General features: G+C 47.2%; 4 protein-coding genes and 3 long non-coding RNA genes across 15 annotated transcripts; 5 read left to right on the top strand and 2 right to left on the bottom strand.

Moving 5' to 3' along the window:
* Window positions 1-22,295: 22,295 nt before the first annotated feature.
* On the bottom strand, window positions 22,296-41,311 carry LOC310712011. The gene is made up of 2 exons (XR_014528725.1): window positions 40,840-41,311; window positions 22,296-22,734 (listed from the first exon to the last, which is right to left on the bottom strand). It is a non-coding gene; the product is annotated as an uncharacterized lncRNA (long non-coding RNA).
* Window positions 34,698-40,326, bottom strand: LOC310711997. The gene is made up of 2 exons (XR_014528710.1): window positions 39,580-40,326; window positions 34,698-36,889 (listed from the first exon to the last, which is right to left on the bottom strand). It is a non-coding gene; the product is annotated as an uncharacterized lncRNA (long non-coding RNA).
* A 123-nt stretch (window positions 41,312-41,434) lies between the features above and the next one.
* GOLGA7 (golgin A7) lies at window positions 41,435-57,669 on the top strand. Of its 5 annotated transcripts, none has more exons than XM_083514492.1 (6): window positions 41,435-41,517; window positions 42,545-42,677; window positions 45,789-45,941; window positions 50,956-51,057; window positions 52,555-52,617; window positions 56,355-57,669. In XM_083514492.1, exons 1-5 carry the CDS (start codon window positions 41,501-41,503, stop codon window positions 52,600-52,602), a joined length of 453 nt encoding a protein of 150 aa, XP_083370618.1. In that variant the 5' UTR covers window positions 41,435-41,500; the 3' UTR covers window positions 52,603-52,617; window positions 56,355-57,669. The 5 variants fall into 5 exon arrangements, with proteins under 5 accessions (XP_083370618.1, XP_083370619.1, XP_083370622.1 ...); XM_083514493.1 differs by having other exon boundaries at window positions 41,509-41,583; XM_083514496.1 differs by lacking the exon at window positions 41,435-41,517 and adding an exon at window positions 41,541-41,583 and having other exon boundaries at window positions 42,554-42,677.
* A 1,590-nt stretch (window positions 57,670-59,259) lies between these two features.
* Window positions 59,260-68,716, top strand: GINS4 (GINS complex subunit 4). Of its 2 annotated transcripts, XM_083514461.1 has the most exons (7): window positions 59,260-59,610; window positions 60,308-60,394; window positions 61,648-61,761; window positions 62,290-62,387; window positions 63,156-63,244; window positions 66,713-66,803; window positions 68,056-68,716. In XM_083514461.1, the coding sequence occupies exons 1-7, from the start codon at window positions 59,548-59,550 to the stop codon at window positions 68,150-68,152; spliced, it is 639 nt and encodes a 212-aa protein (XP_083370587.1). In that variant the 5' UTR covers window positions 59,260-59,547; the 3' UTR covers window positions 68,153-68,716. The 2 variants fall into 2 exon arrangements, with proteins under 2 accessions (XP_083370587.1, XP_083370588.1); XM_083514462.1 differs by lacking the exon at window positions 60,308-60,394 and having other exon boundaries at window positions 59,479-59,610.
* A 2,737-nt stretch (window positions 68,717-71,453) lies between these two features.
* LOC310711921 (protein phosphatase 1 regulatory subunit 3C-B-like) lies at window positions 71,454-76,958 on the top strand. The gene is made up of 3 exons (XM_083514411.1): window positions 71,454-73,046; window positions 74,999-76,311; window positions 76,397-76,958. The coding sequence occupies exons 1-2, from the start codon at window positions 73,033-73,035 to the stop codon at window positions 75,900-75,902; spliced, it is 918 nt and encodes a 305-aa protein (XP_083370537.1). The 5' UTR covers window positions 71,454-73,032; the 3' UTR covers window positions 75,903-76,311; window positions 76,397-76,958.
* Window positions 76,959-76,967: 9 nt separating this feature from the next.
* Window positions 76,968-80,852, top strand: LOC310712008. Its single transcript, XR_014528722.1, has 2 exons — window positions 76,968-77,448; window positions 78,483-80,852. It is a non-coding gene; the product is annotated as an uncharacterized lncRNA (long non-coding RNA).
* A 6,117-nt stretch (window positions 80,853-86,969) lies between these two features.
* Window positions 86,970-118,291, top strand: GPAT4 (glycerol-3-phosphate acyltransferase 4). Of its 4 annotated transcripts, none has more exons than XM_083514313.1 (13): window positions 86,970-87,160; window positions 102,870-103,638; window positions 108,448-108,517; window positions 108,600-108,897; window positions 109,232-109,306; window positions 111,014-111,103; window positions 113,198-113,291; window positions 114,032-114,147; window positions 114,389-114,444; window positions 114,879-114,964; window positions 116,302-116,430; window positions 116,532-116,611; window positions 117,671-118,291. In XM_083514313.1, exons 2-13 carry the CDS (start codon window positions 103,474-103,476, stop codon window positions 117,777-117,779), a joined length of 1,368 nt encoding a protein of 455 aa, XP_083370439.1. In that variant the 5' UTR covers window positions 86,970-87,160; window positions 102,870-103,473; the 3' UTR covers window positions 117,780-118,291. The 4 variants fall into 4 exon arrangements, with proteins under 4 accessions (XP_083370439.1, XP_083370442.1, XP_083370440.1 ...); XM_083514316.1 differs by having other exon boundaries at window positions 87,000-87,156; XM_083514314.1 differs by lacking the exon at window positions 86,970-87,160 and adding an exon at window positions 87,163-87,399.
* Window positions 118,292-118,529: the final 238 nt, after the last annotated feature.

A 118,529-nucleotide genomic window follows, 5' to 3' on the forward strand; every position in this document is an offset into this window, starting at 1 on the left:
CTGGGGGAAATGAGTGAGAGGAGTGCCATTGCGCTCAGGTCCTGTTTGTGGCTGGGAACATGAGTACATCAGAAGAGTCTGGTAGCTCAGGCCAAGGCCCTTTCTGGTCCAGCGTCCTGCTCTCACAGTGGACAGCCAGATGCCTATGGGAAACCTGCAACAAGGCCTAAGCACAGCAGCTGCCTCCTTCCCTGTGGCGTCTAGCAACTGGTATTCAGAAGCTTTGCTGCCTCTGATCATGAAGGTAAAACAAAGCCATGTGGCTAAGTAGCCATTGATAGCTCTCCCCTTCATGAAACTGTCCAATCCTCTTTCAGAGCATCCAAATGGGGGCCATCCAATTCCATAGTTTAAGTGTACATGGCCTGAAGAAGTACTTTATTCAGCTTTATTGGATATGCATGAGTTCTAGTGCTAGGAATAGGGGGGACAGGAATTTTATCTATCCCCTTCTCCATATGATGCATTGCTTTTTATACAGGCAACTCCCCATTTATGTGGTGGTGATGTTCTGAGGTACCACGTGTTTAAGTGAAACTGCAAATATTGGGAACTCCATTGAAAACCCGGCAAACACCCTCTAAACCTCTGGAAATGCAAAGGCTCATGGGATTGCTAGGCACTATTTTTGTCCACTTTGGCCGTTTATGCACTCTTTTAGGGCCATTTTTGTCCCTTTTCGTGTGACCTCTGGGTTCACAGCCATGCACACATGCAGTCACATGTGCCTTGAACATGCATAAATGGGGAGTTGTCTGTATTTCTATCATGTTGAGTCTTGCTAGCCTTTGCACTGCAGCAACTAGTCCTGAACTCTGCAACCTTTCCTCATAGTGACATCCCTCCAGCATCTTGATCATTTGGGTTGTCCTTTTCTGAATCTTTTCCAACTCTGCAATATCCTTTTTCAGGTGTGGTGAGCAGAACCACTTCATGAGAAAACCAAAACTGAAGAAAGATGGAATTCTGTCTGCTCCAAGCAAAGGCCAATTTGGGAAACAGTCAGTGGTTTCCAGGCCCCTCCACCACCAGAGATGCCCATATTCAGGAGGTTAGAAAAGCAAGGCTCCGCCAGCAAAATCCTGACACCCCTTCTGGGGAGCATGGCAGGCTAAGGAAATAGAAGGCAGCTCCTGTTTCAGCTGAAGCCTAAGAGAGCAGGGATTGGCTTGCCCTCCCAACCTTGAAAGTGGAGGCAGGAGCCCAAAGGGAAGTTTGTGAGATGGCTCACCTAGTGGCATAGCTAGCTGCTCAGGTGCGCGCTGCGGCACATGCTGCCCATGGGGGTGGAGCGTGCTGCATGGGGCCTCTCTGCCACCTCCCCCTCAGCTGTAGGGCAGCGGAGGGAGATGCGGTGGGCAGACGCAAGCCCTACGCTGCTGTTTCACTCCCAGGAGACATGTGTGGCTCAGGCATGCTGCAGACCCTGCGGTAAGTGCTGGACCCTGCGGTGTAGCGCCCAGTGCCAGCCGCGTTTTTTTACGTTTGTTGACTGAACGAAAAAGTTTCATGAGCCCTTTTTTTTTAACTTACATTTTTGTCATTTTGTCACCCCCTCCCCCAGTGATGACACCCAGGGCAGACCGCACCCCGCTTCCTCTGCCACTGGGTTCATCCATGTTCTTGAGAGCCAGCCCATCGGACTCCCTTCGCTCTCTGACCAGAGCAGTTGCTCCTTCACACAAAGGCAACCTGGAGGTGAAATCAGATGGTGCAACCTCGCCTGTATGTGGTTGTTTAGAAGACGATTCATAAATTAAGGATGATAATAATATTAATGCTTCCTAGCTCTAGCACAGACTTGCCCAACCTGGTGCAAATCCCATCAGCCCCAGCCAACACAGCATGATGGGAATTTGAGTTCAAGCCACCTGGGTCCCAGACTGGGAAATGCTGCTCCGGGAACTGAAGACTACTCCAGGCAGTCTGTCGACTAAGCATCTATCCTCTTTTCCTTGCAAAAGTTTACAAGGAGGTTAGATAAGGTCCAGCCCCTACCAAGCCTTTCTTCTAACTGGTTTTCAGGGATGTTATGGGACAATGTGCTCTCATCCTCATTTGCTGTGCAATGTTCATTCATTTCTCCTTAAATCGTTTATCCACCCCATGCTTCTCAGTGCACTTTTTTAATGACTTTTTAAATGGCAGAAAGGCTGTGGGGGTTTTGTTTTTATTAAGTGGAGTTGAGGAGCAAGGGTGACAGAGCAATTTAAAGGTAAAGGTAAAGGTACCCCTGCCAGTACGGGCCAGTCGTGTCCGACTCTGGGGTTGCGCGCCCATCTCGCTTAAGAGGCCGGGGGCCAGTGCTGTCTGAAGATACTTCCGGGTCACGTGGCCAGCGTGACGAAGCAGCTCTGGCGAGCCTGCACCAGAGCAGCACACGGAAACGCCGTTTACCTTCCCGCTATAAAGCGGTACCTATTTATCTACTTGCACTTAAGGGTGCTTTTGAACTGCTAGGTGGGCAGGAGTTGGGCCCGAACGACGGGAGCTCACCCCGCTGCGGGGATTCGAACCGCCGACCATACGATCGGCAAGTCCTAGGCGCTGAGGTTTTGCCCACAGCGCCACCCGCGTCCCACAACAGAGCAATTTAACCCTCCTTAATTGTGCAAACTGAGAGCTTAGAAGAGGAGAAGGAGAAGAAGAGTTTGGATTTGATATCCCGCCTTTCACTCCCTTTAAGGAGTCTCAAAGCGGCTAACAATCTCCTTTCCCTTCCTCCCCCACAACAAACACTCTGTGAGGTGAGTGAGGCTGAGAGACTTCAGAGAAGTGTGACTGGCCCAAGTGTAGAGACATCAAAGAAGTGTGACTGGCCCGAGGTCACCCAGCAGCTGCATGTGAAGGAGTGGAGACACGAACCCGGTTCCCCAGATTACGAGACTACCGCTCTTAACCACTACACCACACTGGCTCTCTTATCCTGGCTTCCTTTTGTGCTGTGTTTCAAGGCACAGGTCCGCATTTTAAAGCAATGTGTCTTAGTGCTTTTGTGGGTTTTTTGCCTCAAACTTTCCCTCTGAAAACTTGCTCTTTCCTGCCTGCTGAATCAGAGCATTTATTCGATTTAGCATGAAAGAGCAGAGTTTTCTGGGGAGAGCAATGGGCAAAAAAAAAGTGCTCAGAGATGGACTGGGAAAGCAGGGTCCTGTCTCTAGAAAGCACAGGGCAAAAGGTGTGGGGGAGCCCTTAAATGTCTGGTATGCACTTAAAACCCTCCCACAAAATGCTGGCAGTCTGGAGGTGACCAGCCTGGTCAACCACCTGGAATCATGGCCATTATTCCTCCTCAAAACCATCCAAGTTGCCCTTCAAGCCAGGCTCCCCCTACCCACGCGGAAGTTGCTGTTTCTGAGTTCACATGAAGCCACTCCCAGGTGCTTCCTTTGGAGTTTCTCCCCAGCAGCGCAGTCTTTGGCACATGCACCGCCAGGGGGGCAAAGATCCGCCCAGCACCCCCAAATTTAGTTTAGCCCTCAAATTAACTTTTATTATGCTTATGTCAGACACCACGCTTACGCCTTATCTCTTGTTTACGAAAGAAGGGAGGAAAAAGAAAGAAACTTTTTTATTTGCTCAACCACCACACTTAAACTTTTAAGTATTGTTTAGGCACCTACTTAGGAGAAACATCAGTCGTGTCAAAGGTGCTGCTGACCCTGCTGCCACATAGCAGCGCAGCTCAATGCAATACGTAACATGATATTTTGATGTAAAAGTTCCTTTCGTGTGCACAGTGCTGTTGTGAATGACACGTGTCGCCGCTGGCGCACAGCGTCTTTGCTAAATGAGCACACAAAGTCAAAAGTCATTTAGTGAAACAGTAGGTATACATTTCGGTAATACCTAGGTATATATGTATTTTGTTTTTCTAGCTCGATCAAAATTATTTATTATTTCATAACAGGTAGATAGTTAGCTTAGGCAGCTTCAGCGGTGAGCACCTGGCACCCCCCAGAATTTGGCGCCCGGGTGCCCCGCACCCCTTGCACTTCCGGGTAAAGACGGATCAGCACAGCCAATGGATGCCCGGGGGGTGCGTGCATGTGTGTGCGTGTGTGCGTGCGTGCAAGTGGTTAAAACTAGCAAACCCCATTCCGCTGTGAAAAAACTTGGCTCCAAAAAGCAACATTTGGCATGCCTCAGAGGCTGGATCTGCAGCCTTCAGATCCCAGCTGGTTCGACTTACCAATAACAAATGCAAACTTTTTCAGTGGGCTTCCCACCTACACAGGTTCAAATCACACTGCGGGAGGGAGAGCAGAGGACTCTTGGACTCCTCATGGCTGAGCTGCAGATAAAAACACAAGGATGGATTCAAAGAAGGAGGCTGAGAGCAGCAGGAGGAAGGAGATCTGGCCATTACTAGAGTCATCAGCCTTTTTAGGACCCTAGGAAGCTCTCTTCTGCCAAGTCACGGGAGCATCAAGCTCAGTCTTGTCTATACGTCCCACCAGCCCATCCTAATACTCAGGGCCAGGAAGAGTTGTGAATCAGCAACATCTGATTGGCCACAGGTGGGGATGGTTGTATCTGTCGATTGGGGTGTCTTTCAGTTTTTCACTTAAATGGGCTGGCATAGCTGAGTTGGTAGAGCATTGAGCTCTTAATCTCAGGACCATGGGTTTGAGTCCCATTGAGGGGGGTTGGCCTAGATGACCCTCATAGTCCCTTCCAGCTCCTACCATTCAATCTTTCCTTAATTTTTCCAATCTTCATTTCTCTACATTTCCACATCAGTTTGCAGAATTTTTGGGTACAGGTCTACATACAAGTTCACATTTTAGTGTGGATTTCCCCTAATATACAATTTTTTGCAAATAACATTTCCCCAATCTAATGCATTTTTCTATGTTATTTTTGTGGGATAACTAGCCTCATATAACCCACATGTTTTAGTCTAATTGATACATGAAAGGGTTAAGACCATAGAGCATAAGTGCCAGCTCTAGGGGGCCTGGGGTTGCAGGGCACCCACAACATGGGGCTCCAATGTGACTTCCAGTTTCTACTGCAAGTCACATCAGAGCCCCAACGCAACCTCCCAGATGATGTCCGAGGCCCTACAAAGCCTCAGAACACAACTTCCAGTAGAAACTGGAAGTTGCATTGAAGTTCTCGCAAGGCCTCGAAAGCGCTGCTGTGCCACCAATGTAACGTGACATCAGGGTGTCAGGACGTCACATTGTGTCATATGTCATTATGCCATTGGGCCCCTATAACTTGTGGCCCAAGTCAGGGCTCCTGCCATAGAGCAGGCTGTCCTGCCAGGCTTAGCTCCCCTTGGGAAGGACTAGGTAATCAGGCCTATTATTCTCCTCCAGTCTACCAAAGAAGCTCAGCCTGTGAAGAGACTTTGAACTGGTTGCTGCAGCTCAGACCGCAGGGCTCTTACAAGTCATTCTTGTGTTCCTATACTAATACCTGTAATTTACAAATTTTCACCACTGTAACTAAGCCAGGTTTTATTGCCTGTACAACTTTTCTGAATGCTGTGTGGAAAAGCACATGAATCTGGCCACTGTGGAGTTTGTAAGTAAACCATTTTTAACTTAACTAAAGGCCTCCTCCCTTGGGCAGCTCCTAGGGGCTGCAGGAGAGGGGGCAAGGAGCAGAGGCTGCTGCCACTGAGGTCCAGCCCTGCAGGACACACTGGCTCTGTTATGTAGTGTAGTTTCCCCCTGGGCCAACAGGGGGATACTGTATATAGTTTTCACTCAGGTCTGTAGATAGTTTTCACTCAGGTCCGCGGCAGTTATTTTAGGCGGGAACTCTGGACTGTGGTGGTTACAATGTTGACAGCCGGCTGCCTATAAATACAGGCCGGCTGAGCTGTTCTCAGTCAGTTCTATTTCAGCTTACCACAATAAAGAGCTACTTGGAGAAATCGCTGTGCCGGCTGCTATGTCAACCCACGACTTAACACTGGCGACGAAGGTGGGATCGATGGACATCAGAGCACAGCCAGATGCGGCCAGCCTCTGAACTGAGCTGAATCACTGAGCTGAATCACAGAGCGAAATCACTGAGCGAAATCACTGGGCAGCAGAACCCTTTCAGAGCTGACTGTTCTGGCTAGAGCACTGTGTTCCATCCATCGCCCTTCACGCCGGCATCGGAATCATGGCTTCACTTGTGCCTCTACCGCCGTTTGCGCCAGCCTCTGAATCATGGGACTCCTACCTCGCTCGGTTCGACTGCTACCTCCAAGCCAACGAGCTGACAGCAGTATCAAAGGATCGGAAGCGGGGCCTATTCCTCAGCCTCTGTGGGCCTGAAGTGTTTGAGACGGCCCGAGCGTTGGTTGCGCCTGAAGCAGTCCAGGCAACACCATGGGACACGATCCAAGAGAAGCTCCGCAACCACTACGCACCAAAGCCGTCCAAGATTGCTGCCCGCCATGCGTTCTACCACCGGAACCAGGCAGAGGGGGAGTCAATCAACAACTACACCACCGCCCTGCGACAGGCTGCAATGCACTGTGAGTTCCGAGACTTAGACGATGCCCTGATGGATCGAATCGTCTGCGGGGTCCGGGACATCCATCTGCAACGGCGCCTCCTAGCCAAGCCAGACCTCACGCTACAGAAAGCCATTGAGGAGGCTGTGGCCTCAGAAGCTGCTGAACGCTCCGCCCAGGAGATCCGCAAGTCCAGCAGCCCGCGTCTTGCTAGGGAGCCAGTTCCGGTGCATCATGAAGAGGCCAGCAGTGAGGAGGCATCCTCCAGTGAAGACGATGACGTGCACCAGACAAAGCGGGAGCGCAGGAAGTTCCAACAGAAGTCCAAGGGCCAACCGGAATGTGCTGGCTGCGGAGGCAACCATTCCCGTGCCAAGTGTCGATTCAGAGACGCCATCTGTAGGAAGTGTTCCAGAAGGGGCCACATCGCTAAGGTCTGCCGATCGGCTCCGTCTGACACCCCCCCTTCATCGACTCGCAAGTCCAAGTCTTCACTCCAGTCTGCCAAGGAAAGTTGTTTCGCTCTCACCAACTGCCGCTGCCCGTCTGGAACCACGATTGGCCAAACCGACTCGACTACGCGACGCAAGCTGAACGTCACGGTGCTCATTGAAGGAGCTCCATGTGACATGGAGATCGACACCGGGTCTGCCCTGTCCATCGTGTCATGGAGCACCATCAAAAGACTGGTACCCAGAGTGTCCAAAAGGCAACTCGACTCTCACCGCGTACACCTGAGAGACTACCAGGGAAACGACATTCCCGTGGTAGGCGTTGGCCGGTTCCGGATCGCCTTCAAGGATTTTTCGGGCCTGCTCCGGTTGGTGGTGGTCGAAGGTCAGCGGCCAAGCCTTCTAGGGCTAGACTGGTTTGATGCCCTCGGCCTGGAAGTCACCGGCATCAACTGCATCTCTAACGCAGAGACTGAGGGTCTGGTCAAAGACTTTGCCGAGGTTTTTGACGGCACCTTGGGCCAATATACAGGTACGCCCATCTCCTTTAGCCTTGATCCACAAGTCGCCCCCATCAAGCTAAAGCCACGCCGGGTTCCCTTTGCTCTCAAGGCTAAGGTGGACGAACAACTGGACAAACTGATCGCCCAAGGAGTTTTGGAGCCGGTTGACCACGCAAAGTGGGAAACCCCCATCGTCACGCCTGTCAAGCCAGATGGGTCGGTGAGAATCTGCGCTGACTACAAGTGCACGATCAACAAGGCACTTCATCAGCATGCTTATCCGGTTCCTGTTGTCCAACACCTGCTGCATTCCCTGGGTGAGGGTAAGGTCTTCGCTAAGCTGGACCTTGCCCAAGCCTATCAACAACTGCCAGTCGATGATGCCACTGCTGAAGCCCAGACGATCGTCACCCACCGGGGGGCATTCCGTTGCCGCCGGTTGCAGTTCGGGGTGAGTGTGGCTCCTGGCATCTTCCAAAGCCTTATGGAGCGTCTCCTGCAAGGGCTTCCGGGCGTGGTACCATATTTTGATGACGTCTTGGTGTCTGCAGACTCACACCAGCAGCTGTTCGAGCGCCTCCGTGCCGTGCTGACCAGGTTCCAGGAGGCCGGACTCAAGGTAAAGAGGGAGAAGTGCCAGATCGCCGTTCCACAGGTAGAGTTCCTGGGCTATCTTATCGATGCCTCCGGTCTTCATCCAACCACATCCAAGATCCGCGCTATCCAGCAGGCCCCCACCCCAAAGAACAAAACGGAGTTGCAGGCATTCCTGGGGCTGCTGAACTTTTATAACATGTTCCTGCCCCACAAAGCCACAGTGGCTGAGCCTCTTCACCGACTCCTTAGCACTAAGACGCCTTGGGCCTGGGGTCATCGGGTGACGGCGGCCTTCAACGTGGTCAAGGCTCTCCTTTCTTCAGACAGTGTGCTGGTACAGTACAGTGAATCCAGGCCGCTGGTCCTTGCCTGCGACGCCTCACCTTTTGGCATCGGTGCTGTCCTTAGTCACCGTTTTCCAGATGGAAGAGAAGCACCGCTCGCCTACTTTTCCAGGACACTATCTCCGACGGAACGGAATTACAGCCAGCTCGACAAGGAGGCATTGGCACTTGTGGCTGGAGTGAAGAGGTTCCATGAATACCTCTATGGCAGGACTTTTGACCTCATCACTGACCACAAGCCACTCCTGGGCCTCCTCGCCGGTGATCGTCCAACTCCACCGGTCCTCTCAGCGCCCAACGTATTTAAAGGACTATGTTGTTGGACAGGTATCACTGTTGGTCTAAGTATGGGAAATGTAACCGATATGCTTTTGTGCCTAATTGAACCATTACGCGTAGTGCTGTATATAAGGAAACCATTACGATTGTAACTAACGCCTTATCTCGGTGGGGAGGGGTGTTATGTAGTGTAGTTTCCCCCTGGGCCAACAGGGGGATACTGTATATAGTTTTCACTCAGGTCTGTAGATAGTTTTCACTCAGGTCCGCGGCAGTTATTTTAGGCGGGAACTCTGGACTGTGGTGGTTACAATGTTGACAGCCGGCTGCCTATAAATACAGGCCGGCTGAGCTGTTCTCAGTCAGTTCTATTTCAGCTTACCACAATAAAGAGCTACTTGGAGAAATCGCTGTGCCGGCTGCTATGTCAACCCACGACTTAACAGGCTCCAAGGGGCAGGCAGAGGGCAGGGAGACCCTGGGACGGAAGAAAGGAGTCTTGATTCTGTGTGTGTGCTTTGTGTATGCTTTGTGCATTATTGTGCATCTAATACTGCCCCTTTCTAAAATGTATTTATTGGTGTGTGTTTTTCTTTTTGTGAATCTACCAAAGAATAAAATAAAATCAGGATTAAGGGGTTTTCTCAGGACAGTGGAGGCCGTGTGCGCTGTGTCCCATGGGGTGGTGGTGGCGGCACTCGCCCTTCTTCTGACAGGAAATGCTCTGGGGGGTGAGGGGAGTGAGAAATGTCCCTATTTTCATCTGAAGAGTGTTGGAGTGTGTGTGATCCAACAAGCAGCACACAGCCTGCACTTTCCTTTGGGGCACAGCTATTTCTGCCTAAGAAGGGGCTGCCCCTTCCAGCAGATTCCAGGTCCATGAGGTTGGTTTCCACGGCAACTGCAGTTCTTCTACAACATTCTGCAGAGCTTCTGCAACAGCTCTGCCCAAAAGGCGGCATGTAGAAGTAAGCTCTGCATGCAATGAGAGAGACAGGTTTCTTCAAAGCAGGTTTCTAACTTTTTCAAGAGAGGCAACGCTGCTAGTTCTTCAATGAAGCATTTCACTTCCAATTCAGCCACTAGAGATTTTTCTTGTTGTCAGGCCCGTTGAGATGACTCCATAAGCAATTGCTTACAGCTGGAGAAAATATCGTACCCATTTGTTTTTCCTGTGTTCATTAGCGCATTCTGAAAGCTAACAGAATTTTGGACTGAAATATTGACACATTTGCATGCGAATTCAAGAGATTAATCTCAGAAGAAAGCCACAAGGCAATTTAATCACAAGGGCTTTAGAATTTACTGGAAAGGCCACAACATTCTAAAACTCCCTAAAAACAGATTCCTGGCTATGGTTTTTAAGTCCTAGTAAAATTGTAATTGGATCAAATTTTGTATTCAAAAGTACATTCCTGCAGAATGTTTTATATGCACGTAAAACTTCAAGAGAAAATGTTAAACATTATGATCTTAACCATTTGCACATTGGAAAGAGGTAAAGGTTAGGAAAATGCAGCCCATCTGCTACCAAAGAATTAAAAATTTGATTATTGTGTATCTGTATGTACATTTCCTTAGGGGTTAAGATATGTCCTCATTGTAGGACACAAAGTTGGGAATATTAGCCAAAACAGGAATGACATAGCTATCAGAAATAAATATGACAACAATCTGTGTTCACAGTTGGATCTTGTTCACATATTATGGTTTAGCCATGTGGTGTCTGTACCAGCGGGAGGAGCATCAAGGCATGGGGCATAGGCAGCAGCAGAGCAAGTCTCTGCACCAGCCTCCCAACACATTCCCCTCCATAACCAGGGACTAGTGGATCAGTCCCTCATTTGCCCTAATGGAGCAGTCTTCAGTGTGCGTCGCAGGGTGCTGGCACTGCCCCTCCAGCAGAAGCCGCAGGCCAGTTCTGGCGGTGTGGCCCCAAAAGGCGTGAGAACTTTGCCTGTGGCTTCTTCTCCTCTCTGCTTCCGCTGCTCTTGACTTCCTTTGGCTCCCCCCCCCCCCCCATTGTTCAGGGCCTGTTTGCTCCTGAAGCCCCATGAGGTGTTTATTAACTTTCATTACCAAGTGCCAGAGGGCTAATTAGTTCATGCTGTTGCTACAGAAACTTGGGGGAAGGGAGGAAGGTGAACCTCTATTAGCATCAAGAAATGTCCAGTCTCCAAGTCCGGCTGCACCAATCATCAGGTCTATGGGCTGGACAGATTTGCAAAGCAACCCCAAACTATAATTATCACATTGACATACCAGCAAGATGGTTAGACATACATACTTATGGGAATGCAACCATGTGTATGAGATTGATTGTTGTTTCTCAGCTTTTAGTGGTTTGCAAATATTTGCATACTTAATGCTATGCATTATAATTTTAGTTACAGATAGGTAGCCGTGTTGGTCTGCCATAGTCAAAACAAAAAAATTCCTTCCAGTAGCACCTTAAAGACCAACTAAGTTAGTTCTTGGTATGAGCTTTCGTGTGCATGCACACTTCCTTGGTATCTGAAGAAGTGTGCATGCACACAACCTTGGTATCTGAAGAAGTGTGCATGCACACGAAAGCACATACCAAGAACTAACTTAGTTGGTCTTTAAGGTGCTACTGGAAGGAATTTTTTTGTTTTGATTATAATTTTAGTATATCTGTTTTTTTATAATACCTTTGAACTGGAAAAGTGGGGTCAAAATTATTTAAACAAACAAAAAAAATACTTTATTTTTATTAATAAAGAAAGAAAAAATGCTTTTGTTGCTTTTATTTATCTATTTAGAAAATGCATGAACTGCTGGATCAAAGAGCTCTCTAACGGATGTACACGTTTTAAGATACTGGAGGAAGATGGCAGCATATGTACTTTGTTGTCTTTAGAACCACAACATGGAGCCACAGAAAAGAGAGAGAGGGAGAGGGAGAGTCGGTCATGGGGGCGGGAGGGGCCCCAAGAGAAGTTTTTCCCAGGGAGGGAGCAGGCCGGAAGCCCATGGAAATAGGGGAGGATAGGAGGCTGCCTGGCACCCAGCCAGTTCTTGCAGGCCGAGAGCTTGGATAAACAAAAGAGGCCAGTGGTGGGAGCTGATGGGGTGCTTCTCCCAGCAGTCAGCCATGCTGCGTGACGGGTGTCACTCGGTCCCACAGCATGAATAGAAGCAGGAGGGTGTAACTTGAGCCTTCCTGCTCGCTCCCCTCCCTCTCCCGCCAGGTGCTCCAGCTGCCTCCTTGTCCCACCAGCAGTGCCATTCCTTGGCCACAAGGCACCTCCAGGGTGGATTGGGACAAGGTGAGAGAAAGGGAGGAAGGAGCAGGGCAGCCTCCAAGGCCTCCACCCCAGCCGCCCCATCCACCAAGGGGGCACAACACTTGCCCCATCCTGGGTGCCGGCAACCCACCGTCTGCCTCTGGGTGGCCACTTAGGCATCGCCAAAAAACCCACGAGGAAATCCATCACTGGACAAAAGGACAAACGAGAATGCAGAGTTGCATCAAAACTGCATTTACTAATTTATGTGTGGTACAAATATTGGGGTCTATTCAGTGTCGACCCACTGAAATTCACGGATGTTAGCCATGTTCATTGTTTTCAATAGGTCTACTCTGTGTAGGACTAGCGCTGGAGACAAGCCATAACAATCATGGGTTGTAGCCAACATTCGTCCTTCTCAGAGTAGACCCATTGAAGTTAATAGGCATGACATAACTTAAGTTCATTCATTTCTGTGGGTCTACTTTGAACAGAACTTAGTTGGATTCAACCCTGTTACTCTCATTTCAATAGAAATGCAATGTACCGGTATCTCTGCATAGGCTGTGGCCAGGAGGTGTCCCTCAGCAGGAAAAAGGTTCTCCATCCAGCTTTCGAACTGCATTGATAAAACTGCACAGAAAATAAAATCCGAACAAGTTGAGCAAGACAAACTGAAATGGAATTCCCAGCTCTGGCTGATGATTTGTAGCTTCATTTCCCAGCTGCCCTATCAGCCCCCTTTGAGGCGATGGCACAATGTCACCTTCATGCAGCAGGCACAAGGCTGGCCCTGGGCACCTATAATTTTGCAAAAGTAATGTTCAGGAAAGAAATAAAAATATTGGTTGTTGTTTAGTCATTCAGTCGTGTCCGACTCTTCGTGACCCCATGGACCAGAGAAGACTCCCTGGAAGAAACTCTGATGTTGGGAAAGATTGAGGGCAAAAGGAGAAGGGGACAACAGAGGATGAGATGGTTGGATAGTGTTCTTGAAGCATGAGTTTGACCAAACTGCGGGAGGCAGTGGAAGGCAGAACACTATCCAACCATCTCATCCTCTGTTGTCCCCTTCTCCTTTTGCCCTCAATCTTTCCCAACATCAGAGTTTCTTCCAGGGAGTCTTCTCTTCTCATGAGGTGGCCAAAGTCTTGGAGCCTCAGCTTCAGGATCTGTCCTTCCAGTGAGCACTCAGGGCTGATTTCCTTCAGAATGGATAGGTTTGATCTTCTTGCAGTCCATGGGACTCTCAAGAGTCTCCTCCAGCACCATAATTCAAAAGCATCAGTTCTTTGGCTGTCAGCCTTCTTTATGGTCCAGCTCTCACTTCCATACATCACTACTGGGAAAACCATAGCTTTAACTATATGGATCATTGCCGACAAGGTAATGTCTCTGCTTTTTGAGTTGCTGTCTAGGTTTATCATCGCTTTTCTGCCAAGAAGCAGGCATCTTTTAATTTTGTGACTGCTGTCACCATCTGCCATGATCATGGAGCCCAAGAAGGTAAAATATGTCACTGCTTCCATTTCTTCCCCTTCTGTTTGCCAGGAGGTGATGGGACCTGTGACCATGATCTTAGTTTTTTTGATGTTGAGCTTCAGACCATATTTTACGCTCTCCTCTTTCACCCTCATTAAGAGGTTCTTTAGTTACTCCTCACTTTCTGCCATCAAGGTTGTGTCATCTGCATATCTGAGGTTGTTGATATTTCTTCCAGCAATCTTAATTCCGGTTTGGGATTCATCAGTCCAGCCTTTTGCATGATGAATTCTGCATATAAGTTAAATAAGCAGGGAGACAATATACAGCCTTGTCGTACTCCTTTCCCAATTTTGAACCAATCAGTTGTTCCATATCCCGTTCTAACTGTAGCTTCTCGTCCCATGTAGAGATTTCTCAGGAGACAGATGAGGTGATCAGGCACTTCCATTTCTTTAGGAACTTGCCATAGTTTGCTGTGGTCCATGCAGTCAAATGCTTTTCCGTATACTTCAGTAGCTTCTTGGCGTGCCTGCAGTGGGCAGGCCATGCAATAACATGTAGGTGCTCTCCAAACAAGTTAACCCACCCAAGAGCAATTTCCATCTTCAGCTACATGAGTTAGAGATCACATTTTTACTACCCCCATCTGGAATTTCAAAAGCCCTTGGAATAGAAAACATCTGGATTGAGTTCTCCTCTTGTTGTTACAGAAACTTCTTTTATTTAATATTATTTTAAAACAGTTTATTACTTCTCTGTACTATTTCATAATCTGCTCCTGGGCAAGAATGAAAAATATCTGAGGGAGGGAGAAATTGTGAGTGTTTTCTGTGAAATGATGCTTCCACCAGCCAATGAAAGGAGCATTGACTCAATGGAAAGATGGAGGGCTCTCTCTCTCGCACGCTCTCTCCTTCCTTCTCTCTCTGTGAGTGTGCAGAGCACATTCATGGCAGCATAAGAAATTCAATTCAATTTGGGACTTCCGGCGGATCGCGAAGTGAAAGCAAGTGGGATCTCTTGCTTGCGAGAGTATCCAGCTATCGGGAGAGAAAGGGGGGGTTTGCAAGGGCACCGCAGCCCCCCAAATACTCTTGGAAGGGAATCCAAGAGGCAGGGGTCCCGGCACTGCCATTTAAATTCTCCTCCGGCCACCAAGTAGCCTCCTTCTTGGAGGCGACAAGTGTGGCGGGGTTGAGACATCGGCAGTGGGAAGCCATTTCTATCTCTCTATAACGAAGCCCCTAGCTTGCACACAAAGCGATCTGTTTTCAAACAAAAAGAAAACGAATTGGAACCTAAAAAAGTTAAATCTAAAAGTTGGATTTGAACTAATTCGTGGCGGTAAGGTGGAAAAAAGGAGGTCAGCCTTGCCAGGAATTTTATTTAGACACAAGAGGAATTCGCAGTGGAGAAAACTGTAAGTTACGACAAGCGGGAAGTTTTACGGATATACTAGATGGTTTTTATTTGAAAGGCTTTTCACAAAGATTAAAATTAAGTCACAATTAAGAGGGGGAAAGGATTTGCTGAGAAGCATATGAAAACAGTCTGTCGGAGAATCGGCTGTGAGTGTCGGGGAGACAATGGGAGACAGCAAACTGGATTACTTTCACTTTTAAAGAAACTGCGCAATAAAGTTATGGACTCTAAGGCATTGATTTGGAAATTAAATAGAGCCTTTTGGCTCAAGTAATAAGAAAGGAAATTTAAGACTGTGGACACCAACCTTTTCTGCTTTTATTTGTTGGGATTTTTAAGGACTTAGTGACTATAAAACCCTCTTTTTTCATGCGGAATACAACACACACACACACCCCACTCTTTGGAGCTATAAGTTAGAGATACAAAGTGCCATCTTGTTGCCAGTGAAGGAGCTTCTTGTAGCCATTTTGTTGCCAGTGAAGGAGCTTTCCCTTTCCTCGTGGATATAATTGCTGAGGACTTAATTTTTGAAGACACATTTGGACACGACAGCTTGGAAGAAAGAGGTTTCTTCCTATATGGTTTTTTATTTTTATTTTTCCCCTTTCCTTGAAGACTACTGGTTTGAATCTCTAGTCTGCACTTTGGGTCTTTCCTTCATTTTATATTTGTATTATTGGATTTAAAATAATGTGATCTCTTCAGGAGACTGTTTAAAGGGATTTAAGAAGGGAAATGTTCTTTGTTTTATTTCGAAACTTGCAACCAATTCCAGGGATACAGCTAATCAAGTGGCAAGAAGGCATCGAAGGGTTTTTTAATTAATCTTGAGCTGGTCATATTTATGGATATAGCTATATAAGTGGCAAGAAGATTGTTTGGATACACTTATTGCACTTAAGGGTTTTGATTCATTTGCTGCATTCAAGGAGTATATCTGATAATTTTGAAGGAGTACATTTTATAACTTTTATGAACTTTCTATTCTGGTTTAAACTGAGGTTTTTGGGGGGATTTTCTCTTATTGAAATTAGAAATTGGAAATAATTGATTTATTCGAAGTGAATATTTTTTAATTTTTTGTTTTTGTTTGAGGCTGGTTTAAAGGATCTAAAGTATTAATGAATTAGGAATTGATAAGAGTGATATTGAAGATTACTTTTAAAACTGAAATTAATTAATTTGTTAATTTTTATTTCTTGCTTTGAAAAATAAGATTTTTGGTTCTCTTGCCTAAGTTAAAAGGGGGGAGGAGAGGAAGTTAAAAATGTCGTATCCACAGAAAAAGAGTGATGGTGCAACACCAGGAGAAAGAAAGGGTTCAAGACAAGAACCAGAGTGGAAAGCAGATATTGTAAAGATGTTTACAGAATTAAAGACAGATATAAAAAGCAGTGAGAAAAATATTGAGAGTAAATTAGGCCAAATGGAAACAAAATTAGAGCAAATGGACAATAAAATAGACTTAACAGTAAATGAATTAAAAGACCAGATGAAAGAAATTGCTAAAAAGAACACAGAAATTGTCAAAAGAACACAGAATTTAAAAGAAGGAATGAAAAGGACAAAATTAGAAATGAGAGAGGTCCGAAAGGAAGAGAAAAAAATTAGGGCAGAAATGTCAGAAGTGAACAGGACACAGGATGAGCTGTGGGATGCGGTTGCGATGAATGAACTTCGGCAATGGGAAACTAATCTGAGGTTGAGGTCTGTGCCGGAAACCCAGGGAGAAAGGATTAAAGAGAAACTGACGGCAGAAATTGCCCAATGGTTGGATATGAAAATAGAAGAAGTGTAGAAAACAATACAAGATCGACCAGAGTTAAGAAATTTCCTGGAGACTGTTTGATTATCTTCAAAGATAGAGAAATGAGAAATTTGATTTTGCAAAAGAACAGGGAGAAACGTTTAAACATTGATGGAAATTATATAATTATTTTTAAAGACGTGCCGTTGAAACTTTTGAAAAAAAGGGACCAATATAGACAATTGGTACAAACTTTGAAGAAAAACGAAATTGAATTTAAATGGGAATTTCCAGAAGGAGTAGCATTTACATACAAAGGGAAGGGGCACAGACTGACAAAATCGGATGAGGTGGATAAATTTTTTAGAAGATACAAAGAACTGACCAGAGAAGGAGAAGAAGCAGAGGTGGCAGGAGCAGGAGGTGATGAAGGAGACTCTGTAGAGTTGGAAGAGGAAGAGGAGCGAAGCAGAAAGGATAAAAGAAGAGGAAGAGGAGAAAAACGGGAAGAAGAAGATGAAATTGAAAAAGAACAAGAAGAGGAAGAGAAATAAAAATATAAGAGGAAAAAATATTTAATTGGCAGACACTATGGCACTAAAATTATGGACGTGGAATGTGAATGGAATGAACGATTAAAAAAAGGAATAAAGTGGGACAATATTTAAAACAAAAGAATTTGGAGATTATTTGTTTACAAGAGACCCATGTTAAAAAAACGCACAGGAAAATTTTAATTAATAAAAAATTAGGAAATGAATTTATTTCATCGGATAAAAGCAAAAAGAGAGGTGTGGTATTGTACATAAAACACAAATTAGAGGCACAACAATTATTTAAGGATGAAGAAGGCAGGATCATAGCAGTCCAAGTCAATTGGCAAGGTGAAAAACTGATAATTATTGGAGTATATGCACCAAATGGTAGTAAAGCAGAATTTTTCAAAGGTCTGGAGGAAAAATTATTTGAACATTTGGATCAAAAAGTAATAATAATGGGTGATTTGAATGGTGTGGTATCAATGGAGATGGATAGACTTCGGGCTAAAGGCAAATCAAAGGAAGGGAAGTTACCAAAAACTTTTTTTGACATGGTGGAAAATTGTAACTTGGTGGATATATGGAGATTTAGACACCCATTAGAAAAAACAATTTACTTTTCATTCAGAGGTAAATCAAGCAATGTCACGAATTGATCAGATATGGGTTCCTAGTGAAATAACCACAAGAATAATAAAGACTGAGATTCAACCTAAAGTTCTATCAGACCACAATGCGGTTAAAGCTATTTTAAAAGGAAATGAAGAAAAATATTTTCGGTGGAGATTAAATGAAAGTCTTAGATGATCAGAAGATTGTGGACAGAGCTCAGAAATGTTTAATGGACTATTTTGTAAATAATGTTAACAAAGGAACAAAGATGAGTACGGTTTGGGATGTGAGCAAAGCCGTTATGAGAGGATTCTTCATTCAACAAAATGCAATAAAAAATAGAATGAGAGAAAAAGGGGGAAAAGAAATTTTAAGACAAATAATGGAGAATGAAAAAAAATTAACTATAAGACCTAAGGATGAAAAGGTCAAGCAAAGTATAAAAATGTTCCAGACACAATTTGCGATGATAATCAATAAAGAAGTAGAATGGAATATAAGAAGAATGAAACAAAAGAATTTTGAATTTGCAAATAAATCAGGGAAATGGTTAGCGTGGCAAATTAAAAAAAGGAAAGAACAGAACACAATTAATAAAATCAAAATAGAAGATCAAGAGATTGAGAATCCGAAAGGAATAAGGAAAGGTTTTGTGTACTTTTACCGAGATCTATATAAAAGAAAAGAGAAACTCAACATAAAGACAATGGAGGAGTATTTAATGAAGAAAAAGTTGCAAAAATTATCAAAGAGTAATAAAATTAAATTGAATGAACCAATAGAATTAAAAGAAATTCAAATGGCAATAAAGGATTTGAAGAGTGGGAAGTTGCCAGTACCGGATGGATTCAGTGCAAGATATTATAAAGAAATGAAACACACTCCACTTGCACCATTGAAAGAAGTAATGAATAACATATTGAAAGAAGGAGAAATACCTGAGACCTGGAAAGAAGCATATATAACGTTTATTCCCAAACAAGACTCTGATTTAACACAGGTTAAAAATTACAGGCCAATTTCATTACTGAATAATGACTATAAAATGTTTGCAAATATTTTAGCAAATAGGATGAAAAAGGTATTAAAGGAAATGATTCATAAGGATCAAACAGGTTTCCTTCCTGGTAGGCAGATGAAAGATAACATAAGAAATATAATTAATATAATAGAGTATCTGTCAAGCAGGAAGGATAAACAAGCGATGTTGATATTTGTGGACGCCGAGAAGGCCTTTGATAATATTTCTTGGGAATTTATGTTAAAGAATTTGGAATTTATGGATATGGGTCAATCTTCCCTGAGTGGTATAAAGGCAATATATTCGGAGCAGAGAGCAAAATTAATTGTTAACAATGTTATAACAGAAAACATTGCCATAACTAAGGATAAAGGGTGTCCTTTATCTCCGTTATTATTCATTTCGGTCCTAGAAGTCTTCCTACGAACACTAAGAAATAATGAAAAAATAAAAGGTGTGACAGTTGGTTGTAATGAATACAAGGTCAAAGCCTTTGCCGATGACTTGGTTATAACTATAGAAGATCCTATGCAGAGTGTCAAAGAGGTGTTAGAAGAGATTGAACATTTTGGTCAGGTGTCCGGCTTTAAGTTAAATAGGAAAAAAACTAAAATAATTGCTAAGAATATGGATCAAGAGACAATAGAAAGAATACAGCAACAAACAGAGATGAATGTGGTTAAGACAGTTAAGTATTTAGGGATTACGTTAACTCCCAGGAGTATTGACCTGTTTCAAAACAACTATGTACCAATATGGAATAAAATTAAACGTGATCTAGAGGTGTGGGGAAGAATGAAACTATCATTATGGGGAAGAATTGCAACGATAAAGATGAGCGTGCTACCGAAAATGTTATTTCTGTTCCAAACAATTCCAATAATTAAAGGTGTGACAATATTCAAAGAATGGCAAAGAATAACGTCAAGATATATCTGGCAGGGCAAGAAGCCAAGAATAAAATTTAAGATATTAACAGATGCAAAAGATAGGCTTTGCCCTGCCAGATTTAAAGTTATATTATGAAGCTTCGTGTCTTTGCTGGGTGAAAGAATGGATAAAGTCAGAAAACACAGAATTGTTGGATTTAGAAGGTTATGATAATAGATTCGGTTGGCACGCGTATTTATGGTGTGAAAAGAATAGAGTGCATAAAGGTTTTGAAAACCACATCTTTAGAGGATTGTTGATTGAAGTCTGGAATAGGTATAAAAATTTATTAGAGTTTAAAACTCCATATTGGCTATCACCATTGGAGATAATGAGTGTGAAAAAGATCAATATGACAGGGAGATGGATTACATATGAGAATTTGATAATCAAAGAAGGTAATAAATGGAAATTGAAACCATATGAAGAAGTTAAAGAAAATGTGAATGATTGGTTGCACTATTTTCAGTTGAATGCAATGTTCAAAAAAGAGATGTCAGAAAGAGGTTTTCAGGAAAAGAAATCTAGGTTTCATCAAGAAATCTTGAATAGTGATGTTAAAATTTTATCAAAAATGTATAAATTATTACTTGAGTGGCATACAAAGGACGAGGAAGTAAAATCAGTTATGATTCAGTGGGCCAAAGATTTTGGTTATAATATACAATTTGATGAGTGGATAAAATTGTGGAAAGAAGGAATGAAATTCACATAAAAGAAAATGTTATGAAAATGATATCTAGATGGTATGTAACACCAGTGAAACTTGGTAAGATGTATAAAGTCAGTAATAAATGTTGGAAATGTCAGGAAAAAGAAGGAACATTTTATCACATGTGGTGGGAGTGTAAGAAAGTGAAAGGTTTCTGGGAAATGATTTATAATGAGATGAAGAAAATGTTGAAATATACTTTTGTTAAGAAACCAGAAGCATTGTTATTAGGAATATTAGGGAATGGAATTAAAAAGAAGGATGTGAAGTTATTTAGGTATGCAGTGACAGCAGCTAGAATTTTGATGGCCCAGAAATGGAAACAGGAAGAAATGCCAACGAGGGAAGAATGGAGAATGAAACTGATGGAATATGCAGAAATGGACAAATTAACGGGGAAAATTCGGAACCAACGCGATCAGAGATTCACCGAGGACTGGAATAAATTTACAGAGTATATCAAAAATGTATGTGAGGAGCAGTTAACGCTTGTTGGCTTTCAAGAAGCCAATGATTGATAGAAATGTTGCTTAAAAGATATGATAAGATTAAGATTGTTAAAGAGCAATGTAAATTTAAGAAATGTGAGTAATTGTGATAATATGGAAAATTGTCAGATAGGCTGAGGGAAGTTTAAAAGATGTATATGTTAGAAGTGGATGTTAAATATGGATGGAATGTATATTGGAAATTGAATTTAAAAAAAAGAAATTCAATTCAATTTGAATTTAAAGGCAAGTCCACAAAATTCATGCTTTCCAAACATTACACAAACCAAAACACAGCCATCCTTCTGAATTTGCAGTTCTCTGAATTTTGAGATGCACTTCTCCAGCCAAGTAATATACAAAACACATAGATGAGGTAAGGTGTACAAAAAAAATCATACATCTGTGAAAATATTGTATAAAAATGCACTACATATGGGAAAATTGGTTTGAGAAAATGTGTCTGTTAGGCAAAATGGAAAAAGAAAAATGTGTAGATTTAAATAATGGGGTAGGAGAGTTGAAAATAATGCCAATAGAGCTCACATCTGGCAAACAATGTCCCCCTTGGATTCAGATAGTACATGGGTAGATGAGTCAAAGAAGCCCGGGACACAAATTTTCTCAGCCCTCCAGTCTTGGGTGGCTCCTTTAACAGAAGTAATGTATTTAGTGTTAACTCTAGAAGTGTAGACTCAATTCTGATCAAACTAAGTCTCCTAGAGCCCAGAACACACCAGGAGGCTTTATTATGGTATGGTAGTGGGCATAGCTGTGTTGTAACTTTTGAATAAATGTAATCATCATCATCATCATCCAGGTTTGTGAAGGTGTAGAGCTGAGATGAAATGCAACATTATTAACCCTTCCCTTGATCAGTCCATACTAGAGACGGCTCAAGATATCTTCAGGCAACTGACCATTTGCTGTCCTTTCTTGGCCCTGGGCCAAGCACTGGAAATGGTTGGTTTTTCCTAAATTTCTCCAAAGGAACTCAAGGCAGCCAATGAATTGTAATAATGAAAACAAGAATTAAAATGTTGTTTTTTATTTTTAAAAAAACCATTATTGGGCATGTGTCAAATGGGAGCAACGCATAGCAACCTCTGCTAATTCCTGGGAAAGTGTGGCTCCCTTGCCTTGCAGGCAGGGCTGAGATTCAGGACCCATCTCAGCAAGCAAGGGAGCAAGGAAACAGGCATCTCTCCCCCGACTGCCTGCTGTCTGGGTCGGCTCAGTGCTGATGAACACTGGAGATTCATTTTCCAAGTCTTCTTGAAAGGACATTACAGGGAAGCCACAAACCCAACCCACCCAAATCCCTGCCTCTGGTTGGAGCAGCCCTTCAAGGGTTTCCAGAGGAAGAAGTGGCGAGTGGCAGGGAGATGCCAAGTGTGGAAAAGGCCCGATGAAGACTTCAGAAATAACAGAGGCATTTGCAAAGAACTCACAATTCCATTCTTGTTATTTTACTTTTTCAAAATTCCATTTATAATATTTCTCTCACACACAACTCCGGTCACCTTTATTTAACCCTGACATTTCCATGAATTCCTGATGCTCCTCCTGGGGCAGCAGAATAACCTCCCACCTGCTGGGTGCCCAAGTCCTCCCACAGCTGCTGAAATTCCAGAGGTCATAGCAAGAGGAATTTAATCTAGCCGCAAACATGTGCTCATACCCAGCTTGCTCCATAGTCTAGACAGTTTTCAGATAAAGACTGTCAAGGATGAGCTGGGCTACTTTGTCAAGGAGGTAAAGGGTGAGATGCAACCCAGCACAGCTCCTGCTGCACAACCTTTCGTGTGATGCAGGGCCAATGGCCCCAGACCAGATAAGAACACAGGCAGCTTCTGAGCTTCACAGAACTCTTCTTCAGGCTTAACCTTAAACAAGAAAGGCAGAAATAAAGACGTCATTTTCTTGATGAATCACAGCACAGTCTCACTGGTCAGACATCATTGGGTTTGCTGCCAAAACCAAACGGGTTTTCTACAGAATGGTTTGTTTGTCTGCAAGGGAGAGGAAGCCTGGAGGCTTTTTGGCTCTGTTTGATGTCACAATAGAACAGCAATAAATATTGGTTAGTTAACCATAAAAATATTGTGAAGACCTGTCTTAAAAGTACAATTTTAAAGAGATGTCTAAAAGGTGGCAGGGACAGTTTGTGCCAAATGTCTACAGGCAGAGAGTTCCACAGGGCAGGGCTTGCTCCCTCGTAAAGGCCAAGCAAACCTCAGGTGCCTGGAGGACCGCCAGAAGTGCCCCATCAGAGGAACTCAGAGTGTAAAGAATCCGATTGTCCTTAAGGTATTTGGGACTCAAGTTGTTCAGGCCTTTGTAAATTAGCACAAAAACTTTGCGCCTGTTTTGACAGCAAATCAACAGCCAGTGTCGCTCTCTCAACAGCAGAGGAACACGTTGCCAATAATTGGCTCCTGTGGCCAGCCCAAAAGATTTTGGCACCTGAGGTTTACCGCAAAATCATGCCCCCCCCCCCCCGCGCACCAAGGATGAAGAGCAGAAGAAAGATTGACATCAGGAAAAAGGGGTAGAAGAAAAGTCAATCATGGGATATGCTGTCCCAGTGGATTCTGCCACCTGAAGTAGGTGCCTCATCTTGCCTGACCTTGCCCTGCCAAGAGGTAATCTGGCTACTGCATTCTTCCCTAGTTGCAGCTTCTGGACCAGATACAAGGGCAGCCCCACAGACAGTACGTTACAGTAATTCAGCCTGATGTTGGCATTGATCCGCCAGAACTGAACCCTCAAGTGTCGATCCCCCTGGAGCTTGGCCAACAATTGGCAGACTCCAGGGCTGCACTGCTGTGGGGAAAAAACCCAGTGGCAAAGGAAGCCTCTCCAGCACCTGGGGAGGGGCGCCGAGGGGCGGGGCAAACAGCTGGCAGCGCATGCGTAGCGCCCATATGGAGTGCGCATGCGTGGCGCCCGTACAGACAGCGCTCAAGCAGTAGCTTGTATGGATGCTGCGCATGTGATCTTGGCCGCTCTGCAGCTGGGGAGGGGCAGTGGGCCATCTTGTCACCTCCCCTGGGTTGCACCCCCCGCCCCCCTTCATACACCCCTGAATAAACCCCTCTTGAAATGGTCATGCTGTAAGATCTGGACTCCCTCCAGACAGACTGAAGGTGTAAATAGGTGAATAAGCCATAGTTCTTAAAGCTACAACAGTGTCTGCCGTGTCTTCAGTTCTCCAAAAGAGCACAAACCTTGGGTGAGTGCCTGGAACCCCCTGGGATCTCACCAACACTCGGCAGAGAATGGGGGTGGTGCCCAACTCTTGTAGCAATATCATCTGATTTGACCCAGGATGATTTGGAGAGCCTAGATGGGTGGACCTAAATCCCCCAGCAGTCAGCCCAGCATAGGCACCATCTCTGGGAGCCCTGGGGGCCTCAACACCCACAGAACTTCCACTACCTATTGGAGCAGCCCCAATCCCATTCCTACTTGCGTGCAAGCAGGAGGGGGCTGGGATCCCTCAGCTGGGAAGGGAGGCTTCCCATTGCCTAACTGAGAGACCCCTGCCCTGCTCCTGCTTGCACACAAGTAGGAGTTGGGAGGCTGCTCCAATAGGCAGCATGAAGCCTCCCTTCCCAGCTGAGTTGCTGGGGTCAAGGAAGGTGGAGGCAGCCCGGAAGCTGCATCTGAGAGCCCCTGTACCACCATCATATGGGGACTTCCCAGCAGCTCCTGAAGTCAGCCAGAGCCAACTGCTCCGGGCTGCTGAGACTGCGTTTCCCGGGGATGTTAGATGAAATCCGGGGACATTCCGGGGATGGAATTTGTCTGGGGACTTATTCGCAAATCCGGGGACTGTCTCCAGGAAATGGGGACGTCTGGTAACAGTTTGCAGATGAGCTGAGGGTTAAGAAGGGCATGTATGAGAAATGGAAGAAAGGGGAAATCACAAAGGAGGAGCATGCATGAGTAGCCAACAGTTGCAGGGGGAAAGTCAGGCGGGCTAAAGCTCAGAATGAGCTCAGGCTTGCAAGAGAGGTTAAAAACAATTTTAAAAGGTTTATTTGACTATATTCAAAGCCAGAAGAAGAACAAACAAGGGGTAGGTCCTCTGTGTGAAGACGCATGAAATGGTATTGGGTGACAGAGAGAAGGCTGGACTGCTCAACCTGGTGATAACAGAAGGAATGATGTAAGGAGGGAGCTGCAGCCCAAGATAGGAAAAGAGAGGGTAAGGGAACAACGAGCTACTTTAAATGAATTCAAATCTCCAGGGCCTGATGAGCTGCACCCAAGCTTGCAGATATAATTGCAGAGTCTCTGTCAATAATCTTTGAGAATTCCTGGAGAACAGTTGAGGTCCCTGCAGATTGGAGGTCTGGGGCTGCAAAAGTAGAGGAGGAGGAGAAGAAGAGTTTGGATTTGATATCCTGCTTTATCACTACCCGAAGGAGTCTCAATCTCCTTTCCTTTCCTCTCCCACAACAAACACTCTGTGAGGTGAGTGGGGCTGAGAGACTTCAGAGAAGTGTGACTAGCCCAAGGTTACCCAGCAGCTGCCACATGGAGGCAGTGGAATTGGAAGCAAAAACAATGTGTGGCACTTTGGCCCCTCAGGCCTTTGGCACTCTCTCCAGGCCTGCCCCCTCACCAGCCCAGCAACAGGCCTCCCTCAGGTCTTTCTGCCAGGCTGGAATATGTCCTTGGATGTTGCTTCTTGCTTGACTGCAAGGTGTGTGCATGTGGGTGTGGGTGTCAAAGTCTCTAAATTGTGTTTGAAAGGTTTTTGGAATGCAGGGTAAGAGTAGCATTGTTTGTCTTGCCCACTTTCCCCTCTGGTCCTGCTCACACTGGTATGTGGCCCCTGAAAGGTCGCCCATGAGGGAATGTGGCCCTTGCCTGGAAAAGGTTCTCCATCCTGCCTCAGAAACTTTCTATACTAAGCAGAAGCAGAGTTTCCCAATAAGACTCATGTGGGGATGATTAGGGAGGCGAGAGAGGATATATTATTTAATGGTATCCTTCCTAACTTGCGCTAGCAAGTTCCATATTCTAGCAGAGTTCCAAACATCCCCCTTTTTAAATTACGCAGCGATCAGCTTGTTGCTGACTCATCTGAGTCTTACTATTAAAGATTCCTTCCTGGTAAAATCCCCTCTAATCCCTCTTAAAAAGAATAAAGACAAGAATCTGATTAACGTTAATATACAAGTAGTTTACTCAACAGATTCATTCAGGTTCACAGACCTATCCCTGAAGGCAGACTTAGGTTACATAACAACTAGAACCATTCCATAAAGAAGTTAGTCCCAAGTGACAGCGACTAAGCAGTCCAAACACACAGCAATACCCAAAATGAAGAAGACACACTGATCAGAACATGGAGGCCGTGTGCTCCTTCTTGCTAGTACAACAGACCGCACCCTCTTCAAGTCTTTCCCAGTTCAGGAGGAAACAGGAAGTCTTCTCCCGAGTGGGACAAAACATCCCTTAACATGTCCACTGTAGGGATGTTGTACTTGACTGCAGTTTTACATCCCACAACTCACTCACCTTGTGCCTTTCTTTCTTTCTTTCTTTCTTTCTTTCTTTCTTTCTTTCTTTCTTTCTTTCTCTCTCTCTCTCTCTTCCCTTTGTTTAGGTAAAATGTTTCCAAGTCAATGTCATTAAACCCAGACCCCATTCAGCTGTAGCCATGTGCATTTTCTTACTTTTATAACCAGCCTTCAGACTGAACTCTTTCTTGAACAGATTCCTTTTCCTTTTTTCCCACAGATCAGGCACCGTTGGGCTGCCACCTCAGCTGAGAAAAGCCATCATCCAACATGCTTACTCTTATTTTATTTATTACAGTTATCTATATCCTGCCTTTCAGGATACAAATTAAGTGGCCCCTGCCACTTAATGGATCCAAATGGTTTCCAGAGAGTGGTAGGAGATGTTTTATCCCATGTTGATGGCCTTTCAGCTCGTTACATACAGTGAAGATACCAGGTAACCTGACATCTGGCTGGTTGATAGGGGATCAAATACTTATTTCACTCATTATAATGCACATCAATCTCTGACTTTTGTCTTCTAGGTTTCTGGGGGTTTTCCTGTTGTTTTTCTGTCTCTCACAGCTACAATAAACCTACCATTAAAATTATGGACTGGTCATTTCTTCGTCAGAGGGTAAAGGGGCAAATTTAGCAGGTGGTCAAATACTTTTCCCCCTCACTGTACATTGGCTCCTAGTACGTTTCCGAGCACAATTCAAAGTGTTGGTGCTGACCTTTAAAGCCCTAAATGGCCTCAGCCCAGTATACCTGAAGGAGTGTCTCCACTCCCATTGTTCACTGAGGTCCAGCGCCGAGGGCCTTCTGGCAGTTCCCTCACTGTAAGGTTACAGGGAACCAGGCAGAGGGCCTTCTCGGTAGTGGCACACACCCTGTGTAACGCCCTCCCACCAGATGTCAAGAAAATAAGCAACTATCCTACTTTTAAAAGACATCTGAAGACAGCCCTGTTTAGGGAAGTTTTTAATGTTTAATGCTGTATTGTGTTTTAATATTCGGTTGGAAGCCGCCCAGAGTGGCTGGGGAAACCCAGCCAGATGGGTGGGGTATAAATATATTATTATTATTATTATTATTATTATTATTATTATTATTATTATTATTATTATTATTCCAAGGTGCAAATAACCAAAACAAGTTTAAACCACAATAAACAACATCAACATTCAATTTGAAAAGTAGCCAGGCTCCTTCCCACAGGGCAGCGATGTAACAAGGCATCAGTTCATTCCAACCCATGTTGTTTGCAAGCAGCATTGTTTCTCTTCTGCTGCAGTTAACTATGTTATTTCTTTCCCTGGCCACTGTGGGGGAATTTCACTCAACTTATTATGTTATTATTTGCATTTTTAAGAATGTTATTTCATCCCACTCATCACAGTGCAAAGTAAAAGCAAGGCAAATAGGAGAAATGCAATAAATTATGGATTGTTTGCAGACTGAAAGTAACAACAGTGAATATCAATCCTAGTCACTAGATAGGTGTCCGTTCTGGACATGAGATGAATAAACAAACATCTGCAATTTGCATTCCTGTTTCCAGTGTGGTGTAGTGGTTAAGAGGAGTAGTCTTGTAATCTGGGGAACCGGGTTCGCGTCTCCGCTCCTCCACATGCAGCTGCTGGGTGACCTTGGGCCAGTCACACTTCTCTGAAGTCTCTCAGCCCCACTCACCTCACAGAATGTTTGTTGTGGGGGAGGAAGGGAAAGGAGATTGCTAGCTGCTTTGAGACTCCTGAAGGGGAGTGAAAGGCGGGATATCAAATCCAAACTCCTCCTCCTCCTCCTCCTCCTCCTCCTCTTCTTCTTCTTCTTCTTCTTCTTCTTCATTGGAATTCTCTGAATTTCTTAGTGGTAGGCAACTACTGCTCCGCAGCTCATGTGGGGAAGGGAAAAGTCCATTTGTAGGCAGCTCTGGGGTCTTCTTCCCCTCCCTTCCTCCCTCCCTCTCTCTTCAGTTCTGGGTTAGCTCACTTAACATCAAGCACATGCTGAATTTAAACAGTGTCAAATGTAAGCCTCACTACAAACAAACAACTGGGACTCCACTCATGCACTCAGGATTATTCCATGGCAGAAAGTGCTGTAGTTTTACCTATCACATTTGACATAATTGAGTGACAGGTGTGTGTTGCCTGCCCAAAACAGCAGCATGGGCCAAATTTGCTAGTCTGGCCAATCTCATTTGCCCCCCTTGGCCTGAGATTCCTTTCCCTGCTGAAGGCCAAGGGACATTCAACAGTCTCTTGAGCATGAAAGGCCAGGCACTTGACAGAGCACCTTGCAGAGAGTGAACCACCAGCGCCAGCAGAAGCAGCAGAGCTGGAAGAAACTGCTAAAAGTTTATATTTGGCTGGTTTGATGCTCCCTGCTTTGGGTTGCATGTATAAAGTTTGTATGGTGGTTTGGACCTTAAGAGAGAATAGTAAAATAGGCCTGTGACTTACAGTTGTCCCTGAGATGCTGTGTTGAGTGTGTTGGTTGTGTTTAGGGTAAAGAACATTTGGGAGAGAAATGCCATCCCCCATAGCAAAAATCCAGATATCTTTGAACACTTTGCTTCAGATTTGTTCCTTCCTACTAGGCACTGTAAAAGGAGATGTTTTAAATTGATATGCATTGTTTTATTATTATGGGCTGTGCATAATAATAATAATAATAATAATAATAATAATAATAATAATATTTTATTACTTATACCCAGTGCTTTTTTCTGGCTGTACTTACTGTAACTTCATGGTGAGTCCTGGCACCCTTTTTTCAAGCGTGCATGCAGCCACGCTTGTGGGCAGACCGTGACCTTAGAGAACCCGCACAGAGGTGAGGTGGATGCAGATCATGGTAGACAACAAAGAACTGGGTTCAAATGGCTGCTTTGCCATGAAGCTCCCTGGGTCAGGCGGCTTTTTGTCTAACCTGCCTTATAGGGTTGTGGGATGTCAATAATTTTCCTTCTATGTACCCTTGAATAGGAAAATTTGAGTACAGATACAAATAGTAATAGTAGTAACCAGTGAAAGCGGCACATTTTATTTCTCTTATTTTCAGCATATTTATACCAAGCCTGTAAAAACCAGAAGGCAATGGGGAAAGGAAATTGCATTCAGTGGGTGGGGGTGGGGGTAATCACATAAATAACCCAGGAATTTTAGGTAGGCTTTAAAAGTACAGTTTCTAAATGGATGTGGATTGCAAAGGAGAAAGTTTGCCAGGAGTCTTTTCGGATGGAACTTCACTTCAAGACTGACAGAGAAAGAGCACCACCTAGAGATGGTCAGAGGGTGGAAAAATCTATTTTACAACACATTAAAAGGGAAAAAAGGAAATGTTTTATTTAAGTGTTCTGCAGGGACTGCAATTCATTACATAAGAAGGTCACCGTAAATTCAGAGAGAAATAAAAACATTCCTTCTAACACAGCCTTTGCCAACTCAGGGTCCTCCAGGTGCTAGGGAGGCTGTTCTAACCTGTGCTCACACGACAGGAAGAGCAGGTGTGACAGTGCTGCAGCTGCTGCTTTCAGAGGACAGCTGGGCTGAGGCACAGTACCTCAGTTTAAGAACAGCCCTGTTTACAAACTATTCTCTTTACGAACTCCGCAAAACCAGCAGCAGTGTTCCGGTTTGCGAATTTTACCTTGGTCTAAGAACGGAAGCTGAATGGTGGAAGGGCACCGGCGGCAGGAGGCCAAGGCCTCATGAGGGAAAGTGCGCCTCAGTTTAAGAACGGTTTTGGTTTAAGAATGGACTTCTGGAATGGATTAAGTTCGTAAACCGAGGTACCACTGTAATAAAAAAATATTTATTATTTATACCCCGCCCATTGGCTGGGTTTCCCCAGGGGGTCTGGAGCTTGTGGGTTTCACAGAATCATGGAAGGGGCCCTAAGGGACATCCAGGCCAAGCCCCTACAATGCTGGAATCATCTGTCCAATGCGGAGCGCTAACCCACCACCCTGAGAAGAAGAGTCTCGTGCTGTAGCGACTGAGGTCATTAAGGAAACCCCCATTCCCCGCCCAAATGCAAGTATCACTTCTAAATGTCACAGTCTGAAGTTTCTCTGATTGAGAAAGGGCCCAAATGGGTAGACAGTCAACGCACAACTTGTGCTCTTTTTCCTTATGTGATGGCAACCTTATGCAGATGATGGAAGAATGAAGAAAGAATTGGGAAAAGAAGGGGGAAATCAAAATACGAGGTAGAAAAACATCGGGAGGAGGAGGGAGAGCGGGCAACAGCAGCTGGCAATCCCATCGCCCATTGCACTTGCCCTGGGAGAGAGTTTGGGCTTTGCCAGAGAGTTGGAGTCAGAGAGTCAGAGAGTTGCACAGGGCCTAGCGAGAACACAGAGAGCCAGCAGAGGTGTTCCCAGGATTATCTGGGAGAACGCACATAGCGTTCTCTTTGCATGTGTGTGAATTGCATGGTACAGATGTGACCGACGTGCATGCCCTTCTGACAGGAATGCTCGATGGTGCATTGTGGAGGCATGATACAGCCCCACTGAATTTCCCCCTTCCTCTCAGGAAAAATTTGCTTCAGTGCATTTGCTTGGGAAATGCTTGACAACTGCACATTTTGTTATGTTTGCTCCCAAAAAAACCCTTTTAGCTGGACACTGAAGTCAGGGGTCTTCACTTACCAAGGGTTAGGCAGGGATGGAGAACATGTACACACACACACACACACACACAATGCCCAGCAGAGGCACATTCAGGGCAGCAGGACCGCTGAGCCTGGGGGTACCACAGGGCCTGGCAACTCTGACATAGTGAATTGAGCAGAACAGAAGGCGAGAGGCGGGGGGACACTGAGTTTTGGTTGTGCACAGGGCGCTGCTGCAGTCTGAAAGACCAAAGTCCACTTCTGCCACCAGATGTTGCTGCATTACAATTCCCATCATTCCTGACCCCTGGTCATGCTGGCTGGGGGTGGGGGGGAGCTGGGAGTCCAACTACTGAGCTCACCACCCTGGTTTAGGCTGTTTGGGGGCCATTTTGCGACAATATGAGAAAACATGTATAACCCCCAACCCCTCTCAAAGCAAAAGGCTTAACAGGAAGGACCTCATCCCAGGAGCCAAACTGTGCAGAAATAGTAATGTAGATTTCTCTCTGTGGTAGAACCTAATTGGAGATGGCAGACATAGCAGGCATGATGCAGTTCAGCATCATCTGGAGGAGAGGACCCCACATCTACCCATGTGGAGCCTCCACAGTCAAAGGAAATATACCTCTGAACCCCCAATGCAGCAAACAGTGGGAAAAGATCATGTCTTTCTTGTAAGCTTCCAGAGGCATCTGGCTGGTGGCGGCTGCAAAGAGGCTGGTAGGCAAGATGGGCGTTGCTTGGCTCCAGGAAGGCCAGGTTCAAGCTCCAACCCCAGTTCCAGATTGGGGAAGTCTTCTGCACCGTGGTGGGTTCTGGCTTTAGAAGGGCTGTGACCACATGCTTCTTCTTCTTCTTTTGTATTCTTATTAAAGATTTTCTTGATTTACAGGAGTATGTGTAATGTCTCTCTCTTGTATTTTTTCCATGTAACATTTTTACAAATCAGTTTCGCTTGTTGAGACATTAGAAAGAAAAGGGGGAGAGGGGTGGAGGGAGGGAAGATGGGTGGGGGTGGGGTCAGGTGGTTTCTATTTTGCTTAATGTATGTAGAGTTTGGTGTCAGCGTTGCTTGTGCAGGTTCTCTGCTGTTCACTTGTGTTCCTTTGGTGGTGAGAGAGGTTGGGGTTGGCCTAGGGTGTGGTTGTTTGTTTGTGATGGGCTGTGGTGATCTTTGTTTTCATGTGTGAGTGGGGTGGGTGGGTGTTTTGGATCAGGTTAGCCATATTGATTTGTATGCTGTTGGTGGATTATTGCCATTGTCTTGTTGGGCTGTGTATGTGATAAAGGGGAGCGTCTTCTTCTGTTTGTCCCCGTGTCTGTTTCAGTTTATTGGTTAATTTTTCTAGTTGGGCTGTTTCCCATACTACTTGGTACCATTGGTCCATGCTTACTCCTGACAGGTCTCTCCAGTGTCTGGCTATGGTGTTTCTGGCTGCTGAAAGTAGATGGGTTATGAGTTCTTTGTGGTGCAAAAGGGCTTTGTTGTCTTGGAAGATGTATAGTAGGCCCAATTCTGGGGTGATTTCTAATACTTGCTTAGTTATTTTACATATTTCTTGTATGGCTGTTGTCCAGAATAGTTGGATTTTGGGACACTCCCACCACATGTGGAGGTATGTGCCTGTGGAGGTGCACCCTCTCCAGCATTTTGGTGAGGTTCCTGGGCGTATTAGCGCTAGTTTTCTTGGTGTTAGGTACCACCTGCAGGTGAGTTTCAGAGTGAGTTCTTTTCTTTTCGTTGATATGGATTTAAAGGGGGGTTTAGACCATATTCTGGTCCATTGCATGGGGTTAATCTCATAGCCTATGTCATTCCCCCATTGTTTTTTGATAGCGTCTAGGGGGGTTGTGGGATTTTGGAGTAGTATTTTGTATATTGCGGATACCATCCCTTTACCATGTCCCTTTGTTGTTAGGAGGAGGTTTTCGAAGGTTGTCAGGGGCCTAGTTGCTGCTGATTTTACTGTTGGGTTGTTTAAGAGGGCATGTAATTGGTGTTGTGTTAACCAGGGCATTTGGGTGTCTTCTAGTTTGTCTTGTATTTCTTCTGTTGACAAAGGTTTGTTATTTTTATAAAAAGTGTATTAGGCGATATAAGCCTTTGGTTTGCCAGGTTTTTATCTGGAGGTTTTGTGCTGCATGGTGGAATTATTGGGGATGGGGTTGGGGATAGTTTGCCTATTTCTGTTTTCCATGCTTTGAGCATGGTCTGTGTGTACCTGTTAAGTGTTGTGGGAATTTTCTTTAGTTTGTTTGGGAGGAGTGGGTATGCTGTGGTGCAGGTATTTCCAATTGTTTTCCTCTCTAGGTGTACCCATTGTTTTCTCTCATCTTCGAGTATATATGGGATTATATGGCGTGTTTGGTTGGCAATGTAATATGCTTCTATGTTGGGGATTCCCCATCCTCCTTCTGAGGTGGGGAGGTGCAGGTATTTGGGGCTTATTCTTGGTTTTTTATGTGAGAAGATAAAAGAGTGTAGTTTTCTCTGCCAACTGCGGAGTTGGGTTGGGGGAATCCAGACTGGGAGAGTTTGGAATAGATAGGTTAGTTTTTTTTGGGGGGGGTCATTTTGAACATGGCTATTTTGTCTGAGAGAGTGAAATTCATGTTTTTCCATCTCTTTAGGTCTTTGTTAATTTGTCGCCACAGGGGCTTGTAGTTGTGGAGGTACAATTTATTGAGGTTTCTGGTTATTTGTACCCCTAGGTATCTGAACTTGGTGCGGCAAAGTTTTATTTTGGTGACCTTCGTGAGTTCTTTTTGGGTGTGAGGAGGGGTGTTGAAGCACATAGCTTCTGACTTTGTAAAATTTACCTGTAGGCCCGACACCATTGCAAATGTGTTGCGTTCTCTGATTAGGGAGGTTGCTGTGCTTATGGGGTCTGGTGTTGTGACCATTAGGTCGTCTGCAAAGAGCCCTCATTTATAGGTTCTGCCTTTTATTTCCACTCCTTTGATGTCTGTGGCTGCTCGGATTCGGATTGCTAAGTGTTCCAGAGCCAGTGATCACATGCTTGAAACACTTGTTTGTTTTCAAGCATGGGGAGGAACTTGAGGTTTTAAAACTTTTAATTCCCCTCAGGTGGTTTTGCACCTGCCATGCAATAGACTTCTTCTTTTAACCAACTGTTTGCAAGCTGGAATCTGCTTGTGGTTTTGCAATAAAAAACCCTGTGTGGTTGCAGGGCTGTAAACTGCATGCTTTGTGTGCACTCATTTTATCTCAAGACTGTGAGCAACTTGAGTTCGGCTACGGTCGAGGTGCTTGACTGAAGCCAGACCCTGGCACAAAGCACAGCTTTGGAGAAGGATCACACAGACAGACTATATCTATGATTTGTGTCTATTGGAGCTTCCACAAGGGGGCTGTTTTGGGGTATAATTCAGTCACATTCCTGCAAATTCAGGTTGCACCATTAAAGTTGTTGTTGTCAATAACAACAACAACCCCTTTGTCTGTTTGCAGTAAGGAATCTGACATAGAAATGCACTGGGAAGTGTGGGGTAAAGATTGCTTGGTGCAATATCATCTAACATTCCCTGAAAAGAAATTGGAAGGAATTCTCATGGAATCTAACTTCCCCACAGACTTTGTGCAAACAAATCCATGGGGTCACTGTAGCCTTATTAATCCATGGGTCGGAATAATTGTTGCACCCGAGCAGAGACAAAAGGAGCCAAACGACACCAAGGGGTTAATCCAGAGAAAGAGCGTTTTATTCTGCCATCCGGGGGGGCAGAGGCACCTGTGTGATTCAGTTCACAAAAGACAGGCCGCGCCGAAAACATTTTACAAGCAGGTTTTATCCTTTTTTCAAACCCCTTTTTTTCTCTCCCCCTTCACAGATTCTTACATAGAAATGTTGCTTTTCGTTCTCTGGCTCTGTTCCCGGAAGTATGTTGCAAATCAATGTACCAGGACAAGGTTAGCTTGGATCTGGGAAGCGAAAGCTTTACTGTTCTCAGCTCTGAGTTGTTACAGCGTTTTTGTTACAGAGAGGACTGCTTAGCTCATGCTTTTTGTCTTAGAGGAATATGCAGTTTTTAAAATGCGTACTCCGAGGCCTGGCTGGGGGGGGGGGGAGATTCACAAACAGTTTTTAGGGCTTTCTGGGGTAACCCTAACTGTACCCCTTCATTCCATACCTCTCAATTTTGGACAGCCCTTTTCTTAAAAGGGCTCGTCCCAGGAAGGCACAGGCTGATATTCTCGGGTCAGAGCTATAATCTGGGGCCGAAGCATGCGAGAAATCATATTGCGTGTCATTGTATGCAAGCATTGCAGGAAGCAAGGTACAGAAAAGCAAAAAATTAGCAAAATGAAAAGTGGGCCAAGCAGCAGCAAAAACAGGCCTTTTGCCCACCCTAGGTTTGGCAACCAGTCAAGCCATGACATGTCCCATCCCTCCCAGGTTTGGGTAGGAATATGGGCCACTGTTTCAAGTCCTGCTGGCAAATTGCGAATGGCCTCACCATGATCAGAGATGTTAAAGCAACAGGCCCCACCTGTGAGTTTTAACGCTGTACAGAAGCCGCCATGTTGCGCCAGGAGAAAGTCCAACGCTAATCGGACTGAGAGAAACGCATTGCGTGTCTCATCCAATTGCGTGGCAATTAGCCTAAGGGCCGTGGCTGTCGTGTTAGCAACAATCTCTACCACTGCCTGGAGTCTGATTATGCGGTTCAAGTTATAGATCGGCCCCCTTGCCCCAGAGATTTTCTCTCCCCGATTCCATGAGGCTGGAGCATAATGGGCCAGTATCCTTTCCGGAGGCCACTGATTTTTGCCCCAATCCTGGGAGCTGCCACCTGCAAGTGTTGCCAGGTCAGCTGAACGCCTCCTTCTAGGGGGTGCAGAGGGTATCTGGTCAGGAATCCACATGGGGGGTATTAAGTAGGCTGGAAAACAGACCCCATACCATCCTCTTGGGAGGGCATGATAGGCCTTCCTGCCACACACCCAGTAAACATCCTGACCATGGGCAGATATGGTGCCTCTCAGCAAGCGGGCCAGGCATGCAGTTAAATTGGAACCAGTAAAGGTTCCTGTCTCGGACTCAGGCATGTTAGTTGGGGCTGGGAAGGTACGATCACAGTGGGAAGTGCCCACATAGGTCTGAGCGTCACTGGCGTCATTTGATTTGTTGACACAAAGGCAGCCAGTGATCCTGTGAACCTGGAAAGGGACGGAATGATTCCATAAAGAAGAATGGTTGCCCAGAGGCTGGAAGGCAACAAGTGGAGTTGTAACCAAGGATTCATTCCAAGGCACAGGGAGGAGTGGCATTCCTCCGAGAGCATCTACAGGGGCCAGAGTGCAGACGGCACAATTGGTCCGATTTGCAGAGAATGCAACCATCTCAGCAACCTGAATCCACTTATTATATGTGTGGTGGGCCCCCCACGATTGCAGAAGTTGTCTGGTCACTGTGAGTGGTTTTGGCATTTCAAAGGTCAAATGCAGCAGAAATACTAGCACGGGGACCCACAGTCGTATTTTAGCCATTGTATGCACGGGGAGGGGCTTAGGTAAGTGCTAGAGAGTGGGCTGGGGTGTAATTACACTGAAAGTAAAGACCCACTAGACACCCTCCTTTGCAGGGGTGGCGTAAAGCAAACCAGGTCCAGGTACCTTCAATAAAGTTCAGTTATGCAAAAGGAAAGAAAAGAAAATGTTCTCTTTCAATTCATGCTGGATTCTTGAGCCGTGCAAAACGCCAGCGTCCAGGAGTGACGTTTAGCAGGGCTGTAGTCTGGTGGGCGTCGGGTCGTCTGGTGGGCGTTGGGCATCTTGGGTCCCTTCCAACAAGGCTGGAGCGATGTCTGGGCGTCTGGGTCCTCTTCACCTGGTTCATAGGGATGCAGAGGTATCCTGGCAAAAGTCCACCTGTTAAGAGAAGAGATAACAAAGATGGCAGCGATTGCACAGAACAAATTGATAGATAACATTTGCACATAAGGTATATCAACTCAAAGGGGATGCTTGGCAGGAAACTTTGCAAGGGGTTAACAGTTCTGTTCCTTGGGTTAAGTTTGCCAGCCGAGATTTTTAAAAGTCGTATTCATGTGGTTTCAGAGCTCTCGTGGCCTGTAAGCCATGTTGCAAATTTCAGTTGATTTGCCAGTGTCTGTATAAAGAACAATGCACTCCTTGCTTCTGGCAAAGTTTCAAATTCCTCAAAGTATCAATTCCTATGCCGCAGCTCCTTTCAGAGTAAAATTGCACATTAAAAAGAAAAACTTGACAAAGTTCACAGAAAGCATTCACTTGCTTTTTAAGAAAGTCACTTTTCCAGGTTAGTACTTTGGGGCAGAGGGTGGGTAACCCTTGGCATTCTGGGTTTTTTCGCTTGACTGTAAATCCTAATTGGCTTCAGGCAGTAGCAGGTCAGAGTAGCTGGCTGAATGCAGCAGTGTCCTTCTGAGATAGCTGCCAAGAGATAAGCTACTCCAAGCACCTGGCACAAGGGGGGGGGGAAAGCTGATGTCCTGTTACTTTCATGAATGAATGTTAGAAACAGTTAGTTCACTTGCTTCTAGCTGCAGCAGTCTTTCAGCAAGAACAGAGATGAGAAGAAATCATTTTTGAGAAATCTTATTGTTCCCAGCCTGCTTTCCAAAATTACTCCTGGAGGCTCATTGTGCAGCTGAAAAATCTCAGATAATTTTGCCATATTTGTAGGCCTTTTCGCTGCCCGTCTCATGCCTTCTAAAACATTTCTGTGATAAGTCTCTAAGGCCGCCCTTCCCTCTGTAGTATTGTAATCCCAAGGGGGGGTCCGCCTGGGGTAAGAGACCTCAATTGCAGCGTCAGTATTATTTGCTGCCTTGAGCTGTTCCCTGGCACAGGCATTTACCTTGCGGACCTCCTCAGTGGTCAGAATTGTGTCCAAAAGCTGACTTATATCATCATAAGTAGGCATATAGGTTTTGAACACACCTTCAAAAAGTCTAATTATTTTTGCAGGATTTTCCTCAAAAGAAGGATTTTGATTTTTCCAATTGCAAATATCGGAGCTTGTAAAAGGGACATGCTGAATGGTAAAGGTCCTTGGGGGTCGAACACCCCGATCATTTGGCTGTTCCAAAGGATCATACACTTGCCTAAGAGGGGCCACCACAGTGGGCTTGGACAAAGCCTTAGATTTAAGTGTCTCTACATGTTTTGTTGCCCTGTCCCATGCTGTTCTCAAAACCTTTTGCTTTTTTCTCCAATTCTCATCCTGGCACTGGGCTGCTTCTAGAACCCAGGGGGCCACATCCAGTTCTGTTTTAAACGGTTCTACATACTGGAACACTCTGTCAAACTGCTTACTAGTCCATCTTATCTCTTTATCTAGAGTTTTTCTGAAGTCATCATCATCATCACTATCATCATCACCTTTCTCTTCACCTTCCTTGCTTGCATCACAAGGGGATTGGGGAGGGGCAGAGGGGGGAATCTTCTCATTTGGGTCCTCAGTCTGGGCATTGGGCAGAGAAACAGCCCTATTTGCTCCCAGATTTGGTTGCCTTGGCGCAGTGGCTGCATATGGTGGTGGTGGTGGGGTAATTATCTCCTCTTCTAGGACTGGCAAAACTGGTGGCTTTTTAACTTGTAATTGTACTGAACACCGTTTGACTTGGGCAGTCAAAATTCTATTTTTCCGAAGCCATGAGGGATTTTGATCCACATTGGCTTTCCAGATAGAAATATAGGGAATCTGATCTGTGTGAGCCTTGAAAATGTCACTCCATAAAATGTTGACCAAGTTTGGATCAAAGGATCCTCCAGTAGGCCATTCTGGTAAATACGAAGGCCAGTCAACTTCACATAAATGTTGGAGTCTGCTTTTTTTTTTTGAGTTTACATCCCCACTCTTCTGCTTTCGTGGCACTTTTCCAGTTTTCCAGAAAGCTCTGTAGTGGTGTCTCAAGGATTGTTTTACTTCTTTTATTTCCCATGACTCTGGGATCCTGGGGACACTGGGACACTCAGCCCTCCTAACATTATTATTTTTTTTCACTCAGTCACAGGCCAGACGTTGCTGTCAACGTCTCACACACTCAAAACATTCACTGGAGTGTCCCCACACGCACATTCAGGAAAAAACAAACAAACAAACAAAACAAAAAAAACCCATGCACCTCCCCCAATCCCTTTTTTCCCCAAAAAACCACAACCGGCAGCGCTTAGACTTCGACCGGGGCCCAAGAGCACCTTTTACTGCTTCTTCTGGGCACAAAAACCAACCACAACCGGCAGCGCTTAGACTTCGACCGGGGCCCAGCAGTACCCTTTACTGCTTTTTCTGGGCACAAAACCAACAACCAACCATAACCGGCAGCGCTTAGACTTCGACCGGGGCCCTAGCAGCACCCTTTGCTGCTTTTTCTGGGCGCAAAACCAACAACCAACCATAACCGGCAGCGCTTAGACTTCGACCGGGGCCCTAGCAGCACCCTTTGCTGCTTTTTCTGGGCGACACCAAAACCAGTGGCACTTCTTCTACCCTGCTGGCGGAGCTGATCAGGCTCTCTTTTTGCTCGCACCTATCCTTGTGGAGCTTGCTCCCACCTATACCCTGTGGAGCTTACCTTTTTTCTTGAGGTACCTTCTTTCTGCACGGCCGTTGCTCTTTCTCTCCGTCACTTTGTCGCGTGTCCACTCAGGAACGGGTGGCCAGTTCCTCCCACGAAGTTGGCAGGATGTGCACTGGAACTGCTGACCCGGTATCCCGAGCTGCTCGCCTTGCAGTGACGCCCTGGACCTCTTTGTCCCTCGATCTCGGGGAACGTGCTTTTTCCCGGCCAACGCACCAGAAATATGTAGCCTTATTAATCCATGGGTCGGAATAATTGTTGCACCCGAGCAGAGACAAAAGGAGCCAAACGACACCAAGGGGTTAATCCAGAGAAAGAGCGTTTTATTCTGCCATCCGGGGGGGGGCAGAGGCACCTGTGTGATTCAGTTCACAAAAGACAGGCCGCGCCGAAAACATTTTACAAGCAGGTTTTATCCTTTTTTCAAACCCCTTTTTTTCTCTCCCCCTTCACAGATTCTTACATAGAAATGTTGCTTTTCGTTCTCTGGCTCTGTTCCCGGAAGTATGTTGCAAATCAATGTACCAGGACAAGGTTAGCTTGGATCTGGGAAGCGAAAGCTTTACTGTTCTCAGCTCTGAGTTGTTACAGCGTTTTTGTTACAGAGAGGACTGCTTAGCTCATGCTTTTTGTCTTAGAGGAATATGCAGTTTTTAAAATGCGTACTCCGAGGCCTGGCTGGGGGGGGGGGAGATTCACAAACTGTTTTTAGGGCTTTCTGGGGTAGCCCTAACTGTACCCCTTCATCATGAAGAGTTGGATACGACTAAACGACAAAAATAATTACCATTTCTAGAAGAACCATTAGCACTCAGCTTACTAGTTACTTGAAAAGGCAAATTCAATACTAGCTGCTATGTAATTTATTAAGTTCCTATTACTTTGATCAGAATTGATTTTGACTGAATCGTGAGATGCGGTTATTGGAGTAGTTTGCTGTTATCCCGACACTGTATCTCAAGGGAAACGTTTTAGAAGGGCAGGCACATTGTCATCAGTATAAATCATTAACAACTGCTCCTCTTATTATTAATCTTATTTGTCATTATTGACTTGCTAATTATTAAATTATTAGTCGTCATTACAGTATTAACTTGTCATAAGTTTTTTTATTTTAGCACTTGCATCAGGAACATAGCTGTCAACTTTCCCTTTTCTTGCAAGGAATCCCATTCGGGATAAGGGAATTTCTCTTTTAAAAAGGGGAAACGTTGACAGCTATGATCAGGAACATAGTTTCCCGCCTTCGCTTACCTCCACACATGTAACATTCTTGTTTTATGCTGTCTTGTGACATTTTGCATTTCTTTCCCAAAGGACAGCTCTGTTGCAGAGGGATCGCAGCCACGCACCAGACTCGGAAGGGCGCCCAGCTGCGTTCAGTTTGCCAGGTAAGAGGACCCAGCAGTAAGTCTGCAGGGCTTACTTCCGAGTAGACCCGCTTCGGCTCGCGCTGTCCGTCTCCTGCAGGAAAGGCAGCCCAGGTCCCTCCTGCCTCCGCCAACCTGGTGCCCGCCAGATGTGGCGGGGCTGGGGCGGCCAGGGGTCATCCAGCCCGACCCCCGAGTCAGGTGGCCCTCCAAGCTCTGCTCCAAGGAAGGAGCAGAGTCTGCTCAATATTCTTTTAATACACACAATTCAGAGGTGCAATTAAACGGTTTAATATATTTAATCATTAGACCAGCGCAACCCACAAGCAGATGTTCACACGGTTGCTAGAAGAAGAGCGAAGGGGAAGCAGCGCGTGCCGCGCGACGGGACTTGCTCGCGAGTAGGCGCGCCTCCTCCCAGAGCGAACCCGCAAGCGCCTCATCCCGCCAGCCGGACGGGCCCATCTCGCCTTTGCGTCTCTCTATGGCGCAGCGCGGCCCGCCGCTTTCCGGCCCGGCTCGGGCTCCGTCGTGACCGCGGGGAGATGGCTTTACGGCAGCCGTAAGTGAGGGCGTTGGGCGCGCGACGGAAGCTGGCCGTGGCGGCGGAGGGGCTCCGGCTCTGCCCGTGAGAGAGGAGCGGGAGGGGCCGGGGGGGTGGAATTGGCGGCGGAGACCCCAGAGGTCATCTAGCCCAGCCCCGCGCCCGCCCGCCCGCCCGGGGAGACTCCTCCGCGGCGCGGCGCCCTCGGCCTCGGGAGGGGCTCTTGCCAGGGCCGCTTCGGGCGGCTCCCGCTTCCCGGGCTGGGCGGGTGCGAAGGCGACTCCAGGGGACTCGGCAAGCCCAAAGGATAAACTAGGGTGGCATTGGTTTTGAAAAAGGAAGGGCTGCAAAAACTGTGTGGCGAACAGAAAACACACCTTCCATGTCCGGGGGGTGTGTTCTTTAAAAAGACATGGTTTTTCAGAGAGGGAGGTGTGATGGGTTGCCCTCCCGGAGAGCATGAAATGAGGGCGTTGGGGTGTAACTTGAGTTAGTTTTCAGAGGAAAAGGGCCTTGGAGAATTGGTGTAGATCCCAGGGAGGCTTAAAGGCCTGTCCTTCTGTGTATTAGATTGCAAAACAGCAATCTGCATGAAGATAATTACCCCGGCTGCTTGAAGTCACAGTAACTTTAACCTTGTTGCCACACAGATCAAGTGTCTGTCCTTTTTTAAACTAAGGGATTGGTACCTCTGGTATGTAGGACACGTACATGGGCCCGTTGTTCATCACAATGGTCACCCTTGTGTACGGAACCAGTGAGTTGGTCACATGCAAGTGCTCCTGATGAATAAGGGGCAGATCCTGTGAAACACAGTCGGTGAGACTTCACTCCCTAAAGAGCACCCCTGGGTGGCAGTTTGGAGTGGGAGACCAGCTGGAATTTGAGCAGAGGCAAAGGTTAAGGGGGGGGGTGAAGGGAAGGGATGACTGATCTGGCTGGAATTTGATGGAGGCTGAAAGGCTGTGGAAGGAAAGTGGGTGCCTGTCTTGATGAGGAGCCCCCTCACCAGCCCTGTGTATGTTCTCTTTCCTCCCACCTCTAGACTGGCCAGTTCGAGTTGCGAGATGAGACCGCAGCAGCCGCCTGTTGCCAGCAAGGTCTTTGTCCAGCGGGACTACAGCAGTGGCACCAAATGCCAGTTCCAGACCAAGTTTCCTCCAGAATTGGAGAATCGAGTAAGGGCCCCGTGCGTTCGTCGTCCCTTGCAGTCTGACACAAGTGGGGGAGAGTTGGGTTACACCCAAGTTGACATATCCAAAGTTGATAGAAAGGGTGACTTTTCCACAGTAATGTTCATGATTCCAGTTTAAGTAATAATATAAAAACTGGAACATTCAAATTTATAAAATTAAATGTGCACAGCAGCTAAAAGCATCCAATACAAACTTAGGTTTTGAAGTTTTGATGAAAATATACAAAGAAAAAGCAGCAATATTAAAAGCTAGGAAAACTAATTTTCCCTTCCTTTGGGAGTCCTGAAAAGCATTCTTATTCTTGTTTGGAACACAGAAGTATTTTTACACACCCGTTAACTACACACTTCATTTTTCTAAAAAAAATGCCTCAAATTGGACCCACCAATTCCCGGTCAGAGTCTAGGATATCAGCTGTGTATGGTCTTTGGAGGGGTGGCAATCTGCCTTACTGTTTTTGTTTGCTTTCTAAAGTTCTGGCTGGCAAACAGGGACCAGATTTTAAATTAAGTGTGGGTGAAAGGGTCAGCGCTGCTGCCTGTGCCCAGATTTGCTCCTGCTGAATCTTTTTCTGCTCTTTTTGGAAGGATTCCCAGAGAGAGAGGGAGTCAGACAGGCAAAGTCCTATCTCAGGACCAGGGTGATCTACCATCAGCTTTCCTGTGGAGAGGATCCTAGTCCCTTTTTTCTTTTGATTTTTAAATTTTTGTTTTATTTTACTTGTAAACTAGTTTGGAACGATTGTATCGTGAAAGGCAGGAGAGATAGATAGATAGATAATTGTAACCATATGTAAATAAGTACTAGTGTGAAATCAACATTTCTTTTATTTATGTTATCCCTCAATGCACATCAGCTACAGATGTGTGCAAAGTCCAAGTGATTGTGCATGGCTGAGGGCATAAACTCCTTATGTCCTTATCCTGGTGACAGTTTACATTGCTGTTACTGGGCGGGGAAGGTATTAAAAAGGCTGTGGCTCAGTATAGAAGGAGGTGCCTGAAGTGTGTGATAAAAGGTTATATCCTTGGAAATAAGTGCTATAGTGAAGTGCTCTGTGAAAAACCCTTGTAGTCCAGTTTTGCCGCTGGCTTTCAATTGCCAATTCCTTTGCTCAAGAACTAAGTGTCATTATACAGTCATACCTCGGGTTATAGATACTTCGGGTTGTGTGATTTTGAGTTGTGCACCGCGCCGAACCCGGAAGTACCGGAACGGGTTACTTCCGGGTTTTGGCACATGCTAAATTGCGCTTTGGAGGGCCGAGTTTGCCTATGCCTGGTTTAGATGATCACCCATCACATGTTCCAAACCGAAGCAAGCAAGCAGGGGAAAGTGAAAGGGTGAAGGCGCAACACTGGAAGACCACCCAATGGTCGTCCCCGGCCCCCATCACATTAACCTCAAAGTGGCTTTTTCTTCTCAGCACAGTGGACATTGTAGTCTATTCCAACAGTACAGTCATACCTCAAGTTAAATGTGCTTCAGGTTGAGCATTTTCAGGTTACGCTCCGCGGCGACCCGGAAGTAACGAAGTGTGTTACTTCCGGGTTTCGCCGCATGCGCACTCTCTCTAAATGACATCATGCACGGAAGCGGCGAATCGCAACCCGTGCACGTGCAGACGCGGGTTGCATTCGCTTCAGGATGTGAACGGGGCTCCGGAATGGATCCCGTTCGCATCCAGAGGTACCACTGTATTGTCCTGATCTTGAAGAGTTGAGGGTGTGTTCATAGAGCAGTGACACGGCAAGGGCACCACCTTCAATGAGCTTAGTTAGGTGAGACTTGAACAGGGGCTCTTAACTTACTAAATGTATACAGTTGTACCTCAGAAGTCAAACGGAATCTGTTCCGGAAGTCCGTTCAACTTCCAAAACGTTTGAAAACCAAAGTGCGGCTTCTGATTAGGAAGCCACGGAAACCCTGTCAGACGTTTGGCTTCCAAAAATAGTTTGCAAATCAAAACAGTCATTTCCGGGTTTGCTGTGTTCTGGAGCCAGAACGTTTGGGAACTAAGCTGTTCAAAAACCAAGGTACTACTGTACTGTCTTTCCTCCAGAAACTTACAACAGTGTTTTAACCTCACAAGAATCCAAGGAGTCGTCTTAAACTGCAAGAGCATCTTGCCCAAGGCGACCCAAGAGCTTAATCCTATGCACATTTCCTTGAAAGTTTTGCTGAGTTCAAATGGGGATACTTACAAATAAGCGTGTGACAGATTGCAGCCTGAGCCTTGGCTTCCTGCAACTAAACGCCAAATGGTACCAGCTCAGAAGTTAAACAAAAGGAGACAGCGACTTAGTCCAGTTTTGATGCTGTCATCCTTAATGGTGGTGATAATAATGAAGCCATTGTCTTCCACAGTGAGATCACTGCCCCTACTGCCATTTGAATTCAGTGCTTCTTTAATTTTGTTTTGTTAGTTGGTTTGTATCCAAAATGGATTTGAAAGAAATTCATTTTCCAAGCCTTTTAGTGGACCTGTGCAGAGATTGTCTGAGGCCTGTTGTGGGAGTCTCCAGTCGGCTGGGAGACATGGGGTGTTCTTCACATGACAGTGTAAGTCCGGCAGGCTCATGGTGGGGGGCCCAGGTCAGCTTAGCCCTCCAGTCGCCAGAGCAAGTATAGCTGGCTGCCCCTCCCCGCTGCACAGGCCTGCCAATTAGTACAGTGATACCTCGGGTTACGTACGCTTCAGGTTACACACTCCGCTAACCCAGAAATAGTGCTTCAGGTTAAGAACTTTGCTTCAGGATAAGATCAGAAATCGTGCTCTGGCGGCGCAGCAGCAGGAGGCCCCATTAGCTAAAGTGGTGCTTCAGGTTAAGAACAGTTTCAGGTTAAGAACGGACCTCCGGAACGAATTAAGTACTTAACTTGAGGTACCACTGTATACTGCATGCAAATACTTTTTAAAGAATGCTGTTTGGGCCTGTATATAAGCTGACGTCTCCACTGGAAAACATTCACCTCTAGAAACAAAGGTTTACCTGTTACTTAGCTATCACTGCACAGAAAACCATATACGCATTGGAGTTTGCTACGTGAACCAGGTTGAATGCCTTCTGCTAAATGTGATGCCTTTTTCAGGTCGACAGGCAGCAGTTTGAAGAAACAGTGCGAACTCTAAACAATCTTTATGCAGAAGCAGAGAAGCTTGGGAGCCAATCTTACCTTGAAGGGTGCCTGGCCTGCTTGACTGCCTACACTATATTCTTGTGCATGGAAACACATTATGAAAAGGTACATTGAGTTACTGCGACCTCTGGAAAGGGCAGCGTGCAACATGGGCAAGCTGGAGTTGTCAGTGGCAGAAAGTAATTCCACAAAAACAGGCACGTTAGTCTCTTGCAGCAGTGAAGGCCAGTGGCACCATTCTGTCCCCAGGAGTAAACTTTGCTCTCACTTTCTGGTAAGAGTTTAGGGTGCTTGCCTGCCTGTCTGCCTGCCTGCCTTTAACAAAGGAAAGCACTGGGAAACAGCAGCAGTTCCCTCTGCTAGTTGGCTTTCTGGCCCCAGCTGAATTTTCAGGATAGTTTTCATAAATGGGTGGATGCATTTCCCTCCCATCAATCACTTTCTTGACATTATAAAGGCTATCCAACTGTCTCTTGGCCAGACAGTCCTGAATAAGAGGTGCTTTGCTTTCTCTCCTAAGCCAGCATGACATATTTATTTAGTTCTCCAGAGTCCATTTCCTCTCACCATGGTGCTTCTGTTTCTGAGATTATGTAATCTGGATTTGGTGCCTTTGTTACTTGCTTTTTGAGGTTACTCAGAATGCATTTATAATATACTGGCTTTCAAGAAAGGACACTCAAGGTATTTAGATCTAACCACAGTAAATATCCAAGTTGACTTTTAAAGTTTGCTGTGCTTGACTTAGAATAAAAGCACCATTTCCAAAGACCATAAAGGGTAAAGGGACCCCCGACCGTTAGTTCTAGTCGTGACCGGCTCCGGGGGTTGCGGCGCTCATCTCGCTTTATTGGCCGAGGGAGCCGGCATACAGCTTCCGGGTCATGTGGCCAGCATGACTAAGCTGCTTCTGGCGAACCAGAGCAGCGCACGGAAACACTGTTTACCTTCCCGCCAGAGCGGTACCTATTTATCTACTTGCACTTTGACGTGCTTTCAAACTGCTAGGTTGGCAGAAGCTGGGACCGAGCAACGGGAGCTCACCCCATCGTGGGGATTCAAACTGCTGACCTAGACGTAGAATAAAAGCACACTTTCCAAAGACCATACTTGAGTTAAATGCTTTTTTCTGTAAACGAATTATTTACTAATGCTTCAAAAGAGCAATAAATATTGTTGGCAGTTAGTTATTATCTGGATAACCTTGGCCTATGTTTCTTTAAATTTTCAGATTTTTCCACTGGTCCTGGCATTCAGGATGCATTGAAGCTGTTCAGTTATTTAATAAAACTGCATAGTTGGATCAAGCTGCTTAACATGTTACAGATAAGTTAGGAGGCAAATTTGAAACGCAAAACAATAATTTTGTGTTTCTATATGTCATCTATAAGCAGTATAAAATGTACCAGCTAACTAAACAGCAGAGCAAGACGTGGTTGCCTATGCAGCTGGCTATTTATGCAGTAGTTGCCCTGATATTCAAAGCACTTTACTTTCATTATCCTGATGATCTGCCCAACAATCTGTAGGGTCAGCCATTACTGCTGGGACTGAGGCAAGGTACTTCCTTGATCATGAGACTCTGCAAACAGGCCAGCACCACCTTTGTTTTCTTTCTTTCTTTCTTTCTTTCTTTCTTTCTTTCTTTCTTTCTTTTGGTTTAATATTTTTATTAATTTTCACACACAAAAACTAAATCATTACATTAAAGAAAAAAAATAAAATGAGACATTTAAAACAACTGTATACACAATCAATATTAAATCCACATTATGGGATTACTTGAATCCCCCGACTTGGTTCCTTTGTATTATCTTCATTCATGCATGTCAAAAAAATAATAATCTTTATCTCTAATTAACTCTAACTTTAAACATTGTCTATAACATTACAAGTCATAGAATCCTAGAGTTGGAAGAGACCACAAGGGCCATCGAGTCCAACCCCCTGCCAAGCAGGAAACACCATCAGAGCACTCCTGACATATGGTTGTCAAGCCTCTGCTTAAAGACCTCCAAAGGAGGAGACTCCACCACACTCCTTGGCAGCAAATTCCACTGTCGAACAGCTCTTACTGTCAGGAAGTTCTTCCTAATGTTTAGGTGGAATCTTCTTTCTTGTAGTTTGGATCCATTGCTCCATGTCCGCTTCTCTGGAGCAGCAGAAAACAGCCTTTCTCCCTCCTCTATGTGACATCCTTTTATATATTTGAACATGGCTATCATATCACCCCTTAACCTCCTCTTCTCCAGGCTAAACATGCCCAGCTCCCTTAGCTGTTCCTCATAAGGCATGGTTTCCAGGCCTTTGACCATTTTGGTTGCCCTCCTCTGGACACGTTCCAGTTTGTCAGTGTCCTTCTTGAACTGTGGTGCCCAGAACTGGACACAGTACTCCAGGTGAGGTCTGACCAGAGCAGAATACAGTGGCACTATTACTTCCCTTGATCTAGATGCTATACTCCTATTGATGCAGCCCAGAATTGCATTGGCTTTTTTAGCTGCCGCGTCACACTGTTTGCTCATGTCAAGTTTGTGGTCAACCAAGACTCCTAGATTTTTAAAATCCTGCTAACGTATTAACTTGCATACATTGCTTTTGTAAATATGCAATAAATATTTCCCATTCTTTTTTATATTTGTTGTCATCTTGATCGCTAAGTTTCCCAGTTAATTTATCCATTTCCGCATACTCCATTGACTTAGTTTGCCAATCTTCCTTGGTGGGGACTTCTTCTTTCCAGTGTTGGGCTAGCAGTATCCGGACAGCCATTGCTCCATACATGAACAAATTCTTGTATTCTTTACGTAAATCCATTCCTGTAATACCTAATAGGAAAGTTTCTGGTTTTTTAACAAAGGTTATTTTTATTTTTTCCCCAATTCATTATATATCATTTCCCAATTTTTAAAATAACTTTACATTGTCACCACATATGAAAAAACGTACCTTCTACTTCTTTACATTTCCAACACTTACTTTCTCTTGTTTTATACATTTTGGCCAATTTAACCGGTGTTAAATACCACCTATAGATCATGTAATTCTCTTTAAGTAAGGTACAGGCTGTGAATTTTATATCATTCTTCCATAGTCTTTCCCAATCTGTCATCTGAATATTATGTCCCACGTCTTTTACCCACTTTATCGTAACACACTTGACCTCTTCATCCTTAGTTTCCCATTCCAACAAGTTACACATTTTTGATAATAATTTAGTACCACTTTCTATTATTTCTCTCTGGAAATTTGAGATTTCATTGGTGAATCCTTTCTTTTTATCATTTTTGAATACTTCATTTAACTGAAAATATTGTTACCAGTTTGTTACCTTTCCTCTTCTTGAAATTCCTTCAATTTTAATTGGTTATTCATTTCTGTTAACAGCTCTCTATGTTGCCCAATTAGGTTTCATATTTAATTTTTTTCATGGATATTGCTTCCAGTGGGGAAAGCCACCATGGTGTTTTTGTTCTAGCAAATCTTTATATTTTTCCCAAACTTTAAAATCGCAATTTTTATTATATGAGTCTGGAAGTTTTTATGTACTTTTGCCTTCTGATACCACAAGTACACATGCCATCCAAATTTAGTATCATGTCCTTCTAAAACTAATAAATCTGCATTTTTTAAATATTATCCAATTCCGGATCCAGCATATGCAAGAAGCTTCATAATATAATTTTAAATCTGGTAAGGAGAAGGCACCTCTTTCCTTAAGATCTGTTAATAATTTATATTTTATCCTTGGCTTCTTTCGTCACCAGATAAATACCTTTGAAATACCTTCTACCACTCTTTGAAGCAGCTCACATTGCTTGTCACTGGGATTGATTGAAACAGAAATAACATTTCCTTTTTTTAAAAAAAATAATTTTTATTAACCGACCAATCAAATCACATCACATCACATAAATTCCGACTTACAAAGCCGAATTTTAAATTTTTGTTGGGGGGACCCATATTTCAAGTTACGAAGGGGGGTTCCGATCATCTTCTTGCTGCTGCGTTAATATCCACAAATCTGTCCAAATAATGTTCATAATTCTATCTAGTCTTATCTTGCTGTTTCCACATCTCATCTTGTTCGTATATTTTTCTTTTTTTCTTTATGATCTCTTCTGATAATCTCCTTAAGCAGGTAAACACCAATTATAATCCTGTGTGAATTTTTCCGTTCGTCCAATCATCATATCAAGATGGTTTCCATATATCATCACTTTCATAAATAACAGCACTCTTTCCATCATTAATCTCGCAAATCTGTCACTCTTTAGTACCTCTGAGGAGGCTTACCCACAATATGAAAACAAATCTACTCCTCCTCCCAGACATAAGTCTTTCGACAGAACTTGCCAAAATGGCGACACTATTTTTTGCTGCGTCATTCCAAAGCTCTTACGCTTTCCACAATCTTCTTGAAACATGCTTTGGTTAGAAAATTATCTCCACACAGTCTTAAATCCACAGCTTAAGTCATTTAAACGGCATTTCTGACTTGTGATTTGGGGGGGGGGGGATTCTTGATTAATCGCATAGAGAAAAGAAAGGAAAGTTTTTCCCCCTCCCCCATCCAGTCCCGTTGCCGAACATACCGAGCCTTGGTGTGTCTTCTCATGATTTATTATTGTTCCTCCAACCCGTCTTGTTTCTCAGAGATCTCTTTGGTTAGCAGTCTTTACTCCCCATTCTTCCTTGAAATATGTGCATTAGCTTCCTCCTAATTGTTTGAAGTTGCTGCAGCTAGAGGCGCGGATTAGAGACAGCGTCCAGGAGCGTCGAGATCCGCACAAAGGCTTTCTGCCTAGTGCCCCCACCCCCTCAAATTCGGGGGTGGTATAGGGCACAGCAGGCAAGGGCAGTCCCCCCCCCACACACTTGGGGGGCCCGAGAGGCTGTTTACTCCCATCACAGCCTCTTAATTACCTCATGTGGGTCGGAGAGATGTTATTGTCAGCCATCTTCCGATGCACCCCTAGTGCCCCCCCCCCAGAAATAACATTTCCTACAGGCACTTGTAAAAGGACTTTACTACTTTAAACATGGTTTTGCAAACATAGTTTTGGGAAGCAGATTGGATGCAAATGCTACAGGAACGTTTGTCTCTTCTTTCCCCAAGGTTCTGAAGAAGATTGCCAAGTACATTCAGGAACAGAATGAGAAGATCTATGCCCCACAGGGCATCCTCCTGACGGACCCCATTGAGAGAGGGCTCAGAGTTGTATCTTTTTCTGTGGCTTCCTAACCTTTTGTGCTCTGGTAGCTCTCATATCTGTTTGTGCCTTTGTGAACCAATAAAACAGCCTGTGGCCATTAAACAAACAAATCCTGCTGGGATTAAATTAGTATTTTACAGTGGTGCCCCGCAAGACAAATGCCTCGCAAGACGGAAAACCCACTAGACGAAAGGGTTTTCCGTTTTTGAGCTGCTTCGCAAGACGATTTTCCCTATGGGCTTGCTTTGCAAGACGAAAACGTCTTGCGAGTGTTCCGATTTTTTTTCGCTCCCCCCCTTTTTCTAAGCCGCTAAGCCTTTAATAGCCGCTAAACCGCTAATAGCGCTAAGCCGCTAATAGACGGAAAAACCGCTAGACGAAGAGACTCACGGAACGGATTAATTTCGTCTTGCGAGGCACCACTGTACTCCAGCTTTTGAGCAAATCTTGTTTTAGCCTTTGTTGTGTAAGCACAGCCCCTTAGCTATCTTCCCAATTAGTGTTGGCCTAGGAATTGAGAGATTCGTGCTCCTCACTCAGCCAAAAAGCTCACTAGGTAACCTTGTGCCAGTCACTCAGTCTTGGTCTTAACAGAGTTGTTGTGGGGGGAGTGGGGAAAGAACCTTGGATGAAAGGGTGGGATATGAATGGAACAAATCCCTTTCTTAGGTGTGGAAATCACTTCATACGTAATGATTGCTACTTCCGTTGAGTTTTCGCTTGATGGCACATGGGGTGAAGCTGGCAGGTAGAACCTTTCCATCAGTGCTGGTTAGGGAGGCTGCTCCAAGCAGAAGAGAAGCATCTCTTGCTTCAGTTTCTGCAGAATTGTAGTTTGCTATGTGAGGCCTGTTACGTTGACACACCAGGAAGTGATGGGGGTGTTCTTCACAGCTTCAGGTGTACAGGCCGGTTTGCCTGGACTCTTCTTAACAGGTGTCAAAGAGTACTGGTTGGGGATCCTTGGAGGTAGGGAACAAGCTTCTTTCTGAGTGTTGCTTATCAGCTATAGCAAAAAGAGCCTTCCAAGAAGTCTTTCCCCCCATTCTGTAGATTTTGTTTCTGACAAGGGCACAGGCAACACGGGCTCTCATTGGGAGGGCAGTAAAGTGCTTTGCAGCCGCCTTTGCCTGTAAGGAGCTGTGTGTTGGCATCTCTCCTCCAGAATTCAAAGTGGGGGTGGGGAAGGGTTTATGCTAGTTCATTAATAGTATAACATTTGGAAAGAAAGAATTTGGCTGAGTCAGACTCATTGGCCCATCTAGCACAGCATTGTCTGCACTGGCTGGCAGCAGCTCTCCAGGCTTTGAGGCAGGGGACATTCCCATGGAGACCTTTGAGGACTGAGCCAGGTGTCTTCTGCAGGCAAAGCACTGAGCTGAGGTCCTTCTTGCCCCTTAAGTGCGGGTGGGGCAATATAAGATTCAGTACTTCGCTATCTTGATATTTTTACCCACATGCCTCTTCTGCAGTGTATTTTTTTTAACAGCCCTGCTGTGCAGATTGAAATTACCATTTATGAAGACAGAGGTGTGAATAGTGGGAGATAAATCCTGAGGTCCAAGGTAAGTGTTAACTGTAGATGCTGCTTTGTGATCTGCTTCTCTACAAAAGAAAACCCCACCAAAATAGTTTATTCCTACTGCTCCCACCAAAGAAAATGGTTTCTGCATTTAAAGTTCATGAGAAAAACAACCCTATACTATTGCATTATAATTGTTTCACGTAGCCCTAAATAAGTGAAAATTTTAAAAAAATGTTAAACCCCTGGAGAGCTGTTCTAGCAGCAAATGAAGGAACAAAATTGAGAGCCAGTGTGGTGTAGTGGTTAAGAGCGGTAGTCTCATAATCTGGGGAACTGGGTTCTCATCTCCGCTCCTCCACCTGCAGCTGCTGGGTGACCTTGGGCCAGTCACACTTCTCTGAAGTCTCTCAGCCCCACTCACCTCACAGAGGGTTTGTTGTGGGGGAGGAAGGGAAAGGAGAATGTTAGCCGCTTTGAGACTCCTTAAACCCAAACTCTTCTTCTTCTTCTAATGATTCTTCTAGAATTATAGAATAATTAGCCTTTATTTATTTCATCTGATTGAGTATTATCTTCTACCTATCACATTGAAAAGGAGGAATCAAGATCGGGAGGATGTGGAGGAAAGAAAAGGAGAACAGGGAGACTCACAAAACAGTGATAGCTGGTTTGGAGTAATACTGTTGTAGTCACCAAGAAGACAGAGTGCATATTAAGGTTTTTCTTTGTATGCATGTTGCTTGTTTTCAGGATGCTGGTTCTTGGGTTCTGTCACCTAGTCATCAGTTTTGAATGGAGAGTGAATTTTCCCAACAACTAGTGGGAAACCAGAATGTAACCAAGCACTGAAGGAGAAACAGAAATCCTCAGCCGCTTGGCATGAGGAGGATTTCCTTTTGGACACTTTGTCAGAAATTGCATGCTGCCTTGCAGCTCAGCCCCCCCCCCCAGTCCGCCTTGCTGGAGGGTCTGCACGGAGCAGAGGGGTCCTTCCACCTTGCCCTTGAAGACTCCATTGCCAGTTGTGGGGAAGTTTGAGCAAGGGCACCCCAGTGGGCGAGTGGAAGCTGCCACGGACAGGATCCAGTCAGCAACTCCCCCCGCCCCCCAAGAAGGTGTCTGATAGATGGACCCCACACCAGCCCGAGACTGCAAGGGGCCCCTCTGTTTCTGCCCAGGGGTTAGGATTAGCAACCTGAGTTTCAATGGCTCAGAAATGGACTGATGATAAGTCTGAGATTGAATAATACTTCCAAGAAATCAACCAATCTACATGTTGTAGATGTGGCACATCCACCTGGTACAAAGAAAGATGTTAAGAGATATTTAAGCTGGCTTTAGGACCATTGTTGAATAGCAGGCAACATGTGAAAGCAAGTGACAAGTCTGGTGAATTCACCTACTGGCAATAAAAATGCCATTATCAGGCCAAATAGGTCATTAAAGCGAACAACCTTCAATCTTTCTTGCCAGATAGGTGATTTATAATGCAAGGATCAATTTTTAGTTGATTGGTCAGTGTCTTCTATCAGCTCCTATGCTGATCAGAAAGAAGTTTCACTCATAAGCATGTGCAATTAAGAGTATTCTATTTTGATCTATCCTGCATCCTCATTACTTGGGAGAGAAAAGTGGGATGAAAACCAAATTTGGGAGTTGAAATCTACCCTCTTGTGTAGGCAGCAGCATTATTGAAAGTGAAATTCTAGATCTTTTATCATAGAATCATAGCGTTGGAAGAGACCACAAGGGCCATCGAGTCCAACCTGTCACAAGAAGGAGTGTACAGTGGTACCTCGGGTTACATACGCTTCAGGTTACATACGCTTCAGGTTACAGACTCCGCTAACCCAGAAATACTACCTCAGGTTAAGAACTTTGCTTCAGGATGAGAACAGAAATTGCGGCTGCAGCGGGAGGCCCCATTAGCTAAAGTGATGCTTCAGGTTAAGAACAGACCTCCAGAATGAATTAATTTCTTAACCCGAGGTACCACTGTAGTGCTGATGGAAGTAATTAGTTGAAATTACAGGTGATTTTCCCTATAAATATAAAAAGTTTAACCAGAAGTCATTGTTCAAATGATTAACATAGTGTAGTCCTGCTTATTGCTGCTGCTGCTCTTGTTTCGAAAGCAATTTCTGTCCAGTCTGTTGTTGGCTTCCCTGGAGGAAAATGTTGGCCCCTGACACCCTTTGGCTGCAGTATGAGTGTTGCTGGTGAGCTTAAGAATAGTGCAGCCAGTCCATTGGAAGGTCCTGCTAATCCCTGAACTCTTGAGAGGAAGCTGTCATGTTAGGCTCTTGTTTTCTGTGGCTGTAATACACCCTCTTCCCTCCATGCCGGCTGCGTTTACTGCCACATCTGTTTGGCACCCTCCATTAGATATGGCTCATTTGACAGTTGCTAGTGCTTTCCAGAATAGTTGTAGGGATTTTGAGCAATTGCATACACAAAGGACCTATGTTATTGGTGTTCAAGCCACTGTGAAATTTCTAAACCTAAGGCACATAGACTGATAGTACATTTCTGAATAGCTTCATTAACTGCAAGTGTGTTTTATTTAGCATGATGATTTGAAGCTCTCCAGTAATGTTGAGGTAGAAAAGGAGCTTTGTAGATTCTCTGGCTGCCAAAATTGTCCTTTGGTCACCTTCCTCTTCCAGCCATCTGAGGTTGGCTTCCTGTCCACGGCATTCGTCCAGAATGGTCCACAGCTGTTGAACATACACAGCAAGGATGCCATGGGGACCCTCATGACATAGGCACTCAAACGCCCCTTTGGAAATTGGCGTTTGAGTGCCTGATGCTCATCAGAATGACACAGAGCTGGTACTTTATTTATTTAGTGCAGCGAGGCTCCTCACGGGGTCTCTGCCATGGGAGCATATTCACCCAGTGCTTTTCCAGCTGCACTGGCTCCCGGTGGAGTACAGGGTCAGATTTAAGGTGCTGCTTTTGACCTTTAAAGTCCTTCACGGCCTAGGACCCTCGTACCTACGGGACCGCCTCTCCTGGTATGCCCCACAGAGAGCCTCAAGGTCCATAAATAGCAACACCCTAGAGGTCCCGGGCCCTAAGGAAGTTAGATTGGCTTCAACCAGAGCCAGGGCCTTTTCAACTCTGGCTCCGGCCTGGTGGAACGCTCTGTCTCATGAGACCAGGGCCCTGCAGGATCTGATTTCTTTCCGCAGGGCCTGTAAGACAGAGTTGTTCCGCCTGGCCTTTGGCTTGGAGCCAGTTTGATTCCCTCCCTCCCTCCCTCTTTTTCTTTTTTCTTTTCCTTCTCCTCCTGCGATGAGGCTACATTTTAATATTTTAATGTTCCATTATTTTAATGTTGTATTTTATTTTTGTTTTTAAGTTGTAATCATTCATCTTGTTTTTGTTATTGCTTGTAAGCTGCTCTGAGCCTGGCCTTGGCTGGGGAGGGCGGGGTATAAATAAAATTTATTATTATTATTATTATTATTATTATTATTATTATTATTATTATTATTTTATAAATAACCTCCAGCCAATCAGAGTCTGCTGTCACCCAGGCCAGTCAGATGGACTTCACCTGATGCAGACCACATGTAATAAAACCTTAAAGCAATTGCCCCTCTCTCTCCTGTCAGAACCACTGCTCCACAGGTTTGCAACACTGGTAACAGTACAAGGCTTCAAACCTTTAAAGTCACTGAAAATTTTACCTTCAAAACACAAACATATCTGAGAGGAAAGTGCATCAATGTTTTGTTTTAATCTGTTTAACTCAGCTCTCTTCCTTCCTAGGTTCCAGCTTTTGTTCCAGAAAGTTCCCCTACCTCCTCCATCATAACATCATTCCTTTCTTCTGCCGCCAACCCCATGGTGCCATCTACCACAAAGACTTAACTTCTCAAAATCCTACTCCTTCACAGCAAAATCCCATGGACAGGATAGCATCCATTTTGTGTCATATGGGTAAGCCAAAAGCAATGGCGTCTGCCTGGTAGCTTTAGCTTCCAGGGACCAGTTGAGCAGCCATACGAGTCAGTGGGCACAAGACCAGACTGGAGTCGGCTAAGGGCTGAGTGGCTCCTTTTGCAAGCGCTCGGATTTTGTCAGCTGTTCGGGAAGAAAGCAGCAGTGCGGCATAGGCAGCTGAATCTCCAGAAATGAGGCCCATATTTGTGAAGTGGCAGCAGGGTGTTTCTCTGCTTGTTCAGAGGAGACTTGGAACAAATACCATCTTGAGTTGAAGCCTCCTGTGGTGGTAACAGCAACAATGCAAAAAGGCTTTCATTTTTAACACTTCACCAAGAGCTAGTGCAGTCTTCGGGACACGAAGTCCTCTGCTTTCACTGTGTCTTTCAAGAGAGGAGAAGGTCAATGGTTTGTTTCGTTCAATGCGCGGAAGTGCGGCAGCCCAAATGTATGCTGTGCCAGTCAGTGTAACCACCCCCTGCTCTCCACCCCTTTTCAAGCGTTGAATATGTGAGCTAGGTAATAAATGGCTTTTTCAGTTTTGTTAGCAGTTAAAAAGTTTTAGGGCAAGCTGGTAACTTGACTAGAAATGGTGTTATGATAGCGCTTTGTTTTAGATCTCTCTCACACAGTGTGCAACTCAGCAGCCTTTAGTACTTCCACTTGCATTCAACATTCCTCTAGCAACACTTACAAAATATATAGAAGATTTTAGTCTTCTGAGTTGATACCTTCTTATGGATCAAGTGTTTTTCTCCATTCATCCAAGTGGGCCCTTGAGTAGAGGCCAGCAAGAGGTGCTCAGCCGCTTGACAGTTGCTGTCGCCTCCCATGTCCAGGAATTCAAGGCTTTGCCAAACGAGACCACCTACAAAACGGATAGAATATTTCACTTCTTGAGCAATTCAAAAAGCCAGTAGTGAATCAGGGTCTTTAGGTGGATTATTCTTCAATACCTATTTGCTGGTTTCTTTATCTTTTCCTCTAGAAGTCTGTTTAATATTTAAGTGTACAAAACACCTGTTGTTGTTTTTCTAAACTGTAACAGTGTTCTGCCTTTTGCACCCGTTACAATCAGTTTTGAGAAATATTAATGGATTGGTAACTTTTTTTCTTAAATAAATTTTGTCATTTGCTAGCACTGATCTGAATTTGGGTTTATTTTCTTCCACGAAAGTTAAACCAATGACATTGGGGGGGAAATTGAAGATCCCCTCTGCTACTCAGCCTGCCCATGGCCTTATTTGTATGTATACATTAACTTGCATGTTACAGGAATATTTGTGAAGACACATTTTTTGGGGATCTTTAATGTGAATATTATTGCACACCAAGGAAATCATTGCACTGCACTTATACATCCTCAGTTATTTGGAGGAATTAACAAAAGACAGAATCCCAATGTCAATTCAAATAAAATATTTTTATTTATTTGCAGCTAGAATGGTGTGCAGTGAGTAAAACACCTTTGCTTCTTGAAGCTCTGGATTGCAGCATTAGAGGATAGAAACATGGCTAATGATTGCAAGAAAATACCTAACCCCATATTGATTGGGCCAATAGCTTACACTTCCCTTTTTTACTATGGTAAAGAGGAGACCTGCTTCCCTCATAACTTAGTACCTTCCAGGTGTTGAGGACAACAACTCACTCTGGATTGTACCTATGGGTCCCTTCCAAACTTGTGTTCCTGCATGTGTGAAGTTGGAATCTTTTGAGAGGAAACCATTATTGAACTGATCTCACAGCCTTGTCACACAAAAGTTTGCCCCTACTTAGTTTTTTTTTATTTCAGCTAGCTATTTCAGATGGAAAAAGTTTTGCTTATGCACAATGAGTTGGAATTGGTTTCTGCTTTCCTGCAAATCAGCCAGAGATCTCCCGGTAGATCCCAAGCTAACCTGTCCTATTGTACAGCAGATTTTCTAGTTCTGACAACACAGCATGAGATGGGAGTTAAGATAAGGTTACCAGATTTTTTTCAATGAATCCGGGGACACTTTAAATAAAATAAATAAATACTATGTTTGGGACATTGATGCTGCAGCAATGGTGGTGGCAGAGGGGCGGCCGCCACCTTGACCTCAACTGCCACGTTTCCCCTTCCTCTGTGGCTTCTATCTCCTTTCTCCATGAGCCTGGGCAACCCCTGAGTTGTTGGTTCTTCGGTGGTGGTGGGGAATGGAATGTGAAAGGCAAAGGAGGGCGGAAGGCTTGGGCAGCGCGATGCCTCTCTTCCCATCGGAGCAGCCCCAATCCCATTCCTGCTTGCATGCAAGCTCTGATGGGCAGCGTGAAGCCTCCCTTCCCAGCTGAGTTGCTGGGGTCAGGGAAGGTGGAGGCAGCCCAGAAGGTGCGTCTTTGAGCCCCTGCACCCCCATCATATGGGGACCTCCGAGCAGCTCCTGAAGCCAGCCAGAGCCAACTGCTCCGGGCTGCTGAGACTGCGTTTCCCGGGGACGTTTGATGAAATCTGGGGACATTCCAGGGATGGAATTTGTCTGGGGACTTATTTGCAAATCCGGGGACTGTCCCTGGGAAACTGGGACATCTGGTAACCCTAAGTTAAAAGGTGCTGCTGGGTGTTCTCTCCCCACCCCGCCCTAGGGCAGTGACTCTTCAACTTATTTCTCTGAGCCACACTTTCAGGTACAAATTTGTTCACCTTTTTGTTTTAATTGATAAACAATACCCAGGAAAAGAAAAAGACACGAGCACTCCCAGCTGTCATTTCTAACGCAGAAGCAACTACAGTACTTTAGAATAGGCTCAAGGGACAAGGCTGCTGCTGCTTCATTTCTTCCTGATGCCATGAAGCAAGCCATCCTCTGCCCAGGCTCTCAGCTTCTTATCTGCGGGTGAATTAATTAATTGAGTAATTCATAATATATGTGTCAACGTTTCTTCGGCGCTCGCCCGGCAGGCTCGGGGTCCCGCTGCCGGGAGGAAAGGCCGGGCGGCGCCTTGAAGAGGCCTCCTCGTCCGGGGCGGGGCGCTCCGGCTTTTCCCGCGCGGCGCCATGGCGGACTCGGGCGAGGAGGTGCTGCTGACCCCGGCGGAGCTGCTCCGGAGCCTGGAGCAGGTGGGGGAGCGCGGGCGCCTGGGTCCCGGGGGGCGGGCGGGCGGGCTGGCTTTGCCCGCGAGGGGGCTGCGGGGGCCCGGGCGCCGCCGAGGCCGCGTTCCCGTCGGGGCGGCGGGGCCTCGGCCCGAGCGGGAGTCCCCGCAGACGAGGCTGGCGACCCGCCCGGGGAGCCCCTGGCCAAGGGCGGCCTGGACTTCCGCGGCCAAGCGGGCGCCTCCGCGGGAGCCGCGAGCCCTCTGCCCTCCTCGGCTCGCCGTCCTTTCGCGAGAGCCGCTGAGTGCTGCCCAGGGGTGATGCACCCGAAACGCTCCTTGCTTGTATGCTGCTAAAGCAACAAAACCCACAAAGTGGTTTAGATAAAACCAGGTCCGTGAGCTTATATATTATATGTTACTTGTTATTTGCTAAAGTTCTATATCCAGAGACCTCAGGGTGGTTCACAGCTCAAAAACACAAGATAAAACCCCAAAAGACAGAAGGAGAAACAAGAACAAAAGCAGAGGAAGCCAATGACATCCCCAGCCTCTCCCACAAATCCATTGAAAAGCAGGACTTAAATTTGCATCTGTGTGCATAGATAACCATATGCAAATTTGCGCCCCAGTCTTGTAAGGACCTTGAACTCAGGGTGTTCTAAAGGAGGCTGGGAAAATTGGTACCACCACCGCAATGCCCATTGGCTGTTTCTGCTCTCCAGGCCTGGATGAATGAGAAGTTTTCCCCTGAGCTGCTGGAGAGCAAGTCAGAAGTGGTGGACTGTGTGGTCGAGCAACTGGAGCACATGGTAATATGTGGGGCGGATGGGAGGGACCTTAACTCTGTTTGTTTGGAAAAAGCCATGCCCAGATGAACGCTTAAGGCAGGCGTGGCTAACCCTTTGAGGGCCGAGGCCACATGGACCCGCAGGCCTTCTGGGGGCCACATGTAAAATTGACTTTGGTCAATCTAAAAGACACCCCATTACATTGTGGCGAAAGGCTGTAGCCCTAAGGCAGAGCATCTTCTTTGCATGCAGAGTCTGGTCCCAGGTTCGGTCCTCAAAGGCATCACAGGTAGGACTGGAGATATTCCCTGTCTGAAACCCTGGAGAGCCATTGTCAGTCACTGGACACAATACAGAACAAGGCAGTATGCATCAATGGTTTGAGTCTGTATAAGGCCGGTAAATTCCTTTGGCATTGCAGAATCAGAGCAGGAGGCATGGGATTGGTCAGCAAAAAAAAGGGGGGCCCTTTAAAATGGACAGATATTGGGGGGCTACAATGACCTTTTGGTGGGCATCGGGTTCCTGTATAAAGAAATAATTTACTTTATGCATAGAGAGAGATGTATGTGTCAGGCTTGCCTAAGTTTTTCAAACGGGAAAGTTAGGTGGGTGGGTGGGTGTACAGCACCAGAAACATTTCTCGTCATAGTGAGGAACCTATGGAAGCAATCGGGTTTGTTTGTTTTTTTAAAAAAGTAATTGCAGGCGGCGACAATTTTGCATGCATCCAGTTGGCACACAACTGCCAGCATGTGGGTAGAAGAGGGCAGAACAGGGGCAAGGTGAGTGGCCAATTGCATACTCCGCCGACGCACAGGGGGCCAGGAACGGTGGCCGCCTGTATTACTTTTTTAAAAAAATTGCACGGGGTCAGCACAAAATTTCTATGGCCTCACAGTGGGAAGGCCCATAAGAGCTATTTTTAAAAAATCTTTTTGTAATTGACGCATTACAGGAGGTCTCATGGGGGCCAGTACATAACCTTAGAGGGACTGTACATGACCTTCAGGCTATGGGTTAGCTGCCCTTCCTTAAGGGTGTATGTCTTGATTCACTATCCCCATGTTAGGGAGTCTGTGTCTTACTTTGAAGGAGGCACACTGCATCACACTGTGGTGTGACCAAGGAATGGGGACAGCTGGAGGCTGGACATCAATTTCTCCCCCTGCGTCCTTCCATGTGAGCGAATGTCGCAGCTGCGCAGACGAAAGGGTTTGGCCGACTGTGCCTTCTTCCTCGGTGCAGAACTTCTGATTTTGTGTGTGTGACAGGAGGCGAATCTGAAACGGGCCGAGAGAGGTGATCTCAAGGTCAGCATTCACCGCATGGAGGTCGAGAGGATCCGTTACATCCTCAGCAGCTACCTGCGCTGCCGCCTACGGAAGGTAAGGGCCAGCAGCGTTTTGCTTAGAGGTGCTGCTCTCCGCTCTAAATAGGTGAGTCGCTGTGAGCATGATTTCCATGCAGAGGTCACATGTCACATCAACTTTCTTTGTGTGTCTTCTGCTACCTGTTGTACAGCTTAGTAAGGTAGAGAATGATCTCCCATATTTTCAGCCAGAATTGGCAAGTGCTTCCAGCCTCCCTTCTCTCTAGAGAGAGACAGACAGAGGGAGTGTGCAGGGAGGCTAAAGGGCTGTGGAGGGCTAGCCTTGGTAACCTCTGATCAACTGCTGCAATATGTTATGGACGGGATAGCCTTTGAAGAATATTTGGAAACTTTTGCTGGTCCTCAGAAGAGGAATCGTGTGTGTGTACAGCAGCAGCAATAAAATGAGGGGCAGAGCTCATGGGCAGAGAGTAGGCCTTGCTTGCAAGAGGTCCCAGGTTCCTTCTCTATTATTGCCATGTCCAAGTCTGTTGCAGCATGTAGCCCGCTTAGCAATTCTTACGCCATTTATTTCCGCTTGCAGATTGAGAAATACTTTCCCCATGTCCTGGAGAAGGAGAAGACTCGGGCAGAGGGGGAGCCAGCCCTCCTATCACCGGAAGAGTTTGCCTTTGCCAAAGAGTGAGTGAGTGCGCCATGGGGAGGCAGGAAGGTGAAAGCAACGGGTGGCTCTCGCCCCTCATTTCTGTGTTCTTAATTTCAGTTGCATTGTGCATCTTCCAGGTGGCCTGGACTAGCTGCCAAAAATTTAACATACAGACACAAAACTAGGGTTGCCAACTGATCAGAAAGAAAGGCTGGCCGGCTCCTGTGCCTTTAACAACAGCATGCTCTATAGTGGCAGGGGGAGGGGGCCACATTCCCTCAGGGATGACCTTCCAGTGGTGGGCTGTACCAGCAACAAATGTTGCTGGTACAGCCCACAGCTCATGTGAATACCATTGGCAGAATCCAACCGTACAAAAGCCAAAGCTTTCTACACACCCCATACCCATGTCTCTCAGTCCAGGTACGCATTGCCCCAGATCCAGCCAGGTAAAAGCATCTGAGGATGCCATGGTGGCTGGTAAGAGTTGGGACTGGCCTGACGGCGGATGGGGCCAGCTAATTCTCACTTGGTCCCCAGACTCCTCCCTGCTGAGTTCTATACCCCCCCTTTGCACCACACCTTTAAGCTGCTGCAATGCCTCTTTTAAACAGTCATGGCTTCCCCCAAGCCATAGGTTAAAGGAGCTGAGAGTTGTTTGGAGATTCCCTCCCCTCACAGAGTTTGGGAGGGGCAGAAGGAGGAGACCCCCTGCTTCTTGGCTGCTCCATGTTCTTGGGATGGCTGCATGCTTGTGCCGCTCTGACGCTTCTCCCTTTCCCACGACTGTGACTTTCTTGCAGGTACATGGCAAACATCGAGGCTCATCTCAGAAATGTGGCCTTGAAGCACATGCCTCCCAACCTGCAGAAGGTGGAACTCCTGAAGTCTGGTAAGCAAGGATGGACTTGGCAGTGGGCCATCCAAATACTCCCCACCACGTGGCTTTGCAGAAGTTAAGAGGCAGGTCCTTGTTCCAAGGGGCTTACAGGGTTGGCAACGTGTGGGGCTCCAGGTCCCACCATCACTGACCACTGGCCAAGCTGGACTGGGTGGGTGGGGAGTTGGGGATCAGAGCAACGTCTGGAAGTTACCACATGGTCTCCATGCGGTCCTTTATGTACCTTTGCTTTTTCATACCATAAATATACATGCCATCCAAATCTGTTATCTTGCCCTAAGTCTAAAATACCTGCATTTTTCAAAATTATCCATTCCTGAACCAACAGATACAGGACGCTTCATAATATAATTTTAAATCTGGCAGGGCAAAGCCCAGTCTTTCCTTAGTGTCTCTTAACAGTTTATATTTTTTCCTTGGTTTCTTCCCCTGCCATATAAATCTGGAAAGATCTTTTTGCCATTCCTTGAAGTGTCCTGCACCGCTGATCGCAGGTATTGGATGAAATAGAAATAACATTCTTGACAAAACATTCATTTTTATCAGTGATATTCTTCCCCAAAAAGATAAATGCATCCTTCCCCAAATCTCTAGGTTCCTCTTTATTTCTTTCCAAATATTTACACAGTTGTATTTATATATATTTATATTCTTCGCTGTATACCATACACTTAAATACTTAGCTTTTTTAGCTATATTTAAATCCGTAGTTTGTTGTAAGTCCTTTTTATATTGCCCTGTCATGTTTTTCACCAAGAGCTTATTTTTATTTAATTTGAAACCTGATACCTGATCAAATTCCAGGATCTTCTCCAAAACCTTTGGTATACTGCTCTTGGGATCTTCTACACTACAGTAATCACAAGGTCGTCTGCAAAAGCTTTTAGTTTATATGCTCTTCTTCCTACCTCTTATTGTCTCATCAAATCTTAGGTTTCTCACCAGGGTTTCTAACACTAAAATAAACAATAACGGTGACAGGGGACACCCTTACTTGTCCCCTTTGTTATTTTGCATTTTTCAGTTATCACATTATTCACAATCAGCATAGCCTGTTGATCTGAGTAAATTGCTTCAATACCTCTGCTGAATGTCTCCCCAAAGTTTATCATTTCTATTTTCTTCTTAAAAGTCCATGAAATATTATCAAAGGCCTTCTCTGCATCTATAAACATTAATGCTACTTGTTTTTCATTCCTGCCCTCCAGATATTCTATAATGTCAATTATATTCCTTATGTTGTCCTTCATCTGGCGGCCTGGTAAGAAACCGGCCTGATCAATATGAATTAAATCCATTAACCCTTTTCATTCAGTTTGCAAGTATATTGGCAAATAATTTGTAATCATTATTTAATCGAGAAATTGGCCTGTAATTTTTGACTAAAAGTACATCCGTATCGTGCATTGGAATCAAAGTAATACAGTAGTATCTCGGGTTAAGAACTTAATTCGTTCCGGAGGTCCGTTTTTAACCTGAAACTGTTCTTAACCTGAGGTACCACTTTAGCTAATGGGGCTTCCCGTTGCCGCGCAATTTCTGTTCTCATCCTGAAGCAAAGTTCTTAACCCAAGGTACTATTTCTGGGTTAGCGGAGTTTGTAACCTGAAGCATCTGTAACCCGAGGTACCACTGTATAGGCCTCTTTCCAAGACTCTGGTACTTTCCCAATATTTAAAATCTCATTCATCACATCTGCAAGCAGTTGTACCAGAAGGTCTTGTAATTTTTTTATAATACTTTGCTGACAATCCGTCTGGTCCTAGCATTTTACCTATTTTAGCTTATTTAACTGCATCTTGCACCTCCGGCACCATTACTGGCACGTTTTAAAAAATCATTTTTTTCTTTTGCAGTTTTTGGTAATTTATTTTGATTAAATATTCTTCAATTTTCTCTTTATTTTCAGTACCTGCTCTGTATAGATCTGTATAATACCTTACAAATTGCAATCTTATCTTTCAGATTGTCTGTTACTTTCCCCTCTATATTTAATTTGTTTATTAAATTTGCGCCCTGTTTTTACCTTAACTGCCATGCCAGTAACTTACCTGGCTTGTTGCCATATTCAAAATTTTTCTGTTTCATCCTTTTTATTTTCTATTCTATCTCCTGATTATTATCATTGAATATTGTAATGTTTTTATTATTTGTTTTATTGATTCTTTCCCAGTTTTTTTAACCGTTTCTTATTTTTTTTAACCGTAATCTTATTTTCAATTCTTCCAGTATTTCCCTTCTCTAATCTTTTTCTGGTAGGCATTTTGTTGGATAAAATAGCCTCTCATTACAGCTTTATTGGCATCCCAGACCATGTTTATATCTGTTTCTTGATTTAAATTTAATTCAGAATAATCCCTCAGGACTTTTTCTGCTTTTTGTAAAACATTTTGATTATCTAAAAGTCCTTCATTTAATCTCCATCTAAACAGGCAATCTTTTTCTCCTTTTAACTCGAGTATTATTGAATTATGGTCTGAAAGTGTTCTTGGTTGTATCTCTATTTTTTTGGTTTGTATTGATAATTCTCTAGAGAGCCATACTGAGTCAATTCTTCCGCTAGACTAATACAGTTCTGAGAAAAATGTAAATTCTCTCTCCAGTGGGTGTTTAAATCTCCAAATACCAATCAACTTAAAGTTATCCACTATTTTAAAGAAAGTTAAAATTCCTTAAAAAAATTGATTGGGTTATACATTTTTAAACATCAAAATGTCACATTATATAACAATAATATCATTCCACAGTTTCCCCCTCCACCCATACGACTTCTCTCAACTTCCTCTCCTGGTTTATTTTAACGTAATATCTTCTCCTGCTTCTTCTACTCTTTTCTCAAATTTTTGGTATCTTTAAATCATATTCTTATTGTTCTGTTCTCATATCAACGTCATATTTATACTTTTGAATCTGCCATTCTGATTTATGTTATAATTTTATTATTTCTAATTATTGAATTATGAATCTTGTTGCTTTTGTATCTCTTATTTTTCACCTGTATCCTAGGGAGTTTCCTCCCCTTCTCCTGTCAAGGGCTCCGCTTCTCCTAGTTGTTTTTTAGACTTTCTCCAGAATTTCTCCACTTCCGATGTATCTCTGCACCTTTGTTTCTTACCTTTATACGTAAAAGATACCCCTTCCGGGAATTCCCATCTATTTGGGATGTGATTACTTTTCAAAGCATCTGTCAGGAATTTATAAGGCTTTTGGATATAAGGCTTTTTGGTTGCACTGTAAAGCAATGCATCAAGATCTGCCCCAATATTCCGTCATTCTGATACTCCGTTTCCCAGTCCCCGCTCTGGATGGTGCTGTACTTGTTAGTCACGCTCCTTGAAGTCTCCAGAGAAGTCAATCTGTCTCACTCCCAGATGATGGGGTGACAGTCTCCCCTTGGAGGAGTGCTTTGCAGACAATTTTGATGGAGAAGCCTTTCCCTCTCTGTGTGTTTCCTTACAGTACCCAAACCAAATCTGGATTCCTTCGTATTCCTGCGGGTGAAAGAGAGACAGGAGAATATCCTGGTGGAACCAGAGACTGATGAGCAGAGGTAGGAAAGACACTCCCAAGAATGGAGCTTGCTGAGCTTATCAGTACCCCAAAAAGGAAGGGATGAGCCCAAACACCAGCATCCAAACGATCTCCCCAGAGAAGTCCCCTCCACCAGCCTTTCCCATCCTGGTGCTTTCCAGATGTTTAAGGCAGCTCCTGTCCACCCCAGCAGGACAAACTCCTGTTCAAGCCGTTGTTCCCAAGGAGCCTCCAACAAGGTGCACGACTTCTGAAAAAGAGAAGCCTTTGCACCTGCTTGCTGGGTGTGTCTCTTTGCTTCCTTGCGGCTGATATTCGGCATGTCCCTTTGCCTTTTTGAAACCTCTAGCGGCTTACACAACAGGCAGGATTGTAGCGACTTCTTGGGCTTTGTGCACTGAGGCTGAGCTAAACCACTAAAGGTGCTTGGTTGGCTTCCACCAGCTGCTGTCTTAAATGTTGTTTTCTAAACAAGGATGGCTGTTTATGTTTCAGGGTTTTGTTATAGTTGATTTGAGAATTGCAAACTGCTTTGTATGTCCATGGACAGAAAAGCAGGGTAAAAACAACAGATCGTCAGCTTTCTCAGGAGCAGCCCAGTAGGGTTTGGCCGTTGCTCCCGTTTCCTTCGTTACACAGCAAATAGTGAAAATGTGGAACTTGCTGCTGCAATATGAAGCAAGGGCCACAAACCTGGATGGCTTTGAAAATGAATGAGCCTTATTCTGTATTCACCCATCTCTCAAGGGCTTCTGGCCACAGCGGCTGTCTCTGTTTTTCCTCCACTGCCAGGGGCCGTATGTATCTGAATGCCAATGGAAATGGATTTCTTTAAATATGTCGTGGGTGTCAAGCCTGATTTGTGAGGCTTCCAGCCCTTCTGCTTGGAAAGGCTTGACGGTTTTTGAGAGAGGCTGGGGAACCGGTGGCTCTCTGGATGTTGGCCTACAGTTCCCACCTTCTCCCTGGCCAGGCTTACAGGATGGCAGTTGGAGGCCAACAATATACAGAGCGACATGGGTTCTCCACCCTGTTGTAAGTGTGTGTAAATATTTGCAGATCTTTGACATTTGAAAATGTATTTTCACAGTGACCTCAGAGAGAGAGGAGATGGAAATTAGTGCCCTAGTTGAGTTTAATAAATTCCTAGTAACTAGCATGCAAATCAATCCAACATATCTCTAATTAGGAAGAAATTCCTACTATGCTCAAAAGTAAGTGTACATAGGATTGCAACCTTACCTAACCTTATTATGGTCTGTCTCTTTCAGAGAATATGTGATTGACCTGGATGAAGACTCTCAGCATCTGATCAGATACCAAACCATTGCTCCCCTGGTGGCTTCTGGGGCAGTTCAGCTCATCTAAGCAGCATGCAGATGCTTGGACATATCCTTGCAAATGCTGAAGCGAATATTTATCCCACATCAAAAGGACTGCCTGGTGACCATCTCTGTCTAGTTCCTGGTAATTCACCTGCCTTGGCTTGCTGGCATCTGGACGACTCTTGATAAAGCTAAAATAGCAACTTGAGATCATGTCAGAGGGAATGTCCCCAGCAGACAGGAAAGAAGGGCTGTTATCCCTGGAAAGAGGATTTTGGAGGTGGGGAAGCTTGACTTCCTAGGCGGTCTGGCTTCAAAAAGAGGCACAGCTGCTGTTCTGTTGCATCTCCAGAAGATGGCAATGTTTCACTGGATCTGTTCTGGGCATTGCTGCCCAGTTCCTGCAGAAGCTGAGAGAACTGTGCCTGCCAAGTGTGCCTGGAAGGAAGGTGTGCCTCCTCCAAGGCGATGACTGGGCCCAGCATCCCTTCCTTTTCAGCTTGACTTCTGCAGTAGCTCCCTGGGTGACGTCAGAAAACACCAGTCGCTTCTTGCAGGGCCAGAAACAACTTTTGAGGACATTAAAGCAGAGCAGCTTGTTCCAGGAGGGTCCATTGTTTCCACCTCTTTCAAGGGTGTTCTCCCTCCATCCCTAACCTGCCCTCGCACTGGGTGCTGGGAAGGGCCATAGGTCAGGGGCAGAGTAGTTGCTTGGCACACAGAGGTCCTGGAAGCAGATTCCTGGTTGGGGAGGTGTCCGCAGGGGCGTTGTTCTTGCCCTCCGTTCAGTGCCTGCCCTCTTTCTAAGCCACTTGGTTCCAGTCAGTGGAGGCAATACTGAGCTAGATCAATGGTCTTTTTGTGTTCTCATTTTGTATTTTTATCTTGTGAAGTGTCCTGTGATCTTTGGATAAGGGATGGTATATATACAAATTTAATTAATGATAATAATACTTACCTGATTGTAGGAACATAGGAAGGTGCCTTACTCAGTCCATCTACCTCAGTATTGTCTACACTGACTGGCAGCAGCTTTCTTGGGTTTCAGAATTTAAACTGTGACAAAGTAGGTGCCACACTGCTCAGCTGTGGGTCCTTCCCACAAAACACCTTCGGGTGCCCTTGCTTCTGATGTTGCCGTGGGGTCAAGTGAGGACGCAGCAAGAAGTTCGAGGCAGCGGAAGCCTTTGGGCAATTGGCTTCCTTGGTGGTCGGCCTGGTTAGCGTGTGGGGAAGGAATGGCCGCTGCAAAGGGGACAGTGCAGGGAATTCTGCGGAGTGGTTTCCCCTGGACTTTCACGGGGCATCGGGAATCCCTCTGACCCAGCGTTTGCCAGTCACTGTCCAGGTGGACACTTGGGAGAGGGCGGCGCATGGCCAGCCGCTGTTTTTAGCAGCTTTGTCTCCTTTGTTCACGTCAAGGCTGCTTGCCTGGAGGATTAGCCAGGAGCACGAGGCTAATTAGAGGAAGTGGGGGCCTTGCTCTTCCAGTCCAAGGTCTGCTGGAGGCCAGCAAAGTCCCTGGAGGCCAGCAAGTGACCTTCCACAGAGTCGGGGCACTGGCTCATCTAGATCAATATTGTTTGCACTGTCTGGCATTTTGAATGTGGGACTCCCAGCTCTGCTTGAAGTGGCTACGAATGGAGCCCAGGACCTGCATCCAAGACATGAGCTCTACCACAGAAGTAGGGCCCTTTCTCGAAAAACAGCTGATTTGCTGTTGCACGTTCAAGGTGCCACTATTAGTATATGCAGCCCTTAACAAGTTGGCACTGGTTCGCCTGCATGATCTCCTTACCCCACAGAACACCCCCTTGACCACTTGGATCTGCAGCCCTGACACTGTTACAGCAGCCCAAATACCCCTTTGGCATTTGTAAGAAAGATCTCTTTTCGTGTGGCAGCACCCGCACTCCAGAATGCCCTGCTATTGACACCAGGACAGCACCGCCGGTCTAAAACTTTTTGGCACCTGCCAGTAACAACTTTGTTCAGACAAGCCTGCCCAGGCATGCAGAATGCCACTATGGTTTTTTGTTTTTTGAGTTTTTAGCTTATCGTTGATTTTAATATTATATATATTAAATACAGTGGAACCTCGAGTTGCGGACATAATCCGTCCCGGAGGCACGTCCGCAACTCAAAGCGTTCGCATCCAGAAGCGCTGCGCGATTTAGCGTTTATGCGCATGCAGAAGCAGCAAAACCCGGAAGTAACTGTTCCGGTACTTCTGGGTTGCCGCGGGATGCATCTTGAAAAGACGTAACCTGAAGCAGATCCAACATGAGGTATGACTGTATAATATTACATACATTAAGTAGGAGTTGCTGTAGGGAGGCATAGAAGGTGCCATCAGACGTCCCCATCTGAGGGACTCTGCTCCCAAAGATGTCCCACAAAGCAGCAGAGGTTTCGGCCCAGAGTTTTCCTTCCAGATTATTATTCTTATTATTTCATTTCTATACCACTTTATGTTTTTAAGAAAAATCTCAAAGTGGTTTACAGCATATTAAACATCAATAAAACAATGCATAATCAAATATTTCTGAAGAAAGTCAAATATAAAGCACACAGTCAAAGCAACACAATTAACAGGAAACCAATATACCATCTCAAAGATTTCAAAATAAAACATTACAAAGCAGGTCAACTAAAGAATACATATTTAACACAAAGTTAACAAAAAACAAAACCTTAACCATTTCAAAAGAAAACATTGCTAAGTGAAGTCAAATATAAAATGCACATTTAAAACAGCATAGTTAACAAGAGAATAAAATATTATAAGCATGACACGGCTGTTTGGCAGGCACAAAAAGATGGGGCAAAAGAATCCAATAAGTGGGATTTGTTGCCAGGCATAGTGATGTTCCTCCGGCCTCATGAGGAGCCTCTTCAGTGGGGCTGGTGAGTCTGGGCCCCACCCCCAGGCCAGGTGGAAAGGGCCTTGCAGGGAGCAGCCTTCACCACTCACAGCTGGGCGATGGGATGAGCTCCATCTGCCCTTCACTTCCCTCTGCAGCACTTGCAAAAACTGCCTTCTTGCCTGTTGGACCCACTTGTGGGTGGAATCTGCACATATAAAAACATTATGAAAATGCTTTTTTTTAAAAGCATTTTTGAAAATACATTGAATTTTCTGTAAGGCTCACTATCGCCATCTAGTGTCTCATAGTATATTGCACTTAAAACGTTTTGTTTGCAGCTGTATAGCTGAGTCCTTGGTCTCATCTGCTCAATCCCATCAGATCCCCTCACCTGGTTTAGCCAGGCAGTCCAAGCCATACCCAGCTGTGGCTGCTGTCCCCTTCTGACACGACAGCTTCTAGGAGCCACAGGTGAGAGCTAAGTGCAGGGTGGGAACCAAAGGTGGGCAAACTACTGCTGAAGTAGCAGGATGTGTCCCCCACCAGAAATACTACCCCTCTGCTAACACCCTGTACATCCCAAGCAGTATATAAAATTCCCTAAACAAAGGTGTCCCCCTCTTTTCCAGGCTTTGGCAATGCAATGCTTCATACTAAGGGGGTGGGGGCCTGGGCCCCAAATGCAGCCCTCCAGGGGGTCTGCCTGGCCCTCAAGACAGTCCCCAGGCCATGCCTCACTCTAGCCCTGCTCCACACCCTCAAAGGCCTTTGCCCAGCTGATAAGTGTCCTTGAACTGCCACTTTCCTGCCAGGATGGAGAAATGGGCATTGGTGCCACAAACCTCATTTCTGCACAGCTGGTATGTCTGCTGCAGCAAGGTGGGAGCTTACACCTGTTGGCATGGGGCCGCAGGAGGTTGCCTATGGGCAAATAGACTCCCTGGCCTGATAAAGGTTCCCTGACCCTGTGACTCAGTTTCCAAATAAGGTTGCCACTTTTTTGCATGTGAGGCAAAGGGTGGAGGAAAACTTTGCAGGTGAATTCTGAGCTTGCACCCCTCTGTGGCTCTTTGCAGCCGTTGCCTTAAAGTTCACACCCCCCCCCCTCCAGATCTTTTAAACAGCCCAGCCTCCATCTGGCCCACAACTTCCTACACTTATCACCGCAAAGCAAACTGCTGGCCATGGGCTGCCTCCTGCTACTTAATTTCATATGAAAATATAAAGCACACAAAAGGCCATGCCCTGTTTTTGCACTGTCTCCCATTTTACAGCTAGGGGAAACTGAGGTGGAAAGGGAGCTGTTTGTTGTGTTTATCACATTTACACCCCAGCTTTTTCTCCAGGGTGGCATACCCTGTTCTCTTTGTTTAATCCCCACTGCAATCCAGTGAGGCAGGTTAGACTGAGAGGCAGTGACTGGCCAGAGGTGACCTTTGTGGCCAAGAGTGGGGATCTGAGCCCTGATCTCCCAGGTCCTACTCTGACGCTCTAGTCTAATCCAACTGGCATCCCCTGCAGATTCTGGCCCGCGGACGCTTTTGCCATAATAAACTTGCTTGTATTTGTGGCACTACTCCTTGGCTAGCTGTCCGTCTGTTTTTTTGCTGCGAAACCAGCCTGCCCCTTTGGAAATGTATTGGTGAGTGAGAACCATTGCCTTCGGGAGCAGAGCCTCTCCCAGCCCACGATTTGGAGCCTTAGCTGCAAGTTCCTCGCTGCTTATGGAAATGCACTCTGCACGTGCTCTGGGGTTTGCTTTTGCATGCAAACCACGTTGTGGGTCGTCTGTTACCTGTCTGGTTGGTTGTAAGCCGCTTTGGGTTGCGCTGGGCAATGCTCACAAGGGGCCTCCGCTGCTCCTCCTCCCCGCCCAGCCAGGCGCACGTGGCAGAGTTGGGTCAGGTAGAGGGGCGTGGCCAGAGCGGTGGGGGCGTGGTCACGCAGGCATCGGCTCCTCCTCCCTTTCCAGCGTCTTCATTCATTCATTTCTTTCTTCCTTCATTTCGGGAGCGCCTCGAGCCCACGACCCGGGACCGTGGCTGTAGGCGGCGCGATGAGCTGCGGAGAGTGAGTGTCGTGGGAACGGGACACGCGCGCAAAGGAAGGGGGAAAGGGGAGCAGTCTGGGGCGCGCCGCTTTTTCAGGCGCTGCTGCCTCCCCTTGAGCTCTGCCCATAACTGGGTTCCCATGGAGGCAACTTTTCCCTTCCTAACGCTGCGACCCCAGGGATGCGCTTCGAGGGGGATGCCTGCTTGGCAGCAGGCGGAAAGGCTCCAGTTCAGATCCTGGCAGCTCCCGTTAGGTCTGGAACCGAGCCCTGGAGTGGAGAGGGAAGCCTTTCTGGGAGACGCCTCTGGGCTGACCCAGGGGGGTGGGATATAAATAAATGTAGTACTACTAACTATCCTAATAACAGTCTGAAACATCTGGTGAAGGCTGGAACTGAGGCTGCTGAGCCAGATTGGCTACACTGATATTAATAGCACTTTGTGGTATAAATCGAATTAACTGAATAAATTAAGTAATCATCTCAGTATAAGGCAGCTTCCTCTGGGTCACGGGACTGTCTTTCTATTTCAGTGTAAATTGGGGGTTGAGCCGGCAAGAGGGGAGAATGGGCAACGCTCAAATGCTGGAGGCGTGTTGGAGGGACCCCCGCCAGGTTTTCTTGGTAAAGCCACTCTTAGGAAGAGCCCTGTTGCTTTCGGAGGTGAAAATGTTGCCGGTCTGACCATCCAGGTCGGGAGCTGAATTCAATAAAAAAGCATTTGCTCCTTATAAGGGGAGGAGGTGGTAGGATTGGTGATGGGGTCACCAACTTCTCCATGGAACATTGCACCCTGTGTCTTTTAAGGGGACTTGCAGTGTAGATTTTAGCAGGGAGTCAAGCTTATCTCTGTGCTGCAAAGAGCCTCTTCTGAGTTCTGGGCATCAAGAATCTGCTAAAGGCACAAGAGAAGTAGCCCTTTGAAGACAGATAGCACTGGGTTTCCCTTATTTGGCTGCATGCACACCATAAAGTTGCACACCCACCCCAAACAATCCTGGGAACTGTGTTTGTTGAGGGTGCTGGGAATTATAGCTCTGTGGAAGGTAAGCTACAGTTATCAGGATTTGAGTGTGGGTGTGCTTTAAACAGGTGTTGTGTATGCAGCCTTAGAAACTGACCATTGATTTTGTTGTGATCTTTAGCCATGGTGCAAGTAGGCTTAACTTTATCGCCTGCAGTCACACTGGTGCCTTGGTGTGATCCCTGCTGGCAAAACCCAGGTTCAAATCCCCGCTCCCTGGTTGGCCTTGGGCTGGCATCTATCACATAGATAAAACAGTGTGAGGCAGCCCTGATCTTCTGGGACGAAACACAGGGATATAGCCAAAATAGGAAAGTATCTGAGTGGTTGAGTGCCAGCTTGACATGCCAAAGATTCCAGGTTCAATCCTTGACATCTCCACCTAAAAAAATCTAACATGGGTAACTTCCTACTGAAAACCTGTAACTTTACATACCACAAATATCCAGAGGGTTGTTGTTGTTTGTTGTCCTTTTGTTCTGCTGTAGTACAAGAGTGCCCTTCCAGACAACTAGAATGTGATAACACTGCGGAAGAATTGCAGAACAGATAATAAAGCTGAATGATGTGTGGACAGTACAGTATAAATCCACCATTGATGTGCTATTATTGCATCAGTGGCATCTTGCAGAAGAAAGCTGCAAATCAACAGCAACAAATGTCTGGAAGGGGCCCTGAGTGGTTGCAAACTTGCCTTTCTGCTATTTTGGTACTTGTATATCTGCCTGAAGGCTTTTGTGTGCATGCACCAGCCTCCAATCACAGGTATTGGGAGTGAAATGGATGCTCACATTCTCTACTACATCATCTGTGTGGAGTTATCCGCCCCGAATATGTATATTAATAATCTCTATGTTGAGGGGGAATAAGTCACGCCAAGACTTGTGCTGTCTCTGATCCTGGCTAGGTGCTTCCACGTGAGTCCCTAACTCCCTCTCCGGCTTCCAGCCTTTTCCAGGTCTTCAGCACGCGGGCGATGGTGCCCAGAGCCACCTCCGTTGATCAGGCCATGAGGCTTTGCCTGAGCCACACCCCTCCCATTCGCAAGCTGCTGGATTCCTACGAGGAGCTGCGGGAGGGTCTTGGGCACCAGCCTTTGCGCCCTTGCCTGAACAACTGCCTGGAAGGCGAGAGGCGAGACGCCTTCAAGGGTTGCCGTGGTAAGAAAAAGAAGAAGGTGGTCTTTGCCGACATGAAGGGCTTTTCACTCACGGCTGTCCGGATCTTCTCCAAGATTGAGGAGGACCTGTGTGATTTGCACCAAGCTCTGTCTCACCTGACCAACTTCCGGAACAAGCTACGTGGCTCCCGTCCTGAGACAAAAAAATACATGCTGGATTTTCCCCAACCTTCTGCTGATTATTTAGCCTTTCGCAACCGCTTGCAAAGCAGCTGTGTGTCTCTGGAGAACTGTGTGATCCAGGAGAAGTCCCTTTCAGGGACCATCAAAGTCAGAAACATCAGCTTTGAGAAGAAAGTGTACATCCGCATCACCTTTGATTCATGGAGGAGCTTCCGCGATGTCTGTTGCCAGTACATGCCCAACACATACGGCCTCACCGACACGGATGTCTTCTCCTTTGAGGTGGCCCTACCAAAGGCACCAGCTCCTTGCGGGAATATTGAGTTCTGTGTTTCCTTCCACTGTGGCCAGAAAGTCTATTGGGACAACAACCACGGGAAGAATTACAGAATCCGCCCCGTAATGGGTCCTTCCCCTCCCAATGCACTCTCCCGTCTGGCAAAGGGCACCTTCACAGCTGGCGAGCCCCTGGGCACCTCTCGTGCTGCCGCTCTGGTCCTCTCTCACTTGCACACCTGGAGGCGCTCCGATGACCAAGCCTACTGGTAGGGATGCTTTGAATTGAGCTCTCTCGGCTGAGCTCCAGATCATGACTCTGACCCATTTCTCTCCTGGCGGCTCTTGCAAAGACTGTTCTGTGGCCAATGCCACATGCCGAGTCTATACTTTGGCAGTGTGCAATTTGATCTTCATTTGCAACCAAGCCATAAGCTCTTGAGGTTCATGGCAGAATTGGGGTTGGCTGCACCAGAGAGACTTTGACGGCCAGAAGCTGGCCAAATTGGAGGTGCAGGTCAAGGAGAAAGCAGGCTCTCCCAATTATTCCACTGCAGATGGGAAATGGACGGTTATCTGGGAGGAGGCTTGCCTGGTTTCATCAGCATGGATTAGAAAAACTGCCTAGGACCGTCATAGCGCCATATTGGTTCTTCGCCCTGCAGGCCTTCTTAGATCAGGGGTGGGGGAGCTTTTTCCTGCACAAGGGCCTCGTTCCCTTCCAGGGAACTTTCCAGGGTCTACATGCCATTGGTGTCTGGGGCCAGAAGTGCAACAAAATGTCCCAATTTCTACATACCCTCATACAACCCCCTCTGTTGTCCATCCATTGTCATTGCTGCCCTGGGCTCCTTTGGGAGCAAGGGCGGAATGTAAATTTAATAAATTATTATTAATAATATCAAGCAAGTTCAAGGACACATTCCAGCCAGGCAACAACCCTCAAAGACGGCCAATAGTGGGTGGGGAGAGGGGCTCTGACCTGCAGAGAATCCTGAAGGTCAGAATGAGAGGCTGGGAAGGCCATGTTTTGGCCCTGGTCCAGAGATTCTTTGCCCCTGACTTCTGTCTGCCTCTCTCTCACACACACAGACAACCCTGACTCCCCATATTGCAATAAAGGTACTGACCTACCTGACCGGGTGGTTGTAAGGATTATACACCTGAAGAGCTTTGCACGTCTAATATCTCCAACCCAACATGCAGGACTGACATCAGGAGTAAATGTGCATCAGGAGTAAATGTGCATCAGGAGTAAATGTGCATAGGATCTTGTGCTGCACAATGCTGATGTAAATGTCAAATTGTTCATTAAATATTGTTCCTGTGTAGACCAGGTGTGATGGCAGCAGGTCTCTGTGTTACAACCTGTGTCTTCTGAGAAAGTGGGTGGCAGGAAAGTGGTGTAGGCAAAGGAGCAGTGGTCGAGAAAGGGGTGCTGAGCCCTTCCCCTGCTTGATGCAAGCACTGGTGCCAGCGGTCAGTACCAAGCAGGGGCCACACTGCCAATCTCAGAAGCCTCCTCCCTTGCTTCTCCTCCTTACTTTTGGTGCCTCTTTACCTACCTTAACCCAGGGAGTGAGCAGCTATGGCAGAGGGGAGGAGAAAGCATGGGAAACATCTGTGTGGCTTTGCCTTTCTCCTCCTCTCTGAGAGGTGAAGCTGACTGGATCCAGAGGGAAGGATCCCAGCTCAGTGATAACAGCATCTGCTCCAGGTTAAACCCCTGCCATACCCTGGTGCAGCTGGGAAGTGGCTCCTGCCTGCAACCCTGGGAAGCTGCTACCAGTCATTGTAGACCAGTGCTTCCCAAATGTGGGTCATAGAATCATAGAATCATAGAGTTGGAAGAGACCACAAGGGCCATCGAGTCCAACCCCCTGCCAAGCAGGAAACACCATCAGAGCACTCCTGACATATGGTTGTCAAGCCTCTGCTTAAAGACCTCCAAAGTAGGAGACTCCACCACACTCCTTGGCAGCAAATTCCACTGTCGAACAGCTCTTACTGTCAGGAAGTTCTTCCTAATGTTTAGGTGGAATCTTCTTTCTTGTAGTTTGGATCCATTGCTCCGTGTCCGCTTCTCTGGAGCAGCAGAAAACAACCTTTCTCCCTCCTCTATGTGACATCCTTTTATATATTTGAACATGGCTATCATATCACCCCTTAGCCTCCTCTTCTCCAGGCTAAACATGCCCAGCTCCCTTAGCAATTCCTCATAAGGCATCGTTTCCAGGCCTTGGACCATTTTGGTTGCCCTCCTCTGGACACGTTCCAGTTTGTCAGTGTCCTTCTTGAACTGTGGTGCCCAGAACTGGACACAGTACTCCAGGTGAGGTCTGACCAGAGCAGAATACAGTGGCACTATTACTTCCCTTGATCTAGATGCTATGCTCCTATTGATGCAGCCCAGAATTGCATTGGCTTTTTTAGCTGCCGCGTCACACTGTTGGCTCATGTCAAGTTTGTGGTCAACCAAGACTCCTAGATCCTTTTCACATGTACTGCTCTCAAGCCAGGTGTCACCCATCTTGTATTGGTGCCTCTCATTTTTTTTTGCCCAAGTGCAATACTTTACATTTCTCCCTGTTAAAATTCATCTTGTTTGTTTTGGCCCAGTTCTCTAATCTGTCAAGGTCGTTTTGAAGTGTGATCCTGTCCTCTGGGGTGTTAGCCACCCCTCCCAATTTGGTGTCATCTGCAAATTTGATCAGGATGCCCTTGAGTCCATCATCCAAGTCGTTGATAAAGATGTTGAATAAGACCGGGCCCAAGACAGAACCCTGTGGCACCCCACTAGTCACTCTTCTCCAGGATGAAGAGGAACCAGTGATGAGCACCCTTTGGGTTCAGGTCACCAGCCTGTTTTTGGACTGCAACTCCCATCATCCCTAGCTAGAAGACCATTGGTCAGGGATGATGGGAATTGTCCAAAAGCAGCTGGTGACCCAAGTTTGGGAAACACTGTATGTAGACAATAACAAGCTAGATTGACCACTGAGTTATCTATGCCCCTTCTGCAAGGAAGCCCTCGAGCAAGGCAGAAGGCAAAATCCTCTGTACCTCCTATGATCCTGTCACCTCTGCTGAACTACTCTCCTTACCTTATGGTGCCACTATTATGACCTCCCTAGTCGTGCAGCAATAAAGCTGCTAGCTAAGCAAGGTCCAGTATGGTTTTGCATTGGATGGGGGGCCATGTGTTGAGATTCTTGCATTAATGGGGTCCCTTCCAACTCTACAATTCCAGGGTTCTGACTTGTCTGTGAGGAAAAGGTACATTTGTGGCTGTTTAGTTGAGAAACAATGCAAGCAAGGGGGGACAGAGAGAGGGAGAGGGAGAGAGAGAGAGAGAGAGAGAGAGAGAGAGAGAGAGAGAGATTTAAATCTTTCATATCCCACTCTTCCAGCCCAAAAGTTCCCAGAGTGGCTCAAGGATTGTCATTTCATAGAATTGCAAAGAGTGGGTTTTCACATGGAAAGCACAGAGGCAAAAAACAACAACAAAGCACTCTGACAGGGAGCTTTAAAGCACAGACCTGTGCCTAGAAACACAGCACAAGAGAAAGTCTGAATAAGCCATCCCTCTGTGATTTGGCATTTATTTGTGGTGCTTAGAAAGAAGTCGTCCATCCCTCTCTCGCTTTACTAGAACCTGGGGTCATCCAGGCAGGCACTGTGCTAAACATGTTCTCTGTAGGTGACTGCATAAGGCAAGTTGGTGAATGCTGGCAAAAGGAACTTTCCAAAATGATGAGGCTGTTTCAGACTCTTGCTCTTTTGTGGGTCGGCTTCTCTTGTGCACCAACAAGTTCAGGTTGTGCAACTGCAGTTGAGTTGGAGTTCTTGCGCAGCAAACCCACTCCCTGCAGCCATAGATTTTTGTGCTAAGTGTTGAGGACATGCACTGGAAGGTATAGATGTGACATCTCCCCACAAACAAATCAGAAGGATTGCTCCCTAAACAGCATACATTGTACAACCTCCCCACAGATTTGTGGAAGCAAATCAGGATGAATGCTCAATAAACAGGTTGGCAGTGACCAGAGTCTCTTTCCAGATTTTGTATGCCCTTCTTAGCTCTTTCATCTTAAGCTGGCCATTAATCTGGTTCAAGAAACCTGGATTTCCTGTGCCTGCGTCATGGAACTCAAATCCTTTTCGTTCCTGTGTCCTCTGCCGCTGTGATTAGCAGGTGACATGATGGGGAAAGTGGCAAACCAGAACTGACATCTGCATTCCCCTAAGCCAAGAGAGGCCGTTTAGAAGGAAAGCCTTTCTGGCAGAGGATATTTTGTCTCTGCAGCTGCTCCTGGAAGCAAGCGTGGTCCTTTCCACAGCAGGTGGAGTTGGGACCACTGCAGTGGGCATCTACAAACAACAGCATCTGCTGCCTCCATGCCAGAGATGCTGGTGAATTGACTTGGGAGCTTACCTTCTGCATGAAAAGCAGGTCCTGTACCACTGAGCTATGCCCCTAGTTTAGAAGAACATACAGGCATTTCATGCCTTGGAAGCAGGGGCTCTACAACAGAGGTACACAGGAAAGTCGAGTCTGCACATGCTGCAGAATGAGTTGGCAGACTAAGCAGAGTCAGTTCAATGTGTTTCTTAAACTTTCCCTGTGTAAAGACAAAACAAATCAGGCCTCCCTGCAATTAGTAAAGTAGTACATCAGAGAGAGAGAGAGCACACATAATAAAAGCCACTTCTTGATGTGCTATTTTTCTACATGCAAGAAATTTTGTAACAGATGAATACATAGTACAATTTAAACTTGGCAATAACCACAGAGTAAAAGGTCTGGCCCAACCTGAGGTGGATTCTTTAACAGAAAGTCTGCCAAAGAAATAGAAAGGCAGTTTAAACAGATTTAGGAGAAAAAATTGACACCTTTTAATTTGGCATCATTGAATGTACGCAATTTGTGCTTTTTTTCTTTAAAAAATGTTTAGGGTTACTCTCATTTTGACTCAAAGCTACCAGCATGAGTTTGACCAAACTGCGGGAGGCAGTGGAAGACAGGAGTGCCTGGCGTACTCTGGTCCAGGGGGTCACGAAGAGTCGGACACGACTGAATGACTAAACAACAAAAACAACAACATTTTGACTCAAGAAAATCACCATTTTATAGTTCGAATCAGGAAAAATAAATACAGTAAATGGACAAAAGTACAAAGATTCACGAAATGTTTGGGCGTTATGCGTCCCCCTGCGTTCCCCCAGAAAAAAAGCACTGAAGCACATTATGACATATCTCAGGTAATGAGGTTTTTTCTTTTTCTTTTAAGACCACTATAGGCAGTATCTAAGTTCTAGTCAGAGTAGACCCACTAGGTTATTCATGTCTGTGGGATAAATGGATACGAAAAGGCTTAGCAGAAGCAACCATGCCTCACCTTGCTGTTGTAACTGTTTGGATTGCAAAGACAGAGGAAACTCGTGGCAATATGTAATACATTAAGTATAGAAATTGCTGAGAGTAGCCAAAAGCTATTAGAGCAAAGGTAGGCAAACTAAGGCCCGGGGGCTGGATCTGGCCCAATCGCCTTCTAAATCTGGCCTGTGGATGGTCCGGGAATCAGCATGTTTTTACATGAGTAGAATGCATCCTTTTATTTAAAATGCATCTCTGGGTTATTTGTGGGGCATAAGAATTCGTTCATTTCCCCCCCCCCAAAAAAAATATAGTCCGGGCCCCCACAAGGTCTGAGGGACAGTGGCCCGGTCCCCTGCTGAAAGTTTGCTGACCCCTGTATTAGACAGTCTGTGGGTGACTCAAAATCATGAGGAAAAATGGAAGAGAACAGTTAGAAAGGCATTGCGCATGATTAAAAGGGCTATGAATATTAGTCAAACCGCCCCTGGTGGAGCTATAGCTAATTAACATGAACATGTGATGTATGTAACAGTGGGGGTACATATCAAGGAGAAAATATGTAATAGGCGGACCGGGAAGTCTGTAAACTTCAATTTCTTAACCAATAGGAGATTGTAGAAGAGAAATTTGTACAGGCTTTAGGGTATAAAGTACTTGTGATGTAAACAGGACGGTGCCCTCCCTCTTTGCAGCATGAGCGGGGAGTGGTCCTTGCAGCGCTGTCTCGAGAATAAACAACTTGTGGTTTTGCCTGATCGTGGTGTCAGACTCCTCCCTCTCACAGAGCAATTGACTACCTCTGGGGAAGATCCCTGGGGCAAATTTGTCCAACAGTGTCCATTAACTTCAATGGGTCTACTCTGAGTAGGACCAGCACTGGATACAATCCTGAATAGAAGCACATTTTCCTGCACACAGATGCCAATGTGCAGGGCTACCTTTTGGATTCTGTGACATCATGTCTCCCTCGACTTGTGACCTCATGTAGTGATTATTGCTGACAAGATTGTAGCCAAATTGAGGCTGCCGAAGAACAAGAGAGGAGTATTGGTATATTTGGGCCATCCTAAGGCCTAGGACTTGCCAATCAGAAGGTTGGCAGTTTGAATCCCCGCGACGGGGTGAGCTCCCATTGCTCAGTCCCTGCTCCTGCCAACCTAGCAGTTCGAAAGCACGTCAAAGTGCAAGTAGATAAATAGGTACCGCTCTGGCGGGAAGGTAAGCGGCGTTTCCGTGCGCTGCTCTGGTTCGCCAGAAGTGGCTTAGTCATGCTGGCCACATGACCCGGAAGCTGTACCTCAGCCAGTAAAGCGAGATGAGCGCTGCAACCCCAGAGCCGTCCCCGACTGGACCTAAACGGTCAGGGGTCCCTTTACCTTTACTTGAAGGACCATATTCTCCCATAGGTGTCCTTCATTTCCCTCTGGCTCCTGAGGTTCTGCTTCTGGTTCCCCTGCCAGTAGAGCATTAGCATGTCCATGGGGAGCATTGCAAAAAGCACTATCTAAATCTTATACAGGGACCTATTAGAAAAAAAGCTTATGGACAGGTGGGAAAACTTAAAATAAGGGAATGGTTTTCCTGTTTGAATGTCTCTTGCTCCAAATAATGGTTAGTTATGACTAGATCAGTGTTTCCCAACCTTTTTTGGGCAAAGGCACACTTGTTTCATGAAAAAAATCTCGAGGCACACCACCATTACAGCCCCGTGACGTCAGCGCGCAGCGTCACGCCGGGAGGGACATGAATTGCTAGCAAATTACATAATCACCTCCTTGAGGGCTGGCTCATCTTCTCCGAAGGCAGAACCCCATTAATTAACAGCACAGACTCACACCATAGCCAAGACGAGGGGGGAAAACCTCAGTCATGCACAGTCATGCACATGTGGGGGCTAAATGAGGACGAAGACCGGGCAGAGAGCAGGGTTCAAATCACCCCACCTGGCCAGGACAATCCCTGGGTGCTCCCTTGGGCCACTCGCCTGACCCACCTCGCAGGGCTGTTGTTGCGAGGATAACACGGGGAGAACCACGCGCGCCCCCGGGAGCTCCTTGGAGGAGAAAGCGGGCGATGAATGCAATGCACGAAATATATGAGAGGCGACCAGGTTTTGTAGGTGAGGGGCCCCCGCCAGCCTCCGCTTCCAACACCCGGCGCAACAACGCCGAAGTTTCCCCCCCGGGCTCGGCTCGGGGAGCAGCGCTGCTCCCCCCCGGCTCCCCTTCGCCCTCCCGGCTCTCTCTGCCGCCCACTGGGGACCCCCCTCACCTGCCAAGTCCGGAGCGCCGGTGGAAGTTGCATGCATGCATGCAGGGCGCCGCGTTGCCATTGCATTGCACTGCACTCCATGCAACGCCTGCACGCATGCATTGCCTTGCACGCCCGCCAAGGGGTCTCCCCGCGGTCCGATGCGTCCCCTCCGGCACGGATGCAGCATTGCAAAAATAACCCCCCCCCGACGCAGCCCTACCTGGGGGGCAGCCTCTGCCTCTGCCGCTCTGCCTCCGCGGGGATCCCAGGGCTCCATCCTGCCGCCCGATCTCCGCGGGGGCACAGGCAGGCTGCGCGGGGTCTGTGTGGAAGAGCCCCTGCCCGCCCGGCCGCTGCCGCTGCGCTCATTCCATGGCCAGGAGAAGAGCGCTTCAAACAAAACGCCCGGCCCGCCAGGCCACGCTGGGAAACGTAGTTCGCGCACCCCGCGCGGGCGCGGAGCCCAAGGGCGAGGGGACTACGGATCCCGGCAGCCCCCGTGCCGGGGACGGAGGGGGAGAGGCCGGGTGCAGGGATGGAGGGACGGGTGGGCGAGCGAGTGAGTGAGTGGCAGCCGCCAAGCCTTGGCCGAGAGCCAGGAAGGGCCTCCCCGGAGGAGGAGGAGGGAGGCGCAGAGCGGGAGGGAGGGAGGGAACCCCAGGGGTCATCTAGTGACGGCGCCCCAATCGAAAATTTGACTTAAAAAAAAAAATCTTTCGAATTTTTTATTTTTTCCCGCGGCACACCAGGCAACATCTCGCGGCACACTAGTGTGCCGCGGAACAGTGGTTGGGAAACACTGGACTAGATGACCCTCAGGGTCCTTCCAACGCTACAATTCTATGGCCTTGTGACTAACTTCCTGAGTTTGCTGGACTCCAGCTCCCATCATTCTGTGAGCATTAGTCTCTCTGGCTAGAGCTCATGGGGGTGGAGTATAGCATTGGGAGAGCCCCGGGTTCCCCATTCCTGCTGCAGTCTGGTGCCCATGGAAGTAATGCCCGTTAACTTCAGCGTCACTTGCAACGAAACATACATATAGGATCAGGCTGCAGAAATGTCACAGCCTGATCCTCCGAGGTTTGCTTGCACCCAGAGCAGAGACAAATATTGGTGCTGGAAAATCCAGACACCTCCAACTAATTCAACTGGATCACAACCCAGGGCAAGCCTTATGGAAATGAACAGGATCTGGATCAAAGCTTGACCATGCTCTTGCACAGCTGCCACTCATTTCAGTAGGACCTGCATGGGGGATGTTTGCCATAGCTCAGATCTGCCCATCCTCTTCCACTCTAATGCCCTGAAAAGCATGCAAAAATTCTATACCAGAAACATTCTGATCAGCTTGGCTCAAGGAAAGACACACACATACAACTGTGATTAATAAAGGTTTATTTTTGTGTGTGGAAAATGTTTCAGTTTTTTGGAACAAAATAATAGCAACTTGTTTTGCTAATCAGAGTAGCAAATTGTTACAGGTTTGTGGGTGTCAGTCTGGATTGCACCTGTGGGTCCCTTCCAAACCTGAGATCCTGTGTATGTGGGGTTAGATTTCATGAGAGGAAACCTGCTAAACCAGTCAAACCAGTCCCTTGCTTATGGTACTGGCCTGGGTTGCCATTTGCATGCCCTAAGAGGTTGCTAGAGAGACCAATGGGCGGGCCTTTTCCTACCTCACCTGACATGCCACATCATCCAAGGATGGGAAACAATAGGCATTTTTGTCCTTGATATGTCCTGTCCAAATGTTGTTGTACTAGCCATTGGCCATGGCAAATCTGAATAAAAAATAAATACAAGCAAAAGGGGTGTTGTGCCACAAATAATGATCTCTCTTTAGATCTCTGTGTCTCCCTTACAGTTCAGTGCTATATTGTCCAGGGTCTTCTTTCTGATCTTTTCTGGCCTCCAAAGCAAAAAGGGTGACTGAAGCATTTGCATCACCAAGAAGCAATAGGACCTTCTCTGTTGGGGGGAGACAAATTTCCTGTAAGGTGAGAAATTGCCTCCTGGGTCCAATGTATAGTAAATAGTAATATAGTAAATAGTGCAAGATGTCTTTCACCTGCAGATGCCCACATATTCAGAGTCTTATCTTTGTACGGTACCCTGTTATATTATCTGTCCAAGACAGTGGAGGGCATAACTTGAAAATGCAGCTAAGCAAAAGCAAATCTAAGTGAGGCTGGCCAGAGATTTGAGTTTGAGTGCCAATGACACCTTTGGTAAAGGCTGTTCTCCAAATGGAGCACTCGCAGGCCAGTGTTTCCCAGTATTTATACTACATTTTTTAAAGATTTGCCTTGAGACAGTCTTTAAACATATTTTGTTGACCGCCAGCATTACACTTTCCATTTTTAAGCTGGGAATAGAGTACAGTGGTGCCCCGCAAGACGAATGCCTCACAAGACGAAAAACCCGCTAGACGAAAGGGTTTTCCGTTTTTGCGTTGCTTCGCTAGACGAATTTCCCTATGGGCTTGCTTCACAAGACGAAAAAGTCTTGCGAGTCTTGCTATTTTTTTCCGCTCCCCCCCTTTTTCTAAGCCACTAATAGCCTTTTAGCCGCTAAGCCGCTAGGCCTTTAATAGCCGCTAAACCGCTAATAGCGCTAAGCCGCTAACAGGGTTGCTTCGCAAGATGAAAAAACCGCTAGACGAAGAGACTCGCGGAACGGATTATTTTCATCTTGCGAGGCACCACTGTAGTTGCTTTGGAAGACGATCGTCAGGCATCCGCACAATATGACCAGTCCAACAAAGTTGATGTTGAAGAATCATTGCTTCAACACTGGTGATCTTTGCTTCTTCCAGTACACTGGCATTAGTTCGCTTGTCTTCCCAAGGGATGTATCAAATTTTCAGAGACCCCATTGATGGAATCTTTCGAGGAGCTGGAGATGGCGTTTATCAGTGGTCCATGTTTCACAAGAATACAGTAATGTTGGTAGTACAACAGCTTTGTAAACAAGCATTTTGGTTTCCTTGATATGTAGTATCCCTTTAACTCAGGGGTAGAGAAACGATGTCCTCTCCAGCTCCCCTCAGCCACAGGCAGTATCACCCATGGTCAGAGTTGTTGCAAGTTCTGGGAGGAAAGTATCCCAAGGACTCTGGGATGTCATGCAGCTTTTGCCAGAGGCAGTGGTGTCACTTGACTTGGAAGGCTTCGGCGTTAATTTCGAGGCTCCCTACGGGAAGGAGCAACAGCACCTCTGAGCATGTTAAGAGTGCACTGTCCTCCTTAATGGGCAAACACGTCCAATGTTTCTCAAACTTGGCTTCCCAGCTTAGCGAGCAGGTAGAGAGCAGGAGACTCTTCATCTCGGGGTCGTGAGGGGGTTGGACTAGATGACCCTCAGGGTCCCCTCCGCCTCTACAGCTCCCCCCATCCCTGACCCCCCCCCCAGGGCCGAGCGGAGTCGCGCTCCAACCACAGCCGGGCCTGAGAAGGCGCGTGCTGCCACGCCTGCGCAAACCTCGCGCTGCCTCTCTCCGCCCCGCCCACCTGTTTGCGTCGCGGCGGGAGAAGGACGTGTCCTCCGGAGGGGGGGTTGGCTTAGGAACACTATTCGACGCGCTGCGCGCCTTCTCCGTCAGTTCTCCCTCAACCTTAGCGCCGTTCTCATTGGACGCTCGCGGCACTTCTGGAAAAGCTGCCGCCGATTGGCTGCCTCGCGAAAAGACGGAGCTCGAGAGCGCCCCTGGTGGGCGGAGCGACCGGCGCCGGCGAGTCTCCCCGGCTGGTGACGCTGTGACGTATTAGCGGCGGCTGTTTGTGCGCGCAGGCGCACCAGCTCGCGATTCCTGGCTCCGGCGGCGGCGACGGCGGCGGCGCCTCCTTCACCTCAGCCGGACCAGTTGGGGGAGGGGCAGAGCGCGAGCGAGCCAAGGCAGGTGAGTGCCCCGCCCATTCCGCCAGACCACGCCCCCTCCCTGGAGGACCCCCCACCGGCTCCCTCCCCGGCCGCCTCCGTCGGGCCTGGCCGGCTGACGGGCCGCCTGGGACGGGGCGGCTGGGCGAGCGCGTGGAGAAGAGCGGGGCGGCCGTTCACACGTGACGGCGGCAGGCTTGCGTGACGTTGACACGTGTACACCGCTCTTCCTCTGCGTGTCTCTCAGAACAGCCCTGCGAGGTAGGTCAGCGGGCGGGATTTGAACCCGGCTCCAACCCCCGCACCTCCGATCTGTTCGTGGCGCCTGTCTCCCCGCAGGGGCAGCCTCTGCCTGGGGCCGGGGGCCTCCAGGGCAGCGCTTGGCCCCTCGACGCCTTGCAGGAAGCCGCAGCATCCCGTCTCCTGCGCCTGCCTTCCGGCCTTGGCTGCTGCCCAGCTGTGGCTGCGGGAGGGTTTCCCCTTATGAGCCAACATAGCTCTGGTCTGCTGTGGTTATTAACAGGAATCGAATCAAACCACTGCCTATGACATTAATCGTTAGTTTCTCTTGCTGTTAATCATAATTACTACATTATTAATTACTGCCCACCAGCTTGCCCCTTCCCTCTTCCCCTCCACACCCTCCCAGAACTGATGCCCAATGCTCTTGACTTGCATGATGATTGATGTCAGTCACCCTGTGTATGAAATACAATGTGCGTGTAGGTGATTTAGTACCATGTACGGGGGTGGTGCTAGTTTGTTAAAGGGGAAAAAAGATTCTAATTAATTAATGGATTTCTAGCCGTTTTCAGGGTTGAAAGCCACTTGCAAGGTGAATTAGAGCACACTTAAAACACAGCATATAATCGAACCATGTAAACAATGAGCAATGTTCAGTTCACAAATTATTAAAATAAGATAGCCTCAGCAGATAATACTTCAGTTAAAAGCACCCAAATTCAGGCTGGAGTATAATAAAGGATTGCTTAAAATGTTTTTTAATTGTTCTTATTATGCTTCATAATATGCTTTCTATTCACTGCTTGGATAATTTCTTATTTTTATACATTATACGTGTGTACTCAGATGTAAATCTCCTTGAGTTCAGTAGGACTTACTGCTAGGTGTGTACGATTGAGCAGCAGCCTTTCAAATTCTCCCAAGGCTAGCCATGCGTAGGCTTTGCATAGTGTGTGTGTGTATGTATATATATGTGTGTGTGTGTATCAGTATTATATCAGCTGTCCATGTGGTTGAGACATGTGAGTTGCTCTAGTGAGGACAATCCAGAGCGTCAGTGCCATAAAGGCCTTGTTCCTTGCATCCACCCATGGAAACTCAGCTGGCAGGAGGATCTCAGGTGCTGAACCGAGTGCTTGTATACTTGTGTGTGTTGGCCTGTATTATACATTAGAATATGTATTAGAGTAATTCCCTATCTTTTTTGCATTCAGGCTGTGAGTCCTTATTTGGCCAAACACACATGCGATGCCGTTATTGGCAGGCTTGGGTGAAAGGCCAAGATTTGCAGAAATACTACTACTACTACTACTACTACTACTACTTCTACTACTACTACTGATAATAATGGGGGAAATACTGAGGAATAGGGGATGAATTCCCAAAACAGGCCAGTGAGGACTGAGCATACGCAATGGGTGTGGAATGTTGATTGACAGTTGAAGGGGGAAATAGAAAATTAGGCGAGGAGAGGAATGGAACTGAGAACAGTTTTTTAAATATATTTTTTGTTTTTTATTTTTAATATTTAATTCTGTATTGTTTTTAACACTTGATTGGAAGCCGCCCAGAGTGGCTGGGGAAACTCAGCCAGATGGGTGGGGTATAAATAATTTATTATTATTATTATTATTATTATTATTACAGTGGTGCCTCGCAAGACGAAATTAATTCGTTCCGCAATTCTCTTCGTCTTGCGGTTTTTTCGTCTTGCGATGCACGGTTTCCCATAGGAATGCATTGAAAATCAATTAATGCGTTCCTAGGGAAACCACCTTCAGACCAGGTCCGGGGACAGTCTGTCCCCGGACCTCTTCTGAAGGCTGGGGGGGGGGGGGACAGGCGAGCGGCATTTTAAAATCGCTCCGGACAGCGGAGGACTTCTCCGCTGTCCGGGGCGATTTAAAAGCCCCTGGGAAGGCAGGCAGGGGGGACAAAGACTTTCGCCCCCTGCCCGCCTTCAGAAGGTGTTCCCGCCCCCCGCCCCACTTCGGAACAGCTTTCCGAAGTGGGGCGGATGGGGCAGGTGTCCCGCCCCCCCCCCGCCCCACTTCGGAACAGTTTTCCGAAGTGGGGCGGCGGGGCCAGGTGTTCCCGCCCCCCCTCCCCACTTCGGAACAGCTTTCCGAAGTGGGGCGGCGGGGCCAGGTGTCCCCGCCCCCCGCCCCACTTCGGAACAGCTTTCCGAAGTGGGGCGGCGGGGGCGGGTGTCCCCGCCTGCCCGCCCCACTTCGGAACAGCTTTCCGAAGTGGGGCGGCGGGGCCAGGTGTCCCCGCCCCCCGCCCCACTTCGGAACAGCTTTCCGAAGTGGGGCGGCGGGGGCGGGTGTCCCCGCCTGCCCGCCCCACTTCGGAACAGCTTTCCGAAGTGGGGCGGCGGGGCCAGGTGTCCCCGCCCCCCGCCCCACTTCGGAACAGCTTTCCGAAGTGGGGCGGCGGGGCCGGGTGTCCCCGCCCCCCCTCCCCACTTCGGAACAGCTTTCCGAAGTGGGGCGGCGGGGCCAGGTGTCCCCGCCCCCCGCCCCACTTCGGAACAGCTTTCCGAAGTGGGGCGGCGGGGGCGTGTGTCCCCGCCTGCCCGCCCCACTTCGGAACAGCTTTCCGAAGTGGGGCGGCGGGGCCAGGTGTCCCCGCCCCCCCCGCCCCACTTCGGAACACCTTTCCGAAGTGGGGCGGCGGGGCCAGGTGTCCCCGCCCCCCGCCCCACTTCGGAACAGCTTTCCGAAGTGGGGCGGCGGGGGCGGGTGTCCCCGCCTGCCCGCCCCACTTCGGAACAGCTTTCCGAAGTGGAGCGGCGGGGGCAGGTGTTCCCCCGAGCGCTTTTAAATGCGGGCGGCTGGGAGGGAATCCCTTGGCCCCCCGCTGGACTTCCCGAAGCTCTTTTGAAGTCCGGCGGGGGTCCAAGGGATTCCTTCCCAGCCGCCCACGTTTAAAAGCACTCCGGGGAAAGCAGCGCACTTCGCTGCTTTGCCCGGAATGCTTTTAAATGCGGGCGGCTGGGAGGGAATCCCTTGGCCCCCCGCTGGACTTCCCGAAGCTCTTTTGAAGTCCGGCGGGGGTCCAAGGGATTCCTTCCCAGCGGATCTCTCTGCCAGCAGCGGCTGCTCTGCCGCTGCTGGCGGAGACTTGCCGGCATCCCGAAGCCTGTGCGCAGCGCGCCCAGGCTTCGCGGATCTCTCTGCCAGCAGCGGCAGCTCTGCCGCTGCTGGCGGAGACTTGCCGGCATCCCGAAGCCTGTGCGCAGCGCGCCCAGGCTTCGCGGATCTCTTTGCCAGCAGCGGCAGCTCTGCCGCTGCTGGCGGAGACCTGCCGGCATCCCGAAGCCTGTGCGCAGCGCGCCCAGGCTTCGCGGATCTCTCTGCCAGCAGCGGCAGCTCTGCCGCTGCTGGCGGAGACTTGCCGGCATCCCGAAGCCTGTGCGCAGCGCGCCCAGGCTTCGCGGATCTCTCTGCCAGCAGCAGCAGCTCTGCCGCTGCTGGCGGAGACCTGCCGGCATCCCGAAGCCTGTGCGCAGCGCGCCCAGGCTTCGCGGATCTCTCTGCCAGCAGCGGCAGCTCTGCCGCTGCTGGCGGAGACTTGCCGGCATCCCGAAGCCTGTGCGCAGCGCGCCCAGGCTTCGCGGATCTCTCTGCCAGCAGCGGCAGCTCTGCCGCTGCTGGCGGAGACTTGCCGGCATCCCGAAGCCTGTGCGCAGCGCGCCCAGGCTTCGCGGATCTCTCTGCCAGCAGCGGCAGCTCTGCCGCTGCTGGCGGAGACCTGCCGGCATCCCGAAGCCTGTGCGCAGCGCGCCCAGGCTTCGCGGATCTCTCTGCCAGCAGCGGCAGCTCTGCCGCTGCTGGCGGAGACCTGCCGGCATCCCGAAGCCTGTGCGCAGCGCGCCCAGGCTTCGCGGATCTCTCTGCCAGCAGCGGCAGCTCTGCCGCTGCTGGCGGAGACTTGCCGGCATCCCGAAGCCTGTGCGCAGCGCGCCCAGGCTTCGCGGATCTCTCTGCCAGCAGCGGCAGCTCTGCCGCTGCTGGCGGAGACTTGCCGGCATCCCGAAGCCTGTGCGCAGCGCGCCCAGGCTTCGCGGATCTCTCTGCCAGCAGCGGCAGCTCTGCCGCTGCTGGCGGAGACTTGCCGGCATCCCGAAGCCTGTGCGCAGCGCGCCCAGGCTTCGCGGATCTCTCTGCCAGCAGCGGCAGCTCTGCCGCTGCTGGCGGAGACTTGCCGGCATCCCGAAGCCTGTGCGCAGCGCGCCCAGGCTTCGCGGATCTCTCTGCCAGCAGCGGCAGCTCTGCCGCTGCTGGCGGAGACTTGCCGGCATCCCGAAGCCTGTGCGCAGCGCGCCCAGGCTTCGCGGATCTCTCTGCCAGCAGCGGCAGCTCTGCCGCTGCTGGCGGAGACCTGCCGGCATCCCGAAGCCTGTGCGCAGCGCGCCCAGGCTTCGCGGATCTCTCTGCCAGCAGCGGCAGCTCTGCCGCTGCTGGCGGAGACCTGCCGGCATCCCGAAGCCTGTGCGCAGCGCGCCCAGGCTTCGCGGATCTCTCTGCCAGCAGCGGCAGCTCTGCCGCTGCTGGCGGAGACTTGCCGGCATCCCGAAGCCTGTGCGCAGCGCGCCCAGGCTTCGCGGATCTCTCTGCCAGCAGCGGCAGCTCTGCCGCTGCTGGCGGAGACTTGCCGGCATCCCGAAGCCTGTGCGCAGCGCGCCCAGGCTTCGCGGATCTCTCTGCCAGCAGCGGCAGCTCTGCCGCTGCTGGCGGAGACTTGCTGGCATGCCGAAGCCTGCGCGCAGCGCGCCCAGGCTTCGCGGATCTCTCCTGCCTTCAAAAGCCGTCCGGGATAGCAGGAAGCGCTTCCCTGCTATCCCGGACTGCTTTTAAAATGCTGGCCCTGGGGAGCAAAGCCTTTTGGTCCCCGCCAGCCTTCCTGGACCTCTTCTGAAGGCCGGAGGGGGGGGAAAGGCTTTGCTCCCCACCGCTAGCATTTAAAAGAGGTCCCCGGAGATTTCCCTATGGGCTTTCGTCTTGCGAAGCAAGCCCATAGGGGAATTCGTCTTGCGAGGCAAATCGCGGACGAAAAAACCTTTCGTCTAGCGAGTTTTTTGTCTTGCGAGGCATTCGTCTTGCGGGGCACTACTGTATTATTATTATTATTATATATAGCGGATGTCTGACTCAAACAAGGAACTGGAAAACACTAGTTGTTACACCTTTTTGTTGCAGGCTGTACTTGTTACAATATACACAAATAATTACAGGTACACCACAATCAGAGTTAAGTGCTTCAGAGTCTACTTAATTAGTGTGGAAAATATTTGCAGCCTAATTGTACACAGCTTTTGTATTTTAGAGTTGCATTTTAAAATATATTTTGTTAGCCATTTCTAGCAGTTCAAAGTTTGGACCAGAAAGGCAGGACACAAGTCCTTCTAAGGAATAAATATGTTGTTTACTGATAAGTAATTCTCACCATTTTTAGTGAACTTACTCCCAGGGAAGTGTGTGTATGAATGTGGCTCTACAACACAATTTTGTGCATATCAACTCAGAAGGAAGCTCCACTGAGCTCAGTGTGGCTTATTTTGAGGACAATTGTAGCTCATACTTTCCTCTCAGTAAAATCAGTGGGTCGACCATTGGTCCATCTAGCTCAGTATTCTCGGACAATATTCACTGACTGACAGCAGCTCTCCAGGATTTCAGGCACGAGTCTCCCAGCCCTACCCTGAGATGCCTGGGATTGAACCCAGGACCTTCTGCTTTCAAGGCTCTGTTGCTGAGCTATGGCTTCACAGTGGCTTAATTTAAGTGGATTGTGAGCGTGTGAGATGCCTGCAAGTCACTGGGGAGCAGGTTGGTTGTGGTGCTTTCAAAGAAACAAGCATTTCCAAAATCTACTGGCAGCAAGGAGGATTCTCTCACACTTAGCAGATAATGCTGCTTCTAAGGTGATGCCTGCTGTGACATGTGTGCATCACTTAAAAACTGGATAAAACAATCATACTTTTTCTGAACAACTGTTTAATCAGGTGACAGCCTCATTATATAGATGTGCTTATGTATAAAATGTGTTAAAGTAAATGCCAGGCACTTGTTGACTGCAGGAAAATGATAATACATTTTTAAGTTGCATGAGGCCTAGGTAGCAAGCGTGGTCAGGGAATCCACATTTTTTAATGATTTGTGCACTTACATTTGCATGTGCACCATGGTAGATGTTCTTTACCTACAAACTGTGGGAATGAGGATGATGTTTGGAGATTTATTGAAGATACTCCATTTGCATGTGTGCAAATGGACACACCACCCTATGAAGTTCTCAACATCTTCAGGTCTTGGGCCAATCTTAAACAACGCCCTGCATTATAATAATTAATAATAATATGTTCTTCCAAGGAGGCAGGGGTTATAGTTCCCCAGTGGTCCTAGATTTCAATCCATAGTTGAGAGCATTGTAAAAAAAAAAAAAAACAACAACAACCCTCCCTTCCCTGAAAGGCTGAAGTACATGTCTGTAAGTCATTGGGGGCTTGGTAAGCTTTTCCTAAAGGAATATCGAGTCAGACAAGTAACTTGACAGCTAAAACCTATGAATAATTATTTGGAAGTAGCATTCCACTGTGTTCAGTATTCCCCAATAAGTGTCCTTAGGATTTCAGTGCAATTGGTTGCTCTCCTGCTTCAGATGAAACCAAACCTAGCAGCCCCACATCCACTTACAGCAGCTATCCAAAATGGAAGGTCTGGTCACAGTCCCATGGCAAAACACAGATACAATGAGAGACAAAGTCCAGAAGTAGCCCATGATCAAAACACAGGGAAGTCCTATCACCAGCAAAAAGCTTCCTTGGAAGATAGCTTCCCATTCCTACCAATCTGCTGCTTTGGGCAGTTGCAGTGCATGGATAGGCCCCCTGGCAGTTCACACGGCCTCTTGGCAAGGCAGACATCCTGCAATACATGCAAGTTCCATGGCAGATGTATGAGTGTCCATTAGCAAACCAGTTAGGCTGGAAAGGTCTCTGTTAAAGTAGATAGTCGGGAAGCCTCTTGCTTAAATTGACCCTTGGTCCCAAACCAGTCAGTTGACTCTTCTAAACAGGAACATAAGACGGGCCTTGATGGATCAGACCCAAAGACCTATCCAGCATCCTGCCTCACACACTGACCCAGTTCATATATCACTTGAAGCCATAGCTAAGAGGAAACTGAATTGATGCAAGTGAACCATGTGCTTGTGCCTCTGCTGAAAAGTTCTTGCTCTGCTCTTCCCCTGCTGCCGGGGAACAGGCTATAGTCTGCCTTGCCATAATATCCCTGATGTTTGTTGTCCTCTAAGCAAACCATGAGAGGTCAGCCAAGAACAAGTCTTGGTTACTGTTTGTGGTTTGTTTATATTAACGAAAGTTGGCTTTTACTTGATTTAATGTGACTGCATACCAGGATAGTACCTTGGAGGTCACAGAAACAAGGAGGATCTGACTTTGCTTTTACCAGAAGAATTAAAACTAGACTTTGCAATGTAATAATTCAGACAGCTACTCAAACAAGGACTTCCTTTGGTTAAAGTTAGGTCATTGCAGTAGCTGAACATTAAGAGCCCACAGAAAGCAACATGGGAAATGGCAGGTGCAGATGTCCAAAACTGGATTCCAAGGAATGCTAGAGGTGAAGGAAATTATTTAAGGCTTTTAAGGCTGCAGTCCTAAACTCTACAAGGAAATAAATCCACTGAGCTTTGTGGGACCTCTGCATAGGACTGTGCTGTTCATCAGGTTCCCTGAATTCCACTGAGGTTTAGCCCAGAATACAGTGGTACCTTGGGTTACATATGCTTCAGGTTACATATGCTTCAGGTTACATACGCTTCAGGTTACAGACTCCGCTAACCCAGAAATAGTAAGAACTCTGCTTCAGGATGAGAACAGAAATCACGCAGCAGCGGCGCAGCAGCAGCGGGAGGCCCCATTAGCTAAAGTGGTGCTTCAGGTTAAGAACAATTTCAGGTTAAGAACAGACCTCCGGGACAAATTAAGTACTTAACCTGAGGTACCACTGTATGGAGTTTCCCCAAAGCATATCTGCCTCTCCTCATAAACTCCAAAATTCTAAGGAATTCATTTGAGGCAGCCTTGAAGGTGGTCTTTTTAGAAGATAATGTTGTGATAGTCATAGGTCCCAACTCCCTGGGTGCCCGAGCACACACAAAATGCCCCATGAAAGGGCCAGGCACCCACAAATGTTAGTCCCAGGGCCATGCACGCTGCATGCCACCCGCGGCCCCAGGGGCAAGTTGGCAATCATGGTTATAGTTCTGCTGAAGTCTGTTCTGCTGCATCTGACTGGTGGCTTGTCCACAAAACCCCAGAGTTAGAAAACTAAAGACTGCAATCCTTGCCATATCTGTTCAGAAGTAAGTCCTATTGAACTTATTGGGCTTACTCCCAGGTAAGTGGGGTAAGGATTATAGCATAAGGATAACTCCTTAGTTTTCTCATTCTGGAGTTTTCTGGACGAGCCCTCACCATCATGCTGGAAGAGAGGAAAGAGGGAGCTTCCCAGGTTAACACCTTGGTTTTTGACAGTAATACGTGGATTTTATTTATTTTATTTTTAAAAGGAAGACAAAAGGCATATGGAGTCCAAATGGAACAGATAAGCAGGGAAGGAGGTGTTGATATGTGCCATATAATATTTTTTTGGAGCTCATCTTGCTTAGTGCTGCCCAGAGCTGGGGGGGGGGGGCTGAAATTTTTGGTGCTGCCTTATCCATCTAGTTTTTCAGTGAAATGCCTCACATATTTTCAATTCCTTTCTTGGCAGCTCTTGCAGGGGGGTTTTTTCTAAAGAAAAACCCATGCAGATTTTTGACACATATAAAATATGTATATTTTCAGAAGTCAGTTCTCTATGCTGCCTTGCACCAGAGCTTAACCAAGATCCAGGATGGGCCTGTGCAGAAAGAACAAGCTTGATTCTTAATTGCTTGGTCACTAGGGGCAGAAAGCAAGTGTGCCACCCCCCCCCCGGGCAATAGTGCCATTGAGTCCTCCCTTTTAATTTGGACCTGGGTACTTGAAGGACTGGGACACGGGTGGTGCTGTGGGTTAAACCACAGAGCCTAGGGTTTGCCGATCAGAAGGTTGGCGGTTCGAATCCCCGAGATCCCATTGCTCGGACCCTGCTCCTGCCAACCTAGCAGTTCGAAAGCATGCAGTGCAAGTAGATGAATGGTTACCACTCTGGCAGGAAGGTAAACGGCGTTTCCGTGCTCTGCTCTGGTTCACCAGAAGCGGCTTAGTCATGCTGGCCACGTGACCCGGAATCTGTACCTCAGCCAGTAAAGCGAGATGAGCGCTGCAACCCCAGAGCCGTCCCCGACTGGACCTAAACGGTCAGGGGTCCCTTTACCTTTACTTGAAGGACCATATTCTCCCATAGGTGTCCTTCATTTCCCTCTGGCTCCTGAGGTTCTGCTTCTGGTTCCCCTGCCAGTAGAGCATTAGCATGTCCATGGGGAGCATTGCAAAAAGCACTATCTAAATCTTATACAGTGTTCTTAAGGGACCTATTAGAAAAAAAGCTTATGGACAGGTGGGAAAACTTAAAATAAGGGAATGGTTTTCCTGTTTGAATGTCTCTTGCTCCAAATAATGGTTAGTTTGTTGTATATATGAATTGTCTTGCTAGATCAGATCTATGGTGCCCCTAGTCTACCAATCTGTTTACAACTGTGGTCTGACAGATGTTCTGAATGCTCACAAGCAGGACAGACACCTGATGCCCTTTTCCTGTTTGTATGGCCTGGCACTCCAGTTGTTGTTAAACTACAATTCCCATTAGCCCCGGCAAGCATGGGCAATGGCCAGGGATGATGGGAGTTGTAGTTCAGCAGCATCTGCAGGGCCAGAGGTTCCCCTTCTGTTTACACACGAAAGCTCATACCTTAAAAGCTTATATTTAGTTGATCTTTAAAGGTGCCACTGGAATTATTAAAACATATTTTTTCATCTTCCATCTTGCTATTTATTATCCCTTCTATTTGGTTACCATTGCTCACTCTCTGGAGGCTAATCTAATCCCTTTGAGCATAATAAGCAAATAAGAGCTTGGGAGCCACCCCACACCTGCCACCACAGAGGCTCTTCAAGCATCTTGCTCTCAGGGAAGCCGAGAAGAAGTTGCAGCAACTTCTCCAAAGGAAACAGTTGTCTTTTCTGTTTTATTATTTAAATAGTTGCTGGTTCTTATTGTGGGAAAATGTTCATGTAAACCACTCTGTGAAAATGTTAGATACTTAAAATAAATGAATAATAAACCATTCTCTTTTAAAGCCAGTGCATGTCGTCCCATTTGACGGTACTGAACTCCATAGGTTAATTGTCACAAACGTGAGCATGTTGATATAATATCACTGCTGCCTCACTCGTTAGGGACCGCTAATATGATCCGTTGAGGTTTCAATTTCATTGGCCACTTCCCTTGCTTCCCTTAATGAGCATGATGGGGAGAACTTTGTAGGCTATCTCTTATCTGCCACAGTTGTGTAGTACAACAATGATATGTATTTGTGGTTATTTGATGATAAATGGAATTATTTTATTGAGCCCTGAGCAATGCAATCTGGAAGGAAGATTACTTGAAACAGAACCTATTTTGATACCACTGCATATTTCAGATAGTGATGTAAAACAACAACAGGAATCTAGGTAGCAAGCATTGCTGTTTAAGTCTACAATTACCAGTGAGAAAATGTTTCCAGCTCTGCAAGCCAAAATTGTGATGGAAGTGAATATGTCTGAGTTTAATCACTGTCACATCCTGCTCTTGTCTGCTCTTGCTTTGCTTCCTTTCCCTGCTTTGTATATGGCAGAGTTTTTGAATTGCACAGAATGCTTCTGAGACCTGCCTGCTGAAGAGTTCTGTTCTTGAAAATCTGCTATGCAGATTTTCTGGGACAGTGAAACTTGATGTCTCTGGAAGTTTACCCACTCTTGATTCTTTCTTTTCTTGGGGACCACAACGTTCTGATGATGTTGTGATTAACATATTTCAGTCAAAATAATTTTGAGTCAGCTTTCCTGCTTATTTGTATCAGGTGCACATTTCTAGTCAATCAGTTTGGGAAACATACAAATGGCTTTATACCACTGCCAATTACTTAGAATCAGGCTGATGCCCTCAGGCAGTGATTTCTCTTGACTCTGATATGTTGCTTCCCACATGGAGGAAGCCATTTCGTCATTCCCAGCGTGAACCATGGAATCTCTTGGAACATTTTGCAAAGATTACACACCCCAGCTGCGTGTACATGCTCTTGACTGCTCTTCCATTCCATTGGATGTTGCTTAATAAACAGTCTCCTGGGCTAAAGCTCCGCTTCTTCACCACCTCCCTCTGTGACTTCTATTCAGCTTCTGTGAGTAAAATTCTGAGTGAGCAGCAAAGTACTGTTTGACTGTTTCCAAATTTTGGAAAGAGAGTCTGTGGCCTTGGCAGGGCTTTGGATTCGGTGTAAATAGCTACTCAGTCAGTTCAAACTGACTGGGACGGGGGTCTTCTGTGTCCTTAGCTTCCGCCAGGGTGGGACCTGGGCAAATGGGAGAGTTGGTCAGGGGTTTTATATACACTGGTACCACAAGTTACAAACGCTTCAGGTTACAAACTCCACTAACCTGGAAGAGTTACCTCGAGTTGAGAACTTTGCCCCAGATGAGAACGGAAATGGTGTGCCAGCGGCAGCAAGAGGTCCCATTAGCGAAAGCATGCCTCTAGTTAAGAACAGTTTCAGGTTAAGAACGGACCTCCAGAACAAATTAAGTTCATAACTAGAGGCACCACTTTATTTATTTATTTATTTATTTATTTATTCATTCATTCATTCATTCCCTGCCCATCTGGATGGGTTTTCCCAGCCACTCTGGGCAGCTTCAAGCAAAATATTAAAATATAGTAATTCACATAGAGAGAGAGAGAGTTGTAGCATCTCCATCATGCCTCTAGGCTTAGTTGATGTTGCAAGTGCTGATGGGCAGATACCTGGGCTAGAGTAATAGTGTTTTTAATTAGTGTTTGTTACACTCTGCTTTTTCAGAGAGGTTAAAGAGGCTTTCCTGGGTCTCCCAGTGGTCTCCCATTCAAGCAGGTCCATCTTCCTCATGGGTAGGCAAACTGAGGCCCAGGGGCCGGATGTGGCCCCATCGCCTTCTAAATCACAATCAGTGTGTTTTTACATGTGTCCTTTTATTTAAAATGCATCTCTGGGTTATTTGTGGGGCATAGGAATTCGTTCACCCCCCCAAAAAAAAAATATAGGCCAGCACCCCACAAGGTCTGAGGGACAGTGAACCGGCCCCCTGCTGAAAAAGTTTGCTGACCCCTGCTACCTCTTTGCTTCAGCAGTATAACACAATCAAGTGCTCCCTTAGATTCAGAATGGCCAAGCCTTTCAGATGCATGCTACAGCCATTACAATACATTCCAGGTATTCTGGAAGAGTCTGACTCGGAAATTTTATAATGCCCTAATTCAGCTAGCATCTGATTTAGCATGTTGGGGTTATATATATGTATGCATGTGGTATTTGTCTATCTGCCTGCCTCTGTATTTATTCATTTATTCATAAATTTTACTGTTTGATTGTAGAAAAAACTCCAAAGTGGTTTACAGAAAGATAAAACAATAAAATTATCCCTAAAAAAATTACACCATAATTTAAGACAAACAGAAAATTAAAGCCAAAGTAAAATAGACTAAACAAATTAAAACTCATACAAGCTTTCTAGACACCTGGGAGGCTTGTCTAAATACGAATGACTTCAGCAGGCTCCAAAAGGAAGACAGCGAAGGTGGCTGCCTGATTCCAAGAGGCAGGTCTGTGCCTTCCTAATTGCATCCTAACCCGAAGGACAGTAACCTGAAAAATCTTGATTACAGCTTTGAAAATGATCAATTTGTGACATTGTTGGCCCAGTTCAAGTGCTAAGACTCCACTTAAATGACTGAGGACTCAGGTACCTTAAGGGACATTGGCTCATCTGCCCTGACAAGGATCAGCTCCTGAAGTCCTGCTCATCTGCCACCACTGAAGTACAGGCAGGGGGTGAGTTTGGGAAGCAGATCCTTTTGCGTTATGGTACCAATGCTTTGGAAAGCCCTTTCCAAGGAAGTCCATGGGGCTTCCCATGCTATATGGGAAGGAGGGAGATGTCGCGCCACCCCTTGGTGTGTGGAATGCCACAGGGCTCAATCCTCTCCCCAGTGCTTTTTAACATCTTTATGCGCCCCCTTGCCCAGATTATCCGGAGCTTTGGGCTGGGTTGTCACCAAAATGCTGATGACACTCAGCTCTATCTGCTGATGGATGGCCATATCGACTCGATCCCTGACACACTGACCAGATGTTTGGAAGCTGTGGCTGGATGGTTTCGTGGGAGCCGATTGAAACTAAATCCTTCAAAGACAGAGGTCCTCTGGCTGGGTCGGGATGGTATGGGGATGAGGGACCAACTCCATTCTCTTGCGGGGGCCCAATTAGTGCCATTGCCTTCTGTTAAGAGGTTGGGTGTAACCCCTGACGCCTCCCTTTCCATGGAGACGCACATTACAACAGCAGCCAAGGCGACATTCGCTGCATCAAGCAGTTGGTCCCTTACCTTTCCCACCCTGACCTGGCCACAGTGATCCATGCGATGGTCACCTCCAGGCTTGACTACTGTAATTCGCTCTACGCGGGGCTGCCCTTGAAGCTGTCCCTGAAACTCCAGCGGGTGCAGAATGCTGCAGCGAGGCTCCTCACGGGGTCTCTGCCATGGGAGCATATTCACCCAGTGCTTTTCCAGCTGCACTGGCTCCCGGTGGAGTACAGGGTCAGATTTAAGGTGCTGGTTTTGACCTTTAAAGCCCTTCACAGCCTAGAACCCTCGTACCTACGGGACCGCCTCTCCTGGTATGCCCCACGGAGGACCTTAAGGTCCATATATAGCAACACCCTAGAGGTCCCGGGCCCTAAGGAAGTTAGATTAGCTTCAACCAGAGCCAGGGCCTTTTCAACACTGGCTCCTGCGATGGAATGCTCTGTCTCTTGAGACCAGGGCCCTGTGGGATCTGATCTCTTTTTGCAGGGCCTGTAAGACAGAGTTGTTCCACTTGGCCTTTGGCTCAGAATCAGTTTGATTCCCTCCCCCTCTTTCTTTTTCCTTTCTCCTCCTATGAAGAGATTGCTCCCTAATTGTTTTAATGTTGTATCTTAATCTTTTAAATTGTATTTTAATCAACTTGTTTTTATTATTTGTTGTTAGCCACCCTGAGCCCGGTCTTGGCTGGGGAGGGCGGGGTATAAATTATTATTATTATTATTATTATTATTATTATTATTATTATTATTATTTTCATTTTGCCAGCTAATTAAAACCTGGCTCTTTGGGAAAGGCTGATGGCTGACCTCTCTAGTGTTACAAATGATATAGTATTGTTTAATTGCTTTTATAGATATGTTTTACAATTTTAGACACTTTGGACTCCTGTATTTAGAACATCTCTGTGTGTGTCATTAATGTACAAATAAATAAATAAATAAATAAATAAATAAGTAAGTATTTTCAGGAAAGAATCTTGTGGTGCCTTAAAAGCTAACAGTTGTATTATGGGATAAGCTTTCATGGACTCACACCCATTTTGTCAGATGCATCCTGTGTGCTACAGCAGTCTTTTTTAAATAAACGTTGTCTCCATTCATTAAGTTACTTACTTATTTTGTGAAACAGTTCAATTTTAGAAAAAGGAAATATTCTCTCACTCACTCACACACACACACCCATGGGAAAATAAAGAAGTAGAACATGTTCCATTTCAGAACACATTCTGTCCCTCTTCACAGGTTACTGCTTTCATTTTGAAAATAGTTGCATGTTAATGTGCTAGGCTTGTAAATCGCTTCTTGCTTGGTTACCCCCGCCAGTCAGAATCACCTGTAGCCAACTAGGCAGGGAAGTTGTCCAATAGTTAGGTCTTATTCATTTCCTCTTATGACCACAAATCAGACAAGCTGGGAGCAGTGTTTGTGGACTACAGTCATAACTCATGTTATGTCCACTTCATGTTATGTTCTTTCAGGTTACATCCCGCAGCGACCCGGAAGTACTAGAAAGGTTACTTCTGGGTTTCGCCGCTCGCACATGCGCAGAAGCGCAAAATGACGTCACACACATGTGCAGAAGCAGCGGATCACAACCCGCACGTGTGCAGACGCGCCGCTGCGGGTTGCACTCTTTTCATGTTGCGAACAGGCCTCTGGAATGGATCCTATTTGCAACCAGAGGTACCACTGTAGTAACTTTAGTGGACTTTGTCAACAATACACAGATCTGACTGGCAGGATGAGTTGATCCTTCCCCTTCGCTTCTGTCCTGGAACTGGTAACTCTGTTCCCCTTATCTTACGTTCCCCTCTCCTCTTCTGATATTTCAGTGACATGGTGTGCCTGACCCTTTCTCTTTCCTCCCCTAGTGTTTGAGACCTGTGAATGCTGCAGTCTCACAGAGCATCTTCCAAAGCAGAGGAAGCACTTGCCAGCTGTGACTTGATCCCAGGCGCCCTTGGAATGACACTTGCTGCAGACTCCATGAGAGATTCGGAGCTGGCCCTTGTGTCTCAGTGGCAAGAGCTCTAGCTCTGTAGCCCACCAGGCTTTCCTCCTAATGCTGGGCAAGAAAAGGAGCTCACCTCAGCCTGGCAAAGAGACGTTTCAAGCCCTTGACAGCTCAGAGGGGCTTCATCCTCGCAGCTTCCTGGGAGCTGCTCCCGAGCACATCTCTCCTTGCTCTTGGTGCACTTCGCTGTGGCACTCCTGGTGTGACCTTCGTACTCTTAAGCCTTTGCCATTTCTCTTTGCTCTGTTGCCTGTTTCCGGACTGGATCATGGGGGTTCCTCACCACCCCACAACTGTTGGAGGAAGGGTGTGAACTTTGAAATGGCACCTGTGAAATGCCAGGGACCTTCTGCACACACAAAGTTGCCACTGGTTGACACAAGAACTGGCTGACTGCCCAGGCATCCTCTCTCTGCCTGCCTCAGGATCCCACAGGACACTCGCCTTGCCTGCTGCTCGCCATGTTTCTACTACTGCCCTTTGATAGCTTGGTGGTTAACCTGCTGGGCATTTCCCTGACCGTACTCTTCACTCTGCTCTTGGTTTTCATCATTGTGCCAGCCATTTTTGGAGTTTCCTTTGGCATCCGCCGCCTTTACATGAGAACCCTGCTGCAGATATTCCAGGTGAGTCAAAATTCCTGATGTTGCTGTGAGTGGAAGGCAGCAAGAATTAATACCCTCCACTGGATGGGATGTGTCAGCAGTCAGGGTGACTCAGAGCTTTTTGACAGCAGCGGGCTTTGCAATCAATGTTCAGGCAAGGCTTTATTTGCTCTAGGGCTGGCTCTAGCAGCTGTTGTCAATGCCAAGACTTAGCCCTGGAACGTATGACGTTGGAGTCAACGAAGATGACCCTGAGCAGGTGCAAAGTGCTACTAAATAAGTAACTACAAAGTTTCCCCATGCATCGGCAAGGGGAGAGAGTTTCCAGATCAGAGGGCAGGGTCAAAGAGTCCGTTAGCACGGCCGTCAGTTTTTCTAGAGTTTTAAGAGTGGGCTTTGTGGACCACCTTGCACAAAAGGGTCTCCCTAAGGAGGAGTGGGCACAAGCTCCCCTCTGACACCGTCCAGATCACTTTCTATATGGGCTGTGATTGGTTTGGGAGGCAGAACCCCCCCCCCGCCCCAGTCTGCTCGTGATGGGCAGCTGTGTGAGCAACTGTGCTCGCGTAAGCAAATCATATAGCATGTTGAGTTTAGCAATTGAGAGAAGAGCAGTCAATGAAAGTGCCTCTGCTCTGCATAAATTTTTTTGTTTCCCTGAGGTCCACATCTCCTGGAACCTAAATGCACACCGTGGGCCTTTGTGCTCCAGTTCTCTTTCTGATCATTAATTCTGCCAGGCTCTTAAGTGCTGGGCTGGCACAGGGTATCCTTAGCTCCATCTAGGAAACATGCTGAGGGTTCCAGCACACCCTCCTCTCTCCTTCTCTTCTTGTCTCTCTCCAGCCCTTCTGTCAGCTGGTTTCAGCATTACATTTACTATTTCTAAAGCAATTTCAAATCAAAGTGTTCTGCAGTAGACCACATCATCATCATTTGAGCTCAATTTCACCCGAGTTGGTAACAGGCGCACACAACAGATGCTCTTAAATGTCTTTTTAAACATGTTTAGAAGTGAGGGGTTCAAAGAGAGTGGCATGTCCAATTGCATACCCTGTTCTGAATTGCTTAATTGTGGGCTCAGTGCATGAGGGTCACTTTTGTAGCTTTCTCTTCATTTCAGTGAGGAAGCTTTGGGCAGACTCATAGAATCATAGAGTTGGAAGAGACCACAAGGGCCATCGAGTCCAACCCCCTGCCAAGCAGGAAACACCATCAGAGCACTCCTGACATATGGTTGTCAAGCCTCTGCTTAAAGACCTCCAAAGCAGGAGACTCCACCACACTCCTTGGCAGCAAATTCCACTGTCAAACACCTCTTACTGTCAGGAAGTTCTTCCTAATGTTTAGGTGGAATCTTCTTTCTTGTAGTTTGGATCCATTGCTCCATGTCCGCTTCTCTGGAGCAGCAGAAAACAACCTTTCTCCCTCCTCTATGTGACATCCTTTTATATATTTGAACATGGCTATCATATCACCCCTTAACCTCCTCTTCTCCAGGCTAAACATGCCCAGCTCCCTTAGCCGTTCCTCATAAGGCATCGTTTCCAGGCCTTTGACCATTTTGGTTGCCCTCCTCTGGATACGTTCCAGTTTGTCCGTGTCCTTCTTGAACTGTGGTGCCCAGAACTGGACACAGTACTCCAGGTGAGGTCTGACCAGAGCAGAATACAGTGGCACTATTACTTCCCTTGATCTAGATGCTATACTCCTATTGATGCAGCCCAGAATTGCATTGGCTTTTTTAGCTGCCGCGTCACACTGTTGGCTCATGTCAAGTTTGTGGTCAACCAAGACTCCTAGATCCTTTTCACATGTACTGCTCTCAAGCCAGGTGTCACCCATCTTGTATTGGTGCCTCTCATTTTTTTTGCCCAAGTGCAATACTTTACATTTCTCCCTGTTAAAATTCATCTTGTTTGTTTTGGCCCAGTTCTCTAATCTGTCAAGGTCGTTTTGAAGTGTGATCCTGTCCTCTGGGGTGTTAGCCACCCCTCCCAGTTTGGTGTCATCTGCAAATTTGATCAGGATGCCCTTGAGTCCATCATCCAAGTCGTTGATAAAGATGTTGAATAAGACCGGGCCCAAGACAGAACCCTGTGGCACCCCACTAGTCACTCTTCTCCAGGATGAAGAGGAACCATTGATGAGCACCCTTTGGGTTTGGTCAGTCAGCCAGTTACAAATCCACTGAGTGGTAGCATAGTCAAGACCGCATTTTACCAGCTTCTTTACAAGAATATCATGGGGCACCTTGTTGAATGCCTTGCTGAAATCAAGGTAGGCTGCATCCACTGCGTTCCCTTCATCTACCAGGCTCTTCTGAACTCTGAGAAGCATATCTTAACCAGTTTTAGAATCCTCATTTCAGAACCATACCAAGAAATGCTGCAGTGTTCTCAGCCTGAGAGATGGTTGTGTGCTTCCTCCACTGGACTTTGGTGGAGAAAAAGCCTGTTGATCGAGGAGGAGTGTGGGCCTGTGGTGCAAGTTTAGTGCCCTGAATATTTTAGTCCTTAGCTGTGTACCAGTGCAGCAGGGAGGAGGAACAGAAGGCAACCAGGAGTCCAGTTGTGGGTATATGGTGCCTTGGAGGGGAGAGGCTGACCTGGGCATAAGGGGGAAATGAGGCTGGCTTCAGGCAATCACTTGAAAAGCTGCCCAGGGTTGTTTCTTGTTCTGTGGCTGGTTGGGGCAGAAAATTAGGAGCACTGGAGGTGGCAGGGCAGGGAGAACTTTGCCTGGCTAGGTTGCGTGAACCCAGAACTGGCCCAGCAATTGGGCAGGGTGAGGCCACTGCCTCAGGTGGCAGAAGCCCCCCAGGCGGCACTCCCGGGGGTGCCCCACTGCCTCCGTCAGTGATGATGAAGCACTGCCACCAACAACGCCAATTTCAGGCAAGACTGCAGCCATTTTGAACAAGATCTCACCAAAAACCAGCCCAATCTTGTTTGAAATTGGCGGGGCCCAGCAGCGCATGTGGCTGCGTTTGCAGGTATGGGCAGGGGGTGGTGAGTGGGCAGGAGCAGGGGCAGGGCAGGGCGGCACTTCCCGTTTTGCATCAATCTGCCAAAGAGGATGTGGTGTCCCTGCATGAGCCACGTTGACGTGCATCTTCTGCCGCAACCAGCTGTCTGCTTCATGTCAGTTCCAGAGGTCAAGTAGGCAAAATCTGGCAAGGGCATTAGGCAACAAGCAGAGCTCTGGCCCTGACTGGGTTAAGCTGGCTTCTTGCTGTTCCTCATGTAACTTGGAAGTCAGCTGGAGAAAGGATGTGTGTGCAGGTATGGTTTTCCCTTTCCTGAACTTCCAAGGATTTGCTTTTTTATTTCAACAAGTACCATACTGACCTGAATAAAGCTGCACTTCCCCCCAAATTCTAACCGTGAAAAGTTAAAGTGCGGCTTATATTCACGACCTTACGGTATGCAGCCAGGAGCGTGGGAGTCCGGGAAGGGAACGAGCGAGGAAGGGGAAAGGCTGCTGACAATGCAACACACACGAGCACACACACACACACACACACACACACACACCCAGTATGCAGCCAGGAGCAGCAAGGAAGGGAACCACTTATATTCAGGTATCCCCCCCCCCGCTCCAATTTAAAAGCTGCGGCTTATATTTAGGTGCGGCTTATTTTCGGGCCAATACGGTGCTTTGGAAAAGCTTTGACTGGACCAGCCCTTTCCTATTTTTCAGGCCTCCCGCTTTGTGGGCTGGAAGCCTCCACAGGCTGCTATTGTTATGATCCAGGTCCACAGATTGTTTTTCCAGTCCCATCCTTCCCAGAATTTGATTCGGATATATTTATTTATTTTAAGTGTTTCATGGGCTGTATTTTTCTGAGAGGACAGCATCTGAAGCAGGCTACCAAAAAGAAAGAAAGATGACAAGCATCAGTAAGCAACACTAGCATTTCAATTGCCATCAGTAAAACAGGCAATACAAACCAGGCACTGCAACCTAGCCATCCACAACCAGATTAAACCAGCAACCAGTGAAAGCATCCTGTTTGCCTGTGAGACAGGCCTTTGTTTATTATGAGGGGCCAGGTCTGCCCTTGTCGGAGCAGGGAGCTCAACAAACCCCACTAGGCAAAGCAGCCTTGTGTCCTGTTCATTCTCCTCTAAGTCGCTGCTCCTCCTAGCCTGGTGGTGCCCACCCTGATTCATAGTGGCTTTCCGAGGTTCTATCCCAGCCACTTGCAGTCTTACCAGCTTAGGCTGCTGGGGGTTGCTTTCCTGCACACCTAAGAGAGAGCTTCCTGGAGCAGACGAAGGGCCCATTGTCCTGTTCCTCATCCAACAACAGACAACCAAGCATCCAGAAAGCTGACAAGCGAGTGATGAAGCCAGTGGCCACCCCTGTTTATCTCCAAGATCTGGTATTCAGAGGTGAACTACTAAATGGAGATGTGACTGTTGCCCATTTGTAGGGCAGAAGGCAGGAAGGCAGCTAGTAGGGGGGAGCCAGAGCCAAGTCAGTCTACTTTTGTCCCCATCCTTCTCCTTTGCCGAGTTCCACAAGGGCAACATGGAGGCAGTGGTGATGGAGGAAGAGGAAGCTGACTTGGTTTGTAGGCAGGCTGGTCCAGGGGTGGCTAAAAGCAGACTGAAGTTGGTGGGACAGTTCCCCATTCACCCTAATGGACCAGCCTCCTCTGTGTTCACTCTGGTGGTTGGTCCACCCATCCTCTTCCCTGAACTTGTCCAGCTGTTTTGAAAGCCATCTGTGCGAGTGTCTCTTGCCACATTTCACAGGAGTGAGTTCCAGGTCAGTTGCGTGTGATTGGTAGGATTCTCCTTTTTCCACTCTGTTGTCTTGCAGTGGGCAACGCTGAGGATTGAGCGTGGGGCCAAAGAGAAGAAGCACCCGCTTTATAAGCCCTATGTGAATGGTAAGAGGCCTTGCTGCCGTCTCTCTGGGGGAGGAGGGGGTGCGTGGCGGGTTTCGTTCCCCTCACTGTGTGTCTGCTGCAGGGATCATTGCAAAGGAGCCCACTTCCTTGGAGGAGGAGATCAAAGAGATCCGGCGGAGTGGTAGCAACAAGGCCCTGGATGCCCCCGAGTTTGAACTCTCTGACATCTTCTACTTCTGCCGCAAGGGCATCGAGACCATCATGGATGATGAGGTGACCAAGCGCTTCTCGGCCGAAGAGCTGCAGTCTTGGAACTTGCTGAGCAGGACCAACTACAATTTCCACTACATCAGCCTGCGCCTCACAGTCCTCTGGGGCCTGGGCGTCCTGATCCGCTACTGCTTCCTCCTGCCACTCAGGTAGGGCCTGGGAAAGACTGAGCTGGGTGATGGCCCCACCGCAACCGGGGCTCCCTATGGTCCAGGGATGGGGAACCTGTGGCCCTCCAGCCAGTGTTGGACATCAATGCCCATCTGCTCCTGCCAGCAGGGGTAGTTCTTAGGGATGATGGGAGTGTAGCCGAGCAACATCTGGAAGAACCTCCCCACTTGCTCCAGAATGAAAGCTTGGGGGGGGTGTTTCATGTTGTTCCTGCCCCATGGTGGAACTATGTTAGTGGCTGGGGTACCAGTGCAGTTGGTGGTCCTGCCTCCTCAGGGTTCTCATCTCTCTCTCTCTCCCCGCCCCCTGCAGGGTAGCTCTGGCTTTCACTGGCATTAGCCTCTTGGTGACTGGCACAACCATGGTGGGTTATTTGCCCAACGGAAGGTGAGTTCTCAATAGTGGACCCCTACAAAGATCACCACCTGGCAACAGGTGCTGAAATACTCTTAACTTGCTTCGGGTACTGGGATTAAGGAGCAAACATCAGAGGAAAACTGATGGATTTAAATGTGGACTCCCTGTTTCTGCTCTTGTCTCTCTGGTCAGGCTCTGCTGATTCAACCTTCATATCACCATTTTGCCCTCGGGCAATTAAACGTGGGCGAGACTTTTTTGTATTCTTCTCTATTTGGGTGGTGGGAAGGGGGAATTGCCCACAGCATCTCAAGAAAATTTGAATAACTGAGCAAGAATCTTAAAAAAAAGGCAGAGCAAAGGAGAAATAGAACTCTGTTAAGATGATGCCATTCTCACTAAAAGGTCAGAGCTTATCAGTATATCCAGAAGGCTAGCCTTTCTGCCTTTCACCCCAACCCTCTTGAGTCACACCAGTCCAAAGGGGGCTTCCCTGAGATCTCCCTCTTTTTGCATGTGTGCAACTTGTGCAAAAAGCAACTTGTGAGGAAGCACCCCCACCACAGGGCTGCTGTTGCACAGGCTTCACACGGCAGGCTCCAGCCCTTTCTTAAAAGTGGGTCCATTGACCAAAGCCACCAGTCCAGGAAAATGGCAGGATCCTTCTGTCTGGATTTGGAGTCGTTCCTCATCAGGGGATCATCAGAAGAAAAGGATGGCTGCGGTTTTCTCTTTTTAAGCCATGCTGCCACCTGTTCCTTCATGTAGTCCTATCTGGTTGGTGATTTTGAAAGCCAGCTGCTTCCAGAGGGAGGCGCTAAAGGTTGCCTGGTATGTGGCCATTTGGAGATGTGTGTCTTCCTCTTTTCTTTAGGTTTGTAAGTGCTATTTTGAGGAAAGCAGGGGCACCTAGACATAGATGGTTACTCTATGCTATAGCCCAGTGTTTCCCAAACTTTTTTGGGCAACGGCACACCTGTTTACTGAAAAAAATCTCGCGGCACACCACCATTAAAGCCCCGCCCTGTGACGTCAGCGCGCAGCGTCACGCCGGGAGGGACGCACGAAAGTGAAAGTTTTTTCCCTCCCCCTTGCCGGGGAACCTCCAAGCTTTGGGGGTGGGAGGAGGCAGCAGAGCGAGGGACTGAGGGACGGCGGCAACTGAGGCGGCGGCGGCTGTTGTGGTGGTGGCGGCGATAGCGGGCGGAGGAGGGGGCGGCGGCGGGGCTTGAGGAGCCGTCGCCGGGAGTTGCTGCTGCTGTTGTTGCTGCTGCTGCCCGGACATGCCGGCCTCCTCCTCCTCCGCTGTCTCGCGCTCCTCCCTTTTGCACGCGCTGCCCCGCCGCTCGGCACCACCACCACGGAGCCGCCCCCGGCTCGACGCGGATCCTCGTCGCCGCCGCCTCTCACCGCCCGACTCGCCCGCCTCCCTCCCACGGCACACCAGCCAATGTCTCACGGCACAGTAGTGTGCCGCGGAACACCGGTTGGGAAACACTGCTATAGCCGTTGTGATAGTGTGTTTTTAATAGATTTTTAAAATAAACATATGCACATAGTTTTAATATTTAATATTAAGCATTCTTTTACGGTTTATACAGTAGTTGTTATTTTCTTTTTTCTAGCTGTTCCTATTTTATCTGCAAGCTACTCTGAGTACCTATTAGGGAAAAGGGTGGAGAATGAATGAATAGCCACAACAACAACTTTCACTTTAATCAGGTGTTTGCCCTTTAGGTGCAAAGAGTTCCTGAGCAGGCACGTTCATCTGATGTGCTACCGGATCTGTGTGCGAGCTCTCACAGCTATCATCACCTACCACCACCGGTATGGAGGGGATGGGGGGGGAGTTGTAGTACACATGCCCAGAAAAGGGGGAATGTTGACTGGGGCCTGTGTGTTGGCTGCATTTCTGTGGCTTTCATTTTAAAAAAACAGAAAGAGGAGAGAACAAGTTTTTAGATCTTATGGCTGCAAAAAGAATGCCTGATAATGTGAGAAGCCAGGAAGGTGGTTGAACAAGAATCCCAATAGTCAGAGGGTACGATCAGTGCCTTTACAGCTCCTCCTTATGTCTTCTTAAATAAAGCATCAGCAAAACATCTGTACAGCAACACTGAAACACGCAGAAGCAAAACAAAGCTATTATTAAAATCACTGGCTGTTCAAGGGACATTTTAAGCAACTGCATAGGCCTGTTGACATTAGAAAGTCTTCAAGAGAAATGTGAAAGTCAAAAGTAATGGTGCCTGATGACTCTCTGTGTCCTGGCTCACGGCCTCAGTATCCGCGCTAAGTACTGGATACATGGTTCAACCATTCATAAGCTGTGTTCATAAGCAAAGATGCTGTCCCAACACTTCCCAGGTTCCTCCTGCTCTGCTTTTAAAGACGCTTGCCTAGAGCTTGCACAGCTTCTCCTGATTCTGATGCTATGGAGAACTAGGGCTGCATGTCCTCCGTGTGCTAATGGCACTGTGCTCCAAAACACCTAAGGACCGCTCCCAGTGGTTTCACATAGCATTGGCTACAAAATAGTGCTCTGTGGAATCCCCTAGCACAGGTGCCAGGGAATGAACACTCTTAAAGTGCTCCTCTCATGGGGAGGAATAGAACCCCTGTGCCCATTGCACAGAGTCAGTCTCAGGGGAATACCATGGTCAGTGGTCTCAAAAGCCAGCGAGAGATTGAGTCATAGTAACAGAGCTGCACTCCCCTGATACAGGGGCAACCAAGGCCTATTTAGTTCTGAAAGTCAGGTTTAAACCCAGATTTGAGCTGGATAATCAGTGTCATCTGCCACTGTCCCCAAGAATGACATGTTTAGCATAGAATCATAGAATCATCGAGTTGGAAGAGACCACAAGGGCCATCGAGTCCAACCCCCTGCCAAGCAGGAAACACCATCAGAGCACTCCTGACATATGGTTGTCAAGCCTCTGCTTAAAGACCTCCAAAGAAGGAGACTCCACCACACTCCTTGGCAGCAAATTCCACTGTCAAACACCTCTTACTGTCAGGAAGTTCTTCCTAATGTTTAGGTGGAATCTTCTTTCTTGTAGTTTGGATCCATTGCTCCGTGTCCGCTTCTCTGGAGCAGCAGAAAACAACCTTTCTCCCTCCTCTATATGACATCCTTTTATATTTTGGAACATGGCTATCATATCACCCCTTAACCTGCTCTTCTCCAGGCTAAACATGCCCAGCTCCCTTAGCCGTTCCTCATAAGGCATCGTTTCCAGGCCTTTGACCATTTTGGTTGCCCTCCTCTGGATACGTTCCAGTTTGTCCGTGTCCTTCTTGAACTGTGGTGCCCAGAACTGGACACAGTACTCCAGGTGAGGTCTGACCAGAGCAGAATACAGTGGCACTATTACTTCCCTTGATCTAGATGCTATACTCCTATTGATGCAGCCCAGAATTGCATTGGCTTTTTTAGCTGCCGCGTCACACTGTTGGCTCATGTCAAGTTTGTGGTCAACCAAGACTCCTAGATCCTTTTCACATGTACTGCTCTCAAGCCAGGTGTCACCCATCTTGTTTTTGTGCCTCTCATTTTTTTTGCCACAATGTATTCACAATGTAGAATACATTGTGCAAACATGGGACACAAATTAATATAATTTATATGGGTCATAGATCTGAGGTTTCTTTGACGCAGAACTTCAGGATTGTTGGTTTGTTTGTTTTTTAAGTTCAGAACACATAAAAACCTGATTGTATCTACTGTGTGTGAGCTGTGCCATTATCTGTGTGGCAGGGCATTGAGGCTGCTTGTTCCTTAAGGATAGAAATTGGGGGAAGAAGGACACATGGAAGGAGGCCCCCTGCTGAATGCTTTTCCAGGACAGGCTGAGCTTGAGCTTCAGCCTTTTTCTTTTCTTTTTCTTTGGCTAATCTCTTTTTCTTTCCCAACTTCAGGGAAAACAGACCCCGCAATGGAGGAATCTGTGTGGCTAACCACACGTCCCCGATTGATGTCATAATTCTGGCCAGTGATGGTTACTATGCTATGGTGAGGATGGAGAACCATGTGTGGGGGGGGGGGGAAGGATCACTGTGTAGCAGCAGAAGGTTCTTGAACATAACCTTTGTTGAAAATACTGGATTCGTTTTTGAAAAATCAGGGCCATTGCCCAATTCTGTCAGGCAGCATTGGTGGCACTGGGTTGTTTTTAAACCAGTCTGTCAATGTGCCCCTCCCAACAGCCATGGGGAGGAAGCATGTTCTGTTCATGCTGCTACGATGTGCCCACCACCCAAAGGAACAGTCTTAAGATAGGAGTGTGGAGGCCGGTTGAACTCTCCTTGAGCATCCTCACTGCTCCTGCCTTTTTCTTGAACCTTGGGAGCTCCTCTGCAGGCAGATGGGGGAATCCTTTGGCGCCCTTGGTGGTCTCTGGAGAATGTCGGGTGCTTGGGTGGTCTGCTGCAGCTATTTGCACACTCCTGAGCTTCCTAGCCAAGAGAGGCCTGTGTTCCTCTGCAGCCCTCCCTGAGGACCCTGTGCTTTTGGACAAAGGGAGGACAGGTGTCTCCCACATTCCATGATGGGTGGGGAGCAGTCAGGTCCCACATTCTCACCTTCCTTAACGCTTGGCATTCCTGTGGGATGGAGAGTTTTATACAGACAAAGGTATCTTCCGCTGCAAGTAGAGCTGCTTGATGTTGGCATGGCTGTCTTAATGGGAGGCTGCTGAACCAAAGTCTCCCCCCACACCCTGACTGACCTATGACCTCTTTTCTGTTCCTCAGGTGGGCCAGGTCCATGGGGGGCTCATGGGGGTAATCCAGAGGGCCATGGTCAAGGCTTGTCCCCATGTCTGGTTTGAACGCTCGGAGGTGAAGGATCGCCACCTGGTGGCTAAAAGGTGGGTGCACAATCTGTCCCTGCTCCATATGCCCAGCAGGCAAGGCTTGTGGGTTGTGCTGCGTATGGTCTGGGGAGTTGCAGCTCTGACTGGTGACAGACTTGGCTACCTGGCTGATTTGAAGTTGAGGAGCTTGCTTGGTGGTTGCTGGGGCTGCTGGAATCTTCTTCTGGATCAGCCAGGCATGTACCTCTCAGTGATACACACACACATGCTCTCTCTCTCTCCTTTCTACCTGCAGGCTGTCCGAACATGCTCATGATAAAAATAAATTGCCCATCCTTATTTTCCCTGAAGGTAAGCAAGAATTAAGGAAGAAGGGTTAAGTCCCAGGGGTCTCTATAGTCATGGCGCCCCAGCCACAGGACGGATGAAAGCATCCTATTAAACATATAAACTGTAGAGGCAAGTAAAGGCTGGAGGGACTCACAGTCCTGAATTCCAAGTACCTAACAGAAAGCAGCCACTTGGGTGGGTAGAGACTGAAGGCCACTCTATCCCTGCATCTCTATGGCCCACAACGTCTTGGCTTGGTATGGTTCACCACTGAAAATACGTTCTGTTTGAAATTTGATGTGCCACTCAGACTTCATTGAAAGCTATGCCCTTGATTTATGCCGCATTCTCACAAATACACAGGCTTCCCCACCCTACCCCAACCCCATGGGTAAGTCCTCTGTCCCACCATTGGTGATCCCTGTTCCTACAGAAATGGCCATTTCTCTTCACAGGCACTTGCATCAACAACACTTCCGTGATGATGTTCAAGAAAGGGAGCTTTGAGATTGGTGCCACTGTTTATCCGGTTGCTATCAAGGTGAGAGCTGTTACCATTGAGCAAAGCACCCTGAAGCTTGCTAGGTAGGCCTTGGGGACTGGAGGATAATGCCACTGTGGTCTGTATGGAGCCAGGAATGCTGGAGAGTTGAGAAGCCCTGGGAATTTCTGGCAAGAGGTTCCAGAATCTTGTACTATGCAACACAGGCCTTGCAACTTTCCACAACCTCTCAGCCTGTTATGCCATTGAAAGTATTTACTCTTGGGCACATTGGACACGTTCCACTGGGGAGTTCTGTAGATGAGCCACCTTGGAATGATTGGGAGTGATCCCCATTTATTCATTGGGACTTTCATAGGAGAATTCCCCACTAGCCTATGCCTATTTGGACTAAATTTCAGATCGATGGAATTTGTTTGGGGCACATTCAAAACTTGCATGAGCATGTAGAGAGTTGGGTAAAGCAGGCCACTGCACGATGGCACACAGACAGAGGAATTTCAGCTGCATTGCTCTACACCTTGGGGTGGGGGACCTATGGCCCTTCTTGAACTTTAAGCTCTTGTCAGTCCCAGCAAACATGGCCAGTGGCCAGGAATGAAGGAAGTTCTAGGTCTTCAGCAACATCTGCAGGTTCCCCACACTTGGTCTTCCCCACAGTGAAAACTGGGCATGCTGCTCTCTCAGCCTAATTTACTGATCTCATGGGGTTGTTGTGAGGATGGAACAGGATAATCTCATGTAAACTGATCTGAGCTCCTTGAAGGAAGAGCTGGACAGTGCTGTTTAAGAAGGATGTTGGCAAGCTGGAAGGTGTGCAGAGGAGGGCAACCAGGGTGATCAAGGGTCTGGAAACTAGCCTGATGAGGAAGAGGGGTTGATGGAGTTTGGTATGTTTAGCTTGAATAAGACTGAAAGGTGAGATGATAGCCATATTCAAACATTGTAAGGACTATCACGTGGAAGAGGGAGCAAGCTTGTTTTCTCCTGCTCTGGAGGGTAGGACCCAAACCAGTGGATTCAAATTACAAGAAAGGAGATTCCGACTAAACACCAGGAATAACTTTCTGACCATAAGAGCTGTTCAACAGTGGAACAGACTTCCTCCGAAGGTGGTGGACTATCCTTCATTGGAGATTCGATGGACACCTGTCAGAGATTCTGTAGTTGCAGAGTGTTGGACTAGATGCCTCTTGAGTTCCCTTCCAACTTTATGATTCTATGGGTGCAAATATCATAAATGGAAATCCTTTATTGAAAGGCAGTTCCTACAGGCATATTTCTTGCCGTGTGTTGAATGTGGCATAAACCTCTTTTGCTTTCAGGAGGTGTTGAGTTCTCTATCTTCCCCTCCCTCCCCTCCTTTTGTCCTTCAGTATGACCCCCAATTTGGAGACGCCTTTTTTAACAGCAGCAAATACGGCATGGTGACTTATCTGCTCAGGATGATGACCAGCTGGGCTATAGTTTGCAGTGTCTGGTACCTGCCGCCAATGACCAGAGAGGTGGGTACCTGAACTTGGAGTAGGGTTGAAATCAGAGAAATGGCAGCCATCCCCACCAGGCTCCTTTCTGCAAATTCCAACCAGCCTTTGTTCTTTTTTAGCCTGATGAAGATGCTGTGCAATTTGCCAATCGGGTGAAGTCTGCCATTGCTAGGCAAGGGGGTCTTGTGGATCTCCTGTGGTGAGTCCTGAAGCTGATGGATCGGGAGGATGGGGAGAAGCTGGGAGTCATGCCATTGGTCCACCTGGCCCAGTGCTCTGGACACATTTTGCTTGGAAAGCGATGGCTCTACCTCTGAGCTCTGCCCACTCAGGGAAGGGCCGTGAGAGTAGCATCTTCCTTACCTGCAGAAGGTCCCTAGTTCAGTCCCCAAAGGCATGTGTGGGCAGGGCAGGAGATGTCCCTTGCTGAAAACCCTGGAGAGCCTCTGTCAGGGTAGACATTCCTGGGTTAGATCAGCCAATGGTCTGCATTTGTATAAGGCAGCTTCCTAAGTTTCTGTGTCACAGCCATGTTGGGATGTGGATGGGACTCTATCCTGGCTAAATCTATGGCTTCCTTGGGCTCAGTCTACATGTTAAGATTCCTGCATTGCAGGAGTTTGGAGTAGATGATCCTCTGGGTCCCTTCCAAGTCTATGATTCTATAATTATGCAGAATCCCATGGTTCTTCCTACTACATTTTTAAGAGCTCAAAATCAGCTGCATGCCAGTAGAAGAAGCCTCATTCACCTTTAAAAGATGTGGGGAGGTTGATTTTAAGCTGGAAAAGAATAGGGAGAGTAAAGACTTCAGCAATGTTTCCATGTTTGGCAGCAGCCTGCGTAGGATGTTCTCTGTTTAAAGACCAGTGTGGTGGGGAGAACCATGGACACTGGCCTCAGCTGTGGCTTGAGCCTCCAGCAACCCAAAGAGCTAGCTGCCTGTAGCCTGCAGTGTCTCTGCAGCCAGCCGCTGCTGAGCCTTTTCCACAGTGGATGGATTATGGGAGTGGGGCTGGCCAAGCAGCCTTGAAGGCGCTGGCTGTGGTGGGGTAAGCCCATGCGCCTGAGGCTCCCTCCTTAGCACTGCCACATGATAAATCTGCACACAGCGGCTGTGAGTAGAATTTGCAAGTGCAGTTTTTCCCTTCCTGCTTGCCAGGGCTTTACGTTCCCTCTTGCACGCTGGTGCTTTTAGCCAACAGGGGAGTAATTTTCTTTTCTTGTCCGTCTGCCCTCTCCCTCTCTCTTTTTCTAGGGACGGAGGCCTGAAGAGGGAAAAGGTGAAGGACACCTTCAAGGAAGAGCAGCAGAAGCTCTACAGCAAAATGGTTGTGGGCAACCATGAAGACCGAAGCCGCTCCTGAGCTTCGTGGAGCAGGGGCTGCTGCAGGACTGACAGCCTCCACCTCCTCCCAGCCTTCTGGAGCACATTCTTGGCTGAGCTGCCGCTCCAGGCCAAGGTGGTGCTGCCCAGAGGCTCATCAGCAAGAGGCCTTATTTCAGCTGCAATGGCTTGGCTCGCTGCTTAGACAGCCACAGTGGAGAACTTTTCCCACAATGGGAGTGGCTGGATGGGCTGCCCCACGTTTTGTATCTGTGTGACGGTGCTGGAGAATGCCTGAGTGTGTGCGTGCGCATGTGTGCCTGCACTGGAAGCTGCTGTGGTTGCAAGAGCAGCTGGACTTGTTGAGCCCCTGCTGCCTGTGGTAGGTGCCCCCAGCAGCTTCCTCTGCCCTTTGCAGCCCCAGGGAAAGGCTCTGTCGTCTTTGCATTCTGTCTTTTCACTCTTTCTCTCCCCCCCCCCCACAAAAAAGAGAACTGACTGAGACTGCATAGGGTCCCTTTGCATTTTTTAATTAAAATATATAGAGATGGAGCTTTGTGCTGAATAATCCCTCTGCTGTTTTTCAAATGGAACCGCAAAGATGGTGCAGCGCTTTGGCTCTCAAAACTGGGAAGGGGCCTCCTTAAAAGAAGTGCCAGGTTAAGGAAGGTACAAGGCCTTTCCCCTTCCTCTTTGGCATCGTGTGTGTGTGTTTGTGTGTGTGTGTGTGTGTGTGTGTGTGTCCTACATGGACACAAGTGGCTGGGTGCAGAAGTGGCTGCACTCTGTT

Source organism: Podarcis liolepis, assembly GCF_965112155.1.
Source record: "Podarcis liolepis genome assembly, chromosome: 7".
In the NCBI taxonomy this organism is placed as follows: Eukaryota; Metazoa; Chordata; class Lepidosauria; order Squamata; family Lacertidae; genus Podarcis; species Podarcis liolepis.

Bases quoted from the DNA above. Each gene is read 5' to 3' on its own strand.
- GPAT4 (XM_083514313.1), top strand. From the start codon at position 103,474: ATGTTTCTACTACTGCCCTTTGATAGCTTGGTGGTTAACCTGCTGGGC. The intron at 103,639-108,447 runs GTGAGTCAAAAT...GTTGTCTTGCAG, and splicing joins CCCTGCTGCAGATATTCCAG to TGGGCAACGCTGAGGATTGA. The intron at 113,292-114,031 runs GTGAGGATGGAG...TCTGTTCCTCAG, and splicing joins GTGATGGTTACTATGCTATG to GTGGGCCAGGTCCATGGGGG.
- GINS4 (XM_083514461.1), top strand. From the start codon at position 59,548: ATGGCGGACTCGGGCGAGGAGGTGCTGCTGACCCCGGCGGAGCTGCTC. The intron at 61,762-62,289 runs GTAAGGGCCAGC...TTCCGCTTGCAG, and splicing joins TGCGCTGCCGCCTACGGAAG to ATTGAGAAATACTTTCCCCA. The intron at 63,245-66,712 runs GTAAGCAAGGAT...GTTTCCTTACAG, and splicing joins GGTGGAACTCCTGAAGTCTG to TACCCAAACCAAATCTGGAT.
- GOLGA7 (XM_083514492.1), top strand. The intron at 42,678-45,788 runs GTAAGGGCCCCG...TGCCTTTTTCAG, and splicing joins CTCCAGAATTGGAGAATCGA to GTCGACAGGCAGCAGTTTGA. The intron at 51,058-52,554 runs GTATCTTTTTCT...CCTGCTGTGCAG, and splicing joins TTGAGAGAGGGCTCAGAGTT to ATTGAAATTACCATTTATGA.